Raw genomic sequence first — 144179 nt, 5'->3', positions numbered from 1 at the left:
ATTGCGATCTTTATATTTCAAGGTTGCACGGGATGGTATACTTTCTCACTGGCTGTAGAGCATTTGTCGTGTGCTCATAGTCTGTCACAAATCGTGAGTGACCAGTTCATTTCTTGTTAATGATGCAGTGTAAAATGTCGTTAATTTCAAACGTGTGTCATATGGTGTCTTGCTTTACCTGTAGAAAAGTAGGCCGCAGCTCTATCTGGAGAAGCCAGTCTGATGAGCTAGTATACAGGGTGTTACAAAAAGGTAAAGCCAAACTTTCAGGAAACATTCCTCACACACAAATAAAGAAAAGATGTTATTTGGACATGTGTCCGGAAACGCTTAATTTCCATGTTAGAGCTCATTTTAGTTTCGTCAGTATGTAAAGTACTTCCTCGATTCACCGCCAGTTGGCCCAATTGAAGGAAGGTAATGCTGACTTCGGTGCTTGTGTTGACATGCGACTCATTGCTCTACAGTACTAGCATCAAGCACATCAGTACGTAGCATCAACAGGTTAGTGTTCATCACGAACGTGGTTTTGCAGTCAGTGCAATGTTTACAAATGCGGAGTTGGCAGATGCGCATTTCATGTATGGATTAGCACGGGGAAATAGTCGTGGCGCGGTACGTTTGTATCGAGACAGATTTCCCGACAGGAAGACGTTCGAAGCAATTGATCGGCGTCTTAGGGAGAACGGAACATTCCAGCCTATGACTCGCGACTGGGGAAGACCTAGAACGACGAGGACACCTGCAATGGACGAGGCAATTCGTCGTGCAGTTGACGATAACCCTAACGTCAGCGTCAGAGAAGTTGCTGCTGTACAAGGTAACGTTGACCACATCACTGTATGGAGAGTGCTACGGGAGAACCAGTTCTTTCCGTACCATGTTCAGCGTGTGCAGGCACTATCAGCAGTTGATTGGCATCTACGGGTACATTTCTGCGAATGGTTCATCCAACAATGTGTCAATCCTCATTTCAGTGCAAATGTTCTCTTTACGGATGAGGCTTCATTCCAACGTGATCAAATTGTAAATTTTTACAATGAACATGTGTGGGCTGACGAGAATCCGCACGCAATTGTGCAATCACGTCATCAACACAGATTTTCTGTGAACGTTTGGGCAGGCATTGTTGGTGATGTCTTGATTGGGCCCCATGTTCCTCCACCTACGCTCAATGGAGCACGTTATCATGATTTCATACAGGATACTCTACCTGTGCTGCTAAAATATGTGCCTTTACAAGTACGACACAACGTGTGGTTCATGCACGATGGAGCTACTGCACATTTCAGTCGAAGTGTTGGTACGCTTCTCAACAACAGATTCGGAGACCGATGGATTGGTAGAGGCTGACCAGTTCCATGGCCTCCACGCTCTCCTGACCTCAACCCTCTTGACTTTCATTTATGGGGGCATTTGAAAGCTCTTGTCTACGCAACCCTGGTACCAAATGTAGAGACTCTTCGTGCTCGTATTGTGGACGGCTGTGATACAATACGCCATTCTCCAGGGCTGCATCAACGCATCACTGATTCCATGCAACAGAGGGTGGATGCATGTATCCTCGCTAACGGAGGACATTTTGAACATTTGCTGTAACAAAGTGTTTGAAGTCACACTGGTACGTTGTGTTGCTGTGTGTTTCCATTCCATGATTAATGTGATTTGAAGAGAAGTAATAAAATGAGCCCTAACATGGAAAGTAAGCGTTTCCGGACACACGTGCACATAATGTATTTTCTTTCTTTGTGTGTGAGGAATGTTTCCTGAAAGTTTGGCCGTACCTTTTTGTAACACCCTGTATAACGTACGACGCTGTTCTGAGGAAGAAGGGGATAACAGTGAACTTCCTGTACCGTGGTCGAAAGTCACCGAAAGAGTAGCTGCAGATCTGAAAATTGGAACGACCTCTGCGATGGAAGTAATGAGGGAGAAGCACGCTGGGGATCCACGGGAATCAACTGCTGTTCTTTTCACTCCAGGAGAAACCAGAATGAGTGCTGGTAAACCGACAGAACTGCGTAATTTTCAAGGGGGCATACGTGCATGACTGCTACGCACTGAAAGAATATCACGCCCAGAAGAATCTGCTTCTCTCACCTCGAGATAGTGAGGTTTTTTTTTTTTTGGAGGAAAAACCAGTTTTTCAGTCATGCTAAAGAAGATACTCGTAGAGTATTGACGAAGAACGTTTTCTGGAAGAAAAGTTCTGCTTGAACGAGAGGATACCTTTACCTTGAGATACTGTTTGAGGGACATGAACACCTCAATTCAAACTTCACGAAATCACTTGGTTAGTTGAAATTTGTTGAAATTTGTGTAAATGCTGGTCATGCCAGAAACGCTGCATGGACTTAATGACACTGCATGAGGTACAATGAAAGAACCAGTTGAAAAAAAAAGCAAAAAGAAAAAAACAATCACCCCGTTCTTTTACGTGCTGAAATAATCGGTGGGCTTGTTCAAAACGCTTTGTTGTTCTTTAAATCAAAGAATTCCGGGAACTTCGTCGAAGAAACGACGGCAACGAAATTTAAAAAGTGTTTTGTATATTCTTTGCTTCCAGACGTAGAAAAAACACTATAATATTTGACAATGCACCATATCACTCTCTCCAATTAAACAGAGTCCTAACCTGCAGCAGCAGAAAGACTGACAGAGTGGAATGACTAGAGAAAGGCCTAACTGCTACAAATCGTGAAAGAGCTTGCATCGCACAATATCATTTATGAGACTGACAAAACTGCAGAAGAAAATGGTCATATTGTGGCACCTAGCACAATATCATTGCCTTTGAATGTAATAGTTCAATGAGCTCAGGTGAAATCATATGCTGCAGACAGAAATAAAGGTTTTGAATTAAAACAAGCCAATTTTTCGTCTGTGAGGCACCGGGCAGTATTACACCCACACAATGGAACAGTATTGTCACACATAAGTGGCACATCTTGGAAGAGGCATGGGAATGAGAAGGTGGACTATATAGATACTACCTTTCTGCCACTCCACTATTCCATGGCAGATGTAATAGCAACCTTTTTGTACTGCTGGACTCCATTGTTACCCTAGCTTTGGGAATGAGGTTGGCACTTTAGACATTTTATTTTTGTAATTACGTGTCTGGGTTCTACTACGGTTTCGGTAAAGTATTCTTGTCTCTTCTACTACATCGAGATAATATATCTGATATTAGTAACCTGTGTCAGCCATCTACGTTAATATTCTGAGAGTACATTCTTACTTAACCATTATTAAATTTACCCATACTATGTTATATGTTATGTGCTCATTTGAGCATAATACCCACACATAAAACTATTATCTTTGTACTTACTTGATGGTCTGGATTGTAGATCTTGAATATATACTTTACTATCTTGAACATAATACTGATACATAACGGTATCATCTGTGTATTTTACTTCAACGCCTGGATTGCAGATCTTGAATATGTTGTCCATATATATATACTCCAACTAATATTGGCCCCCTCTGGCATTACTCCACACCCCATTGTTTTATTCCCCTTTTTAAATTTTGATACGATGGTAACGACCAATGTTTGACTTAATAAGTACAGTAAGATACATTTGCACTTGGGGAGCAAAATAACTGATGATGGTCGAAGTAGAGAGGATATAAAATGTAGACTGGCAATGGCGAGGAAAGCGTTTCTGAAGAAGAGAAATTTGTTAACATCGAGTATAAATTTAAGTGTCAGGAAGTCATTTCTGAAAGTATTTGTATGGAGTGTAGCCATGTATGGAAGTGAAACATGGACGGTAAATAGTTTGGACAAGAAGAGAATAGAAGCTTTCGAAATGTGGTGCTACAGAAGAATGCTGAAGATTAGATGGGTAGATCACATAACTAATGAGGAGGTACTGAATAGGATTGGGGAGAAGAGAAGTTTGTGGCACAACTTGACTAGAAGAAGGGATCGGTTGGTAGGACATGTTTTGAGGCATCAAGGGATCACAAATTTAGCATTGGAGGGCAGCGTGAAGGGTAAAAATCGTAGGGGGAGACCAAGAGATGAATACACTAAGCAGATTCAGAAGGATGTAGGTTGCAGTAGGTACTGGGAGATGAAGAAGCTTGCACAGGATAGAGTAGCATGGAGAGCTGCATCAAAGCAGTCTCAGGACTGAAGACCACAACAACAACGAGAGATACATTTACGGATTAGTTTACTGGCATAACTGGTCTCTCGTTGAAGGTGAGAAGTACTTACCATCTCTGCAGGAGGTGCCTATGTTGAGAATACATTGCTACATTACACACATGAAGTCCCAAGTTACAGTATTTCTTTCAATACGTCTTCATCTCTGTATATCATTCTATGATTATGACTACAATTAATGTACCCGTACATACGTACACTTTAGTAGACCATTCCGTCTTTTGCTCCCTCGGTCACTATTTACTAGTCTAACTGCACCCCCTCCCCCAGATTAGAGTACCTGTTGATTTGCTCGATCTCAACCATCCTTTACGGAAGTCTACTCACACAACGCTACCCTAGCTTTCTAGTATACAGTTTACGTATGTGTTATGTAAATAGCAGCTGTTTTCCCACCCACCTTTCACTATTTATAAACAATGGAATCATGCCTCATCTATGTCTGATTGGTAATGCATTTTCCCTTCCTGTTAGTTAAACTGTGCACACAAAGAAGTGTTTAGGGAAATATTATTCGCTTGTAACACAATTTTCGTACTGTTTCATGCCTGTAGTACTATCTCTAAGAGTAACGGTTTGTCACTTTGACTTACTTATACCCCCATTTTATTCAAATGTCCGGATTTGATCTGTAATGGAAATAACCGTCTATATATAATCTCAGTTGTGCTTCTTTATACCATGTAAATTGCTAATGTCAAGGTAAATTGCGTCTTGATGAAAATGAACGAAATGTAACTACTTTTAATGAAGTCATCCTGTATATAATATGTTTATAATACATTTAATTTGTACAATAGCACATAGACTACTACTGATGTCTGAAATTATTTGTTTTATGTATGGTGTGTTATATAGGACCTGAAGATGACGTTGACGCAATGTCGAAACTGGTAGCCAAATTTTTTGTGAAATCTTAAATACAGCTGGAGGAGTTTCATTTTCAATAAAAAAAAATATACCAGCTGACGTCCCACCATCATCCTATTTAAATATGGATGTACGAAGAAACAAAGTGTGGATGAGTTCATAATAAGATTAGAGGATGATTCGACAGCGGCAGTAAAGGTAGTGACAGTGACATAAGAGATGTGGATAATGATGACATTTTATTTGTCTCTGAAGACTGTCTAGTCTACTCTCTTCTACATGACATAGGTAAAAGAGGCATCTATGCATTGAAAAATATATTAAAATATTGAAACATCTTAATTTTTACTTTATCTCGACGTATATTCCCTAACATTTTCTTCTTGATTAGGAAGAGAATTTTTTTGATCCCACAAGGTTGTCAGCGTTTTTTTAACACTTCAGTAATATGGAATTGCAATTACTACAATTTTATGACGTGTTATTCGTAGTCGGACGACCGACATGAAGTAACAACAAGCAGACACGTATCAGCACTGGCAGTAAAGTCGCAGCCTTGTTAATTTGTAGACTGTCTGCATTTTCGTAGTAAGGTACCACTGAATGTCTGCCAACTGCTTTATCAGTCACTGACCTATGTGACCATTTCATATCTCTAGAAGACTACCAGCATACAACACCTATGGATCTAGCAACGACTCCCATCCCCCATCCCTTTCACCAGATCAAAACACCGACATATTTGGCTGGTAGTGGGAATGCCATGTGCAGCACCCACCAGCCAATCATTGGCACACTGTCAGTAGATAGCTCTCAACAACCAGTGACAACAGTGAGGTCATGTGAACATGGTCGCTATGCCAGCCAGCTGGGTACTTCCAGCAACGTGATCTGAGGGAAAAACAGGGTGTCCAGCAGCCGCTAGCTGTCCACCACCAGCTCACATTGGCCACCGTTCCCGAACATAGACCATCAGTTCAAATTATTATGGGCACCTGATTCTGACAGATGTGAAAATTACCGAACTATCAGTTTAATAAGTCACAGCTGCAAAATACTAACGCGAATTCTTTACAGACGAATGGAAAAACTGGTAGAAGCGGACCTCGGGGAAGATCAGTTTGGATTCCGTAGAAATGTTGGAACACGTGAGGCAATACTAACCTTACGACTTATCTTAGAAGAAAGATTAAGAAAAGGCAAACCTACGTTTCTAGCATTTGTAGACTTAGAGAAAGCTTTTGACAACGTTAACTGGAATACTCTCTTTCAAATTCTGAAGGTGGCAGGGGTAAAATACAAGGAGCGAAAGGCTATTTACAATTTGTACAAAAACCAGATGGCAGTTATAAGAGTCGAGGGGCATGAAAGGGAAGCAGTGGTTGGGATAGGAGTGAGACAGGGTTGTAGCCTCTCCCCGATGTTATTCAATCTGTATATTGAGCAAGCAGTAAAGGAAACAAAAGAAAAATTCGGAGTAGGTATTAAAATTAATGGCGAAGAAGTAAAAACCTTGAGGTTCGCCGATGACATTGTAATTCTGTCAGAGACAGCAAAGGACTTGGAAGAGCAGTTGAACGGAATGGACAGTGTCTTGAAAGGAGGATATAAGATGAACATCAACAAAAGCAAAACGAGGATAATGGAATGTAGTCAAATTAAATCGGGTGATGCTGAGGGGATTAGATTAGGAAATGAGACACTTAAAGTAGTAAAGGAGTTTTGCTATTTAGGGAGTAAAATAACTGATGATGGTCGAAGTAGAGAGGATATAAAATGTAGACTGGCAATGGCAAGGAAATCGTTTCTGAAGAAGAGAAATTTGTTAACATCTAGTATAGATTTAAGTGTCAGGAAGTCGTTTCTGAAAGTATTTGTATGGAGTGTAGCCATGTATGGAAGTGAAATATGGACGATAACCAGTTTGGACAAGAAGAGAATAGAAGCTTTCGAAATGTGGTGCTACAGAAGAATGCTGAAGATAAGGTGGGTAGATTACGTAACTAATGAGGAGGTATTGAATAGGTTTGGGGAGAAGAGAAGTTTGTGGCACAACTTGACTAGAAGCAGGGATCGGTTGGTAGCACATGTTTTGAGGCATCAAGGGATCACAAATTTAGCACTGGAGGGCAGCGTGGAGGGTAAAAATCGTAGAGGGAGACCAAGAGATGAATACACTAAGCAGATTCAGAAGGATGTAGGTTGCAGTAGGTACTGGGAGATGAAGAAGCTTGCACAGGATAGAGTAGCATGGAGAGCTGCATCAAACCAGTCTCAGGACTGAAGACCACTACAACAACAACTGATTCTGACCTTTGATATATTGAACTCATGACGTATGTTAAGATGTTGCTTTCACCCACCCACATCAAGTATAGAAGTGGTGGAACGCTGTAATGAGATTTTGCAAACTGTTGTGTTTAAATTCCACGGTCGTGCCATAGTGATATGGCGAGATGTCGTTCTGCAACTCGTTTTTATTTACAGTACTGGTTAGTAAAACAAGAAGCGTCTTAAACTGGTTTATGTCGAGAAAGCAACGTGGCAGTTCTATAAAAAAGTCGGCACACAGAGTCTTCAGTAACAAGACGCGAAGTGTCGATCCACTAGGCAGGTTAAGTATTTACTTCCTATAGAAGGCTAAAAGCCATCCCCATTGAACTGTTTGCTTCGATCCCTGGAGTCACAGCAGCCGAAAGCTGAACTATGTCTCACACAAATAATATCACCTCCACTCTCTTAATCTTTCTCCATATATCTGAACTGGCGAAATGTTAGACCTATGGACTGGGACACATGCCCGTTTACACTGGAAGGCAGGAGCAAACAATCTCGTCACATTTTTTTACATCTTTCATTCCTAGGCTGTTGTATGACATCGAGATTTCCTGCCTGCGAGTGGGGCAGAATGTATTAAATGTAGTCTCTGGATATTATTTAAAGTAGTTTATGAGACAACCCACCTACAAGGGAAATCTATTGAATGCTCTGGAAACGAACAGGCCGGAATTTTTTGATTCAGTGAATGTTGAGATACGAATCACCGACCACATTTATTATATATTATACCTTTATTGACCGCGGCTGTGGAACGAAAAATTAAAAAAAGTTTGAAACGTAATACTGATTTGCACGTGTCATAGGAAAACGATTTTGTACTTGATCCAACAGCAGCAAGCTATTAGCTTTGGCTATGGGGAAGGATTAGTCGGAAAAATTGAAATTGTGTTAGATATGTCTTTGTCGCGGAAAATAGTAGTGAGTGGGATGTGTTTACCGTAGTTCAGTTATAAAATTAACATAGGCAGATGCATGGCAAATTCAAATGAAGCAAGAAGTCGAAAACGGGCACTATATGAGAGGTGTTCAATGAATTTGAAAACAATATCTACATCTACATCTACATCTATACTCCGCGAGCCACCTTACGGTGTGTGGCGGAGGGTACTTATTGTACCACTATCTGATCCCCCCTTCCCTGTTCCATTCACGAATTGTGCGTGGGAAGAACGACTGCTTGTAAGTCTCCGTATTTGCTCTAATTTCTCGGATCTTTTCGTTGTGATCATTACGCGAGATATATGTGGGCGGTAGTAATATGTTGCCCATCTCTTCCCGGAATGTGCTCTCTCGTAATTTCGATAATAAACCTCTCCGTATTGTGTAACGCCTTTCTTGAAGTGTCCGCCACTGGAGCTTGTTCAGCATCTCCGTAACGCTCTCGCGCTGACTAAATGTCCCCATGACGAATCGCGCTGCTTTTCGCTGGATCATGTCTATCTGTCTAGCTGTAAAAAAACCACTCTAATATGTTTTGGTCGTACATGAACTCAGTCAATGGAAAAAAAGGCGGCCCTCCAAGTACTCTTCGACCATTAAAGCACAGATCCGAAAAATGATAAAATGAGAGTCGGAAATGAAATTCTGTCTTTCGAAACCACTTCACTGAAGTAGGTCACTGTGTAATTCTCACATTCGCTATTCGCACTGATGCGAAAATCACAGCTACAGAAATAAGTGGTGTGGAATTTGAAAGCAGCTCAGATCGTTCCACAAAGGAAAGGATACAGGATCTGACTGGGCGACCATTTGGTTCCACATCGAATATGATGGTTACATCCCTCTTCTATTGTCCGTTTACCGTAGATAGCAAAACACAACCGAGTGTGTCATACGACTGCAAAAAGCCTCGGTTAGTTGCAGCCTGTGAGTAAGGTCTCAAGAACGAGAGACAATAGATCTATCTGATGTCGATTTCTTATAGAATGAAGTATCATATGTTGCGGTAAATAAAATCATGTGTAGAAATGAACGTGGCTTCCGCAAGCACTGGTTGTGTAAAAACCAGCTTGTTCCGTTCGTCCATGACATCCAGAAAGCAATAATGTTCGGAGAACAGGTTGACGGCTACTTTCCTGACTCCCACAAAACCTTAAATGTAGTCCACAACATCGTCCAGTAAACAAAATGCGTGCACACGGACTATCCGAACAGGTACGCGATTACATCGAAGACATACATCAAACAGAGCACACTATGTTGTTCTGAATCTGAAGGCATCATTATAGGCAAAACTCACATCCGGTGACCGTTAAGGCAGAGTGTTAGGGCCGCTAATGATTACGATGTGTATAAATCAACTGGGTGATGACGTCTGAAGCCTTAAGAGTTTGTTCACTGTGCAGCTGTGTACGGAGAGAAGACATGGTCAGAAAATTGTTATCAAAGAGACTTGCAGACCAAGAGCCACAGGTGCAGAAACTGGCAGCTGGCTCTAAAACTACACCACCGGAAATAATTAGTGCAGTCTTTTAGAGGTATCCAATTAATTCATAATTTACTGTTGCAACAGTGTATATGGAGTACATGAAATTACTACATTTACAGACTAATAGCACAAGTGGCTCTCAGATAATAGGTATCGACCAATACTGAAATACCCGTACTGGTACATGGTGTAGTGTCCACGGGCAGCAGTTCAGGCACTGATTCAGTCGTTCAGTCGATCGTACAGATGGCGAATACTGCCTTGGGATACGTCACGCCACGCCTGCTCGGCCTGTTCACGTAGTTCTGCAAGAGTTGTTGGCTGGCGAGTCGCACGAGTCACTTCCCTTCCCATCACGTCCCCCCAAGTGCTCGACTGGAGAAGTCTGGAGATCGTGCTGGCCACGGCAGTTCCTGCATGTCTTACGGAGAACGTTGAATTTCACGGGCCATGTGTGAGCGAGCGTTATCCTACTGGAACAAAATAACCCCTTTCTGTTGCAAGATCGGCAAAAGAATATGTCTAAAAACATTCTGCACGTACCGAGCGCTGGTTAGTGTCCCCTCCAGAAACATAAAACGTGAACGTGAGTTGTACGAGGTGTGATTGGAAACTTTTCAGAATGTGCTTGCAATTGTAAATGCTGGTACTTACATGCTACTGTGATGCATCTCCTTCAAAATAGTCACATACTGACTGAACACACCGACTCCAACGGCGTTTCCACTTTTGGAAACATTCCTGGAAATTATTTTCCTGACGTGTGTTACGGACACTCTCCGTATTTGCCTGGATGTCTTCAATCGAGAAAAATCGCTTCCCTTTCCGTGAAAATTTCAGTTTAGGAAAGAGGTAGAAGTCCGCAGGGGCCCAATCAGGGGAATATAGCAGTTGTGCAAGCACATGAATTTTGAATTTGGTCAAAAATTTAACAATGGACAGGGTAGAATGAGCCGGAGCATTGTCACGGTGCAGCACCAACTCCTGTCCTTCCACAATGCAGGTCTTTCCTTCCTCACCTTCGCGCAAACGCTCAAGAACACATTTCTAGTATTCCTGGTTAATTTTGTCTTCTCCAGGGGTAAATTCATGATGCACAATACTGGCAGAATCCAAAAAAATCACATTCTCTTCACCTTTGACTGACTTTGCCGTGCTTTTCTCGGTCGTGGTGAACCTGGAGTCTTCCACTGCGAACACTGCACTTTGGTTTCAGGATCATATCCATATACCCACGATTCGTCACCTGTAATTACCCTATTTAATTTTAGTTCGATTAACCGTTTCTTGGGACACTTCAAATTCTCTGGTCACTTGACAACACTTTTGGAATGAATTTTGCGGACACTCGATGCGTGTTCAGACCTTCAGTACTGAACTGCATAGAAACTTAAATTAAGTTCATGCGACATCGCCCTAATTGTAAGTCTACAATCAAAGCGCACTAAGTCGCGAACTTTCACAACATTCACATTGGTTTTTGAAGTGGGAGGACTGACGGGCCGTGTTTCATCTTCAAGTGATTCGCGGCCATTTTCGTGGCCATTTTTAAGTCTGCTGAACCAGGCAAAAACATTTGACTGGCTCATACAATTATCTCCAAAAGCTGTTTTTAATAGTTCGTAAGCTGACTTCCCGATTTTAAAACAAAATTTCACACAAACTCGTTGCTCTGTTTTCACGCAGACAGAATCTGGCAACAAGCCCTAACAGACCCGCACTCAACCAGCTGCCACAACTAACTGAATAAAGGGAACGCAGTTTCCTGTCAGAGGGCGTTCAAGGACAAGGCAATGACTTACTTTCCACCCTCTGTGTACCTACCTGCCAAACCAGTAAGCAGTAGCGAATCCATTCTTAAAACTTTCCAATCACACCTCGTAGCTTATCGAACCCAAGGCCTGGGGTGTCACCAGTGTGAATGCACTCTATGAGGCAGCGCTCACGAAGTCTACGTCGTACGCACAAACGACCGTCACTTTCGAGCAGGCAGAACATGCTTTCATCGCTGAAGACCACGGCGCGCCATTCCATCTCCCAAGTGATCCTCTGACGGCACCAGCGAAGCTGTGCACGTCGATGCTCTAGCGCGAGTGGAAGACGGGCTACAGGTGTGCGTGCCCTTCATTACACTGCTAATAAGCGGTTGGCAACAGTTTGTGTTCATACGTCTGGGCTCACAAGCCTTCTTATTTGTGCTGTGGTAGCTGTACGATCTGCCACTGCTGGTCTTACTATACGACGACCATGGTGGACGTCTGTGCCGCGTGGACGTACAAAACCTCGTTTGCAGGTGTAAGAAGGTTCACGTGATCACTGATATCAGCTTCATTGGACAACTGATTAAGTACGTCCAACATGTGTGCCAATTCCCCGGAAGGATCATCCCACCAGTCGGAAGGCCACGGTTTGACCCCTTTCAGACTTGCTCAGTTGGTTTTAGGAAGCACTTGTCCTCCATAATGTCATATGGTATGATATTTTGGGGTAACTCTTCAAGTGAAACAAAAGTTTTCAGAGTCCAAAAGCGTGTAACACGTATTATTTGTGGAGTAAATTCACGGACGTCCTGTAGAAACCTCTTCAAAGAACTGGGTAAACTAACTTATGCCTCTCAGTATATTTACTCCTTACTGAAATTTGTCCTAAATAATATATATCTTTCTCCAACAAACAGCTCAGTTCATACATACAAGACCAGGAACAAAAATGATCTGCACAAGGACTTAAAATCATTTACTTTAATTCAAAAAGGGGTCCACTACTCAGGAACACTCATCTTCAATAATTTGCCAGCAAACATACAAAATTTAGTTACAAATTAAGATCAGTTTAAAAGAAGCATGAAAGACTTACTAGTGGCAAACTCCTTCTACTCCATTGTCGAATTTTTTAAATAGAAACAAATGATATATTGTATATACTCATACTATTAGTGTAAGTAGGCTGTTTAGGTTTTTTTATTGGTAACGTCACCTCCGTATGAGAATCACTGGCTGTGCTGTGTGCAGTCTGTGGCTAGTTTGTATTGTTGTCTGCCATTGTAGTGTTGGGCAGCGGTAGCTGGATGTGAACAGCGCGTAGCGTTGCGCAGTTGGAGGTGAGCCGCCAGCAGTGGTGGATGTGGGGAGAGAGATGGCGGAGTTTTGAAATTTGTCTTGAACTGCTATATATATTATGACTATTGAGGTAAATACATTGGTTGTTCTCTATCAAAATCTTTCATTTGCTAACTATACCTATCAGTAGTTAGTGCTTTCAGTACTTTGAATCTTTTATTTAGCTGGCAGTAGTGGCGCTCGCTGTATTGCAGTAGCTTGAGTAGCGAAGATTTTTGTGAGGTAAGTCATTTGTGAAAGGTATAGTTTAATGTTAGTCAGGGCCCATTCTTTTGTATGGATTTTTGAAAGTCAGATTGCGTTGCGCTAACAAAATATTGTGTGTCAGTTTAAGCACAGTCGTGTATAACTGTTGAAAGGGGATGTTGCATATGTCGACCCATAGCCTAGGATACCTCACTGGAATCTTCTGATTTTTTCTTGTAATTTGTGTAATTAGTGTAGCTATTGTTTATTGCTAGCGCGTAATCATAGAGGGAATTTCCGTTGTAGTTGTAGTTTTTCATTGTTGTGCAGTAAAACAGTTGTGGCATGCATGTAGATTTGCACCAAGTATTTCGCAGCTGCAATTAACTAGATATTATTTTCAGTGCTATGTTAATGTGTTCTCTTGTTTTTGCTCTTCAAATTGTGCTTTTCTGTGTTACCGTGTGAAATACTGTGACAATAATGGCGTGTGAAAAACGTAATACTAGGCTCCAAAGTAAACTGAGAAATGACAGTGAAAACGAAAGCAGTGTGTTAGCGCCACCGAGTAATGAATTAACTGATGTTCAAAGTAGTAATTTGGTAATTGTGCATAGGGAAATGGAGCGGGTGGCAAAAAATGGCGTGGACAGTGAAACAATTAGTGAAGAGGGAACCATTATCGATCGATCGGTCGGTAACAGCTCGCCTCAGGAATCGGGAATGACAGGACACAATTTTGCAAATATTGTAGACTCAGGGTTTGGGTCCTCACCGTTTTCTCAAATAAGTCAAGACACATTTTCTGCTTGTCAAAATGTCAATGTTGCCGGTGCAAATTCACTGCCGAAAAGCACTAAGGAACATGTTTCAGACACCAGTGCATTGTTATTACAGTTAATGCAACAAATGGGACAAAAGCTACAAAAGTTAGACACAACATTTGAACAAAATCAGAAACAAATGGGACAAAATCTTCAAAAGTTAGACACAATGGAACAAAATCAGAGACAAACACAGCAAAAGCTTCAAAAGTTAGACACAATGGAACAAAATCAGAGACAAACACAGCAAAAGCTTCAAAAGTTAGACACAATGGAACAAAATCAGAGACAAACACAGCAAAAGCTTCAAAAGTTAGACACCACGCTTGAACAAACACGTGAAGATTTAACTACTGAGTTACATAACATTGAATCGAAATGTCAAAAAGTCAGCAATGACGTAAAAACACAAATTTGTGAGCATTTTCAACCTATTTTTTCGCGGCATGAAAATGCATTACAGAATCACGAAGCAGCCATAAAAGAACTGCAAACCATTGTTCATGAAAATCATGAGACCTTGTCGGCTAAAATTGACTCAGTTGCATCTACCGATTCGGTTACGCAACTTGCAAAAACTCAAGAAAACTTAAAGGACACAGTAGATTCGATTTCAACACAAATGGATACTCTGAAACTTGGTTCAGGAAAACACACTGAGGAAATGTGTTCACTATCGGAGAAAGTAGCCGAACTTTCGGATCAGTTCACTAACTTATCTACGAAGGTAGATGATAATCTGAACGACACAAAAGCGGTAGTCTTTAATGACACAGAAGAGTGCGAACAAATTAGGAAATTCAAACTAAATCAGAATCAAATAAATACGCAACACCAAAGAGAAATCCGGGATGTACAAGATCAGCTGACTCAGGTAATACAAGAATTACGTATTTCAGAGGCCACTCGCGCTCCAATACGGGAAGAGGGACTTAGAAATACGGAACAACCACAAAATAATAACACCGGACACTTCGGAAATTATGAAAGAAATTGGCAAGGTGCACCGAATTTTGAGATTGAACCGCCGACACGACGTAACAATGACCGATATGCGACTCGCCGACATGATGACTTCGACTATAAGCTGTTCATTACTACACGTAAATTCAAAACATTTAAGAATTCCGGCACCGACATTCATCCACAAGCGTTGCTTCATCAATTCTCTCATTGTTTTCCTCCCAACTGGTCATTAGAGCACAGATTAGAATTTATGTGTGGCTACTTAGAGAATGAACCAGCTGTAAGAATGCGGTCGGTCATTCACGATTGCCACAGTGAAGGAGAGTTTCACCATGCCTTCCTCTCAGCATATTGGTCTCAAGCCACACAAAACCGAGTAAAACATAGCATCATAATGATGAAACGTTTCGAACAATCTGAATTTTCCAGTCTTGTGAAATATTTTGAAGACATGTTACACAAGAATTAGTATCTTTCAAACCCATATAGCCCCTCAGAACTCATCCGCATTTGCTTAATCAAACTGCCCGAACATTTACGACATATTATCTTGGCAGGACGTTGCAAAGACGACATTGAAGCTTTTCAAGGACTCTTAGAAGAACTGGAAATTGACACTGACTATCGCGGAACGCACGAGCACAACAATTACAGATCACATCCGTCGCAATTCCGCGATGAAAGAAGTAATAACTGGACGCGACAAGGCTATTCTCACAACACAAATCGTGACCAAAAAAGACACCACCCATATGACAACCGTTGGCAGAATAATAGGTACAGAGAAAGATCGCACTTCCATAGTAATGAACATGTTAGAGATTACCATAGAAACAGACAATATGGGAACCAAAACAATTATTATCAAGGGAGACAGAATAACTTCAGACCAACAGTTCAGCGCACAGTTACGATTCAGGGAGAAATTCTCGACCACGTGACGGACAAGGAAGATACTACGGAACCTACCGACATGACGACAGACGATATATTCGTAACGACAGACCTGAATTGCATCAGAACTGGCGGGATTTAAACAGGGCAGGGCCTTCTCGTCAGAGTGAATTTGTAGAAGTTAGGTCTCCTAATCCCAATAACGGCTCGCGCCAACAAAGAGACAGACAATGACTCGCACAGCAGGCAGCGGCGTGCGCCCGCTGGCTCCGAGAAAAATAACATAAGACGCTAGCCTTGAGAAAAATTTTAGCATTCTTTACCGATGTATAAAACATGACAATTGCTTTTCAGTTGAAAGTCTGAGTACTACGAAGAGTAAAGGTTTACACCACATTTCACATGTAAAACCGTTTATTGAAAGATAATCTGCTTTTTAAATTTGTCTTTGCTATAAAACTTTTCACTTCACATTTCTAGTATGCTTTGTCAGACTTAAGAAACTGTTAACATGCAACAATGTTTGAAGTTAAATATCCAGTCAAGAACCAAGAGAACTTATTTAAACAGAAATTACGAATGCATTGTTATAGTGAACAGACGTCACAGTGTTATTGTGTGTGTACAATCTTGCTTGTTAGTTGCATGATTATGTAACGACTATAAGGCTTACATACTTGGAACATTTACCAGTACTGGTAATGAGATTTTAATGCAACATTTTGGTTTACTTGAAAATACATTCTGGATTTAAAGTACTTTCTGTGAGATACCAGATGAGACAGTGGTTAGTTTATGTGACAGCTACACGATTTTATCACGACGCTACTAATGAGTGACAATTTACAATGTTGCTTTTGCGGTGTATCTGTTTTATATCTGCACAGTTTTTCTGTATTATTCTGGAAAGTAAAACATGTTTTAGGAGTAACTTTTGTGCTATAGCTACAAGGAGACAGCCTTTTCCGTAGGACAACAATATGTTACAGCACAGTACTTTCCTCATCACGGCAATAAGCGTAATAACTAAGATATCTATACGCAAAGCATTTCACTTTTGTTTATCATGAGGTAAGTACATTGACTTCTGCAGAACTTAGCTTTCGGAGGACAATAACTACGACACTTCCACAGAGATTATCTCACAACAAGACGCACAGTTTAGCGCTACAGTACACGTATTTGAGTGATTGATTTCGCACTTAAAACATTTATTTTTTTAAGATATTTGAAGTGCAATGATACAAGGGTTTTCCGTGATGCATTTCATTCCATTGCTGTAGTCTGTAACACCGGAGGTTATAACTGCATTGATCCTCAGGGGGGTACACGCTTACTTTGTGTACCATGTGTTTGGCAAGCACAAGGAGCCCTAGCTAATATGGTATTTGCTTATACAACTTTACACATCGGTACCATATTTCTCTAACACATAAATTACACAGCTACCTGATCATTTAACAGAGAAGGAAACATGTTTTTTTACTACGTCAGTGACAGATGTTTACGTAATTACACAGTTGGATAACTTCACACTTATGAAATTGTATTTTGTCTGTACTTTGTAAACTGTTCATATTTTTTTTGGAACCATTGTGATACTATGAGAGCTTTGAATGATATATTTGGTATGGGATCACGATTTTTAAAGTACGTTTGAGGCAGATGACACTTTTGACAAGAGCAGAGAATTTTTTTTTTTAGGTTTTGAAATTATTGGAGGAAGCTACGACGATTTTGAGAGTTGACTGAGGTGTTATGATATTATTACGATGACTATGTGTATTATGCTGTTGCGGTATGTTTATGATCAATAAGCTGATGCTATGTGAGTTATTTGAGTATGCTACGTATCTGTTATCATAAAATATTGAAGAAGTGTCGACGAATAAGGTAAGGAATAATGAATAGTGGTTAGGGACTCACTCTGGTTTGTGAAACAGGTTGTTGGAAACCAATAATCGTGAGTTATGAAATGTATGTAAATGCGTGAATGTATTACAATGCCGACGAAAACTTTTTGGACACTGTTATATCAACAGGATTTTGTTTCTACAGATTTGTAACGCAAATTCTTGACCTGTGAAATATTTTTATATGAGACTGCCACTGTAGCGGAAACTGTTGTCGTAAATATTTCGGTAAGAAAGGTAAGTGACCTTGACGTAATGCGTCTTGAGCGGCCACCTGTGCCAGCCACCTGGAGAAACAGCCATTAGGTGAAAAAAAAGAGGCCATTAACCTCGCTATTGACATTCCTTTGTAGAAAGCATCGCAAATACGACACGCTCATTACTTGGAAACATATGATTACTCGTATTTTGTGCTACTTACTGAAATGCTTATGAATTGATGGGAAATATTCGTACAACTGCACACCTGATTAGGACAAGTGTCTTTCTACGAGAGTTGAGAGAATTTCTACTAAGTTATGAAATGTCACATGACTATTGAATGATATTTTTATGCTTTGCTTTTCATAGTTGCTTATTTCATTTGATATCTAGTTTCCAGCTGTGTTGCAGCATTGCTTTTATAAAATAAAATGCATTTGCTAATGTGAACACTTTCTGTCAACAGATCTATTAAATAATAATTTTGTAATCCACATTCTTAAAAAAAGGAGCTCTTGGAATGGAAAGAACAATAAGAAGGGACTAATAACAGTAACTGCATATATAATTTTCTTTTCGAGTACTTGGTAATTTTTGTAGAATTAGTTTTTGTGGTGCACCACTTTAATTACTTAGACATTAATATGTGAATAGACATTTCCCTTGTCTGCGTTGTTATCTTTAGTGTACTATTTTTTTTCTGCTTGAGCTTTGTCATGTTTAGATATAAGCTGCTGTTTGACAGGCATAATGTTACTGAATTTGACTTTGTATTACGCTGTTAAGCTAGTTTTACTACGCATTTATTTTTCTTGTTTGCTGCACAGTGCCTTATATTAGTTGTAACATTGCAATTGCTTTGCCAATTTGAATTTTTTGTCATTGATGTTTGTGTTAATTGTTTTGTGCTGCTGCATTGCCTCGTCCCTTAGTATATATATATCTGAGCTCAGTAGATTTAAGTTAGCTTAAGAGGGGGTAGACTAGATAAGAAACTAACTATGATGAACTGGAAGAAATGCACTAAGAAGTTTTACAAAAAAAGTACAGAAAGCAGGTATAGATAGGACTTTTTGGAAATAATGAAGAACGAAGGGAGATCTCCGATTAGTAAAGAAAGTTTTGTTTGCAAAATACTGCAGTAAAACAAACCCTGTTCTTTCCTTGTGTTATCCCACTATGTTTTTGTGTACCCTTGTGTATTTGTGTACTTCCTGTCTTTATGTGTTTATCTGATAAGACATGTTGTAGAATTTTTCTGATAATATGTTATTTTCTTTGTAAAGACGTTTAGACATTATTTTTTCTGTTTTGTGTTAATGCTCATGTGTGAAGTTGATGTTTCAAAAGTTATTCTGATCTTTCATGTATGTACTTATGTCATAATTCCTGTGACACTGATGTATATGTTATTTCTATTCTTTTGTAAAGCCCATATTACTACAAATGTTATCTGTATTGTTATGTTCTTTAATGATGTATTTTGTACCTTTGTAATTGTATTCTTATGTTATAAAATTGTAATTGACACCAGTTCATCAAATTAAGTAACTTGTAAGTTCCATTTCACTGCACACGTTTCTGTTGGTCATAGTATATGGACAATATGTGAGAAGTAGGGACTGTTAGTGTTTGCATGTGTGTTAATAATTCAGCAAGGGACTGGATAACAGCATTGCTGGTTCTGAGGACAATTCCAAAAACTTTGTGAGTGCACAAGTGGTGGTTATGGACTTGCTACATTATCCGCAAGACTCTTCAATGGTGATTGTGCACCTGCACAGTCACAACAGATGGCTGCTGGCCATCTCTACAAGGACTGCAGTGGGTCTGCACCTCTGGTGGCCCACCAGTACCGTAATCTCTACAAGGACTATAGTGCGTCTACATCTTTGATGACCCACCAGTACCATTATCTCTACAAGGACTACAGTGGGTCTGCATCTTTGCTAACTCACCAGTATCATTATTTCTACAAGGACTGCAGTGGGTCTGCGCCTCTGGTGGCTCACCAGTACCGTAATCTCTACCAGGACTACAGTGGGTCTGCTCTGTGATGACCTACCTACCAATACTCTTCAAAACTTCGACTGACTCTGCTGTGGGTTTGCTCTGTTGTGGCCCATTACCTTTCAGCATGTCAAGAGTCAGCACTGTCTTTCCGTTGGAAGGACAACACTACTTCTTCAAGACTGCATGGAAATCCACTACTTCTGTGTGCAATTTCTTTTACTAATGAGACTTTGTGAAAAAAAACTGTAATTACTATTATGATGAATGATCAGAACTATCTTTATGGACTGTGAGAAAATTTTGACCAACATTGTATCAATAAGTGTGTGCATTTGATTTCTTTGTTATTGTAATTACGATTATGAAAAATTTTAACAAATATGTATTGCCCAGTGCCCAAAACAATTTGTAAAATTTTTTGTGGGGAGCATGGGGGCTATGTAAGTAGGCTGTTTAGGTTTTTTTATTGGTAACGTCACCTCCGTATGAGAATCACTGGCTGTGCTGTGTGCAGTCTGTGGCTAGTTTGTATTGTTGTCTGCCATTGTAGTGTTGGGCAGCGGTAGCTGGATGTGAACAGCGTGTAGCGTTGCGCAGTTGGAGGTGAGCCGCCAGCAGTGGTGGATGTGGGGAGAGAGATGGCGGAGTTTTGAAATTTGTCTTGAACTGCTATATATATTATGACTATTGAGGTAAATACATTGGTTGTTCTCTATCAAAATATTTCATTTGCTAACTATACCTATCAGTAGTTAGTGCTTTCAGTACTTTGAATCTTTTATTTAGGTGGCAGTAGTGGCGCTCGCTGTATTGCAGTAGCTTGAGTAGCGAAGATTTTTGTGAGGTAAGTCATTTGTGAAAGGTATAGTTTAATGTTAGTCAGGGCCCATTCTTTTGTATGGATTTTTGAAAGTCAGATTGCGTTGCGCTAACAAAATATTGTGTGTCAGTTTAAGCACAGTCGTGTATAATTATTCAAAGGGGACGTTTCATTAGTATTGTTATTTCAGCATTTAAAAAAAGTGACATGTTCCACATCCACGAGGATCTCATCAGTACGGATCTATGGAATGAATAACTAATCTAATCTAATCTATCCTAATCTAAACGGATATAGCATAGGCTGCGCGCCAGATGACCGTACTCTACCGCATACGTTCTCTGTTCCGTGGTGGACGCGAGCATTTTGCACGCCTCTGGCGTCTGGCGTTCAGCGCAGTCACACTATACGAGCGGCAGGAAAAGTCGCGGTAGGCTGCAGGTATGCCGGTCTGTGCCGGCGCTACCAGTACAGTCTGCTTATGGCAGTAGCAATAAGACGGCTTATGTCTGCTGCAAGGGCTGCGCTACTCGTGCTGCGCATGCGCACAGGCCACTTCCCTCTTACTACGCTCCTCGCCGTGCTGACAGTAGACATTCCGTAGGGCAAATAGGGTACTGACGCGTAGGATCGCGCCTTGGCCACACGACTTTCCTCTCGTCAGCTGTTGGTCCACCCCTACTAACCACTAACCTGTGCTGGCGGGCGTTGGTCAGTCTGCGCGCACGCATACATTCGATCTGATATACTTTACTGTAGTGTATTGCGAAGACGTTAATAGCTTTGTCGAGGATTGTGGAATGCTCCCACACGAAACCCCAACCAGGATTATGCACTGCCTTTAACAACACATTCAGGACTTACCGTAAATATTTCTAATTACTGAAATTTGACATCAATCTGCTCGTATATGCACAACAAAAAAATGTTTCAAATGGCTCTGAGCACTATGCGACTTAACTTCTGAGGTCATCAGTCGCCTAGAACTTAGAACTAATTAAACCTAACTAACCTAAGGACATCACACACATCCATACCCGAGGCAGGATTCGAACCCGCGACCGTAGCGGTCGCTCGGCTCCAGACTGTAGCGCCTAGAACCGCACGGCCACTCCGGCCGGCTATGAACAACAAAAAACTATCCGACCCAACAAACAATTCCCAGTAGTGTAAGTTGCAGTACATCTTATTTATTTATTTATTTACACGTCAAGTTCCACAGGACCAAACTGAGAAGCAAATCTCCAAAGTCATGGAACGAGTCAATACATCAAATTACAACATAGAAGTACTAACAGATAAAAATAAAATGTTTATGAACCCGAAAAAAGTCAAGACACAAATTTAAGTAAACGCAATCAACAATACAACAAGAATCAGCTTAATTTTTCAAGGAACTCCTCGAAAGAATAGAAGGAGTGACCCATGAGGAAACTCTTGAGTTTCGATTTCAGACCGCGTGGATTACTGCTAAGTTTTTTGAATTCTAGTGGTAAGTTATTGAAAATGGATGCAGCAGTATACTGCACACCTTTCTGCACAAGAGTTAAAAAAGTCCGATCCAAATGCAGGTTTGATTTCGGCCGAGTATTAACTGAGTGAAAGTAGCTTATTCTTTGAAATAAGCTAATATTGTTAACAAGAAATGACAGTAAGCAATATATATATTGAGAGGCCAATATCAAAATACCTAGACTCGTGAACAGGGGTCGACAAGAGGTTCGTGAACTTACACCACTTATTGCCCGAACCGCCAATTTCTGACTCAAAAATATTCTTTTAGAATGGGAAGAATTACCCCAAAATAAAATACCATAAGACATAAGCGAAGTAGACTAATTTTCGTGTCGAACGATCACTCACTTCAAATACCGTTCGAATAGTAAAAATGGCAGCATTACGTCGTTGAACAAGATCCTGAACGTGGGTTTTCCACGACAGTTTACTATCTATCTGAACACCTAGAAATTTGAACTGTTCAGTTTCACTAAACATAGGCGCATTCTGTAAAATTAAAAAGTCAGGTTTTGTTGAACTGTGTGTTAGAAACTGTAAAGACTGAGTCTTTCTGTGATTTATGGTTAGTTTATTATCTACAAGCCATGAACTTATGTCACGAACTGCACTATTTGAGACCGAGCCAATGTTGCACACAACATCCTTTACTACCAAGCTAATGTCATCAGCAAACAGAAATATTTTAGGTTTACCCGTAATACTAGAGGGCATATCATTTATACAAATAAGGAACAGGAGTGGCCCAACACTGATCCCTGGGGCACCTCCCACTCGCCCAAATCCCACTCAGACCCCATATCACAGTCATTCTCAACACTGTGAATAATGACCTTTTTCTGTCTCTTGCTAAAGTAAGAGGTGAACCAGTCGTGAGATACTCCCCGTATTTCCTAATGTTGCAACATCTGGAGCAATATTTTGTCATTAACACAATCAAACATCTTAGTTAAATGAAAACATATGCCTAGCGTTCCAAACCTTTTGCTTAATGCATCCAGGTCCTGACAGAGAAAAGAGAATATAGAATTTTCAGTTGTTAAATGACTTCTAATGCCGAACTGTACATTTGATAGCAAATCCTGTGATACAAAATGATCAATTATCCTTACATACACAGACTTTTCATTAACTTTAGCAATCACTGATGGCATAGAAATAGGTCTAAAATTGTCTACATAATCCCTTTCTCCCTTTTTATAAAGCGGCTATACTACTGAGTACTTTAATTGCTCAGGAAACTGACTATTCCTAAAGGAAAAACTACAAATATGGCTAAATACAGCGGTAACATGTGCAGCACACTAATAGTCTGCTAGGCACTCCATCATATATCCATGAGAGTCCTTAGTCTTCTATGATTTAATTATCCACTCAATCTCCCCCATGTACGAGGTACGGCTAGAAAAAAACCGGACTGATGCTGGAAAAAACATTTATTTACAATTTCATGTTATCTCCTTCAATGTACTCTCCTCCTCGGTCTCTACACCGCTCCATACGAATGTTCCACTGTTCATAGCAATGCTGCAGATCATTTTCGGTAAGTCCATACATTACTTCCGTCGCTTTTTCTTTTACTGCTTCAACAGTCTCAAATCTAGTTCCTTTCAAAGCTGATTTGACTTTAGGGAAAAGAAAAAAGTCACAGGGGACCAAATCAGGTGAGTAGGGTGGATGATCTAAGATGGGAATGTTGTGTTTTGCCAAAAACGTCTTCACTGACAACGCACTGTGAGCTGGGGCATTGTCTTGGTGAAGGATTCATGACTTTTTTCTCCACAAATCGTTCCGTTTTCTCCGTACTCGCTCACGTAGGGTAGCCAGGACGCTAATGTAGTAATGCTGATTCACTGTTTGTCCCTCTGGTACCCAATCAATGTGCACAATCCCTTTGATGTCAAAAAAAAAAAAAAAAAAAAAAAATCATCATTGCCTTGAATTTCGATTTTGACATTCGTGCTTTTTTTTGTCGTGGAGAACCAGGAGTTTTCCAATGCATCGATTGGCGTTTAGTTTCGGGATCGTAAGTAAAAAACCACGATTCATCGCAAGTAATAACATTTTGTAAGAAGGTGGGATCACTTTCAATGTTTTCCAGGATGTCAGAACAAATCATTCTTCGGCGTTCCTTCTGTTCAATTGTGAGACACTTTGGAACCATTTTTGAACACACTTTGTTCATGTTGAAACTTTCATGAAGAATCTGCCTAACACTTTCCTTGTCAACTCCTGTTAACTCAGACACTGCTCTGATTGTTAAACGGCGATCTTGTCGAACAAGTTTACCGATTTTTTCAATGTTTGCATCAGTTTTTGCTGACAATGGTCTGCCAGTGCGAGTGTCATCACTGGTGTCTTCGCGGCCATCTTTAAATCGTTTAAACCACTCAAACACTTGTGTTCGCGATAAACAATCATCGCCGTACACTTGTTGTAACATTACAAACGTTTCACTTGCAGATTTTCCTAGTTTGAAACAAAATTTGATGTTAACACGCTGTTCTTTCTGTACACTCAACATTTTCCGACGCACAGACAAAACGTCAACTACTTAAAACAGACGCCACGGGCAGACTGAGTGCAGGAGGCAGATGAAACTCGAGCAGTAGGCGGAGCGAGAGTCACGTGACAGGCCACGCGACTTTCAGCCTTATTGCATTCGTTTTATTGTTTCACCAGTACTAGTCCGGTTTTTTTCTAGCCACACCTCGTATGTATCGCAAAGGAGTATTTCAGACATCAATCTCGGAAAGGCATTTGTCAAGAGAGTTATATGATTCCTTTCAGAAATTAATTTTTTATTTAATTCACCAGCAATGGTCAGAAAATGATTGTTAAATACTGTACATGTATCTGTCTTTATATCGTAGACTTTGTGCTAATGACCAGACACTTCCTTCACATCTGTCCATATGGTTTTAATTTTAGCCTGTGAATTAGCTACTCTATTTGCGTACCACATACTCTTTGCCTTCCTAACAACATTTTAAGCACCTTACAGTACCTTTGTAATGGGTTACTGTAGCTTGATTGTGACTACGTCTAACATTTTGATATAATTCCCGCTTTGTTCTACATTACATCTACATGGATACTCTGAAAATCACATTTAAGGGCCTGGCAAAGGGTTCATCGAGCCACCTTCAAATTCTCTATTATTCCAATCTCGTATAGCGCGCGGAAAAAACGAACACCTATATCTTTCCGTACGAACTCCGATATACCTTCAATTATCGTGGTGATCGTTTCTCCCTATGTAGGTCGGTGTGAACAAAATATTCTCGCATTCGAAGGAGAAAGTTGGTGATTGTACTTTCGTGAGAAGATTCCGTCGCAACGAAAAACGCCTGTCTTTTAATTATGTCAAGCCCAAATCCTGTATCATTTCTGTGACACTCTCTCCCATATTTCCCGATAATACAAAGCATGCTGCCCTTCTTTGAACTTTTTCGTTGTACTCCGTCAGTCCTATCCGGTAAGGATCCAATGTCCTTAGTAGATCTGTTACATTTTCTAAGTGTCCTGCCAATAAAACGCAGTCTTTGGTTAGCCTTCCCCACATCATTTTGTATGTGTTCCTTCCAATTGAAGTGGTTCTTAATTGTAATTCATAGGTATTTAGTTGAATTTATGGCCTTTAGATTTGACAAATTTTTTCGAGTAATCGAAGTTTAGCGAATTCCTTTTAGGATTCATGTGGATGACCTCACACTTTTCGCTGTTTATTTAGCGAATTCCTTTTAGGGCTCATGTGGATGACCTCACACTTTTCGCTATTTAGTGTCAACTGCCAATTTTCGCACCATTCAGATACCATTTCTAAATCGATTTGAAACTTGTTTTGATCTTCTGATGAGTTTATTAGTCGATAAACGATAGCGTCTTATGCAAACAACCGCAGACGGCTGCTCAGATTGTCTCCCAAATCGTTTAATGAACAGCAGAGGGACTATGACACTGCCTTGGGGAACGCCAGCAATCACTTGTGTTTTACGGGATGACTTCCGGTCAATAACTACGAACTGTGACCTCTCTGACAGGAAATCACAAATCCAATCACATAACAGTCTATAAGCAAGCAATTTCACTACAAGCCGCTTGTGTGGTACAACGTCAAAAGCCTTTTGGAAATCCAGAAATACGGAATCGAACCGAAATACCCTGTCAATAGCACTCAGCACTTCATGTAAATAAAGAGCTAGTTGTGTTTCACAGGAACGATATTTTCTAAACCAATGTTGACTGTGCGTCAATAGATCATTTCCTCGAAGTAATTCATAATTTTCGAACAGAATATATGTTCCAAAATCCTGCTGCATATCGACGTTAATGATGTTGTTGTTATTCTGGTCTTCAGTCCCGAGACTGGTTTGATTCAGCTCTCCATGCTACTCTATCCTGTGAAAGATTCTTCATCTCCCAGTACGTACTGCAACCTACATTCTTCTGAATCTGCTTAGTGTATTCATCTCTTGGTCTACCTCTACGATTTTTACCCTCCACGCTGCCCTCCAATATTAAATTGGTGATCCCTTGATGCATCAGAACATGTCCTACCAACCGATCCCTTCTTCTCGTCAAGTTGTGCCACAAACTACTCTTCTCCCCAATCCTATTCACTACCTCCTCATTAGTTATGTGATCTACACATCTAATCCTCAGCATTCTTCTGTAGCACCACATTTCGAAAGCTTCTATTCTCTTCTTGTCCAAACTATTTATCGTCCATGTTTCACTTTCATATATGGCTATACTGCATACAAATACTTTCAGAAACGACTTCCTGACTCTTAAATCAATACTCGATGTTAACAAATTCCTCATCTTCAGAAACGCTTACCTTGCCATTGCCAGTCTACATTTTATATCCTCTCTACTTCGACCATCGTCAGTTATTTTGCTCCCCAAATAGCAAAACTCCTTTACTACTTTAAGTGTGTCATTTACTAATCTAATTCCCTCAGCGTCACCCGACTTAATTCGACTACATTCCATTATCCTCGTTTTGCTTCTGTTGATGTTCATCTTATATACTCCTTTCAAGTCACTGTCCATTCCTTTCAGCTACTCTTCCAAGTCCTTTGCTGTCTCTGCCAGAATTACAATGTCATCGGCGAACCTCAAAGTTTTTATTTCTTCTCCATAGATTTTAATACCTACTCCGAATTTTTCTTTTCTTTCCTTTACTGCTTGCTCAATATACAGATTGAACAACATCGGGGAGAGGCTACAAACCTATCTAACTCCCTTGCCAACCACTGCTTCCCTTACAAGCCCCTCGACTCTTATAACTGCAATCTGGTTTCTCTACAAATTGTAGATAGCCTTTAGCTCCCTGTATTTTACCCCTGCCACCTTTAGAATTTGAAAGAGAGAATTCCAGTCAATACTGTCAAAAGCTTTCTCTGAGTCTACAAATGCTAGAAAGCTAGATATGCCTTTCCTTGATCTTTCTTCTAAGGTGAGTCGTAAGGTTAGTATTGCCTCACGTGTTCCATTTCTACGGCATCCTAACTGATCTTCCCCGACGTCCGTTTCTACCAGTTTTTCCATTCGTCTGTAAGGAATTCGCGTTAGTATTTTGCTGCTGTAACTTATTAAACTGATAGTTCGGTAATTTTCGCATCTGTCAACACCTGCGTTCTTTGGGATTGGAATTATTATATTCTTCATGCAGTCTGAGGGTATTTAGCCTGTCTCATACATCTTGCTCACCAGATGGTAGAGTTTTGTCAGGACTGGCACTCCCAAGGCCATCAGTAGTTCTAATGGAATGTTGTCTACTCCCGGGGCCTTGTTTCAACTCAGGTGTTTCAATACTCTGTCAAACTCTTCACGCAGTGTCCTATCCCCCATTTCATCTTCATCTACATCCTCTTCCATTTCCATAATACTGTCTTCAAGTACATCACCCTTGTATAGACGCTCTATATACTCCTTCCATCTTTCTCCTTTCCCTTCTTTGCTTAGAACTGGGTTTCCATCTGAGCTCTTGATATTCATACAAGTGGTTCTCTTTTCTCCAAAGGTCTCTTTAATTTTCCTGTAGGCAGTATCTATCTTACCCCTAGTGAGATAAACCTCTACATCCTTACATTTGTCCTCTAGCCATCCCTGCTTAGCCATTTTGCACTTCCTGTCGATCTCATTTTTGAAACGTTTTTATTCCGTTTTGCCTGCTTCATTTATGGCATTTTTTATTTTCTCCTTTCATCAATTAAACTGAATATTTCTTCTGTTACTCAAGGATTTCTACCAGCCCTCGTCTTTTTACCTACTTGATCCTCTGCTGCCTTCACTACTTCCTCCCTCAGAGAAACCCATTCTTCTTCTACTGTATTTCTTTCCCCCTTTCCTGTCAATTGTTCACTTATGCTTTCCCTGAAACTCTGTACAACCTCTGGTTTAGTCAGTTTATCCAGGTCCCATCTCCTTAAATCCCACCTTTTTGCAGTTTCTTCAGTTTTAATCTACAGTTCATAACCAATAGATTGTGGTCAGAGTCCTCATCTGCCCCTGGAAATGTCTTACAATTTAAAACCTGGTTCCTAAATCTCTGTCTTACCATTATATAATCTATCTGATACCTTTTAGTATCTCAAGGATTCTTCCATGTGTTCAACCTTCTTTTATGATTTTTGAACCAAATGTCAGCTATGATTAAGTTATGTTCTCTGTAAACTTCTACCAGATGGCTTCCTCTTTCATTTCTTCCCCCCAATCCAAATCACCTATTACGTTTCCACCTCTTCCTTTTCCTACTGAATTCCAGTCACCCATGACTATTCAATTTTGGTCTCCCTTCGCTACTTGAATAATTTCTTTTATCTCGTCATACATTTCATAGATTTCTTCATCATCTGCAGAACTAGTAGGCATATAAACTTGTACTACTGCAGTAGGTGTGGGCTTCATGTCTATGTTGGCCACACTAATGCGTTCACTATGCTGTTTGTAGTAGCTTACCCGCGCTCCTATTTTTTATTCGTTATTAAACCTACTCCTGCATTACCCCTGTTTGATTTTTTATTTATAACCCTGTATTCACCTGACCAAAATTCTTGTTCTTCCTGCCACCGAACTTCACTAATTCCCACTATACCTAACTTTAACCTATCCATTTCCGTTTTTAAATTTTCTAACCTACCTGCCCGATTAAGGGATCTGACATTCGACGCTTCGATCCGTAGAACACCAGTTTTCTTTCTCCTGATAACGAAGTTCTCCTGAGTAGCCCCCGGCCGGAGATCCAAATGGGGGACTACTTTACCTCCGGAATATTTTACCCAAAAGCTGCATGCCCTCGGGAAAAATTATGATATGGGCCTGTAATTAAGTGGATTAATCCTACTACCATTCTTGTATACTAGTGTGACGTGTGCAACTTTCCAGTCTTTGGGTACGGACCTTTCGTCCCGCGAACGTTGTATATACACTCCTGGAAATTGAAATAAGAACACCGTGAATTCATTGTCCCAGGAAGGGGAAACTTTATTGACACATTCCTGGGGTCAGATACATCACATGATCACACTGACAGAACCACAGGCACATAGACACAGGCAACAGAGCATGCACAATGTCGGCACAAGTACAGTGTATATCCACCTTTCGCAGCAATGCAGGCTGCTATTCTCCCATGGAGACGATCGTAGAGATGCTGGATGTAGTCCTGTGGAACGGCTTGCCATGCCATTTCCACCTGGCGCCTCAGTTGGACCAGCGTTCGTGCTGGACGTGCAGACCGCGTGAGACGACGCTTCATCCAGTCCCAAACATGCTCAATGGGGGACAGATCCGGAGATCTTGCTGGCCAGGGTAGTTGACTTACACCTTCTAGAGCACGTTGGGTGGCACGGGATGCATGCGGACGTGCATTGTCCTGTTGGAACAGCAAGTTGCCTTGCCGGTCTAGGAATGGTAGAACGATGGGTTCGATGACGGTTTGGATGTACCGTGCACTATTCAGTGTCCCCTCGACGATCACCAGTGGTGTACGGCCAGTGTAGGAGATCGCTCCCCACACCATGATGCCGGGTGTTGGCCCTGTGTGCCTCGGTCGTATGCAGTCCTGATTGTGGCGCTCACCTGCACGGCGCCAAACACGCATACGACCATCATTGGCACCAAGGCAGAAGCGACTCTCATCGCTGAAGACGACACGTCTCCATTCGTCCCTCCATTCACGCCTGTCGCGACACCACTGTAGGCGGGCTGCACGATGTTGGGGCGTGAGCGGAAGACGGCCTAACGGTGTGCGGGACCGTAGCCCAGCTTCATGGAGACGGTTGCGAATGGTCCTCGCCGATACCCCAGGAGCAACAGTGTCCCTAATTTGCTGGGAAGTGGCGGTGCGGTCCCCTACGGCACTGCGTAGGATCCTACGGTCTTGGCGTGCATCCGTGCGTCGCTGCGGTCCGGTCCCAGGTCGACGGGCACGTGCACCTTCCGCCGACCACTGGCGACAACATCGATGTACTGTGGAGACCTCACGCCCCACGTGTTGAGCAATTCGGCGGTACGTCCACCCGGCCTCCCGCATGCCCACTATACGCCCTCGCTCAAAGTCCGTCAACTGCACATACGGTTCACGTCCACGCTGTCGCGGCATGCTACCAGTGTTAAAGACTGCGATGGAGCTCCGTATGCCACGGCAAACTGGCTGACACTGACGGCGGCGGTGCACAAATGCTGCGCAGCTAGCGCCATTCGACGGCCAACACCGCGGTTCCTGGTGTTTCCGCTGTGCCGTGCGTGTGATCATTGCTTGTACAGCCCTCTCGCAGTGTCCGGAGCAAGTATGGTGGGTCTGACACACCGGTGTCAATGTGTTCTTTTTTCCATTTCCAGGAGTGTAATTGTTAAGTATGGAGCTAATTCATAAGCATACTCTGTAAGCAACCTAACTGGTATACAGTCTGGACCGAGGATACTTACTTGTACGTTACTCATGTTGGCAGCTGTTCTAGATTCGAATTCTGGAATATTAAAGTCGTCTACTTTTGTGTAGGAATTTCGGAAGACTGTGTTTAGTAACTCTGCTTTGCCAGCACTGTCTTCGATCGTATCTCCATTGCTATCGAGCAGAGATGCACTGATTGTTTCTTGCCACTAACATACTTCACATACGACCAGAATCTCTTTGGATTTTCTGCGAGGTTTCGAGACAAAGTTTCTTTGTGGATCTGTTATAGGCATCTCGCATTGAAGTCCGGGCTAAACTTCAAGCTTCTGTAAAAGATCCCCAATCTTAGGGATTTTGCGTCTGTTTAAATTTGTCATATTTGTTTCGTTGTTTCTGCAACAGTGTTCTGGCCCGTTTTGTGTATCCTTATCCCACGAGACAGCCACCCAGGCTGCTTTTTACTGCTGTTACCCCATTTCGAACGTTCTAATGGAAAGCAACTCTCAAACAGCATGAGAGATGTGTTAAGGAAAGCACTATATTTGTCATCTATGTTATCGGCACTATAAATACCCTGCCACTCTCGTTCCTTGACGAGGTTTACAAAACTCTCTATTGCTGAAGGATTGACTTTCCTACATAGTTTGTAATTATATGTGACATTTGTTTTAGTAAAAAGCCTTTTAGGATTAAAATTTGTGGATCATGGTCCACCATTTTACTAACAGAATGCCCATCTAGTAAATTAGGAATGCATAAAAATATTGTCTATGGCTGTGCTACTGTTCCCCTGCACCCAGTCGGAAAAACACAGTCTGCATCAGATCATATGAATTTAGGAGATCTACCAACATCTTTTATCTTGCACCATCATATACAAAATTTATATTGAAGTCACCACAAATAAATTTAGTATATGATGGTGCAAGATAAAAGATGATGGTAGATCTCCTAAATTCATATGATCTGACGCAGACTGTTTTTCTTCCGACTGGGTGCAGTCACCACATATCCGCATTCCCCCCCCCCCCCCCCCAAGAACCAAGGACCTGCCGTTGGTGGGGAGGCTTGCGTGCTTCAACGATACAGATGGTCGTACCGTAGGTGAAACCACAACGGAGGGGTATCTGTTGAGAGGCCAAACATGTGGTTCCTGAAGAGGGGCAGCAGCCTTTTCAGTAGTTACAGGGGCAACAGTCTGGATGATTGACTGATCTGGCCTTGTAACACTAACCAAAACGGCCATGTTGTGCTGGTACTGCGAACGGCTGAAACCAAGTGGAAAATACAGCAGTAATTTTGCCCGAGGGCATGCAGCTTTACTGTATGATTAAATGATGATGGCGTCCTGTTGGGTAAAATATTGCGGAGGTAAAATAGTCCCCCATTCGGATCTCCACGTGGGGACTACTCAAGAGGACGTCGTTATCAGGAGAAAGAAAACTGGCGTTCTACGGATCGGAGCGTGGAATGTCAGATCCCTTAATCGGGCAGGTAGGTTAGAAAATTTAAAAAGGAAAATGAATAGGTTAAAGTTAGATATAGTGAGAATTAGTGAAGTTCGGTGGCAGGAGGAACAAGACTTTTGGTCAGGCGACTACGAGGTTATAAACACAACGTCAAATAGGGGTATTGCAGGAGTAGGTTTAATAATGAATAAAAAAATAGGAGTGCGTGTAAGCTACTACAAACAGCATAGTGAAAGCATTATTGTGGACAAGATAGACACGAAGCCCATGACTACTAGAGTAGTACAAGTTTATATGCCAACTAGCTCTGCAGATGATGAAGAAATTGAAGAAATGTATGACGAGATAAAAGAAATTATTCAAGTAGCGAAGGGAGACCAAAATCGAATAGTCATGGGTGACTGGAATTCAGTAGGAAAAGGAAGAGGTGGAAACGTAATAGGTGATTTGGATTGGGGGGAAGAAATGAAAGAGGAAGCCATCTGGTAGAAGTTTACAGAGAACATAACTTAATCATAGCTGACATTTGGTTCAAGAATCATGAAAGAAGGTTGAATACATGGAAGAATCCTGGAGATACTAAAAGGTATCAGATAGATTATATAATGGTAAGACAGAGATTTAGGAACCAGGTTTTAAATTGTAAGACATTTCCAGGGGCAGATGAGGACTCTGATCACAATCTATTGGTTATGAACTGTAGATTAAAACTGAAGAAACTGCAAAAAGGTGGGAATTTAAGGAGATGGGACCTGGATAAACTGACTAAACCAGAGGTTGTACAGAGTTTCAGGGAAAGCATAAGTGAACAATTGACAGGAAAGGGGGAAAGAAATACAGTAGAAGAAGAATGGGTTTCTCTGAGGGATGAAGTAGTGAAGGCAGCAGAGGATCAAGTAGGTAAAAAGACGAGGGCTGGTAGAAATCCTTGAGTAACAGAAGAAATATTGAGTTTAATTGATGAAAGGAGAAAATAAAAAATGCCATAAATGAAGCAGGCAAAACGGAATAAAAACGTTTCAAAAATGAGATCGACAGGAAGTGCAAAATGGCTAAGCAGGGATGGCTAGAGGACAAATGTAAGGATGTAGAGGTTTATCTCACTAGGGGTAAGATAGATACTGCCTACAGGAAAATTAAAGAGACCTTTGGAGAAAAGAGAACCACTTGTATGAATATCAAGAGCTCAGATGGAAACCCAGTTCTAAGCAAAGAAGGGAAAGGAGAAAGATGGAAGGAGTATATAGAGCGTCTATACAAGGGTGATGTACTTGAAGACAGTATTATGGAAATGGAAGAGGATGTAGATGAAGATGAAATGGGGGATAGGACACTGCGTGAAGAGTTTGACAGAGTATTGAAACACCTGAGTTGAAACAAGGCCCCGGGAGTAGACAACATTCCATTAGAACTACTGATAGCCTCGGGAGAGCCAGTCCTGACAAAACTCTACCATCTGGTGAGCAAGATGTATGAGACAGGCGAAATACCCTCAGACTGCATGAAGAATATAATAATTCCAATCCCAAAGAAAGCAGGTGTTGACAGATGCGAAAATTACCGAACTATCAGTTCAATAAGTCACAGCTGCAAAATACTAACGCGAATTCTTGACAGACGAATGGAAAAACTGGTAGAAGCCGACCTCAGGGAAGATCAGTTTTGATTCCGTAGAAATGTTGTACACGTGAGGCAGTACTGACCTTACGACTTATGTTAGAAGAAAGATTAAGGAAAGGCAAACCTAGGTTTCTAGCATTTGTAGACTTAGAGAATGCTTTTGAGAGTGTTGACTGGAATTCTCTCTTTCAAATTCTAAACGTGGTAGGGGTAAAATACAAGGAGCGAAAGGCTATCTACAATCTGTACAGAAACCAGATGGCAGTTATAGGAGTCGAGGGGCATGTAAGGGAAGCAGTGGTTGGGAAGGGAGTGAGACAGGGTTGTAGCTTCTCCCAGATGTTGTTAAATTTGTATATTGAGCAAGCAGTAAAGGAAAAAAAAGAAAAATTCGGAGTAGGTATTAAAATCTATGGAGAAGAAATAAAAACTTTGAGGTTCGCCGATGACATTGTAATTCTGTCAGAGACAGCAAAGGACTTGGAAGAGTAGCTGAAAGGAATGGACAGTGACTTGAAAGGAGGATATAAGATGAACATCAACAGAAGCAAAACGAGGATAATAGAATGTGGTCGAATTAAGTCGGGTGATGCTGAGGGAATTAGATTAGGAAATGAGACACTTAAAGTAGTAAAGGAGTTTTGCTATTTGGGGAGGAAAATAACTGATGATGGTCAAAGTGGAGAGGATATAAAATGTAGATTGGCAATGGCATGGAAAACGTTTCTGAAGAAGAGAAATTTTGTTAACATCGAGTATAGATTTAAGAGTCAGGAAGTCGTTTCTGAAAGTATTTGTATGGAGTGTAGCCATGTATGAAAGTGAAACATGGACGATAAATAATTTGGACAAGAAGAGAATAGAAGCTTTCGAAATGTGGTACTACAGATGAATGGTGAGGATTTGATGGGTAGATCACATAACTAATTAGGAGGTATTGAATAGAATTGGGGAGAAGAGGAGTTTGTGGCACAACTTGACAAGAAGAAGAGATCGGTTGTTAGGACATGTTCTGATGCATCAAGGGATCACAAATTTAACATTGGAGGGCAGTGTTGACGGTAAAAATCGTAGAGGGAGACCAAGAGATGAATACACTAAGCAGATTCAGAAGGATGTAGGTTGCAGTAAGTACTGGGAGATGAAGAAGCTTGCACAGGTTAGAGTAGCAAGGAGAGATGCATCAAACCAGTCTCAGGACTGAAGACCGCAACAACAACTACACCACATATAACTAATTTCTCGTACTTCCTATAAAGTGAATCAAGAAACCTCTCTAGCATGAGGAGTAATGCTCTTAAGTCAGAATTAGGGGACCTAGAAACAACACCAACTAGAAGTTTAGTTTCACTAAATTCAACTTCCCTGCACAACATTCTAATATCTGTTCAGTGTAGTGTCGTGATACGTCTATGGACTCAAATGGAATACTGTTTTTTTTTTTTTTTTTTTACATACATGGCCTATCTCCCACCCCCCAAGGAACTCCTTGAAAAACAGCCAGCTAATGTGTATCCTGGTAAGGGAAGCCTCTGAACTGTCAGATTATTTAATCAAATTATTTAAGTGGTGCTCTGATATACCAATAATCTCAATGACAACATCTATAAGCAGTTCACTATCTCTAATACCTCTTACATTTTGATGAAATATGCTAATTCCTTCTTCACTTGATAACATGAATCCCCCTTAGTTAGAGAATCTTCCTTTAAGCAGGTATATCTATCAGCTGACTTCAGTATAAAAAATGTGCAGCTCTAACACCAAGTACTACAAGAATTTTTCCATGAGTAATCCCACCACCATACACTACACTGTCACCTATAAGCTTTGCCAGCCTGCCCTTCTCATACTTATTGAGGTACAAGCCATGCCTAGTGAAAATCGATGTACTGACAGACTCAACTGGCACCACTGAAATGCTCCATGTTAACGCGCCTAACAGCCGCATCAAGATGAGGCCGATCATGATGCTGAAACAGTTGCACGAAATGCACATTAGTGCCACCAGTTTGAGTAGCTATTTTTACCAGATCACCACCTCCATCATATTCATCGGCTCTATCAATACTGTTCCCTACCTGATACTCCTTCGTATAATTTCTACATAACTCCCTTATTCTGTCAGTCACCTGAGCCAACCCTGTAATAGGCTTTATAATGCTGGTGACCTGGTAATCACTCCCCAACACTTCCTGCAACTGCTGGCCCACACCTCTACCGTGCGAACTACCTAGCAGCAGAATCTTCTTCTTTCTGTTAGATTTTGCAACTGACCTAGGCCTCCAAACTGCTGAGGACTGCTGCATGTTCCCTACGTCTACAGCTACACGAGGCTCCTCTCCACTCATCTCTGACAGTTGGTCAAATCTATTGCATATACGCGAAGTATAGCTGTCTGAATACCTCATCCTGGTGGCTGCCTTCTTGCCAACTGCCAGTTTCCATTCCCCAGCACCCTTCACCCTCCTCAACCTATCTAGTTTCTCCTATGCTTGTTGAAACTGCACCTGGAGGGCACAGATCTCACGCTCCTGCTCCTCTATGAACTTATTTCCACTACAGATACTGCACTCCCAGGAGAGTATCCCATTAAAATGACCACTGGCTTCCCCACTGCATTCTCCCCAATGAAAATACTTTGAACAAATCCCACACTCTAACCCACTACTCACAAACATACGACAAAGCCCACACTTCTCACTCATGATAAAATTTTACAGTTAGTAAAAAAACTATACGTTTACGTTACCTAAGTTAAAAAAAAATGGTTAAAATGGCTCTGAGCACTATGGGACTTAACATCTGAGGTCAACAGTCCCCTAGAACTTAGAACTACTTACACCTAACTAACCTAAGGACCTCACACACTTTTATGCCCGAGGCAGGATTCGAACCTGCGACGGTAGCGGTCGCACGGTTCCAGACTGAAGCGCCTAGAACTGCTCGGCCACTCCGGCCGGCTACCTAAGCTCAGTTACACCAATAGAACTATTTATAAAACTAACAATAGCGGTTTCGCAATTCTCTCTCTACTAAGAAAGCAACTACTTGTATTAATACTACTAAACCACAACTAATACCAACACCAACAAAACTACACGAAAATTATTAGCTAAAACCAAAATTTCAAGCGGTCACTGGAACATTCAACGAAGTTGAAACTCTGAATTAAAATTTTACTGAGATATTCCACTAGAAACAGTAATAAATGTCAGCTGAAAACTAAAGCTCGGAATTTACGAAACGACTTCAACGCGCAGAAAAAACTAAAAAAACACGGTGAGTGAACATTTCCAAAAGTTTATTAAATTGTAATTTCGCCACAAACAGCACTAAACACCGCTGAAAACTATTAAATTTAATAACTGTATAACAGTGCACAAATGAGTTTGTCAGCACTTAGCTTTATAACCGCTACAGCTGAAACTGCACGCCGCAAAATGTAAACAGTTCTGATGGATAATTTTCATACATCAGCACCAACCAATACAGACATTTTAGTTATCTTGATTAACACTCAAATATTAATTTTCCAGTCTAGTACATTGATAATGTTTAAAATCAGCGGAATGTCAGACTGAGTTCGTGTATAATTACCAGAATATAATACCCACATTCTCAGTTAAATTCCTGATATTTGTCTATAGCAGAATTAATTTACGTCTCATACGAGACAATGTTCCATGATGGGCGTTTGTGTTATCCATTTAATACAGTCACTTGTCAACAGTCAACGCAAGTCAAGAGTTTAATAAAGTCAACGCAAAGTGGTTAGAAAAACAGCAAGAAATTCATGAAGTGCGGGCTGCAAAGGTATCAGGTGGACTACAACTCAGGTAATTTGAATGCTTTCGTATATGGCAGTCCGTTTCTCGTTTGAACCCTGCTTCAACGGAGACTAAATGCACAGTAATGACAGTACTGAATTAAATGGAATGAGAATCCACAAGTTATGTATCTGCTTCTTCAGCGATGTCACACTTGATTCTGTACTATTTGAGTGCAACATGATGGAGATTCAGCTCTGCACACCTTACTGGTGAACATCCACGTCTTAAGTTAGATACAGTTCTGCACATATTTTACTGGTAAACATCTGCGTAATACGTTCCCGGAAAGGTGAAGAGGGAAAGGAGGTCCTATTTTAAGGGTAGCTCGTACATGTAATGTGACCCATACTCGATTTCTTCTTATGGTTGGTATGTATTTAAGTCATCTGATAAGAGTGACAAAGGTCTTTTATGAAATCCCGCTCTCTTTTACATTTCGCGATCAACATTGTGTCTGTTGGACTCTTTAAACGACCACTGTGAATGTAATACCTTCTATCACCAGCAGGCCAGCAGTAAAGCTGAATACCAATTTTAGCTTATAACTTTTGAGTCACTCGTTTCCGAACATGCAACCTGCCACACGCCGATGCATTTGCCATTATTTATCAACTCTGTGAGTCTGCAGCGCCATCATCTCAAACTTAGTTTTCGGATAACATCAGAGACAGAGTCTGTACTATACAAAAGTATACGAAATCCCAAACGAGGAAAATATTCTTCAGGAAATTAAGTGTACATCACAGTGTCAGATATTGAAGCGTATAGAAACAAGAGAGGGAGAGGCAAAGAGAAATTAGTAAAACTCATTTCCTGCCTGTCTGCTTACGTTTAAAGCACCAAAGCAATCACTGTCGGACTGTCATTTCGTATGATGCGCGGTAAGGCCCACATGCGATTGGTGGAAGGATGGTATACACACAGACGCAGAAGCGAACAGTGTCGGGTCAAACCGCGGTGTGGCTTTGCCCTGAAAGCGACACAAGGGATCCCCGTCGTCAACAGCCTTTCCACGCTGTGTTCTCTGCGAAAACTCCGTGTGGCTGCTGCCACAGCCTGGCCGGGAAGGGCCGCGCACAAAGCTATTAACGAACTCTTGCTGCTCAACAGCGTAACTTTCCCAGAGGCGAGTGCAGTCTGGGAAAAGTTGTCGCACGCAGTTTACACGTATCACCACAGTATTGCACTGCATCCGTGGCAACTTACTGGACCACAAAGCCGGCCTGTGTTACGACAAAAATTTCCCATCAAAGAACAACAAGTGATCAGCCACTATCACATTAGAATTTTGTTCCTTTCATTAATAAATGCCGAAAAAGAACAAAGAACAGATTCATCTTTGAATTTGCCAGCGTGTGGAACCTCACATGAAGGTCTATGAGTAATGCTGTGTGTACGAAATACCAGTTACTGACATCTATGCCTACACTGTTAGCAGCCACAGACATGGCAACATGTCAAACACTTCATTCTTTCCCAAATTAACAGAAAGGAGCTACATGACCCATGCCGTGCAAAATATGCAATCCTGTGTAATATTGCCATGTTATGTTACTTGCTTTTTTCTGTTTCCGCAACACGAGAGTATTCCAGTCAACATTGTGGAAAGCTTTCTCTAAGTCCACTAATGCCAGAAACGTAGGTTAACCATCAGTATTGCCCACGTGTTCTAACATTTCTACGTAATCCAAACTGATATTCCCCAAGGTCGGCTTCTACCAATTTTTCCATTCGTCTGTAAAGAATTCGTGTTAGTATTTCGCAGCCGTGACTTATTAAACTGATAGTTCGGTAATTCTCACACCTGTCAACACCTGCTTTCTTCTTGAAGTCTGAGGGTACTTCGCTTATCTCATACATCTTGCTCACCAGATGCTAGAGTTTTGCCGTGGCAGGCTCTCTCAAGGCTATCAGTAGTTCTAATGGAATGTTGTCTACTCCCGGGCCCTTGTTTCGACTTGAGTCTTTCAGTGCTCTGTCAAATTCTTCAGGCAGTACCATATCTCCCATTTCATCTTCATTTATGTCGTCTTCCATCTCCATAACATTGCCATTAACTACATCGCCATTGTATAGACCCGCTGTGTACTCCTTCCACCTTTCTGCTTTCCCTTCTTTGCTTAGTACTGGTTTTCTGTCTGAGTTCTTGATACTCATACAATTGGTTCTCTTTTCTCCGAAGGCCTCTTTAATTTTCCTGTAGGCAGTATCTATCTCAGTGATATATCCCTCTACATCCTTACATTTATCCTCTAACCATCCCTGATTAGCCATTTTGTACTTCCTGTCGGTCTCATTTTTGAGACGTTTGTATTCCTTTTTGCTTGCGTCATTTACTGCATTTTTGTATTTTCTCCTTTCATCAATTAAATTCAATATCTCTTCTTTTACCCAAGGATTTCTACTAGCCCTCGTCTTTTTACCTACTTGATCCTGTATTGCCTTCACTATTTCATGTCTCAAAGCTACCCAGTCTTCTTCTACTGTATTTCTTTCCCCTGTTTTTGACAATCGTTCCCTAATGCTCTCTCTGAATCTCTCTGCAACCTCTGGTTCTTTCAGTTTATCCAGGTCCCATCTCATTAATTCCGACCTTTATGCAGTTTCTTCCGTTTTAATACATAGTTCATAATCAATAGATTGTGATTAGAGTCCACATCTGCCCCTGGAAATGTCTTACACTTTAAAACCTGGTTCCTAAATCTCTGTCTTACCATCACATAATCTATCTGAAACCTTCCAGTGTCTCCAGGCCTCTTCTACGTATACAACCTTCTTTCATGATTCTTAAACCAAGTGTTAGCTATGATTAAGTTATGCTCAGTGCCAAATTTGACCAGGCGGCTTCCTCTTTCATTTCTTACCACCATTCCGTATTCACCTACTACTTTTCCTTCTCTTCCTTTTCCTGCTAACGAATTCCAATCCCCCATGACTATTAAATTTTCGTCTCCCTTTACTATCTGAATCATTTCTTTTATCTCATCATACGTTTCTTCAATCTCTTCGTCATATGCAGAGCTAGTTGGCATATATACTTGTAGTATTGTGGTAGGCGTGGGCTTCGTGTCTATCTTGGCCAAAATAATGCGTTCACTGTGCTGTTCGTAGTAGCTTACCCGCGCTACTATTTTTTATTCATTATTAAATCTACTCCTGCATTACCGTTATTTGATTCTGTATTTATAACCCTGAATTCACCGGACCAGAAGTCTTGTTGCTCCTGCCACGGAACTTCACTAATTCCCACTATATCTAATTTTAACTTATCTATTTCCCTTTTTAAATTTTCTAACCGACCTGCACGATTAAGGGATCCGACATTCCACGCTCCGATCCGTAGAACGGCATTTTTCTTTCTCCTGATAACGAAGTCCTCCTGAGTAGTCCCCGCCCGGAGATCGGAATGGGGACTATTTTACCTCCGGAATATTTTACCCAAGAGGACGCCATCATCATTTAATCATACAGTAAAGCTGCATGTCCTCGGGAAAAATTACGGCTGTAGTTTCCCCTTGCTTTCAGCCGTTCACAGTACCAGCACAACAAGGCCGTTTTGGTTAATGTTACAAGGCCAGATCAGTCAATCATCCAGACTGTGGCCCTGCAACTACTGGAAAGGCTGATGGCCCTCTTCAGGAACCACACATTTGTCTGGCCTCTCAACAGATACTCGTCCGTTGTGGTTGCACCTACGTACGGCTATCTGTATCGCTGAGGCTCGCAAGCCTCCCCGCCAACGGCAAGGTCCATGGTTGATGTGGGGTAGAAATGCGTAGATGATGTTTTTCAGGAAGTCTGATGGTAGATCGCCAGGCTCATACATTCTACACACCAACTTGAATAATGATTTTAAATCTTCCAAAGCTCTTTTAAATTCTGTTTCTAATAGTGGAACCCCTATTTCTTTCCTATCGACAACTATTTTTTCTTCTGTCGCGTCATCGGACAAGTCGTTTACTTCATACAGGCCCGTAGCAGACAACGAGATGCACCTCCAGTAATTTACAGCATATTACAGTCACCAAGTGCCCAAGACCTCACCGTGAATAATGTTGTTCGGGGTGTTGGTGCATCAACGCAGACTGTTCAATATCTCTAAAAAATGGTGTACCTCTCGATGCCACGTAACACGGCGTACGAAGAGTGGCCGTCAAAAAATCCTAACCGACAGGGACCGAAGCCAAGTGTTCCACCTTGTCTGTGACACTGGTCAGTGTCCATCCTAACTGGAATTGCTCCCGTCAGTGAATGCGGGCATATCTCAACCCGTGTTCGAGAGAACATAGGGGAGAGAGCTGCACGCAATGCACGTTTGGAGGGGGTTACCTCGCAGGAGGTGATCACTCACAATGTCACATAAAACCATACGTCGTCGGCAAAACAACATGGGGCTGGACATTAACTGACTGGAGACTGATTTGATGTTGCCACTATTCAAGTAATGGAAGGCGCTGAGAGTACCGAAAGCCCTATGAGGTGTTCAGCTTTTAGTGCTTGGATGGTACAGTTCATGCCGGAGGTGGTTCTGTAATGTTCCGGTTGTGTTTTTCGTACCTTGAAATCTCTCTTTCAGGTTAAAGTGGATGTGAACCAGAATGTTTATCTCAGCATTGTCGGTGACAAATTGTGACTTTCTCTTCTACATCTTCGTGAGTATGCTGCGGTCCCTCCCATATACTGATATGAAAACAACCTTGTTCACACATCCTATCCTGGTAGGACGAGCATTCAGTCACCCCATTGCACGTCGAATGTCAGGATAAATTACCCCACCTTCATCCCACAGAATACGTATGCGACTCTGTGGAACAGCAAGTTATTAGGTCTACGAGATCTAACCATCAATGAGTGTCTTCAACTCGATATGGCATACCTGAAGAAACCTGTGACTCACTTCGTCGCCGAACCAAGGCCGTTATCGAGGGTAAAGTCGGTGTTACGTGTCGTATCGTCAAGCTTCTAATTTTTTGTCCCATGTCCTTATTAACTGTTGTAATGTATGCTATATTTATGATGCTGGCTGTGGAGTGGTTTCAAAGCTAAATTAAAAAAAAAAAAAGAAAAGAAGGACTGACCACTCTTCATCGTGTGGAAACAACAATATACACAGAGACAGAAAACTGCCTACATGAGCTGACTGGGGGACAAACTGAAGAAAAGGTGGTATACCTTTCTAGCAGTTTTCAACAGTGTAAGGTCAGTAAGATTTTTCACAATCCTTAGTACTGCGGCTAAATTATAGAGACAAACAAATAATTTTCTTTTTTAAACGAAATGAGAGGTTTGTGTAAAAGACCAAGAAAGGCCACTTCGCCATAATAAGTACATATCGGAAAGTCGCAACTTACCATTTAGCGTTAATTCCATTTGCTTCTGCACCATACAACGGAACCAAGGACAAGCACATATAATTAACTACAAATGTCGCATCCTCTTTCTTGTAATTTTAGTTGCTTCACCTAATTCGATTTATGTAATTTTATACTTTATAGATTTTACTGTTTTTTACTTCCAGTGTTTTACACTTTCAATATTTTAGGGCATTTACATTAATTTCAGTTAGTTCATATAGATCCACTTTTATAATTTTATTATTTTTATCTTTTATAGTTTTATACTTCCATTGTAACACTCTTCAAACTTTAAAGTTAATTTTTACATAATGTTTCCTTTTTATAATTTTAACGTGAGCCTATCTTTATTGCTGTAGTGTTTTGCCGGATGAAAATCCTTTATGCTAATGTCATCCTTCCCACTCCCTCTCCCTGTCTTCTCTCTCCTAACCCAATTCCTCTCACTCCACTTTTTCTACGCTACCCCTCTCCTACTACTCCCCACTCCATAAATCAGTTACCTACTTAAGCCACAGACCATAGTTGCATAACACGGTATTTTGTCAGGAAGTGTCTGCATTGACACCGTGGGGTGGTTCTGCGACTTCACGCGCTAAATTCAGCAGTTAAGTACAATACTTTTCTATTCAATGTAAAATAATAGGAAGTAGAGAGTTAATTTCTTACTTATTTTTAATCTGAAGATGATATATCGTGATCGATACTAGTCATAATGAAAAACTAACTGTGCAACAGAGGCAGAAATATAAATGATATAACTTTTTTTAAATATCAGCAAAGTTACTGAATTCTCTCGTGAAGTATATGACGTCTATAGTCTGCATATTACGTTGGCATCAAAGTGATCCACCGAGTTCCTGGTCACTGAATTAGATATCGCCGGTAAGGGTGTAATTTGGACTGTACATTCATTTTATAACTTAAATGGGAGGATATTGGTGTTTAACGTCCCGTCGACAACGAGGTCATTAGAGACGGCATTTTATAACTTAAATATATTGTGTTTATAACTTATCTATGTAATAATTGTATATTATCAAAATATTTCATATTTTTATTCCTAACGCAATGAAATCATGCACTGGGGTAATTCTTTCTTCTCTTAATCTTTAGTCCGTCTGCAGGATTAAAAAAAAAAAATGGTTCAAATGGCTCTGAGCACTATGGGACTTAACTTCTGAGGTCATCAGTCCCCTAGAACTTAGAACTACTTAAACCTAACTAACCTAAGGACATCACACACATCCATGCCCGAGGCAGGATTCGAACCTGCGACCGTAGCAGTCGCACAATTCCGGACTGAAGCGCCTAGAACCGCTCGGCCACAGCGGCCGGCCTGCAGGATTCGTTGATACTGTCCATGGCAGTCGAAATCAGTTGATAGCTTTAATAATATCGACTTTTATTGAATAAATAAAGTCTACTAAAGGAGAAAGACGTCACTTTATGATTGCATGCTACTTGATCACACCAGGTATATGGAATTATTAACAAGAAACGACTTCCTCTACAGCCATTTTGACCTACTATATATTTTTGCCAGACGAATTTCAGTTTTCTACAAGATGTCAGACTCTGTGAATACGGACACAAAATGATATAACTGCCACTATCAAGTAAAACTTCCGTGGACAATACCGATAAATGAAGGGCAATGTGTAATGCTATTACCCTATAATTTATTGTACGCATTGTAGCTGTAAACATATGTTTTCTTCTAAGTCTCAGATTTATAGTCCATTCTAACATTGTTCGTGTATGTTTTTGAGGCAAGCGTTCCGTATCAAGGACACTACACTTATAAAATAAAACAACAGCAGCTTTACCATGAGGATTTCTCTTACACAATTCCCGTGGCAGTGCTTTGATTGACCTTGTGCTCTCTGCAATCGCATTCTCGCTGCATTCAGCTTTCGTGGCGTGGTCCTTTTTCTAACAGCGATAACGATGTTTGATGCTTCCTGTCCAGTTCAGGAACTTTGATTTTTCTGCCACTACTGCATTTGGCAGACGAGGTTTCCACACGAATTGTACACGCTGCCATTAGATACGGTACCTTTCACCTTATGAAGTTTATCCTTACAATAATTCTTTCATTTTTCTCGGTGCTGATAGTGGTTTACTGCGGATTCGTGCCGATTCTTTCTAAATCTGGTCTTGAGAGTCAACTTGATGGAAATGGAACGATCTCATAGGCTCAGTCATAGGTAAAGAAGGTGGCAAACTGCGGTTCACTGGCAGAATACCAGGGATATGCAATCAATCTACAAAGTAGGTGGCATACAAAACATGTGAGCGACTCATTCTAACATATTGCTCAACGGTGTGGGAGCTGCACCAAATAGGATTAACGGAAGATATTGAGCGGGCACAAAAGTAGCACGGATGGTTAAAGTTTGGTCTGACACATGAGAGAGCGTCACGAACAGGCAGAAAGAAGTTCAAATCAAATAGCTCTGAGCACTATGGGACTTAACATCTGAGGTCATCAGCCCCCTAGACTTAGAATGACTTAAACCTAACTAACCTAAGGACATCACACACATCCATTCCCGAGGCGGGATTCGAACCTGCGACCGTAGCAGCCGCGTGGTTCCGGACTGAAGCGCCTAGAACCGCTCGGCCACGCCGGCCGGCCTGAAAGAAGTGAACAGGCGGACAGTTGAAGACAAACGCGTTATGTACCATTAAAACATACTTAACAACCTTTGCAGCCAACGTAAGTGGTGAATATAGGAATATATCACAACCCCGTACATATCGCGGCACAGGCTTCGCGAGCACAGGATTAGACTAATCAGCGCGCACAGGGACGTTTAAGAAATAGTTCTTTTCACGCTCCACACTTGAATGTAGCGGATAAAACCGCAATAATTGTACAGTTCACAGTGGTTTGCGATGTACAGATATAGATGTAGGTGCATGGTGGATTGGGCGGTGACGTAGACAGTCGCCCATTATCGCATTGTTCATCAGCGCGCTACATTAACGCCCAGACCCCTCAGTCGTGATTAATCGACTGGAGAATATGACGCTATCGATCATGAGTAGCGCTTCGACGAGCATACCAAGAGAGAGGCTGCTTCATAACACTAGTAGACTAAATGTTGGCACCTGGCACTACCCAGAAGAATAGAACACCTGGTATGTTTAAGACAGAGAGCCTTCTGTTCAAGAAAGATGGGCAGATTCTGAACAGATTTCATGGTCAGAGAGGGGGGGGGGGGAGGGGGGGAGAGGTGATTAATGTTTTCTATGGGATATGATGTATGGTCTGTGTAAATGTCGGGCTGATGCAAATGTGGCTGAATACTGAATACGATGGTTGACGTCAAGTTTTCGGAAAGTGTAGGATATATACAGGGTGTGAGAGGTGTAAGTGCAATTTTTTTGCTTATATGTGATACATAGCATTTGTAGACTTAGAGAAAGCTTTTGACAATGTTGACTGGAATACTCTCTTTCACATTCTAAAGGTGGCAGGGGTAAAATACAGGGAGCGAAAGGCTATTTGCAATTTGTACAGAAACCAGATGGCAGTTATAAGAGTTGAGGGGCATGAAAGGGAAGCAGTGGTTGGGAAAGGAGTGAGACAGGGTTGTAGCCTCTCCCCGATGTTATTCAATATGTATATTGAGCAAGCAGTAAAGGAAACAAAAGAAAAAATTCGGAGTAGGTATTAAAATTCATGGAGAAGAAGTAAAAACTTTGAGGTTCGCCGATGACATTGTAATTCTGTCAGAGACAGCAAAGGACTTGGAAGAGCAGTTGAACGGAATGGACAGTGTCTTGAAAGGAGGATATAAGATGAACATCAACAAAAGCAAAACGAGGATAATGGAATGTAGTCAAATTAAATCGGGTGATGCTGAGGGAATTAGATTAGGAAATGAGACACTTAAAGTAGTAAAGGAGTATTGCTATTTAGGGAGTAAAATAACTGATGATGGTCGAAGTAGAGAGGATATAAAATGTAGACTGGCAATGGCATGGAAAGCGTTTCTGAAGAAGAGAAATTTGTTAACATCGAGTATAGATTTAAGTGTCAGGAAGTCGTTTCTGAAAGTATTTGTATGGAGTGTGGCCATGTATGGAAGTGAAACGTGGACGATAAATAGTTTAGACAAGAAGAGAATAGAAGCTTTCGAAGTGTGGTGCTACAGAAGAATGCTGAAGATTAGATGGGTAGATCACGTAACTAATGAGGAGGTATTGAATAGGATTGGGGAGAAGAGAAGTTTGTGGCACAACTTGACTAGAAGAAGGGATCGGATGGTAGGACATGTTTTGAGGCATCAAGGGATCACAAATTTAGCATTGGAGGGCAGCGTGGAGGGTAAAAATCGTAGAGGGAGACCAAGAGATGAATACACTAAGCAGATTCAGAAGGATGTATGTTGCAGTAGGTACTGGGAGATGAAGAAGCTTGCACAGGATAGAGTAGCATGGAGAGCTGCATCAAACCAGTCTCAGGACTGAAGACCACAACAACAACAACAACATGTGATACCTTAATATTCACACATATCAGTGTGTTAGTTGTTTTTTTTCTCTCCGTCGAACAGTCTTCCCACAAACACGTCACAAAATTTACCGTCTGATGTTTTCTACACGGCCACACAGCACCACTAAGTATACTATGTCTGTAAATATAGACTAACCTTTTGCGTCCACGTTTCTACACCTCAGCACCTGACCTGCGCCCCAGGCAAAAACAAGCATCAATGGCTTGCCCTTGCCACGTGTACGTGGAGGTACCAACCAAGCCAAAACTTGCAATGGCTGTAATTATCAGTCTGTTAATGAGGTAAACACTGACGTTGTGAAGTGGCAACGGCCTTGCACCTTACATGACTCCATTTAACGTGACACTTTAGGTTTTGCTGGAGTAATACTCTAAATTACGGTGGAGGAAATCTATGTGGAAACGCATCGGCACGCGAGAATTCCGCGATTTTGTAATTACAGTAGAACACCTCTAATTCGACCTTGGATTGTCCGTCACTCCGGTTAGTCCGACCAAGCTCAGGCTCGCGAGCCTCGCCGACTTGTCACTGACTGGACGTCTGTCGGGCCATTGTTGCAGTGTCTATCGCTGTGCATATTGTTATACTGTGCGTTATAGTGGAGTTTTATCCTTTGTTGGGATTAAAAAACGTCGTTGTTTGCTTTATTCCGTGTTCTCTACAGTGCGCCATTGGCAAACCTAAGAAACCAAGGGCATTCAAAAATACAAACTTATCTTCCTTGCCGGTTTATTACTGCAATCAAAAATCTGCTTGGATGGAGTGCAACCTTTTTATATCCTCGTTTTTCGATGAGTTTGTGCCATCGGTCGAAAAAGACTTGAAGCAAAAAAATCTGCCTGTTCGTGCTCTACTACCGTTGGATAACGCACCATCACACCCACCTGAGGAAGATTTGGTGGAAGGGGACATAAAAGCTCTCTTTCTGCCTCCTAATGTGACCTCACTCATCCAACCAATGGATCAGGGCGTCATCGAATGGTGAAAAACGCGATATCGCAGAAAGTATATCAGCTCAATCTTGGAAAAATCTGAAGCAGGTCATAACTTATTTGAGGCAATGAAATACCTGAACATCAAAAATGCTATGTACACAATCGCTGCAGCATGGGATGAACTGAAACCTGACACACTACGGAAATCGTGGCGTAAGCATTGACTGAAAATGAGCACACCGAAGATGAGAAGAACAACGACGCACTGGAAATCGTTAAAGATCTGCAAACTCTGGAGCCGAACGTCCCTGCCAATGAAGTTGAAGAGTGGCTCAACGAATGTGACAAAGACTGTGACACCTTTGAAGAACTCAATGACGACCAGAATGTTGCCGCTGTTAGCCAGGAAACAGTGAATGAGGACTCGGACGGCGAAGACGAACCCCCACGCGGATTTCACACAACGATGCAAAAAACGCTTTTGACATCGCCCTTCAATACATCGAGCAGAATCCATCTTCAACTACAATGGAAGTTTTGTGGTCAAAAAAAAAAAAAAAATTGGAGGGACACTGCAGCTAAATGTAGAATAACATCTGCTAAACAAAAATTTATCACTGACTTTTTTTCCAAGTAATTTGTTTTCGTTTTTACTGTAAAAACAATGCACACAGTATAATCATGTCTTAGTTTCTACATACAGTAGTTTATTTCTTTGTAAAAATTTCTTTTTTATATACAGTGTGTAAGGGGTCCGTAGGCCCTTACTGTAAGTTTGCACTCGGCACAGGTCGATAGGACAAACAATCGATAGTGTCGGGTTGCGTGAGCGAGTGTAGAGTTGAAGTCAGTTCCGGGTTGCGGGCCGAGCCGTGCGGAGGCCTGTTGACATAATGCAAGGCTTACCGACAAAGGGAGTGGCCATCGCCGCGGTTTAACCCCTTTGTGTTAGAATAATACGGGAAAGTGAAGAAGTTTAATTACGAGAGTGATCAGTGATATTTCTGTGCCGATATTTGTTGTTTCGCGTCTACCGCGCTGGCATCATTTGGATTGCAGTGTTGGATTGCAGTGATTGAATTTGCGTGTGACAATAATGAATAACGAAGAGGCCTGTGCTGAGATTAGCCGTTATTAAATATGTATGACGAAGGCAGTGGCTGTCTCCTTTTCTTGTGTTTTTGAGACGAATATAGGTCTTGATTAGTGAAGCTGTGTTGGCGTTTTTCTTGTCACCAGACATTTCATTATTACAGCATTTGAGAAGGACAAAAATGGAATGTAACAACTCTGTGGCAGTCAAATCCGATTGCCAGCCCCATTAGGTACACGGTCACATTGATTAATATTTATTTGGGCTGCTATCAGATCCCGATCGAGCGGGATACAATAAAATCGGAGGGTTACAAGTGCTATAAACATTTTTTAGTTTACAGTATATATCGTTTATACGTTATTAAGTACAGTACAGTACTGTAATTTGTTTGTCGTTTTTCCTTTTAAAACCAATACACATTATAGTGTGTGTAGACGTTTTTTAGTTAATATATTGTTTAACACTGTGTAAAAAACATGTTTTTATATTACTGTAGACATCTTTTAGGTCTTAAATCGTTTAATTTTTTGTACCAAATGTCTTTTATATTTTTTGCAATAAATATTAGATTTTTCGTATAATCCGACCTTTTTCTCGTTCCGACCATTGTCCCGGTCCCGAAGGTGACGGATTAGAGGGGTTCTGCTGTGTAAGATTTTGCGGAAAGGCAGTATGCGAGACAGAGCTCGGCTACCTCCCCGCCTAGCCGCCGAAGGTATGAATGGTGAACTGAGGGTTTCTGTAATTTGTTTAGAGCGGCCACAGCGCTCGCCAACCTCTGAAGGACGTGCGGCTGCAGGTGTTCAAGTGTTTACCAATACAGAGCAGTGGATAACTGGACGGGATTTCCTGTGCGTGCCCTCGCCTGTGTCCCACTAATTTTACGCCTTCGAGTAACTCAAGTGGGGCAGGCCAGGAGTTCAAAGGGTTCAAATGGCTCTGAGCACTGTGTGACTTAACTTCTGAGGTCATCAGTCGCCTAGAACTTAGAACTAATTAAACCTAACTAACCGAAGGACATCACACACATCCATGCCCGAGGCAGGATTCGAACCTGCGACCGTAGCGGTCACGCGGTTCCAGACTGAAGCGCCTTTAACCGCACGGCCACACCGGCCGGCTAGGCCAGGAGTTCCGAATAACAAACTTTCAATGCAAGAATCTGTGTTCGCTACGACGGGGAATCTTGTCGGGAAAATCTCGGGTGGTCTCTTGGGAGAAAACTTCCAGCAAACGTGTTATTGCCTACAGCTGTGGTTCTTCCCAGCCGGCGAGGGTGGAGTTCACTTGTGAAATTTTGTAGAAATAAGAGAATGGTGTAAAAGAGTTCTGTTCCCAGGCCGTACATTGGTCGGCACTGGCAAACTGGGTATTTTGAGAGCTTCTAGTGATGTGATTGGCTCGGTAAAAGTTGAGGGGAGAAAAGAAAGGTGAAGAGCGTTCTTACTGGACTCTCGGTAGAGGTCTTCCGTTCTGGGCTCTTGAGCTGAGAGGACGTTTCCCAAGTCGTCTCCCGTCTTGGTTTTTTCGTTGTGAGTGGACGTTAGCTGCGCCACCTCTTTGCTGCCGGGAAGATCGTTGCAAATAGAGAAGTTTATGGACAGTTGTCTGTTGTCCGAGTAGTGTAGCAGTGTACTTTCCGAGGCCCCACACACCAACCGCACAGCCGCGCCGTCGCTGCAACAGGATGAAACACGTATGTTGTGTAGCGGCGATGGTGAGGCATGGTAAGAATCTCTGACCAGAGGCAGTAGCGCGAGAGTTCAGTTCTGTTGCGAGCTACTAGTTGCGAGTAGCGCGTCGGAGATGACGCAGTCGGGGTCTAGATGAGAGAGAGTTCAGTTGTGTATGAGCAGTCGGCGGGCGTCGGCACCGCAATGGTCGTGATTCAGGACAAGGTATATTATTAAGCAGCTTTGCGATCAGCTAATGATGTTAATTAAGTGTAATTTCTGTAAGAATCCCCCCCAATAATAATTTTGATATAAAAGCAATTTTTTAACAAAGAATCATTCGATTTCCTTCCATTTCCTTTAAACAAAAAAATTTTCAATTAACTTCAAAAAAAAAATTAGATATTGCGATGCATCTGCTGCAAGCTTTGGCGCAGAATAAGAGCAGAATTTTGACATGCAGTTTTACTAAGGTAAGAAATTAATTCTGATTTTTGCACAGGGCCAATGACCGACATTTCGGTTAAATTGAGTTTTGAGTATCACTGTAGTTTCATTGTCATGGGATTATCTTACTTTTTGTGTGGAGAACTTATACTTGAGTCAGATTGCTAATTTTTGTTTAATTGTCTTTGTCACTAATATTTTTTTTTGGGAAAGCTTACACTTAGCTCTGGCTCCCATTTACTAATAAATATAGTCTTTTGAAATTTTCCGTGGGGAGGTTACACTTGGCGGCACCCGGTCCAGGATCGTATTTCGTGAGAATCTTTTGAAAAACAGTCAGATATCTGCTCTTATTTGCTTAAATATAATTAGAATCTGGCGCAACGCTTTTACTAATTTGTGACTTTCTCTCCTTAGATCATCGGCAATTCTTTGCTTTGTTGTATTTTTGTGTTGCTTTTGCATTGTGCTTATTTCTTTTTTTTTGAATAATTGTGACTACTGTGAAAATGCCGCGAAAGACTGTAAATAGTGTATCGCGAGGTATTTTGAATGAAATTTCCGACTTAAACAACATGACCGATAGCAATTGTGACGCGCAGAGTAGTGATGACAATGCTGCGTTCACTAACAGTCAGTGCGTTCCAACCGCTAATGACGACTTTTACCTTAATGATGAACAAGAGAACTCAATTGTCTCCTCTGTTAATTTGACGACAATTGATGACGCGGGGCGTTCTGTTGGAATGAGCGCTGCCCAGCTTAACACACCCGGTTTGGAAAATTCAAATAACTTACAGACAAATTTCTCTAATGAAAATGAGCAAGATACACAAAGTACGCCGGATTTATTTAATTCCGAAATAATGTCTGACAGTGTACATCCGACTGACAAAGCTTTTTGTGAATCTCAGAATAACCAAATGGTTACGGAAAATGAGACAATTCGAGATCCAGCATTAATTAACACAGAGAACAGAAATGCTAATTTTCTATCGGATCCAATTATGGCATTTTTGCAACAAAATTTCAGACAACAGAGCGAAGATAATAAACAATTTAAGGAAAATTTCAGACAACTTAGTGAACAGGTCAAACAACAGAGTGAAAAACAAGACAAATTTAGTGAAAAATTAGACAACAATGATGTAAATCTCAAACAACTTAGTGAACAGGTCAAACAACAGAATGAAAAGCTAGACAATAATAATGAGGATCTCAAACAACAACTTAGTGAACAGAACGAACAGTTAAATGAAAAATTAGACAACAATTCGAGACAGCTTAGTGAACAAATTAGAGCCGTTGCCGCGCAGTGCCATGACACTAAGGAACAGTTACGCGAAGAAATTGAGGCTTGTTCACGAAAAAGTAGCGAAGAAATTAAGTCTGTTGCTCAGGAATTAAGGGAATTGCAAACAGCTGCAACAGAAACACTCAGAGACGAAATTAGCGAAGTCGCTAAACAATGCTCTGAAAAAGCTATACAATTACGCGACGAGTTTAAAGTAATGACGGTAGAACTTTCGCGCACAATGGATGAAAAGATTGATGCGAAATTCGAACAACAGAACACACAGATTAACGAACGTCTTAGTCTTCACATACAGCACAGTGATACGCGTTTCCGCAAATTTATTGATGATCAAAATAAAGTCAAACGTCAAGTCATGGAAACAATCACAGCAGAGAGACAGGAAGACAAACGTAAAATGTTTGCGAAGGCAAAAACATATGTAGACAATAATATTGCCACAGTGTCCGACGAAATTAATTCCATCAACAGTCGAACACAGAATTACGTGATGAGATTTCGGATCTTAAATCGAAAACAAACATATACACAACAGATTTTCAAACAGTGACCGATAGACTCGAACAATTAGAACTAACACAGGATTCCGATGTAATTCAAGCTGACGTTAAAAAACTGAACGAAACTACACGTAAATTGCAAAAACAGATTAATGCTACTGACACTAAAACCGATGATCAGGTAAAAATACTGACTGAAAAATGTGATGAACTGGCCAGTCGTATTGACGTCATCGAAAGTACTAACGACAATAAATCAGACGACACTTCACCGGTTTCATTTAATCAAACACCTGAATTTCAAAATTTACAGCAGACAATTAATGAGATCGATTCGTCTAATAACACCTTGCGCAGAAAATTGTCAAGTTTACAGCAGGAGGTAACAGAGATGAAAAACACTTCAGTTAATAACACATCACAGCAGAAGCCACTTTTCGAACATTTGCCAGACTCACGCAGCGCGTGTAATTTGAGTAATCTACAGAGAGTACGGGACTTAGATTCCGAACAACCACAGTTCAATAGATTCTCTTACAATACTGAACCTGTTCCATCACACAGAGACGACAATTTTGATTACAAACATTTTCTGTCAGTGAGAAAGTTTAAAGTGTTTAAAAACGACAGAACACAGATTCACCCGCTAGATTGGATCCAACAATTTAGCTTTGCTTTTCCACCGTCTTGGCCTGTTACACACAAACTTGAATTTATTTGCAGTTTTTTGGAAGGCGAACCGGCAACTCGTATGAGACCGATCGCGAGACAATGTTATTCAGTAGAGGAATTTCAGAATGCTTTTCTATCTGCGTATTGGTCGAAGACGACACAGCGCGGAATTAAAGATCAATTAATTAGCTTACCAAATTATGAGAACTCCAATTTTCCCAGTGTCACTCAATTCTTTGAGCACATGGTGCAACAAAATCAGTATTTGAGTGAACCCTATAGTGAATCTGCACTTATACAATTATGCATTTCTAAACTGCCACGATCATTAAGAGTGTCACTCCTAACGGGTCAGCAAAAAGAAAATATTTCGGCTTTCAGGGATCTGTTGCAGCTTTTAGAAGTGCAGCAATCTGATTATTCCTTTGTAAACAAAAATTTTTCGTATAACAACCAAGGCCAACAAACGTACAGCAATTATGATCAGACACGTAATCTCAACGGTAGAAGTGATAGACGCTTTAGGACTGACAACCACCAGAACTTTGGTAACAGACAAAATTCTAATTATCGGTATCGTCAAAATTATGAGCAACAGGAACCACATTTTAGTAACAATAGACGTTTTCCGCCACGACAACATGAAAGTTTGCCGGTTAACATACCTAACCAACAATGGAATGCACAAGGTCAACCAGGCTTTAATGTTTCGCGACGTGCACGTATAGTCCCTGATACAACAAATGGTAACGCACGGCAGCAAAGGAACAACTACAGAAAACACAGTATTTCAATTCCTATCGCAATGCACCGTATAGGAACGACTATTACGACAGACGTAAAAATAATGACGACAATTTTCAGCGTACATCCAACAACAGTCGGTCATACCTACAGCAAAATCATCCGCAAGAACATATTCTCGTGAATGAACCCGACAGTAGGTATCATCCAGAGCGTAATACGTCTGGAAGAAATAATAGAACTGTTCAAATTGTAGAAATGCCACGACATCCTCCTGATAATAGTAACACGCCAGATAGAATCTGACTAGATACTGTACAGGACACATCTTCCAATAACACAAGCACTAGTTTTGACACGCAAAATGTTGTTCACGAAAATGTTATTACTTTCGACGACATCCGAGACACTCTTTTACAGGAAAGACCAGTTGTTCAGAAAATTATTTCACATCCTGTCATCGAAATTAAAATAGGTTCATCGAAATTTTCAGCAGTAATTGATTCTGGCTCACCTATGTCAGTCATTAATGAGGAAACTTTTAACGAGTGCAACAAAGAGAATACCTATCCTACATTACCATTAGGCAAAACGACAGTAAAAGGAGCAGTATCGAGTAAAGGAGTAGACGTTAAATTACAGACGCATTTATCATTTTGTATTGGAGGTCATACTTTTCACTCAAATTTTTGGATTGTTCCTTTATTGACAACAGACGTAATTTTAGGCACTAATTTTCTCGTACAACACGATGCAGTGGTTGATTTTCAAAATTCTTATTTAATGTTGAAGGATGAAAATGTACAACTTGCTTTAGATTTTCAGCACGCACTATCTGCGGAAGAACAATCAATTAACCGCACAGAGGTTATTTTCGCAACACGTAACGTAGACTGCAATCCCACATTGTTCACAGACACGTACGTACATAACTATAATACTCCAGACGAAACTGACTACGACGTAATGCAGATGATTTCCGATAAGGTTAAGCAAAGCAGTGCAGTGCAAATACAGACGATGAACGAACGCAATTACACAAAATTCTTTTACAGCAAGCTCCAGTTTTCGACAACATTCCTGGTACTATGTCCGGCTTTATGTATGAATTTCAAGTCAAACAGCACGACACATTTAAAGCAAAGCATTATCCCATTCCATATATCCACCGAGAACAAGTTAAAAAAGAGTTGCAGGATATGCTTGACCAAGGTATTATTGAACCAGCAGTTAGTCCGTACATAAACCCGCTACATATTGTTAAAAAAAAAGATGGCTCACTTCGCCTCGTACTTGATTCACGTCACATTAATGACATTATTATTAATGAAACAGATCGACCACAGACTTTAGAGGAACTACTACAGAAATTTCACGGTACAGCTATTTATTCTACATTAGATTTGAAATCGGGATTTTGGCAAATTCAACTTCATCCGAATTGCAGAAAGTACACAGCTTTTCTCTGTTTTGGTGACTGTTATCAATTTTGCAAATTACCGTTCGGCTTAACTATTTCCTCTGCAGCTTTTATTCGCGGTTTAAACACAATACTTCCGACAGAACTTAAAGACAGAATTACGACGTACGTAGACGACATTCTTATCGCAGAAGCTAACTGGTCTGAACACAATCTGATTCTTGAACAACTGTTGCAAACTTTTCGTACACAAGGACTCACAATTAACCTCAGTAAATCGCACTTTGGGAAAACTTCTATAAAATTTCTTGGACATGTAATTTCAGCAGAAGGCATTGCGCCTGATCCAGAAAAACTTCAAGCTCTACGTGACATTACTGTTCCTACGACGAAGAAGCAATTACGTAGTTTTTTGGGCTTAATTAACTTTTTTCGTAAATTTATTCATCACTCTGCTTTAGACACACCTAGATTATGCCAATTAACAGGTAAAAACACTATTTGGTCATGGGATAAGCAAGCACATTCTGAATTCGTGAACCTGAAACATGCTTTGTTGAATGCTCCACTTTTATCGCACCCCGATCTTACTAGAAATTTTTCCATTGCCACCGACAGTTCCAACACAGCTTTAGGCGTGCACATTTTTCAGGAAATTGAAGAAGATGGTTCTAAAGTAATTAAGAAAGTCGCATTTGCAAGCCGCATTCTGTCACCTGCTGAACGAAATTATTCCGTCACAGAATTGGAAACATTATGTGTTGTTTGGGCTTTTACGAGATTTCGGCACTTTCTTTATGGCAGACATACGACTGTTTACACGGATCATAGAGCTATACAATTTTTGCTTTCGGCTAAATTTACTCATGATAGATTAAGCAGATGGAAACTGTATTTACAGGAATTTAATTTTACGATTGTTCACATTCCCGGCACACACAATGTTATAGCAGACGCACTTTCTCGTTCTCTCAGCAACAATCAGCAAGACGTCGCAACCAACTTGTGCAAAGCAAATTTCAGCGTTATGTACATTCAGCAAGTAGCATTTGAAAATTTTATTTCATCGTCATTACAGGACATAGCACGAGAGCAAAGCAAAGACAATGTGTGGAAAGAAATTAAACACCTTTGGCACGATAAGAATAATGTTACGATTAGAAACCACTACACTGTACGCAATGACATTCTGTTTCGCCGCTCTCATCCTGACAGCAACAATTGGTTATTATGCATTCCTGACGAACTTGTTAACAAATTAATCTGGTACACTCATTTAAGTTATGCACATTACGGAGCTAGAAAATGTTTTCTTATACTGAGACAGAACTGTTATTTTACAAATATGGAAAAACGTATACGACGAGTTTTAGCGTCATGCAAAATTTGCCAGAAAGCTAAGTCTGACACAACTTCACACATTCCTCCATTATATCCCATTATACCAGTTAAATTAAGACATATGGCCGCAGTAGACATTTTTGTCCAATTCCGAGAACTAATAGAGGTTTTTGCTACATCTTTGTCGCTGTTGAACTCACTTCAAAATTTGTTACTTTCACTCCGTTACGCAAAGCTACTGCTAAAACTGTTTCGAAAGCATTTGTAAAGCATTTTCTATTTCATGTAGGGCATGTGAAGAAAGTAATTCCTGACAATGGATCACAATTTCGTTCTGCTATATGGACACGCATGTTACGAGCTAGAAACATTTCTCCGATTTATATATCCAAGTACCACGCTTCTTCGAACCCTTGTGAACGATTAATGAAAGAAATTGGTAAACTGTGTAGAATATACTGCCACAAAAGTCATGTTAATTGGGACACACACATACACTCATTCCAAGATGTAATTAATTCCATTCCAAATGAATCCACTATGATATCTCCGTCTGTAATACTGAAAAACGTTGAACCACCAAACAAAATTAAAGAATTAGTAACATTTCCTACATCTCGTCGATTACGACACCACGAAATAATTGACATTGCGCTGAACAACATCAAACGTGCCGCAGAGCGCCGGAGAAGACAGCAAAAACAGGTTTGTAGACGCCGAGACTTTCACGTTGGACAGAAGATATTAGTACGTACACACTATTTATCCAGCAAATTAAAAGGTAAGTGCAGTAAATTTGAACTTCTGTACGCAGGTCCATATCGGATTCGCAGCATTCCTCACCCCAATGTTGTACACGTCGAAACTCTGAGAACCAGGAAATCGAAAGGCAACCACCATTGGTCAAACATAAAACTCTTTATTGAGTGAACATACTTTATGATTTATCACGCCGTAATGCTATTTGCTAATTTTTATGAATTTTCTGCAATTATATTTACATGACTACTTATTGATGATTATCGTATTTTTTCTTGGCAAGTGCGACCGTGCATATTTTCCAGATGAACTTACGCATTTTATGAATAATTATGCAATTCTCTGTAATGACGCATTAATTTTATCAAATTGTCTCTCCATTGAAGTCTTTAATTATCGCTTCTATTAACTACACCATATACAAGCTGAGCACAACGAATGTCACATTTTGTCTTTCTTATGTATGTACGATTGTTCTCATGTTTTGTTTGTATGCACTGTGAACTAGTTAAGGTATAACACACACCATTTGACTTTGACATTTTGCCCTGTGATATCTCAACATCGTGACTGTTTTACATTTTCCTTTTTTGCTGCTGCATTATGATATTCTCTGTACACTTTTTGCCTTTAAACACTGTCTATGCCTTTGACATATTACGTTTTCTGTCATGTTATGCTGTATGCTTAATTTGTCACCATTAACCAGTCATTATTACATGAGTATCTGATTTAAATGCAAGACATTAATCTTTGTTCATCAATTTCAGAAAGAAATGATGCGTAAAGGAAATAAATTAAACAGAAATGGGAATTTCACCTACGGAATAAACGAAAGAAGATGCAATAACCTTATGAGGAAGAGTAAATGGATTAGGATTAACAAGCATTAACAAGAATATACTATACACATCGCAGAATAGCAGTCTTAACTAATTTTTTCTTTCAGAATACGAAGCGATTGATGCAAGCTGTCAGACAGAACTACACATCTTAGTTTTAAGTGATGTAATATGCTAGGTATAAGGAATAGTTATGTGATGAATAATGAAGTGATTTTTTTTGCAGATGATAATGAATGCTGATGATGAATAATGATGAAGAATATAATAATATGGATAATGAAGTTTTTCTTTACAGGTGATGATAATAATGAAGTTATGATAATATGGATAATGAAGTTTTTCTTTACAGATGAGGATAATGTTGAAGTTATGTATTTATGCTATGTAGTTATTTAAGTATTTGTTGCAGTTTGCTTTGACAGCAGGTGTTATATTGCATAGTAGGATGACTGAAGATTTTGGAAAGGACAGCTATGGAACACATTTTTTATACACATTTCACTACCTGTTAATTCGAAGTTCACTACTTTTCAGCACAGTCTGCGTTTCTTCTTTCAGCTCAATAATCCATTTTGTATTTTTCTTTCAGGAGAAGCTTTTTATGATACTTACTAAACTTGTTACCTATTATACCTGTTCTAGTACTTGCATTTTTTTTACCCACTTGTGTCTATCATTTATAAATGTGATAACCTTGCTACAGCTGACTCATGACGAATGACGTTACACAATCTTTTCATTTATAGGAACAACCTAGAAGCAATTTTTTCTCTTATTTCTTCTTGCTTTCCCTTATAATTACCCAAATCAATGCATTGCTAGCAGAAAAAACAAAATGTATTAACAGTCCCACATAATGTCACTAGTTTATGATAATTCTGAATAATACTGATCAGCTCTGAATAGTATGTCACTTGAATAATGACTTCTTAATGATACCAAAACATAATTGCCACTGTCTATTGTAATGAGACTACTTATTATGCCCATGCTTATTAATGCTATGATTGTAATTAACTGATTTTTTAATAATGATTTCTTAATGATATGAATAATACTGAATGATGAATAATGTTTTATACTATTCAATACTTGCTGGCCACTGAGTGCCCATAATTAATGTAATTACTTATTAAGCCCATGATTATTAATGCTATGACTGTAATTAACTGATTTTTTAATAATGATTTCTTAATGATATGAATAATACTGAATGATGAATAATGTTTTATACTATTCAATACTTGCTGGCCACTGAGTGCCCATAATTAATGTAATTACTTATAATGCCCATGCTTATTAATGCTATGATTGTAATTAACTGATTTTTTTAATAATGATTTCTTAATGATTTGAATAATACTGAATGATGACTAATGTTTTATACTATTCAATACTTGCTGGCCACTGAGTGCCTATAATTAAGACTTTTTATGAACATGTTCTGTAATATTAAAATACATGGTACAGAAATGTTCAATGACTAGAGCATGGATACCGCAAACTACTTATGTAATCACTAATCAAGACTTGTGTGTTAGTTAATGTCCTTCACCTTCTGACCTAACTACCTGAAATTATTGTAACATCCATTTGTCTTGTCCATCCTCATTATCATGGAGCACTATATTTGGTTTTTGCACTAATTCTACGTTGGTGTGCCTCTTAAGAGCGTGGTGTTGACACGACATGCTGTCCACCACCGTAACCGATGAAGACGTTATTATGGTCCCACTGTTTGGTGTACCTGGTGTACTGCCAAATGATAGCATGGAATATTACTACGACGTTTCAGTGTCTTGATACGCTGATAAATACTTCTGGGAACGGAACTGCAGATTGTATCACTTAGTGTTGTGACCCTGTGGAAAGATATGGACTTTCAGTGCAGCTGTGTGCAAACTAAAGTGCTACAACCATGATGCAATCCTTTCCTTTCCTATCCTAATAGTGAAAATCATTTTTAACTAACACCATTTATGTTCATGGCCTATACATTTTTTTTCGATTGGTGGAACTCCAGTGCGAGTACACTTATGTCACCTGTCGACATGATTTTTTTGCCATTATACTAAAGACATTTTTCGATTTGTTCTGAAGTGCAGTATGTGTGCACTCTTGTCATCTATATTGTATATACTTTTTGTGATTTGATGATTTTTCTACCCTTGCGTTTATTTGTTATAAAAATGTTCAAAAATTTTTCTGTGCATGTGCACTTATGTGAATATGTTTTCAACTGAACTTCAGTGCCTGTGCACTCTTCTCAATTTTCGATATGATTTGTGTTCATTCTGCATACTTTTATGATTTATGTCATTTGTTACTCGTTGTATATACATTTCGTCTTTTGCTGATATGTTCTCCACTGCAGTGCATGTGCATTCATGTCCCTTGTCAACTTGATTTTGTTCAGAAAATGCTACAGAATCTTACAGTGCGTATGCACTTTGTTATCTGTCAAATAATTTGTATATACATTTTTCTGATATGTTTTGTACTCACATTTTGTACTATAAGTGAATATTTTGTAAATTGTAAAAGTTAATTAGTTGAAAAAAATTTTCTTGCGATGGCAAGTCCACATGACTCACCATCGCTGCCAAATTTTTTGCCCCCCAGTGGAGGGTTATGAAACACGTATGTTGTGTAGCGGCGATGGTGAGGCATGGTAAGAATCTCTGACCAGAGGCAGTAGCGCGAGAGTTCAGTTCTGTTGCGAGCTACTAGTTGCGAGTAGCGCGTCGGAGATGACGCAGTCGGGGTCTAGATGAGAGAGAGTTCAGTTGTGTATGAGCAGTCGGCGGGCGTCGGCACCGCAATGGTCGTGATTCAGGACAAGGTATATTATTAAGCAGCTTTGCGATCAGCTAATGATGTTAATTAAGTGTAATTTCTGTAAGAATCCCCCCCAATAATAATTTTGATATAAAAGCAATTTTTTAACAAAGAATCATTCGATTTCCTTCCATTTCCTTTAAACAAAAAAATTTTCAATTAACTTCAAAAAAAAAATTAGATATTGCGATGCATCTGCTGCAAGCTTTGGCGCAGAATAAGAGCAGAATTTTGACATGCAGTTTTACTAAGGTAAGAAATTAATTCTGATTTTTGCACAGGGCCAATGACCGACATTTCGGTTAAATTGAGTTTTGATTATCACTGTAGTTTCATTGTCATGGGATTATCTTACTTTTTGTGTGGAGAACTTATACTTGAGTCAGATTGCTAATTTTTGTTTAATTGTCTTTGTCACTAATATTTTTTTTTGGGAAAGCTTACACTTAGCTCTGGCTCCCATTTACTAATAAATATAGTCTTTTGAAATTTTCCGTGGGGAGGTTACAAGGAACATTACGGTGAGATCGCTCCCGTTTCGGCCTGTGTTAGGAGTAACGTTAAATAGTTGGATCACGTGCAATTGCTGTTCACACAGAGGTTTCACGGTACTTTGGGGTGTAGTGGTTCTCCGTATTTTACGTTTTGTGTCGATGTCAGTCGGTCAGCCAAGTTATAAGAGATCGCGTTTTGGACCAATTTCAACACAGTTCACTGCCAATGCCTCAGGAGGATAATTTGTAAATTGTTCATTGTATTTTATTCGGCACTGATCTGAAGGTTATAATAAAATTATTGTGATTCAGTGGAGTCTTTACTTTCAGTAGTTGATCCTGAATTCACCCTTTTGCTTTATTTTATTTTAGTGTATGTGTTTGATGTCATTGAACTCCCTAAGTGTTCGTGATCGTTCAAGTTTGGAAGTAAAAACAGGTGTGATTTATCGTCAACGCTACCACCGCAGATTAATTAGGGGTGACAGGGCCACATTTAAATCTAGCGTTATCCATTTCTGCGTACAGTTCCACTCCCAATTTCTCTGTAAGTTGTTTGTCAGGGGCGAACACACGCAAAAATTCTGACAAGCAATGGGTGAGGTGTTACAATGTGATGTTGTTCAGTAGACCGTCCTAGTCACCAATAAAAATATCGGCACTTGTATATTGTTACATCTTTTACAGCTGTTGCATACGAGAAAGAAGATGGGAAGAATTTGTAAGGTGATGTGGTGTTAGGCAGACAGATACCGAATGCATCACGTTCGAGAATTTTGAACGAATAATAGAATTTTGCTGCGGCAGGGACCCAGGCAAAATTGGCATTAGCCAGGACGGAGAGGCTAGTTTCTGTTATTACTTTATTCTTGCGCAAACGATTAGTCTTACGCTGCTGTAATTAAGAGTGGTCCTTTGACAGTAGCAAATAACGGTCGCAGGTTCGAATCCTGCCTCGGGCATGGATGTGTGTGATGTCCTTAGGTTAGTTAGGTTTAAGTAGTTCTACGTTCTATGGGACTGACGACCTCAGCTGTTAAGTCCCATAGTGCTCAGAGCCTTTGACAGTAGCAAATAGCTTTTGTTCGCGGGTGTGTCCCTTTGTAGGAGCAGCCGGCCGGGCGGAAGGTGAGTGGTGGGGGGAGAGATTAATGTCGTCGCCTGAGCGAACTCGAACTCGGCTTGGAACTAAGCTCGAGCCACAGGAGTGGATATTCTGCAGCTGGCACAAAAGAACTACAAGCTTTCAGAGACGCTCTCTGTGTGACGTATTCATCCGGTCATGACCTGCGCGTATTTCTGACACAAACTGCTAACGTTGCCGCATTATTTGCAAAAGCGTAAGCGTGCCAGTAAATCCTCGTCACAGACGGATCAAAGGAGACGCTTTGTGGTAAGCTGCTGCGAGATGTACAAACCAAACGGGAAACGTCTCTTGTAAAATATGTAGCAACATAAATGGGAATAGCATCCCCGATAATTACGAGCTCTTGTTTTGATTTCCAGACGTAAATCACCGAGCACTAGTCTGAAAATACCGTGGTGATAGTACACACAGGAAAATAACTCAAAAAGATATTTATATGCATCTACGTGTATAATGCGCAGGCCATTGGGCTGCCGGCCGAAGTGGCCGTGCGGTTAAAGGCGATGCAGTCTGGAACCGCAAGACCGCTACGGTCGCAGGTTCGAATCCTGCCTCGGGCATGGATGTTTGTGATGTCCTTAGGTTAGTTAGGTTTAACTAGTTCTAAGTTCTAGGGGACTAATGACCTCAGCAGTTGAGTCCCATAGTGCTCAGAGCCATTTGAACCATTTTTGAGCCATTGGGCGGAGCATGGTGCAAGGTGCATCATTAGTGTTTTAGCGCCACTGTGACCCCTTCCATTCAAGTACTCGATGACGTAAAGATAACGGTCTACATGATTCTGTGCGCTTGTAATCGATCTTATCTTACCCTCATTATTCTCTTGTGAAATATATTTCATTTTTATTTATTTCTCCTTTTACGTAGCCTTATAGGATTAGGGCTTTCATCCCTTCTCTTACATCGAATAAGCAACTTTATGTATCAAAAAGTATTACATAATATTTTCAATTTTTATACGCACTTCTAGGTCGTGTATGAACGTATAAGATATTATTTTGAGAGTAATTATAAGTAACAACCCAAATAATGATCAGAAAATAATAGTAACAACCACAGACATTATGAATATCAATATTACTAGTCTAGAAGTTTTGAAGCTGTATTTGATATCATGGGAAGGAAAGGGAATGATGACAGAAGAGACAAGCACTCTGTTGTAATGAGGACTCTGTAGGAAAGGGAAGGAGGAGATGAGGGGAGGAGGGACTAACAAGAGCGAACTACAGAGATTAATGAGCACGTTGTGATAGAAGGTGGACCATTAACAGCCTTTTTTTTGGGTTGGAGAGGAATATATTTCCTCTGAGAATTTCAGGAAAATATTCCCAAACTAGGATTCTTAAAACAGAATATGCTTATGTTCCCTCGTCGCATGGACAGGATTTGGATTTGTTGAGAGTGCAATGACCGAGCAGACGGTAAAGAAAACAGAGGGTAATATTGTCTCTATGCCTATCTGCACGTAACAATGATAGTCGTTCGTAGGCAGGCTAGATACGGCCGAGAAAATGAACGTCCTGAAACATACCACACACAAACATTCATTGCCAATTGAACATGGTGTGAGCTCTCATTTGAAAGTCCTTGAGCAATGGATTCACCATAACCAATAAATGGGGATCCTAGTGATTCTCCGAGTTTCATTTTACGCTCAATATAAAATCCTTTTTTTATTTCTCTACTGCATGAAGTAATACTCACATCATCCAGCAGGCTGCAGTTGCGTGTTCATTCCAGTAAAAGTGATTGTCCACAGTTATACCAAAGTTATTTATAAAGGAAGAAACTCTTATATCTTTACCGCTTAGGATCTGGAGTGAAATGATTCCCTGAACTGATCATAGTGAGTCTCCTGTGAATGACTAAAATTACTTACATTTTGTACGGATTAACTTTCAAATCTACGTTATGTGCGCATTGCGATAAACCAAATACGTTAGCGTCTACATGCTGGATGCCTGTGCACGGATTTGTTGCATTTGCATCTTAGATGTAATCGAAGTTATAACTGCACAATGTCGATAGCTGAATAGTTGCACGATCTTCCTCAAATACCAATTTCCATTTAAGTTCCCCGAGAATTGCTATTGCTCTTAAGATATGTCAACACGCTGCCTATTTTGCTGTGCGCAATCGCAAACGGACGGGAATAAAAGGGCATGCACAAAAATTTGTGGAAAGAACGCATGTACGCCGGGGCGTTTCGTGTCCACACGTTGCCTCATTGCGCAAGCAGTCTGCTATGGATCTACTTCTTTACTTGGCAGTTTGTGTAGTGTTTATAGTGATGAAAAGCCGACAGAAAAAGTAAACGCAAAAGCAACTCTAGGTAAAGAAGTATATAAACAACAGAAGCCCGAGAAATATAAGGTGATGACAACGTTTTGTCTGCAAATTCCTGGAGGAGATTACAACGAGATGTTAGATTTTCTGTTTGCGATACGGCAGCGATAAAATTGGCAATAAAATTTTCTTAGCTAGTAACTTGTAAGTTTTATACTCGTTTGAATTTTTTATTCTTCATTTCAAAATAAAACACTTAAATTATATAAAATTTGAAGCTCGTGATGTGGAAGAACTGTAATTTATCAGCCGCGCGGGATTAGCCGAGCGGTCTATGGCACTGCAGTCATGGACTGTGCGGCTGGTCCAGGCGGAGGTTCGAGTCCTCCCTCGGGCATGGGTGTGTGTGTTTGTCCTTAGGATAATTTAGGTTAAGTAGTGTGTAAGCTTAGGGACTGATGACATTAGCAGTTAAGTCCTATAAGATTTCACACACATTTGAACATTTGTAATTTATCATTTAGTTCTTTTACACCTCTTCTCACTGTAGGAAATTCCCGAGCTTGTAATTATTAGCGTATTTTGCTCCTATACAATATTAAAATTTATATTTATTAGCATCTATATGTACTGTTCTAGTGTATAATTCTGTGTCGTTCCATATCCATGCAACTCTCTTGCATACTGGATCAACGGAACACATGTAAATAAATAAAAATAAAAGTGAATATTCCTGAAGCGTGGAAATACTTATGGAAGGTTCTGAGTCGTTGCGTGAAGGTTAATTTACTTTCAATGCGTCATTTCTATGTAATCATGGTACATGATATGAAGATTAAAATCCTCGGCCTCGAAAGTTTCGGGAACTTCGTAGACGCCAGAATCCACTAGAAGGGAAGTATGTTATTCAGTTTCATACTTTTTGCATCATCAGCGTGTTTGATTTCTGTGTTTAGTTGTTTGTTCAGGAGCTAGAAGCTACACGTAGCGCATCACTTGTTTTCTTCAGATGTCAGGCTCCTCATTTGTGCTTTTAAATTGGCATAGCATGAATATTCATCCCCAGTTTTCATATACATTATTCATAAACTGTTGGCTTATTCTTCTCAGTTTTCCTATTTCGAAACTTACGTTATCTTAGTCCTTATACAAATATTATCAGAGCCTTTATATCTAATGTGTCACGCTCAGAGCAACACATCTGGAATTTTTATTCAAGAATCTTCAGACGCTGCATCCCACGCGACTGTTTTCTTTGTCTGGAATCATCTATAAACTTAAGCGTGCTTCCTTTGGAGCCAACAGACATTATTGCACATAATCGCTTTCCAGCATGACCTCAACACACTTCACAATAAACTCATATGGGACCCAGCTACCTGTCGTCTGCTAAAAAGAGCAAAGATTCCCACCGAAGGCGGGTAGCAAAGCGCTTTGCGCACGGCCACCATTTACAGGAAATCACGCATGCACAACTGTGTATACATAGTTGCGCTTTTGGAAATTTATGCACATGCGCAAAGGTGAACACAAAAGAGGCATCGTATGGACTCACCTTTACTCAAAGGCTATAGCGATTCGTGTCGATCGTTACCAGTGAGTACCATAACTTGTTAGATGTATGCAGCCGTGCCGCATTCGCAAAGACTTCAAATGCTAGAACAGTTGAAAGCAGCGTGTGTGTGTGTGTGTGTGTGTGGGTGTGTGTGTGTGTGTGTGTTGGGTCTTACGGGCGCTCAACGTCGAGGTCATCAGCGCCCTGACACACATTGAAGGAAACAAACGTGGACAAATTTAGTGAAATGGAAGCATACACGCAAAAAAGCGGGAAAAGATGCAAAATTCAGTCTAAGAAAATAAAACGTAAGGAAAAGGAGAAAGGAGCGTCAAGGATGCCACACTAAATTGTCACTGGCTGGCCATTTATGTAAAATATGGGCGTGCCAGTCACCCTGTGAACAAATTAAAACTCTACCCCTAAAATCTGGGTAAAAACATTGGACAAGTCACAGAACATTAACACTTTAACCACATTCGTTTGAGTATTTCCTAAAACAGATGGCACATCCGCCGACAAGTCAGAAAATAAAACGGAATCCAATAAAACGTGGCGCACAGTGACCTGCACGCCACAAGTACCACACATTGGAGGGTCCTCTCGCCAGAGCAGGAAGCCATGTGTCATAGGACTGTGGCCTATCCGAAGCCGAGTGGGAAGAACCTGGTCCCGTCTACGGGGCTGGAAGGAAGTACACCACACATGCGTTGTGGGCTTCACTAAACGGAGCTTGTTGTCAGTCATTTCCAGACACTCATCCTCCCACCGACGCATGACTCGTGAGCTCAACAGCGAGGTGAGTGCGTGCAGGGGAATAGCACACTGAGATACTTGCGAATCGAGACACGCCTCCTTGGCTGCGAGATCTGCCCTTCCGTTCCCAGCAATGCCGACGTGCCCTGGAACCCAGCAGAAAACCACCTAGTTCCCCAGTCGTCGTAGTTGTAGGAGGGCATCCTGGATGGTCTGGACTATTTTAATAGCCGCTTTGAGTTTTCAGTTACATTATGACATTGTTTCGTGAAGTAGTCATTGCAAAAACTTTACAAAGCTGATACTGTACCAGTAACTTTGAAGGTTCCCTGTGTGAGGTTTGAGTGGAAGCATGGTCAGCTCAGACGCTTCCGGGCGGTTTAGTCAATGAGAGTTTCCGCTGTTCCACCAGCACGCGGGTTTGGGGCGTTTCAAACTGCGTACTTGTTCCTGGCTCGGTGGGTGTGGATCCGTTCCTTGATCTCGGCGGCGCGTTCATTTCGGCGTCGTAGGCTGGCTGCTTTGGTGAGATGGTTCATGTTATTAGGGTTATCTGTAGGCACTGCCTATTCGCAAAGCGATTTCGTTGGGGACACGAGCTGTTTACGTTACGTCGTCATATTTACTCAGGTTAAAGAGGCGAAGTTGCTATGTTTGTTGCGTGCAGAATCATGTTCGGCATGTATTTACTAGGTAATTGTGTTACGATGTTCTGGACTGCCTGGCATAATTATATAGCCTGTTATTTAGTTTATAAGTTGACATGTTTGATAGTCTCGTGCGAATGTTTTGGATACTAGAGTCTTTTACAAGAGCCTAAAAACTTTTTGTGCTAACAAGCAGAAAGGGACGGAGAAAGGGCTGTTCATAGACTTCAACCCACAGGTCCACTGCGCAGCTTGCCGAACCTGAAACACTCTAAGACCAGTGCAAAGGAGACAGGAACAACGTCGATAAATAAAAGTCTACTGTCGTCCAACGTGTCGGTACGCTGTGTCTGTTTCACACTCACAACTGTCTGTCTTATCGTACTCAGCCCTACACACAGTTTAGAGACTATTTCTACTCTTTTTCCCGTTTACGAAAAGTTAATTGCTCACCTTAAAAATGGAGGGTAATCTCGGACAGTTTCCACTCCGTTTCCTATAAAACAGAGAGCGGCACACGAAACAGAACACCGAGAACCGAGCACTGACTTTTAAGGTATACTTTTACTCGAAGTAATATCACTTTTACACAGTTTTACAAGATGTAGGCGATGTATCATTCTACCGAAACACAATAATGTGAGTCATCTTTAACGTCATCCGAGGCTCACACCGCCACTGTCGCGGGGAAAATCGTGGCACATTCTGCAGCGGAGCGTAGCGCCTTTTCGTATTTCTGACGAAGACCGAATAAATTTTTCGGTTGCAGACATCTCGTTATTTATGTACGCTCGGTGCGGACGCCGAATGGAGCACTCGCTGCCTAATCGCTTCCACATTTTTTTGCCTACAGAATGATTTATATCGTTGTTAGTTGAAGGCTAACAAAGACCCGAATTTTTCTCTAAATCGCTCTGTACTTTTTTTATGTTCTATGGAATCTTTAGCCCGTAACTCTTAAATTTTGAACTCAAGCATATTTGAAACGGAACCGAGGGTAGACAGTGGTCTGTGAACTGTCTCCGTACTATCTCCGATCGCTATAAAATTACAATATTATCTTCAAACCTGGTATAGCTTCATTATTAAATATAATAAAAATAGTGCTACAATATCGGCTTTGTAATTTAAGAACAAAGATTAGTTACTATAACTCTTTTTAAAAAATTTAGATGCGAGAATTGGTTTTTTCTTAATAATTGAGAGTAGATGAGCTAGCCTCATGAAAACGTGTACCGTATCTTTTCATGATAACCCGAACCTAATTGCAGAAGCACAATTCTATAACTTTAATATTACTTACTTCAAAAATTTCGAAGGAAGTAGAATAAGTCAGAAAGTAAAAAAGGGATATTTTCATGGAAACTTCAACCATCTGTTTTACCATAAACTGCATCTAATTGCAAAAGGAGATGTTTCCTGCATTTAATATTACGCTTGGTGGAATTTTGAAGTATTAATTAGCGAATCATGTTGAGATTCACAATGTTTAATCTTTTCATAGCCTTACAAAATCTGATCAAGTCTTGAAACAATATTTAAGGATTTAATTTTGCGTAAGTATATCGTGTAGTGTCTTTCTTAGTGGCTCACAGCAAGCTCTGTTACGACTTGGCCGAATGACTGAGAAAAATCAATACTTTACTCGGCACACTAGCGCCAGCTTGCTTCCCCACTAGATCTGTAAATGCCACCCTTGGCACAGTATCCGAATTCAGTCATTCACTCGGGTGGTTGGTCAGTCGAATTAGTCATTCCAACATTCCATTTAATTTATTAAATCGTTTGTTGTGGGTATGAACAACACAGTAAACACGTTACCATACCCAAGATAGACGCGAAGCCAACACTACCACACTTTTACAAGTCTGCATGCCAACTAGCTCTGCGGATGATGAGATTGAAAAAATGTATGATGACATAAAAGAAGTCATTCAGATCGTTAAGGAAGAGAAAAATTTAATTGTGAAGAGAGATTGGTTTTAGATAGTAGGAAAATGAAGGAAATATAGTAGGAGAATATGGACCGTGAGAAAGGAATGAAAGTGGAAGTTGCCTGGTAGAATAGTTCATAGAGGATAATTCAGTCATCGTTAACACTTCGTTTAGGAATCATGAAAGAAGATTGTAGACGTGGAAGAGGTCTGGACACACTGGAAAGTTTCAGATTTATTATAGTGTGGTTTCGGAACCAGATTTTACACTGTACGCCATTTCCAGGGGCAGACGATGTAAGGGCACAGGTATCAATTCTGTACCGGACACATCGATTTTACCCTTACGTATCTTTGCTCCAGCGAGTCAGAATCGCTGACGGGGAAGCCTCACTGTACTAAAAGTCTGTGCCTCGGCACCCGCCCTACGGTTTGGCGCGTAAGGAAGTCAGTCCAGCTTGGGGAAGCCTGCAGGGCAGATCCTGCTCCACGCTATCGAGCATTAAAGTGAAATAGTTCTGTGAAAAGCTTAATATTGTAGCGTCCCCTTAGAAAAATTATAAATGACTGTGCTGATAAACCTCTTAAGATATTTGATTTTTAAACAGCTGAGCAAAACTGAACGTACTCAGACATTTCTCTCTTTACTTATTCTGTTTATCACTAAACTGAAACATAATATTTTTTTTTTAGCTCAACGCAGTCTGACTACAAAAGAATGGCCCTGACTAACAGTAACCTATACCTTTCATGAATCACTTACCTCACAAAAATCTTCGTTACTCGAACTACTGCAACACAGCGAGCGCCAATACTGCCAGCTATATAAAAGATTCTAACTACTGAAGGCACTAACTACTGATAGGCATAGTTAGCAAATGAAAGATTTTGATAGAGAACAAACCATGCATTTACTTTAATAGTGTTAAAAAGTCAATATATATATATATATATATATATATATATATATATATATATATATATGTGGCTATTACAAATGATTGAAGCGATTTCATAAATTCATTGTAGCGCCATTCGTTGACATATGGTCACGACACACTACAGATACGTAGAAAAACTCATAAAGTTTTGTTCGGCTGAAGCCGCACTTCAGGTTTCTGCCGCCAGCGCGCTCGAGAGCGCAGTGAGACAAAATGGCGACAGGAGCCGAGAAAGCGTATGTCGTGCTTGAAATGCACTCACATCAGTCAATCATAACAGTGCAACGACAGTTCAGGACGAAGTTCAACAAAGATCCACCAACTGCTAACTCCATTCGGCGATGGTATGTGCAGTTTAAAGCTTCTGGATGCCTCTGTAAGGGGAAATCAACGGGTCGGCCTGCAGTGAGCGAAGAAACGGTTGAACGCGTGCGAGCAAGTTTCACGCGTAGCCCTCGGAAGTCGACGAATAAAGCAAGCAGGGAGCTAAACGTACCACAGCCGACGGTTTGGAAAATCTTACGGAAAAGGCTAAAGCAGAAGCATTTCTTAAACAGGAGATTGGAAAACCGATGGATCGGTCGTGGTGGAGATCATGATCAACAATTCATGTCATGGCCTCCACGCTCTCCCGACTTAACCCCATGCGATTTCTTTCTGTGGGGTTATGTGAAAGATTCAGTGTTTAAACCTCCTCTACCAAGAAACGTGCCAGAACTGCGAGTTCGAATCAACGATGCTTTCGAACTCATTGATGGGGACATGCTGCGCCGAGTGTGGGAAGAACTTGATTATCGGCTTGATGTCTGCCGAATCACTAAAGGGGCACATATCGAACATTTGTGAATGCCTAAAAAAAACTTTTTGAGTTTTTGTGTGTGTGCAAAGCATTGTGAAAATATCTCAAATAATAAAGTTATTGTAGAGCTGTGAAATCGCTTCAATCATTTGTAATAACCCTATATATATATATATATATATATATATATATATATATATATATATATATATATATATATATATCAGTTCATGACATCAAATCTTACAAATTTCCTTTTCTGACGGACACACGTCCAGATCGTCTGCTCTCGAAACTCTGCCATCTCTCTCCCAACATCCACCACTGCTGGCGGCTCACCTCCAACTGCACAACGCTACGCGCTGTCTGCCGTCTCTCTCCCCACATCCACCACTGCTGGCGGCTCACCTCCAACTGCACAACGCTACGCGCTGTTCACATCCAACTGCCCAACACTACAATAGCGAATATTCCGACAATGAGTCCAACCAGTCACAGACTGCACAGCACAGTCAGTGATTTTCATGCAGAGTGCTACGTGGCGTTGCCAACATAAAAACCTAAACAGCCTACTTACAATATTAGACATAGCATCATTTCAGTATTGACTGAGATAGTGCGGGATATTTACAGTTCCTACCCAGCCTTCACGAAGAGAGAATGGAATGTGTGCGCATTGTGAGCAATCAGTTATAAAAATCATTAATTTCTTGAAATGAGATTATTTAGAAAATCAGGCAATAACTCTTAAATAAAAGCCGGCCATAAAGAACTTATCAGTAATGGCAAACTCTATTCAGACTGTTATTTTTTTCAATCTTTCGATATATTTCATCATTGCTTGTCCTCAGGGGCTCAGCATTCGTCTGCTGGGTACGGGCTTTGCGACCCCGGGTTCCTGAGTTGGGGACTGCTAAGCCCTGGTCATGCTTCAACGACTACCTCGCGGCGCGCCGGTGGAACGTAGTGTGTCTCCGTTGACCTGGTCGCCCGGATCGCGAGGATGGTAAAAACCTCCATAAAAAACCCTCAATCGCAAGGTGTGCTCCGCACTGATGAGATGGAGGGCTGTTGAGGTGGAACAGTGTTGCCATGTTGCTGTTATGGGGTGATCTGTGTAGCTACTGTACCAGGAGCCTCTTGATAGTACGGTCCTCACACGGCGTCTTGATGAACTATCCCATCCCTTTCTCCTCTTAGGGGATTTCAATGCACACAGTGCGCTGTCGGGTTCTGACACCTCTTGCTCTAAGGGTCGGATACTTAATATCTGATACGCACTACAGATATCATTCTGATAAACAAGGGTCAAACTACACATTTCAGCACCTCTACAGGCTCGTCTATAGCCGCAGACCTCTCGTTCTGCTCGCCTATCCTTGCAGACACCGCTCAATAGGGTTTGGACAACGACTTTCATGTTAGCGATCACTTCCCTATCTGGATCCATCAGATCCCGAAAGGAAGCCGCCGAGATTGCTGGTAGAAAGGCTAAGTCGATGCCTTACAGGCAGTTATCTGTTCTCGCGCAGTGTGAAGGCGTCCAGGACTGGATGGATCATATTACAGCCGTGATTCACGGTGACGTTAATGCACCCATCCCAAGGTCGACGGGAACACTTAGGAGGCGACCAGTCCGTTGGCGGAATGATCAGTGTCGTTTTGCAATAAAGGACAGGAGAGCGGCTATGCGCCGATTAATTCGATGCCCTACAGATGAGAATATTACAAACTTTCGAATGGCGCGTGGAAAGGCGAAGAGAATAATTCGGGAGAGTAAGCGGAGGTCTTGGCAAGAGATCCCGAACTCTATCAGCCGGTCCCCATCAGCAAGTAAAGTATGGGAAGCCATCAGGAGGATCTCAAGGTGCAACTCACGACCGCCAATATCAGCTGTACGAATACAGGGGTCCCTCCCAACACTACCGAGAGACATTCTACACAGAGTACGCGAAGGAACTTGCCCCCCTTCTAACAGCCGTGTACCGCAAGTCTCTAGAGGAACGGAGGGTTCCAAATGATTGGAAAAGAGCACAGGTAGTCCCAGTCTTCAAGAAGGGTCGTCGAGCAGATGCGCAAAACTATAGACCTATATCTCTGACGTCGATCTGTTGTAGAATTTTAGAACATGTTTTTTGCTCGAGTATCATGTCGTTTTTGGAAACCCAGAATCTACTATGTAGGAATCAACATGGATTCCGGAAACAGCGATCGTGTGAGACCCAACTCGCGTTATTTGTTCATGAGACCCAGAAAATATTAGATACAGGCTCCCAGGTGGATGCTATTTTTCTTGACTTCCGGAAGGCGTTCGATACAGTTCCGCACTGTCGCCTGATAAACAAAGTAAGAGCCTACGGAATATCAGACCAGCTGTGTGGCTGGATTGAGGATTTTTTAGCAAACAGAACACAGCATGTTGTTATCAATGGAGAGACGTCTACAGACGTTAAGGTAACCTCTGGCGTGCCACAGGGGAGTGTTATGGGACCATTGCTTTTCACAATATATATAAATGACCTAGTAGATAGTGTCGAAAGTTCCATGCGGCTTTTCGCGGATGATGCTGTAGTATACAGAGAAGTTGCAGCATTAGAAAATTGTAGCGAAATGCAGGAAGATCTGCAGCGGATAGGCACTTGGTGCAGGGAGTGGCAACTGTCCCTTAACATAGACAAATGTAATGTATTGCGAATACATAGAAACAAGGATCCTTTATTGTATGATTATATGATAGCGGAACAAACACTGGTAGCAGTTACTTCTGTAAAATATCTGGGAGTATGCGTGCGGAACGATTTGAAGTGGAATGATCATATAAAATTAATTGTTGGTAAGGCGGGTACCAGGTTGAGATTCATTGGGAGAGTGCTTAGAAAATGTAGTCCAGCAACAAAGGAGGTGGCTTACAAAACACTCGTTCGACCTATACTTGAGTATTGCTCATCAGTGTGGGATCCGTACCAGATCGGGTTGACGGAGGAGATAGAGAAGATCCAAAGAAGAGCGGCGCGTTTCGTCACAGGGTTATTTGGTAACCGTGATAGCGTTACGGAGATGTTTAATAAACTCAAGTGGCAGACTCTGCAAGAGAGGCGCTCTGCATCGCGGTGTAGCTTGCTCGCCAGGTTTCGAGAGGGTGAGTTTCTGGATGAGGTATCGAGTATATTGCTTCCCCCTACTTATACCTCCCGAGGAGATCACGAATGTAAAATTAGAGAGATTAGAGCGCGCACGGAGGCTTTCAGACAGTCGTTCTTCCCGCGAACCATACGCGACTGGAACAGGAAAGGGAGGTAATGACAGTGGCACGTAAAGTGCCCTCCGCCACACACCGTTGGGTGGCTTGCGGAGTATGAATGTAGATGTAGATGTAGATGTAGATGTACCTCAGACAATGGGTGAATCATACAGGTCCCTTTCGGCCGATTCTACCCGGGATTCAGCTTTCCGTCGACGTCGGCAGACGCAGGAGAAGGCTGATTTCGATTTACGTTCCACCAACATGGAGGAATAAAACCAGCCTTCCTCTCTGTGCGAGTTGGATTCTGCATTGTCAAATGGTTCAAATGGCTCTGAGCACTATGGGACTTAACATCTATGGTCACCAGTCCCCTAGAACTTAGAACTACTTAAACCTAACTAACCTAAGAACAGCACACAACACCCACTCATCACGAGGCAGAGAAAATCCCTCACCCCGCCGGGAATCGAACCCGGGAACCCGGGCGTGGGAAGGGAGAACGCTACCACACGATCACGAGCTGCGGACCTGCATTGTCAGTAGCTTGTGATATGACGCCTTGAAACGATTTGATAACATGTTGAAACAGTTGAAGCCATGTGAGAAGGAGGTACTCCTTCATCTCTTAAAGGAAATTTAGATGATTTCAGTCTTTCCCAAGTAGTGGAAAGAATGTGTTGTAATCCCAGTTTTAAAACTAGCGAAGGATCAGACAAACCCCGGTTTCCTGACAGGCTGTTTGGGAAAGACACTGGAGTGTAGGGTCAACCGGCGCCTAGTGTGAACCTCGAAACCAGGTCCTTACTACCTGACACCCAGTGTGTGTTCAGGACATATCACTCCACACTCGATAATCTGACCCTGCTCGAAGCAGAAATTCAACAAGCGTTCCTTCGTAAGTACCACCTTATCGGTTTTTTCTTCTACAGTGTGTAAACTTTTAGATGGCAGACCTCTCTCTAGTCATGGATCGGTACCAGTCGGTAAACGTCGGGAGGCTTCGGTAGGCACGCAGTTTCGACTGCTGCCAACATTACGTAGCTGACTGTGTAGTACAAGGTAGCCATTGTCGTCTGCTTCGTTATTGTTTTGCGCTGTACTGTTCTGCGTGTTTTTATTGTGGAGTTGTGCTAAACATTATCAAAATGAGTGAAGAGGCAATTGCTTTTTTTAACACGTTTGCGAAACGTGTTGCAAATAGTGTTAGTAGTGAAGAAATAATAGAACAAAACGTCATGCCTGACGCGGCGCTTTTCCACGCATCTCGATGTTTACCACGTCAAAAAAATGGTTCAAATGGCTCTGAGCACTATGGGACTTAACTGCTGTGGTCATCAGTCCCCTAGAACTTAGAACTACTTAAACCTAACTAACCTAAGGACATCACACACATCCATGCCCGAGGCAGGATTCGAACCTGCGACCGTAGCGGTCGTGCGGTTCCAGACTGTAGCGCCTTTAACCGCTCGGCCACTCCAGCCGGCTTACCACGTCATGTCTCCTGAATTATATGTCGTAAAGAGACATAAATCTGCCGGCGCATTTATTGATATATGTGGATACTGTATGCGAAATATGTTGCGATTAGAGTTAATAGTAACGAAATAATGCATTAAAACGTCATGCCTACTGCGGCAGATTTACAGTATGCACTGAGAAAATGTAGTAAGCGACAACCTTTTTTCCTTTCATTATTTTGTGGGGAGTGTCAGCAAGAAAAATTTTCGTAAAGGTTTGAAATTGTATGTAACGTTTGTTGCTAGTCGCTAAGTGCTCTCATTTTCAAATAGTGGATGCATAAATCTGGGCATTTTCCCGCGTTGGCATCTCATTGTTTATGACGTCATATCCCCTCAAGAATGTGTCTTATTTCTTTTTTTTTCGGCTAGGAACCTTCGTGGGCGTACGGAGAACAAATCACCACAATTTCATCGCAATCGGATGGATGGTTTGGGAACGCACAGAGGGCAGACATACATACATTTATTTTTATATATAGAGTTTGACAGTTACGTTATACTATATGATAGGTTTAAGTATATTTAAATTTTATAATTAACAGTTTAACATTGTGGGGAATGAAATAAAATGGAAAAAAAAAATCGCGAGCAGTGGGAATCAAACCCGGGTCCATAGCATGGCAAGCCTTTAGCTTATCAATTACGATACGGGTGCTAGACTGACCTAACCGTTGATACATTGTCCATTACTCTTTTCGGGCGTTCGGAGAACAACTCACCAAAGTTTCATTGCAATCGGATGAATGGTTTGTGCGCGCATAGTAGACAAACATACATACATTCATTTTTATATATATAGATTATAATGTACATGACGATTTCAGTTTCGTTTACGAACAACATTTAAAGCGAGTTTTACTTCCAAGCCTTTCGTCTGCTTTCGTGTAAGCATGACGCGCAATTTGTGGTGCCAGCACTGCAACTGGTAGGCGTGTCTTGTCCCCCCCACCGGCTCCTCTCCCCTCGCCAGCCAATGCTTGCTTCCTCCTCTCCCCGCACTCCCCTCACAGCTCTGCCGTCTTACAGTTAACACACTGCATTTAGAAAAGGCCTACGATACTGCCTAGAGGCATATTTTGCCACAGCTTTATAAGTTGGGGTTCCGTGGAAGTATTCATACGGTCCCTCCTCTGGGACAGATATTTTAGATACAAGTTTGCGAATGTCCTCTCTGGTTGTTTTAGGTAGGAGATCTGTATTCCACAAGGGAGTGTTTCAAGTGGCACGGCGTTCGCCGATCACTAAACAGGATTACGTCGACAGTTCGACGTTCTGTACTGTGTTCCTTGTTTGTGGACGACTCCTCCATCTTCTGTGCAGCTTCCAACCGCGCAACGGGTACTCGGCACTGGCGACTGACGACCTACAAAAACCAGGCAGCAGCTATGACAATAGAACGGAATGAAACGGAAGCAGTGATTTAGAAGAGAGTGTGACTGAGCCGTAGCTTACGCTGATGTTATTCACTCCGCACATTGAACGAGCAGTAAAGGAAACCAAAGAAAAATTTGGGGAAGGCATTAAAGACCAGTGAGAAGGAATAAAAACTTTGAGGTTTGTTGACAACACAGTAAATCTTGCAGAGACAGCAAATGACTTTGAAGAGCAACTGAACGGAAGGAACAGTGTCTTGAAAGCATGATATATTATATACATCAGCAAAAGTAAAACAACGGTAATGGAATTTAGTGGAATTAAATCAAGTTCTGTTAAGGAAAATAAATTAGGGAATTAAAAACTTAAACTGATAGATAACTTTCGCTCTTTGGGCAGCAAAACAACTGATGATGGTCCAAAGATGACATAACATGCACGTTGGTAACAACAAGAAAAGCGTTTCTGACGGAGAGTTATTTTTTAACATCGAATACAAATTTAAGTGATGGGAAGCCTTTTGTGAAGCTATTTGTGTGGTTTGTAGCCCTGTACGGAAATGAACCTGGACGATAAGCACTTCAGGCAAGGACACAATAGAAGGTTTTAAAATGTGGTGCTACAGAAAAATGCTGAAGATGAGGTGGGTAGACGTCGTAAACAAGCGGAAATGCTGAACAGATGTGAGAGGAAAAGAAATTTGGGGTATAGCCTCACTAAAAGAAGGGATCGATTGGTAGGACACATTGTGAGAGACTGAGGAATCACTAGTTCAGTATTGTAGGCACGTGTAGGGGTTAAAAATTGTAAAGGAAGACCAGGAGACGAACATATTAAGCAGGTTAAAATGGATGTAGATCCCAGAGGGCTACACAAATAGAGTGGCGTGGAGACAGACTGAAGACTACAACAGCAACATGGACTTTCGCGTATTTTATGTGTGCGTATTTCGCTTACGTGCCACGAGCCCCTTTGTTGCTAAGAGACTTTGTATTTTTCTATCCACTTGCTTTTGAGTTAATTATACAAAGTGGAAATCATATACTTTCTTTCATTTAAACTTACTTGGTTATTAATTTTATAGTCACTCTATGAGCGTAATTTTATTCTGCCATTAGGCCTACACGATCGCGTATTGTAAAATACAGCCATATATGCGATAACTGTTGCATCTGCTAACTTTCGTGTAACATTTCACATCTCAAATAGCAGTCCCTATTCTAAATACACTCCTGGAAATTGAAATAAGAACACCGTGAATTCATTGTCCCAGGAAGGGGAAACTTTATTGACACATTCCTGGGGTCAGATACATCACATGATCACACTGACAGAACCACAGGCACATAGACACAGGCAACAGAGCATGCACAATGTCGGCACTAGTACAGTGTATATCCGCCTTTCGCAGCAATGCAGGCTGCTATTCTCCCATGGAGACGATCGTAGAGATGCTGGATGTAGTCCTGTGGAACGGCTTGCCATGCCATTTCCACCTGGCGCCTCAGTTGGACCAGCGTTCGTGCTGGACGTGCAGACCGCGTGAGACGACGCTTCATCCAGTCCCAAACATGCTCAATGGGGGACAGATCCGGAGATCTTGCTGGCCAGGGTAGTTGACTTACACCTTCTAGAGCACGTTGGGTGGCACGGGATACATGCGGACGTGCATTGTCCTGTTGGAACAGCAAGTTCCCTTGCCGGTCTAGGAATGGTAGAACGATGGGTTCGATGACGGTTTGGATGTACCGTGCACTATTCAGTGTCCCCTCGACGATCACCAGTGGTGTACGGCCAGTGTAGGAGATCGCTCCCCACACCATGATGCCGGGTGTTGGCCCTGTGTGCCTCGGTCGTATGCAGTCCTGATTGTGGCGCTCATCTGCACGGCGCCAAACACGCATACGACCATCATTGGCACCAAGGCAGAAGCGACTCTCATCGCTGAAGACGACACGTCTCCATTCGTCCCTCCATTCACGCCTGTCGCGACACCACTGGAGGCGGGCTGCACGATGTTGGGGCGTGAGCGGAAGACGGCCTAACGGTGTGCGGGACCGTAGCCCAGCTTCATGGAGACGGTTGCGAATGGTCCTCGCCGATACCCCAGGAGCAACAGTGTCCCTAATTTGCTGGGAAGTGGCGGTGCGGTCCCCTACGGCACTGCGTAGGATCCTACGGTCTTGGCGTGCATCCGTGCGTCGCTGCGGTCTGGTCCCAGGTCGACGGGCACGTGCACCTTCCGCCGACCACTGGCGACAACATCGATGTACTGTGGAGACCTCACGCTCCACGTGTTGAGCAATTCGGCGGTACGTCCACCCGGCCTCCCGCATGCCCACTATACGCCCTCGCTCAAAGTCCGTCAACTGCACATACGGTTCACGTCCACGCTGTCGCGGCATGCTACCAGTGTTAAAGACTGCGATGGAGCTCCGTATGCCACGGCAAACTGGCTGACACTGACGGCGGCGGTGCACAAATGCTGCGCAGCTAGCGCCATTCGACGGCCAACACCGCGGTTCCTGGTGTGTCCGCTGTGCCGTGCGTGTGATCATTGCTTGTACAGCCCTCTCGCAGTGTCCGGAGCAAGTATGGTGGGTCTGACACACCGGTGTCAATGTGTTCTTTTTTCCATTTCCAGGAGTGTATTATTTATTCCTGTTATTTGCATGGATGTTACACCCAAAAACTATGTAAATGCTGCTCCGAGAGATAATGTATCTATTTCTGCAGAAATGTATCTATCTAGTGTTTCACAATAAAGGGGTATCAGAGTAATTTTCGGACAGTCTTCTAGCGCACCTCGGTGAACCATGGATATTCAACCTTGCTATGACCTTATAAATGATTTTTCAGTTTCACTTAGGTTCAATTACTTTATTGACACCATACCGGCTATTTTTACGCTGCATGATTATTGAGTGTTCTGCGGAATTAACATTCAATTGCTTTGTACCATCAGACTTCGTTAATTAATGAATTATATGGGTCATTACTGGGATTATTGTACGGCATAATTTCTTCATATCAAGGCAAGATAAGTTTACTTTGCATCAGGTAAATTATTTCCAAAAATGAGCTGGCGCCTTTTACACAGTACTCAAACTGGTTACATTAGTGTCTTGTGTACCGTTGCGTAAAAAGATGCACTGCTCCTTCGCACATTCCCTCTGACTCTTCCATTAGCGTTCCTTGTTACAGGTATTATTTATTTGTCTCATTGCTTATGGCTTCTTAGTACTGCTAGTCCTCCAAATGTTCACCATTATTCTTGCATAGACATTATCTTGAGTTTACCTGTATATGAGAAGAGAACAGCTTTAGACGCTTCTTGATATGATGGCATCACTTGCGTCGATGTTTGATGGAAGACAACAGTTTCTGATCCTCGCCAGATCCAAACAAGTCTACTGTAATTCTTCGGAGACACTGGGCACCTATAAGTTTATTGCAATGATGGCTCTAGGCTTTGTCTACGTTACGGTAACACGTTCACTATGCTGCTTATAGAAGCTCATCCGCATTCATTTTGTCATATTCATTATTAGACCCACTCTGCATCACCCCTGTTTCATTTTGTATCAATAACTCCACACTCAGCTGACCAGAAATCTTGTTCTTCCAGCCAACGCACTTCACTACTTGACGACATCTAATTTAAAGCTATCTATTTCGATTTTCAAGTGTTCCAATTTACCTCTCACATTAAGCGATCAAACACTCCACGGTTTGACCTGTAGAATGCTAGATACATTTCTGGTGATGGGATCCTAATTAGTACCTCACACCGAGGGATCTAAATGGGAGGCTATTTTGTTACATCATAAACAAAACAGTAGAGCTGCTTATCCTAGGGAAATATAGCGGCTGTAATGTCCCCTTTCTTTCCGTTTGCGGTACCAACAAAGGAAGACCAAGATATTTAATGTTGCAAGGTCAGATCAGTCAATCGTCCAGACTGTTTCCCCTGCAAGCACTGAAATGGCTGCTGCCCTCATCAGAATCATATTTTACTCTGCCCTCTCTACGGATATCCCTCCAGTGTGGCTGCATCTGCTGTATGACTACCTGCGTCACCGAGGAACGGAACTCGCCCACCGCAACAATGACCATTGTTCGCTGAGTACAGAACCGGACAGCAGAGTTTTGGCGCAGCTAATGATGATTGGGACAACCCGTGATTGGTGTGTTTTGACATCCCGTACCGTCAGGTTGGGAAGTACCGGAAGCTTTCGCTCTGAACAGCAGCATCTGGACCAGGAGATGAGGACGGACTTTGTCAAGGCTGCCACCTTGAAGCAGCAGCCAGTGGCCAGGCATCTTGACTCCTCCAAGTTTCCGGCAGAACTGTGTGCACCCAGTATTCTGCATACAGGTTCCAACAGAATTCTACTTTCTGGAAAGGCGTCCCTTGTCTTTGCTCCTACATTCGACAGCCTTCTCACAATTTTTCGTCTATTATACCTCGTCCAGCCATATGGGTGTACCATTAAGAACTCGTCACTTGCACTAGATCTCCTTGGTGCGAGCTTATGCATCCGTCAAACAAATTCCCGCAGAGACAGTGTAGGGAAGCAGCCTACTCACGCCGTATAAAATTCTCATCAGTCTTTCCATTGTGTGCCGTCCTAGTCTGCTGTAACTAGCTCTGACGTCATAAATGTTGCGCAATACTTTAAAAATCAAGTAAATAACCTGAAACGTTTCTAGCATGTCAGGAGTAATACTAAATCAATATGTGTTAAATATCAGTTCAATAACTTTAACCATTTTCGAAATTTGGACGTTTTTCTGTAAAAAGCATTGGCGCAACAGAAAAGAGCTAGAAACTTAAAAATTTATATTTAGATTCCTTTTGCATAATAATTTAGTAGAAACAGTACTTTGGATCTCACAAATTTACAATTTTAGTTGAAATTCATAATTTTTGGTTTTTATCTTAGAAATTAAGGAAGCAAGATAGATTAAGTAGGCGAATAAATAAGGCTAGGATGTTTAAATTTAAGTAGAATTGAGATCCGCTATAATCATAAAGATGTGAGAAGTTTCAACTGAATAATTGTAAAACTATAGCGATAGCGCATCTCCAAAGGGCAAGTTCAGAGCTCGTCTACTGCGTGTAGTGTAATTAAATTAATTCTCTCGCCCAAAATATTTGACTTAGCCACGTCAGACTTTTATTATGATTACTTACCTGTGTGCTGATTGAACATTTAAATTATGAGCTTCATTGGCCATCAGCAAAGGAAGCGATGATTCATTCAATAACTTAAAGTGGTGCATTACTAGCCCAGCGGCTAGTCGGTAGAGCAATTTTGATCAGGCGTTCCCTTAGCCGTCCGCACCGCGGCTTTATTTGTAAGAACGCTGCGCGAGAGAGGAAGGCCCCAGTTCTCTCCAGACGCTGAATAGCACACCATCTGTGCCGGGAGTCGCGTCCCGTCGGTATCATTGCTATAAACAGCCTCGGATGCCGTAGTAAGTTACTCGAGATACGCGTAACCATGAAATCATTTTCGAGTGAAGTGTTAATTCTGGGATGACTTTAATGATCTATCTTCAGTTTGCGTATGTCGTATTTTCACGTGCCGCTGCGGGACAGACATTCTACCATTATTTAGCGTGGCGTTTGATGAACATTATCATCAAATTATGGCGAGCATTCACTTAAACATTTAATTTGGACAGTTATAGTTGCATCAGCGCATTAGACTCTGAACTGCTCTGGTAGTTGGATTGTGTGGATCCTTTTTTTTGGTCTGTGACTTTCAGAATATAGTGAACATTTTAGACAGAATCGTTTTTGATTATGAATCGCAGACAATCTCCTAATTCCTCAGAGCTATAAGCTGTAGCTATAATTGTATTTCTCAGATGAAGTGGGCACTAGGAATTCTAATTACAGGCTTCACGTTTTGCTAATCACTTTCTGGTTGCCAATATTGTAGTTAGAGAGCCAGTGTTGAGAATGGCAAAAGACAGCATAAATAATAGGAACATTTTTATATGACAATTACTTCACCCGCCGCCCCACATATGGTGCATCGGCCGGGAAATGCATCTACATTTTATATAACACCATAAATTCCACAAGACGCCCCACAACAAGTTGCGACCAGGTTCCCATAATTTTACAGAAATGTCTTTAATGTAGTTCTTCCGTCGTTTCACTGTCGCTCTCCAGTGATGGAAGTTTCGTATGTCCAAGAATATGGCCTAGAGTTTGACTTTCGAGAGTTATCCAGGATGAAATTTTCACTCTGCAGCGTGTGTGCTGATGTGAAACTTCCTGGCAGATTAAAACTGTGTGCCGGACCGAGACTCGAACTAGGGACTATTGCCTTTCGCGGGCAAGTGCTCTACCATCTGAGCTACCCAAACCGTCCCCATAGCTTCAATTCCGCCAGTACCTCGTCTCCTACCTTCCAAACTTCACAGGAGCTCTCCTGCGAAGCTTCCAGAACTAGCACTCCTATAGCTTCAACGCTGTGCAACGTCGGCGAATGACGTTTTCGGCCACTCGTTCCTACCCTTGTTTTGTTCCTCGAGTCACCATCTACAACCCCTGCGAATTTTGAGGAAACATTATTGTGAAGGCACCTCGTAGACACCTGCACTTCGCATCATGAAGTACTAGCTAGTTTCATCACCTTAACTGACTGCAGAATCCTACCGTCGCTCATGGACTCGAGTACGTACAGGACCACTACACTGAAGAGCTTTGTTATTGCGTACGACGTTGTACCCGTTATACATTACGGCTGAAGTGTCCTGTTCTGTTTCGGGCTCTAGTCGACTTAGACTCGGCACTGACAGGTGGCAGGCGTTTCACTTTTTGTTTTGTGATTGTTCAGTAAAACAATGTGTTGGTCCACCTCGATGTCGAATACTCGTACTTCACCAGACACTGATGAAAGCAGAACCTCGTCAACGGTAATTCGAGAGCAGCAAAGTGCAGCTCCGACATGATACACCCATCTGGTTCGTCGTAGGACTACACTGGTACCCCGCTCAAACACTGGTTCTTTCCAACGTGCACGTAGTCTTAGCGATCACCCCTCCATCCCCCCCCCCTCCCGGCCCCCACCTTCTAGCGGCTGGCCGGCCGAAGTGGCCGCGCGGTTCTGGCGCTGCAGTCTGGAACCGCGAGACCGCTACGGTCGCAGGTTCGAATCCTGCCTCGGGCATGGATGTGTGTGATGTCGTTAGGTTAGTTAGGTTTAACTAGTTCTAAGTTCTAGGGGACTAATGACCTCAGCAGTTGAGTCCCATAGTGCTCAGAGCCATTTTTCTAGCGGCTACTGACACGATAACTTACCCTTACGACAGCACACTGGCTCCACAGTACTTTTGAAGTCGACATACGAGAGGGCAGTGGAAGGGCTGTTCACAGCTATCTGATGTCCTACCAACCTCGCATATCAACACCAACACCTCAGTCTTTCTGCACTTATTAATTTAATTAGATTTTCTGAAATAAAGTGAAGTTATCGTCTGGATGACTCAGTGACGTTCCAGTGGCATGGACAGATATCGTCGAAAATCGGTTAGAAATTCTGAACCTGAAATGTAATGAATACGACATGACATCATAAATCCAAGGGGTCGACAAAAATACAGAAATAACAAAAACGCAATACGTTACCATGCCTAATACTGTAGTAAACCCGTTAGCATTCAGAAGAGCTTACAGTCGTTTCAGAATCGATAAATACAAATTCTACATGGTTTTCAATGGAATCTTATAACATTCTTCCTGTGAAATAGTGGCAAGTGCAGGTAACAATGAGGAAGGTATCCACATTTCTCTCCAAAGTGAACTATAAAGGCTGAATTATGTTACGTTCTCGTGGCTGTGGTGGCCAGGAGAAATATAAAAACGTCCTCGTGCTCACAAAACCATTCCTTCTGTCGTCTTCGAATACAGCATCACCTTTGGGGAACAGACATTGTAGAGTGGAATGGAGCTGATGAGGCAAAATGATTCCATAACTGGCAGTAATGAAAATTTTTATAGCACCATTGGGGCCCATGGACAGCGCCATATGGCTGTCCGAATCATCACCGAACTCGGATACTCCATAGTCCAGGTGTTATGGTTTCAGTACCACGCTTACCTGTTACAGGAATTTTCATCACTTACGAGTGGGTCTGGGGTCCTGCTTTCCCTGCAGTTCCCTGCTCATGGAGATCCCTTCGAGGATTCTTTTTTTGGTACTGGCAGGTTTCAGGACTGCTACATTCAGTTCTGCACCGACTTTTGCGGCTGTCGTCCTCTTATCTTCCGCCGCAGTACTCTTCAAGGATCATCTGTCACAATCTCTCAACACACACTTTCGTCCACGTTGGACTTGGCGGATACTAATTTTTCGCTTTTACTGTAAGTGAGAAAACTCACAATAACTCGATTTCCGATATCTAGTGCCGGTGTGGCAGATATTTTCATTGTTGTTGTTGTTGTTGTGGTCTTCAGTCCTGTGACTGGTTTGATGCAGCTCTCCATGCTACCCTATCCTGTGCAAGCTTCTTCATCTCCCAGTACTTACTGCAACCCACATACTTCTGAATCTGCTTAGTGTATTCATCTCTTGGTCTCCCTCTACGATTTTTACCCTCCACACTGCCCTCCAATGTCAAATTTGTGATCCCTTGATGCCTCAGAACATCTCCTACTAACCGGTCCCTTCTTTGTGTCAAGTTGTGCCGCATACTCCTCTTCTCCCCAATTCTATTCGATACTTCATCATTAGTTATGTGATCTAACCATCTAATCTTCAGCATTCTTCTGTAGCACCACATTTCGAAAGCTTCTATTCTCTTCTTGTCCAAACTATTTACCGTCCACGTTTCACTTCCATACATGGCTACACTCCATACAAATACTTTCAGAAACGACTTCCTGACACTTAAATCTATACTCGATGTTAACAAATTTCTCTTCTTCAGAAACGCTTTCCTTGCCATTGCCAGTCTACATTTTATATATTCCCTACTTCGACCATCATCAGTTATTTTGCTCCCTAAATAGCAAAACTCCTTTACTACTTTAAGTGTCTCATTTCCTAATCTAATTCCCTCAGCATCACCCGACTTAATTCGACCACATTCCTTTATCCTCGTTTTGCTTTTGTTGATGTTCATCTTATATCCTCCTTTCACGACACTGTCCATTCTGTTCAAGTGTTCTTCCAAGTCCTTTGCTGTCTCTGACAGAATTACAATGTCATCGGCAAACCTCAAAGTTTTTATTTCTTCTCCATGGATTTTAATACCTACTCCGAATGTTTCCTTTACTGCTTGCTCAATATACAGATTGAATAACATCGGGGAGAGGCTACAACCCTGTCCCACTCCCTTCCCAACCACTGCTTCCCTTACATGCCCCTCGACTCTTATAACTGCCATCTGGTTTCTGTACAAATTGTAAATAGCCTTTCGCTCCCTGTATTTTACCCCTGCCACCTTTAGAATTTGAAAGAGTATTCCAGTCAACATTGTCAAAAGCTTTCTCTAAGTCTACAAATGTTAGAAATGTAGGTTTGCCTTTCCTTAATCTTTCTTCTAAGATAAGTCGTAAGGTCAGAATTGCCTCACGTGTTCCAACATTTCTACGGAACCCAAACTGATCTTCCCCGAGGTCGTTTTCTACCAGTCTTTCCATTCGTCTGTAAAGAATTCGCGTTAGTATTTTGCAGTATTTTCATTAGTCACGACATATTCATCCCAGTACACACTACAACCATGTTCCAATAAACAAAAGTTTTCGGGATGTAACTTTTTTCTCGAAGACCTAGGCAGTTGAGCTAAGGCTTTCCACTGAATACAGCAACGATCCGCGTGGCATGGATACAACAAGTTCTTGGTACGTGGCACCAGACGCCTATGCACAAGGTACGCAGTTTCCGTTAATCCCAGACTGATGGCTTGTGGGCGTTATGCCGGCGCCTGATAGCGGCCCAAATGTGTAGCATCAGGCTCGGATCAAGTGAATTTCATGGACAAGACATCAAAGGCAGTCCATCACTTAGGATGCCCCCCAAAATTACGATTTTGGCCTTGTCACGGGGATGGGTATCCTGATACCAGATGTCATAGTTGTCGAGGAAGACACCATGCATGAAGGGTGAAGGTGGTCCGACATAATCAGATAGTTCATAGGAGCTGCCCTGCATTCAGCTGTACTACGGGTCACATGGAAATCCAGGTGAATGTCTCCACTTAGCGTAATACTGTACCCATTGTGGCCTGCGCCCATGACACAGGGCATGTTTCGATCAGCCGTTAGGTTTCGTAATAGCGTATCCAGACGCAGGTATCTACCTGCTGTAACAAAAGATTCTTGCAAAAGACGATAAGTTTTCAGTGATCCATGGTCGAATCTCGATGATTCCATGCCCACAACATTCGTTACTGATGACGTCATTTGTTCGACATGGGAACACGTAGGGACGTGTCTGCAGTGGAGTACCATGTTCAAGAGTGTGTGCTGAACGGTGTGCTCCGAAACTCTTGGACCCGCAAAACCACTGTACGCTGTCGTCAGATCTGGTACAGATCGCCTTCTATGCTGCGTCACAGACGGGGCAGGTCTCCGGCTGCCACGATCTGAGATGAGGCGTGGACGTCCAACACCTTATAGCCCATTCCCGGTTGCACCGTCCTTCAACCAGTTTCCATAGATAGTGACGACAGTAGCACGTGAACACCAGAACAGCTCGCCGTTTCAGGGACGCTCGTTCGCATGTGCTGGATCATAAAAATCTGCTCTCTGTCACAGTGGCTTCTGTCAGTGGATTTTTCTCTTTGCGGCCCTTATCCTCGCAAGAGTACTGCTCCAGTTATATACCGAGTGATCAAAAAGTCAGTATAGATTTGAAAACTTAATAAACCACGGTATAATGTAGATAGAGAGGTAAAAATTGACACACATGCTTGGAATGACATGGGATTTTACTAGAACAAAAAAAAACAAAGTTCACAAATTGTCCGACAGATGGCACTGGACAGCAAAATGTCAATGACTGTGCATGACAATCTTGTATAAAAGGAGCTGTTATGAGGGAGAGAATCAGATGCGCCAGCAGTCGCAGCATGTTGACGTTACCTGAAAAGGCGCTTTTAGTGAAGCTGTATTATCAGAATGGGGAATGTGCTAGTTCAGTGTTACGATCCTATCTCCATAGGAAGGGGATTCGAACGGGTAAAAATCCGTTGACAAATGCAGCTGTGGCGAGAATGATTTCGAAGTTCGAAGTCACGGTTTGTTTAGACGACAGACCCCGTAGTGGCCGACCGAGCACAAGGCGTAATGCTGCTGAGACAGTTCAGGAAGAAATGGAGACTGTGGCGGGTTCGCCTATGCACGGGGAAGTCAGCGTTCGTGCAGTCGCACATCGCACCCGCATTCCATACACAGCTGTTTGGTTGGCACTGAGGCGTACCCTCCGATGCTATCCGCACAAAATGCATCGGCATCATGAACTGTTACCTGGTGATTTAGAGAAGCGGAGGGCATTTGCGGTGTGGGCGTTTCAAAAGATGGCGGAAGATGACCATTGGTTGAGTATCGTGTTGTGGATCGAAGAAGCTCATTTCACGCTCCGAGGGTCTGTCAACGCCCACAACTGCAGAATTTGGGCTACCGAAAATTCTAGAACTGTCGTGGAAACTCCATTGCAAGACGAGAAAGTCACGGTATGGGTTGGATTTACCACATCTACCGTTATCGGGCCTTTTTTCTTCGAGGAAATGCGTGATTCTGGTTTTGTAACTGATACCATGACGGGTGAGAGGTACGCCGATATGTTACAGAATCGCATCATCCCCAGCCTGGCTGATAAACACCTGCTGGAACGTACGATGTTTTTGCAGGATGGCTCTCCACCCCCATATTGCTAGACGCGTGAAACATGTCTTGCGCGCGTCGTTGGTTGATGATCGTGTGCTCAGCCGCCCGTCGTCATGCTTGGCCTCCCAGGTCCGCAGACCTCAGTCCGTGCGATTATTGGCTTTGGGGTTACCTGAAGTCGCAAGTGTATCGTGATCGACCGACATCTCTAGGGATGCTGAAAGACAACATTTCCATCCTTAATTGGCAACCCACCATCATACTTTGGTTGTTATCCTCATAAGTGCAATTAATATCACGCTCTGCCATTCCATGCAGAGTACTCCCGTTGTGTTTAGCGAAATTCCTTCCCCTGCCAGCCCACGGCTACTTCCAGAACCGTTGCAGACCTCTCTGACCTTGGCCACAGATCCCGTTGCCTCCCTGGGGACCCACCCCCTCCCCCTCCCGGCCGCTTTCACTGCACAATACTGGGAGGACACTCCCTCACCCCCCCCCCCCCCCCCCCCGCCCTTCACACGCCTTCTGCATTCCTTATGCCAGACCCTCTTGTCACCGCTAACCACGACCCGCAAACATCGGTCGGCAGCCTCGGGCAATCAACACCCGAACGCACAAAGCTGCATATTGTACATGCAAATGTCCAGTCTCTGCCACCTCACTTCGACGAGTTCAAATATATATTTCAAACTGCTGATATACACGTAATACTTTTGTCAGAGACTTGGCTCAAACCAAGTATTCCTAAAACTTCCGTAAACCTAGATAGCTATATCTTTCTCAGGCACGACAGATGCGACAGACGAGGGGGCGGAGTAGGGGCGTACATACGCTCTTATTTGTCACCTACAGTACTACACACATCCGACAACAATGTAGATAAACAAGAGGAATATATGTTCATAGAGATCAAATCCCTTAACAGAAAGTGCTTAATATGTGTCCTTTACCGGGCATGGATGTGTGTGATGTCCTTAGGTTAGTTAGGTTTAATTAGTTCTAAGTTCTAGGCGACTGATGACCTCAGAAGTTAAGTCGCATAGTGCTCAGAGCCATTTGAACCATTTGTGTCCTTTACAAACCTCCTAAAGTAGGCGGGTTCGCCTGCTTAGAAACTGCCCTCTCTAGTCTTGAATCGTCATATGAACATGTAATTATAGCAGGTGGCACTAAAATTAATTTTCTGCGCAATAGTCCTTCCACTGGGAAATTCAAGAGAATGCTTTCTTCCTCAAATATGACGCTACTTCAGCTGGCACCTACTCATCACACGACTACCAGCCACACTTTCATAGATATATTCGCAACCAAATCTCCAAACAGAATAATTCGCACCTCTCAAATATCTGCGCCCGGCATGTCTGCCCATGACATCATTTTCATGACGTATTCACTAGAATGTCCTAGAAAGAAACAAAAACTGTCTACATACCGAGACCTCAAACGCATAAATTTGCCTGAACTCGAAAGTGAGGCACAAGAAATAGTTTGGGCGATGACCTCTACTCCCCTCACGGACATAAACGACAAACTCCAGGATTTCACTAACAAAATTACTCAACTATATGACAAATATGCTCCAATAAAGACCAGAAAAGTAAAAAGGCAACCTGCACCTTGGCTGACTGATGAACTAAAAGAGCTCATGAATCTCAGAGACGCTGTACATCGAGCATACAAGATACACCCTACACCTGAAAATCATACTGTTTACAAGCAGAAACGAAACAAAGTTAGTCAAGTGGTGAGAAACGCTAAGCTCAGGCATGCCCGCACATTAGCTGACAATAGATGTAGACCAGCTATCCTGTGGAAAAATCTCCGCAGTCTCGGTTTAGGCAAAATAAAAGTTGCAGAAAATCCCATGGTCCCAGCTGAAGAACTAAACAGTTTCTTCACATTACCTACAACTACAATTTAAATGGTTCAAATGGCTCTGAGCACTATGGGACTCAACATCTTAGGTCATAAGTCCCCTAGAACTTAGAACTACTTAAACCTAACTAACCTAAGGACATCACACACACCCATGCCCGAGGCAGGATTCGAACCTGCGACCGTAGCAGTCCCGCGGCTCCGGACTGCAGCGCCAGAACCGCTAGACCACCGCGGCCGGCTACTACAATTGAACCGCAAAAAAAAAAAAAAAAAAAAAAAAAAAAAAAAAAAAAAAAAAAAAAAAACAGGGAATCATTGATTACTTCATGGGGATGAATGACTGAAGCAAAGAAAAATTCTATTTACAGCACGTCACTTTGAGTACTGTCAAGAAAGCCATAATGCGGATTAGATCAGCATCTACTGGACATGATAGCATCACTATCCAGATGGTAAAACTTATTATTGACCAACTACTGCCCTCTATAACAGGCATTTTCAACGATTCATTAATCACAAGTGTTTTCCCTGAGGCCTGGAAACTGGGACAAATTAAGCCACTGCCTAAAAAGGACATCACCACAGCACCCTCTGACTACCGCCCCATCTGCCTTCTTCCTGCACTATCAAATGCCTTAGAATATATAGTTCATGACCAGCTCACCAACTACCTAACTACTAACAACCTACTAGACGAATACCAATCTGGTTTCCGTAAACATCGAAGCACAACATCCGCACTGATAAAGGTGACAGATGACCTGAAACTTGCCATGGACAGACAAGAAGCGACTATCATTTGCTTCTTAGATTTCAGCAAAGCATTTGATACTGTCGACTTCGACATGTTACTAGCCAAACTTAGCGGTCTAAATTTCTCACCAAGTGCAGTGCAACGGTTTCGCTCATACATGACGTCTCGTCAGCAACGCGTCCTGTCTGGGAATATAAAATCACAATGGCGGCAGGTAGTGTCAGGCGTTCCGCAAGGCTCAGTATTAGGTCCTATACTCTTCTCTCTGTATGTCAATGATGTGTCATCGGTTCTGACCTATTGCAAATATCATATGTATGCTGATGACCTTCAGTTGTATCTAAGTGCGAAACCAAGCAATCTCAAGAAAGCTATTGAAAATTTCAATACTGACCTCGATGCACTGTCAAAATGGGCACAGGACATAGGTCTAAAACTAAACCCATCTAAAACCCAAGCGGTACTTGTTGGTCACTCTAAGCTCATTAGCCAAAAACATCGGGAATCTGTACCATCTCTTATCCTAAATGGAACAAATATTAACTTCTCTCCCTCAGTAAAGAGTTTGGGAGTTATAATAGATGAAAATGTAAATTGGACAGAGCACGTAACTGCAGTGTGCAATAAAGCATCAGCATCCCTTCATGTCCTACAAAAATATAAAAAAGTCTTTCCTTTCGATCTGAAAAGGAAATTAGTACAAATGCTTATCCTCCCAATCATTGACTACAGTGATATTATCCTACCAAGCCTCTCTCAGGAAAATTCGCGACGTCTAGAACTGGTCATGAATGCCTGCGTCCGATATATCTGTTACGTTCGAATTTTTGATCACATTTCACCAGCATATGCAAAATTGTCCTGGCTGCGTGCAGACAAACACAGAGATTTCCATACACTCTGTGTCATCTACTGCCTTACAAATGTACACTGTCCCTCATATCTCTCCTCGTCCCTAACGCTCATGTCGGAACAACATGACAGAAACACACGTTCCCATTACAATAAAATCCTCTCTGTTCCACTGCATCGCTCAGTCACCTTCTCCAAGTCCTTTACAGTAGCAGGAACCCGACTATGGAATAGCCTCCCTCGTTATGTTAGAGAACTTAAAAAAATGTCCGGCTTAAAAAAAAACAGTTAATGACGTATCTACTTAAACAACAGTAATGCCTTCCTCTGAACATGAATGCACATCACCTCATTACTTCCCTCTTTCCCCCTCCTTAAATTTCCCTTCCCCAAAACTCGCTGCACTAGTAAACATCTACTTTACACACCAAGATATTAATGTACATCTGCACAAATCTTCATTACTATTGCCAATTTTTCTCATGTTTATCATTATTATTTGATTTTTTACTGTTATTATTATTATTGCTTTTATCATGATCTGTATGTATAGCACCTGTTGTAAAAATACTGCCAGCATTTACTTCATTAGTAGGTCTTAGTAATGTTTATCATTATTATTTGACTTATTTTTTTTACTGTTATTATTATTGCTTTTATCATAATCTGTATGTATAGCACCTGTTGTAAAATACTGCCACCATTTACTTTATTAGGTCTTAGTCATGTTTATCATTATTATTTGACATTTTTACTGTTATTATTATTGCTTTTCTTCCCCCATGAACCATGGACCTTGCCGTTGGTGGGGAGGCTTGCGTGCCTCAGCGATATAGATGGCCGTACCGTAGGTGCAACCACAACGGAGGGGTATCTGTTGAGAGGCCAGACAAACATGTGGTTCCTGAAGAGGGGCAGCAGCCTTTTCAGTAGTTGCAGGGGCAACAGTCTGGATGATTGATCTGGCCTTGTAACATTAACCAAAACGGCCTTGCTGTGCTGGTACTGCGAACGGCTGAAAGCAAGGGGAAACTACAGCCGTAATTTTTCCCGAGGACATGCAGCTTTACTGTATGATTAAATGATGATGGCGTCCTCTTGGGTAAAATATTCCGGAGGTAAAATAGTCCCCCATTCGGATCTCCGGGCGGGGACTACTCAAGAGGATGTCGTTATCAGGAGAAAGAAAACTGGCATTCTACGGATCGGAGCGTGGAATGTCAGATCCCTTAATCGGGCAGGTAGGTTAGAAAATTTAAAAAGAGAAATGGATAGGTTAAAGTTAGATATAGTGGGAATTAGTGAAGTTCGGTGGCAGGAGGAACAAGACTTTTGGTCAGGTGATTACAGGGTTATAAATACAAAATCAAATAGGGGTAATGCAGGAGTAGGTTTAATAATGAATAAAAAAATAGGAGTGCGGGTTAGCTACTACAAACAGCATAGTGAACGCATTATTGTGGCCAAGATAGACAAAAAGCCCACACCTGCTACAGTAGTACAAGTTTATATGCCAACTAGCTCTGCAGATGATGAAGAAATTGATGAAATGTATGACGAGATAAAAGAAATTATTCAGGTAGTGAAGGGAGACGAAAATTTAATAGTCATGGGTGACTGGAATTCGTCAGTAGGAAAAGGGAGAGAAGGAAACATAGTAGGTGAATATGGATTGGGGGGAAGAAATGAAAGAGGAAGCCGCCTTGTAGAATTTTGCACAGAGCATAACTTAATCATAGCTAACACTTGGTTCAAGAATCATAAAAGAAGGTTGTATACCTGGAAGAATCCTGGAGATACTAATAGATATCAGATAGATTATATAATGGTAAGACAGAGATTTAGGAACCAGGTTTTAAATTGTAAGACATTTCCAGGGGCAGATGTGGATTCTGACCACAATCTATTGGTTATGAACTGCAGATTGAAACTGAAGAAACTGCAAAAAGGTGGGAATTTAAAGAGATGGGACCTGGATAAACTGAAAGAACCAGAGGTTGTAGAGTGTTTCAGGGAGAGCATAAGTGAACAATTGACAGGAATGGGGGAAAGAAATACAGTAGAAGAAGAATGGGTAGCTCTGAGGGATGAAGTAGTGAAGGCAGCAGAGGATCAAATAGGTAATAAGACGAGGGCTAATAGAAATCCTTGGGTAACAGAAGAAATATTGAATTTAATTGATGAAAGGAGAAAATATAAAAATGCAGTAAATGAAGCAGGCAAAAGGGAATACAAACGTCTCAAAAATGAGATCGACAGAAAGTGCAAAATGGCTAAGCAGGGATGGCTAGAGGACAAATGTAAGGATGAAGAGGCTTGTCTCACTAGGGGTAAGATAGATACTGCCTACAGGAAAATTAAAGAGACCTTTGGAGAGAAGAGAACCACTTGTATGAATATCAAGAGCTCAGATGGAAACTCAGTTCTAAGCAAAGAAGGGAAGGCAGAAAGGTGGAAGGAGTATATAGAGGGTTTATACAAGGGCGATGTGCTTGAGGACAGTATTATGGAAAAGGAAGAGGATGTAGATGAAGATGAAATGGGAGATAAGATACTGCGTGAAGAGTTTGACAGAGCACTGAAAGACCTGAGTCGAAACAAGGCCCCGGGAGTAGACAACATTCCATTAGAACTACTGATGGCCTTGGGAGAGCCAGTCATGACAAAACTCTACCATCTGGTGAGCAAGATGTATGAGACAGGCGAAATACCCACAGACTTCAAGAAGAATATAATAATTCCAATACCAAAGAAAGCAGGTGTTGACAGATGTGAAAATTACCGAACTATCAGTTTAATAAGTCACAGCTGCAAAATACTAACGCGAATTCTTTACAGACTAATGGAAAAACTGGTAGAAGCGGACCTCGGGGAAGATCAGTTTGGATTCCGTAGAAATGTTGGAACACGTGAGGCAATACTAACCTTACGACTTATCTTAGAAGAAAGATTAAGAAAAGGCAAATCTAGCTTTCTAGCATTTGTAGACTTAGAGAAAGCTTTTGACAGTATTGACTGGAATTCTCTCTTTCAAATTCTGAAGGTGGCAGGGGTAAAATACAGGGAGCGAAAGGCTATTTACAATTTGTACAGAAACCAGATGGCAGTTATAAGAGTCGAGGGGCATGAAAGGGAAGCAGTGGTTGGGAAAGGAGTGAGACAGGGTTGTAGCCTCTCCCCGATGTTATTCAATCTGTATATTGAGCAAGCAGTAAAGGAAACAAAAGAAAAATTCGGAGTAGGTATTAAAATTCATGGAGAAGAAGTAAAAACTTTGAGGTTCGCCGATGACATTGTAATTCTATCAGAGACAGCAAAGGACTTGGAAGAGCAGTTGAACGGAATGGACAGTGTCTTGAAAGGAGGATATAAGATGAACATCAACAAAAGCAAAACGAGGATAATGGAATGTAGTCAAATTAAATCGGGTGACGCTGAGGGAATTAGATTAGGAAATGACACACTTAAAGTAGTAAAGGAGTTTTGCTATTTAGGGAGTAAAATAACTGATGATAGTCGAAGTAGAGAGGATATAAAATGTAGACTGGCAATGGCAAGGAAAGCGTTTCTGAAGAAGAGAAATTTGTTAACATCGAGTATAGATTTAAGTGTCAGGAAGTCGTTTCTGAAAGTATTTGTATGGAGTGTAGCCATGTATGGAAGTGAAACATGGACGATAACCAGTTTGGACAAGAAGAGAATAGAAGCTTTCGAAATGTGGTGCTACAGAAGAATGCTGAAGATAAGGTGGGTAGATCACGTAACTAATGAGGAGGTATTGAATAGGATTGGGGAGAAGAGAAGTTTGTGGCACAACTTGACTAGAAGAAGGGATCGGTTGGTAGGACATGTTTTGAGGCATCAAGGGATCACAAATTTAGCATTGGAGGGCAGCGTGGAGGGTAAAAATCGTAGAGGTAGACCAAGAGATCAATACAGTAAGCAGATTCAGAAGGATGTAGGTTGCAGTAGGTACTGGGAGATGAAGAAGCTTGCACAGGATAGAGTAGTATGGAGAGCTGCATCAAACCAGTCTCAGGACTGAAGACCACAACAACAACAACAACAATTATTGCTTTTATCATAATCTGTATGTATAGCACCTGTTGTGAAAATACTGCCGCATTTACTTTATTAGGTCTTAGTCACTACTCTTTATTCATAATGCCACTAGAGTAATCTAATTTTCTCATTTAAACTATTGTCATGAGGTAACTCTGATGTGTGAAATACTGCATGTGTGGAACACTGGTCCAATGTAAGAGAGGGTCTGATGGCCCTAATCTGATCAGGTTAAATAAATAAATAAATAAAAAAATAAACATCCGACGCCAATGCCTCACCATAACTCCAGACATGCATTACAGTACTGTTCACAACATTATTCCTCGACTACAGCTATTGTTGAGGAATGATGGTGGACATATTGAGCATTTCCTCTAAAGAACATCATCTTTGCTTTGTCTTACTTCGTTACGCTAATTATTGCTATTCTGATCAGACGAAGCGCCATCTGTCGGTCATTTTTTGAACTTTTGTATTTTTTGCGTTCTAATAAAACCCCATGTCATTCCAAGCATGTGTGTCAATTTGTACCTCTCTCTCTCTACATTATTCCTTGATTTATTCAGTTTTCAAATTTATACTGACTTTTTAATCACCCCGTAATTTCCTCGCTTTTTAACGTGCTCATAACGTCAACAGGCAGCATTCAGTCTCGCAATGGAGAGTTCTTAAAATTTTTTGGCCCATCAGTCTAGATTATGCCTAATGAACTGCTTGGAGGGAGGAAAAAGTAATGGGGAAACCCTTGATCGAGATCGTCAGCGCACGCAAGCGAGTGTAAATTGCGCAGTCCTGCCTGAGTGATGGTCGCCTGCAAATACACGAAACACTTAACGGTCTTCCACGGTACTCTCGTATTTATCCCGTGCAACAGGTTGGCACTATCTGTTGCCACCGACTGACCGCCACACGTACAAAGCATGTACTTGCTTGGCTGTAATTGGCTACCTGCCTGGAGCAGTAGTTCAACTAGTGGCACGATTTAGTCACGGCGTATAAAAAATAGAACATCAGAGTAACGAATGAGTATCAGGCTTTAGAATGAGCTCCCTTCAAATACGTGATCACGCAAAAGCATGATACTAAGTGCGAATCTAGCCACTTATGATACCTCGTATCATCTCCCAGTTCTACTGGTACTATTGAAGTGTCCAGTTTTAAAGCCTGAAACTATTGATTATTCTGGAAGCAGTTAACTCTTGCTCCCTATCCAACGTGACTCCCTTGACCGTGGTCGTGGGGGCAGGGGGTATGAAAGAATAATGATAGTGGAGGTTGTTGTTCTATAGTAAAAATAAAATTTCTGTTTCCTTCGTGGCGTAGAGAGCGACAGATACTGGTAATGCTAATAATGATTGGTTCTAGCAATTATATTTCTCCTTCAGCCAATATCCGCTATTGTTAGTGAAATAATAAAGCGCCATCTCTCCTTGTTCCATCAGTGCTTGTATAAATATATCCAGCGACTTAAAAAACTACTGTTTTATTTATTGATTGGACCCTGACTCCCAATATGCCCAAAGTTTCGGATACCGCTAACTGAAATTAGAATCCAAAAAGACGTTCTGAGCATCAAGCATACTTTGAATTGAAAGGATTGTTCACTCGTTCATGCAAAATTGTACTAATTGTTTGATCAACTGATTTAATCTGTCACAAAATTAATACTGAAAAATTACCAAATGAATCTATCAGGCCAACAAATTACACTACCACCAAACGCTTCCAGAACAATTATCAGAAATGAGTCACACTTACCATTAGTAGTTGTTTTTACTTTTCTTGGCTCAGTTCAATATCTACACAAAGTATTTAAAGCATGAAGTAACGCATCCCTTCTTTCTAGTAGTCTCCAGAGCCTACAGGATATGAACAGAACGGTGAGTTTTGGTCTACACATTTATTAAAAGAGAGAGAGAGAGAGAGAGAGAGAGAGCCAAATAAACTGCTACAGGCATGTGTATTCAAATACAGACATATGTAAACAAGCAGAAATCGGCACTGCGGTCTGGCGCAGTAGTTAGATCGGTTATTGCTGCTATAATTGTAGGTTATCAAGACTTAAATGAATCTGAACTTTGTGTTATAATCGGCGCAAGAGTGATGACAGATAACATCTCCGAGGTAGCGATCACGTAGGGATTTTCCAACACGACCATTTCCCGAATGTACCGTGAATACCACGAATCCGCTAAAACATCAAATCTCCGACATCGCTGCTGTCGGAAAGAGATTCTGCAAGAAAGGAACTACCCATGATCGAACAGAATCGTTCAACGTCACAAAAGTGCAACCATTCCTCAAATTTCTGCAGGTTTACATGCTGGGCCTTCAACAAATGTCAGTGTGCGAACCATTCGATGTGGGCTTTCGGAACCAAAGCCCTACCCGTGTACCCTTGATGACGGCAAGGCACAAAGCTTTATGCCTCGCCTGGGCCCGTCAATACTGACATTGTACTGTTGATGACTGGAAACATGTTGCCTGGTCGTACGAGTATCGTTTCAAATTGTATTGAGCGGATGGACGTATACGGGTATGGAGACAACCCTCTAAATCCATTGGCCCTGCATGTCAGCATGGGCTGTTAAAGCTGATGGCGGCTCTGTAATGGTGTGGGGCGTGTGCAGCTGGAATGATATGGGACCCGTGATACATCAAGATACGACTCTGACAGGTGACACGTATATAAGCATCCTACCTGATCACCTGCTTCCATTCTTGTCCATGGTGCACTCCGACAGACTTGAGCAATTTCAGCAGAACAATGTGACTCCCTACACGTCCATAATTGCTACAGAGTGGTTCCAGGAACACTATTCTGAGTTTAGACACTTTCGCTGCCCCCCAAACTCCCCAGACATGATCCTTATTGAGCATATCTGGGATGTCTTGAAACGTGATGTTCAGAACATATCTTCACCCCCTCGTACTCTTACGGATTCATGGACAGCTCTGCAAGATTTATGGTGTGAATCCCCTCGAACACTATTTCAGATATTATTCGAGTTTATGCCACGTCATGTTGGGGCAGTTTTGGGTGCTCACAAGGGCAGGTGTGTACCACTTTCTTTGGCTCTTTAGTGTAGTTTCAGTTCATCTGAACAGCATGATGTATTTAGGAAGTGTTCCTTTTATTGTAACTCATGGTTGCTTCCCGTCATGCGACAGGTCATTGCTGTTACTTTTTATTTCAGTACTGTGATCCTCTGTTTTCCGATATCTGATGATGGGTTATCCCTAAACGCATAATATTAAAGTCATTTGTTCACCACCTCACGACGTTTCACTAAGTGACCCATTCAGCATCTGTGCAGTAGTGTTTGTTTTATGCAATACTTTTTACGCATCTTGTACAACTATTTGTGGCACCTGCATTTCATGTACCATGTCACGGCTCAAATTCCCGTCCGTCGATCAATACTTAGGTTTTTAGTATATCATTCCAGGCAAATGCTGGGATGTTTTTTTTTAAGGGCACACCAAGAGATGAATACACTAAGTAGAATCAGAAGGATGTAGGCTGCAGTAGGTACTGGGAGATGAAGAAGGTTGCACAGGATAGAGTAGCATGGAGAACTGCATCAAACCAGTCTCAGGACTGAAGACCACAACAACAACAACAACAACAACAACAACCTTCAGACTTTGAAAGAGAGTAGTCCAGTCAACATTGTCAAAATCTTTCTCTAACTCTACAATGTGCTAGAAACATGGGTTTGCCTTTCCTTAATCTTTCTTCTAAGATAAGTCGTAGGGTCAGTATTGCTTCACGTGTTCCAACATTTCTACGGAATCCAAACTGATCTTCCCCAAGGTCGGCTTCTACCAGTTTTTCCATTCGTCTGTAAAGAATTCGCGTTAGTATTTTGCAGCTGTGACTTATTAAACTGATAGTTCGGTAATTTTCACATCTGTCAACATCTGCTTTCTTTCGGATTGGAATTATTATATTCTTCTTGACGTCTGAGGGAATTTCGCCTGTCTCATACATCTTGCTCATCAGATGGTAGAGTTTTGTCGCGACTGGCTCTCCAAAGGCTGTCAGTAGTTCTAATGGAACGTTGTCTACTCCCGGGGCCTTGTTTCGACTTACGGTTTTCAGTGCTCTGTCAAATTCTCCACGCAGTAACGTATCTCCCATGTCATCTTCATTTATGTCCTCTTCCATCTCCATAACATTGCCATCAACTACATCCCCATTGTATAGACCCTCTATATACTCCTTCCACCTTTCTGCTTTCCCTTCTTTGCTTAGAACTGGGTTTCCATCTGAGCTCTTGATATTCATGCAAGTGGCTCTCTTTTCTCCAAAGGTGTCTTTAATTTTCCTGTAAGCAGTATCTATCTTATCCCTAGTGAGATAAGCCTCCACATTCTTACATTTATCCTCTAGCCATCCCTGCTTAGCCATTTTGCACTTCCTGTCGGTCTCATTTTTGAGACGTTTGTATTCCTTTTTGTCTGCTTCATTTATTGCATTTTTTTATTTTCTCCTTTCATCAATTAAATTCAGTATCTCATCTGTTACCGAAGGATTTCTACTAGCCCTCGTCTTTTTACCGTCTTTATCCTCTGCTGCCTTCACTATTTCATTCCTCAAAGCTACCGATTCATCTTCTACTGTATTTCTTTCCCCCATTCCTGTCAATTGTTCCCTTATGCTCTCCCTGAAACTCTGTACAGACTCTGGTTCTTTCAGTTTATCCAGGTCCCATCTTCTTAAATTCCCACCTTTTTGCAGTTTCTTCAGTTTTAATGTACAGTTCATAACCAATAGTCCACATCTGCCCCTGGAAATGTCTTACACTTTAAAACCTGTTTCCTAAATCTCTGTCTTACCATTATGTAATCTATCTGAAACCTTCTAGTATCTCCAGGGCTCTTCCATGTATACAACCTTCTTTCATGATTCCTGAACCAAGTGTTAGCAATGATTAAGTTATGCTCTGTGCCTACCAGGCGGCTTCCTCTTTCATTTCTTAGTCCAATCCATATTCACCTACTACGTTTCCTTGTCTTCCTTTTCCTACTGTCGAATTCCAGTCACCCATGACTATTAAATTTTCGTCTCCCTTCACTACCTGAATAATTTCTTTTATCTCATCATACATCAATTTCTTCATCATCTGCAGAACTAGTTGGCAGATAAACTTGTACTACTGTAGTAAGCGTGGGCTTCGTGTCTATCTTGGCCACAATAATGCGTTCACTATGCTGTTTGTAGTAGCTTACCCGCACTCCTATTTTTTTATTCATTATTAAACCTACTCCTTCACTACCCCTATTTGATTTTGTATTTATAACCCTGTATTCACCTGACCAAAAGTCTTGTTCCTCCTGCCACCGAACTTCACTAATTCCCACTATATCTAACTTTAACCTATCCATTTCCCTTTTTAAATTTTCTAACCGACCTGCCCGATTAAGGGATCTGACATTCCACGCTCCGATCCGTAAAACGCCAGTTTTCTTTCTCCTGATAACGACGTCCTCCTGAGTAGTCCCCGCCCGGAGATCCGAATGGGGGACTACTTTACCTCCGGAATATTGTACCCGAGAGGACGCCATCATCATTTAATGATACAGTAAAGCTGCATGCCCTCGGGAAAAATTACGGCTGTAGTTTCCCCTTGCTTTCAGCCGTTCGCAGCACCACAACAGCAAGACCGTTTGGTTAGTGTGTAAGTAGGCTGTTTAGGTTTTCTTATTGGCAACGTTACGTAGCGCTCTGTATGAAAATCACTGGCTGTGCTGTGTGCAGTCTGTGGCTGCTTTGCATTTTTGTCTGCCATTGTATTGTTGGGCAGCTGGATGTTAACAGCGCGTAGCGTTGCGCAGTTGGAGGTGAGCCGCCAGCGGTGGTGGATGTGGGGAGAGAGATGGCGGAGTTTTGAAATTTGTAAGACTGGTTGTCATGAACTGCTATATATTATGACTTTTGAACACTAGTAAGGTAAATACATTGTTTGTTCTCTATCAAAATCTTTAATTTGCTAACTATGCATATCAGTAGTTAGTGCCTTCGGTAGTTTGAACATTTTATTTAGCTGGCAGTAGTGGCGCTCGCTGTATTGCTGTAGCTTGAGTAGCGAAGATTTTTGTGAGGTAAGTTATTTGTGAAAGGTATAGGTTGATGTTAGTCAGGGCCATTCTTTTGTAGGGATTTTTGAAAGTCAGATTGCGTTGCGCTAAAATTATTGTGTGTTAGGATAAGCACAGTCATGCATAATTGTTGTAAGGGGACGTTCCATATGTCGAGCCTTAGCCGAGGATACCTCACTGGAATCTTCTGATTTTTTGTCTTGTAGTTTGTGTAACTAGTGTAGCTTTAGTTTATTGCTAGCGCGTAATTGTAAAGAGAATCTCCTTTGTAGTTGCAGTCTTTCACTGTTGTACAGTAAAACAGTTTTGGCATGCATGTAAATTTGCACCAAGTATTTCACAGCTGCGCTTGCAATTAACTAGATATTATTTTCAGTGCTATGTTAATGTGTTTTCTTATTTTTGCTCTTCAGATTGTGATTTTCTGTGTTATGGTGTGAAATATTGTGAAAATAATGGCGTGGGAAAAACGTAACACTAGGCTACAAAGTAGACTGAGAAATGCCAGTGAAGACGAGCGTAGCTTATCAGCACCACCGTGTAATGAATTAACAGACATTCAAAGCAGTAATTTGGTAATTGTGCATAGGGAAATGGAGCAGGCGGCAAAGAATGGCGTAGACAGTGAAACAATTAGTGAACAGGGAAGCATTATCGATCGATCGGTCGGCAACAGCTCGCCTCAGGAATTCGAAATGACAGGACACAATCTCGCAAATACTGTAGATACAGGTTTTGCGTCCTCACCGTTTTCTCAAATAAGTCAAGACATATTTTCTGCTTGTCAAAATGTGAATGTTGCCGGTGCAACTTCACTGCCGAAAAGCACTGAGGAACATGTTTCAGACACCAGTGCATTGTTATTACAGTTAATGCAACAAATGGGACAAAGGCTACAAAAGTTAGACACAATGGAACAAAATCTTCAAAAGTTAGACACAACGCTTGAACAATATCAGAAACAAATGGGACAAAATCTTCAAAAGTTAGACGCAATGGAACAAAATCTTCACACCACGCTTGAACAAACACGTGAAGATTTAACTACTGAGTTACATAAAATCGAATCGAAATGTCAAAAAGTCTGTAATGACGTAAAAACACAAATTTGTGAGCATTTCCAACCTATTTTTTCGCGTCATGAAAATGCATTACAGAATCATGAAGCAGCCATAAAAGAACTGCAAACTATTGTTCATGAAAATCATGAGACCTTGCAAGCTAAAATTGACTCAGTTGCATCTACCGATTCAGTTACGCAACTTGCAAAAACTCAGGAAAACTTAAAGGACACAGTAGATACGATTTCAACACAAATGGACACTCTGAAACTTGGTTCAGAAAAACACAAAGAGGAAATAATTTCACTAACGGATAAAGTAGCCGAACTTTCAGATCAGTTCACTAACTTATCTACGAAGGTAGATGATGATCTGAATGACACAAGACCTGTAGCCTTGACGGACACTGAAGAGTATGAACAAATTAGAAAATTCAAACAAAATCAAATCAATACACAGTACAAAAGATAAATCCGGAAAGTACAAGATCAGTTGGCACAAGTAATACAAGAATTACATATTTCAGAGGACACTCGCGCTCCAGTACGGGAAGAGGGACATAGAAATACGGAACAACCACAAAATAATAACACAGGACATTTCGGAAATTATGAAATAAATTGGCAAGGTGCACCGAATTTTGAAATGGAACCGCCGAAACGACGTAACAATGACCGACATGCGACTCGCCGACATGATGATTTTGACTATAAGCTGTTTATTACTACACGTAAATTCAAAACATTTAAGAATTCCGGCAACGACATTCATCCACAAGCATGGCTTCATCAATTCTCTCATTGTTTTCCTCCCAACTGGTCATTAGAGCACAGATTAGAATTTATGTGTGGCTATTTGGAGAATGAACCAGCTGTAAGAATGCGATCGGTCATTCACGATTGCCACAGTGAAGGAGAATTTTATCATGCCTTCCTCTCAGCATATTGGTCTCAAGCCACACAAGATCGAGTAAAACAGAGCATCATAATGATGAAACATTTCGAACAATCTGCATTTTCCAGTCTTGTGAAATATTTTGAAGACATGTTGCACAAGAATCAGTACCTGTCAAACCCATACAGCCCCTCAGAACTCATCCACATTTGCTTAATGAAATCGCCTGAACATTTACGACATATTATTTTAGCAGGACGTTGCAAAGACGACATTGAAGCTTTTCAGGGACTGTTACAAGAACTGGAAATTGACACTGACAATCGCGGAATGCGAAAACAGGAGCACAACAATTACAGGTCACATCTGTCACAATTCCGCGATGACAGAAAAAATACACGACAAGGCTATTCTTACAACGTAAATCGTGACCAAAACAGGCACCACCCGTATGACAACCGTTGGCAGAGTAGTAATAATTACAGGGAAAGATCACCTCTCCGTAGTAATGTCTATCACAGAGACAATCAGAGAAACAGACAATATGGGAACCAAAATAATTATTATCAAGGGAGAAAGAATAACTTTAGATGCAACGGTCCTGCGCGCAGTTACGATTCAGGGAGAAGTTCTCCACCACGTGACCGACAAGAAAGAAACTGTGGAATCTACCGAAATGACGACAGACGATATAATCATAACGACAGACCTGAATTGCATCAGAACTGGCTGGATTCAAACAGAGCAGGGCTCTCTCGACAAGGTGAATTTGTAGAAGTTAGGTCTCCTAATCCTAATAACGTCGCACGCCAACAAAGAGACGATAATGACTCGCACCGCAGGCAGCCACGTGCGCCGGCTGGCTCAGGGAAAAATTACATAGATGCTAACCGTGAGAAAAATTTTAGCATTCTTTACCGATGTACCATATACCACATGATAATTCCACTCAAGCTGAAACTCTGCGTACTAGGAAGAGTAAAGGTTTACACTACTTTTCACATGTAAAACCTTTTATTGAAATATAATCTGCTTTTTAACTTTGTCTTTGCCATATAACTTTTCACTTTACATTACTAGTATGCTTTGTCAGACTTAGAATCTGTTAACATGCAACAATGTTTGAAGTTAAATATCCAGTCAAGAACCAAGAGAACTTATTTAAACAGAAATTACGAATGCATTGTTATTGCGAACAGACGACACAGTGTTATTGTGTGTGTGTACATTCTTGCTTGTTAGTTGCACGATTACGTAACGATTATAAGGCTCACATACTTAGAACATTTACCAGTACTGCTAATGAGATTTTAATGCAAAATTTTGGTTTACTTGAAAATACATTCTGGATTTAAAGTACTTTCTGTGAGATACCAGACGACGATAATTACGACACTTGGCACATTTTTTACCCTAAGTAATGACAGAGATTATGTTACAACAAGACGCACAATTTAGCGCTACAGGACACGCATTTCAGTGATTAATTTTGTACTTAAAACATTTATTTTTAAAGATTTTTGAATTAAAAAGAAAGTTTTCCGTGATACATTTCATTCAATTGTTGTAATCTCTAACACCTGAGGGTATGATTACATTAATCCTCAGGGGGTACACGCTTACTTTGTGTACCATGTGTTTGGCAAGCACAAGGAGCCCTAGCTAATATGGTATTAGCTTATACAACTTTACACATCGGTACCATATTTCTCTAACACATAAATTACACAGCTATCTGATTATTTAACAGAGAAACAAACATTTTTTTACTACATGAGTGACACATGTTTACACAATTACACCGATGGATAACTTCACACTTATGAAATTGTATTTTGTCTGTACTTTGTGAACTCCACAAATTTTTTCGGAACTATTGTGATACTATTAGAGCTTTGAATGATGTGTTTGGTATGGGATCATGATTTTTAAAGTACATTTGAGGTAGATGACACTATTGAAATGAGCAGAGAATATTTTTTTTAGGTTTTGAAATTATTGGAGGAAGCTACGACGATTTTGAGATTTGGCTGAGGTTTTATGATGTTATGATGACGATGTGTTTTCGCTGTTGCGGTATGTTTATGATCAATAAGCTGATGCTATATGAGGAATTTGATTATGCTACGTATTTATTATGATGAAATATTGATGAAGTGTCGACGAATATGTATATGTGTAATAAGGTAAGGAATAATGAGTAGTGATTAGGGACTCTGACTTGTGAAAAAGTATGTTGGAAACCAAGAATCGTACTTTAAGAGTTATGAAATGTGTGTACATGTGTGAATGTATCACAATGCCACTGAAAATTTTTTGGACACTTTTATATTCATAGGATTTTGTTTCTACACATTTGCAACGCAAATTCTCGACCTGTGAAATTTTTTATGTGAGACTGTCACTGTTGTGCAAACGAGTGTCGTAAATATTTCGGTAAGAAAGTTAAGTGACCTTCACGTAATGCGTCGTGGGCACCCAGATGGGCGACAGTCGCCTGGAAAGAAGTCATTAGTGATTGCCTTTCAGAGGCACAGGTGGAGAAAAAAAAAGGCCATTATCCTCGCTGTTGACATTCCTTTGTAGAAAGCACCGCAAATACGACACGCTCATTACTTGGAAAGATACTTACATCTGCAAACCTGATTATGACAAGTGTCTTTCTACGAGAGGTGCGAGCTACTGACTTACGAAATGCCACATAGCTATTAAATGATGTTTTTATGCTTTGGTTTGCGTAGTTGCTTATTTCATTTGATATCTGGTTTCCAGCTGTCTTGCAGCATTGGTTTCATAAATTAAAATTAAATGCATTTGCTAATGTGAAGACTTTCTGTCAACAGATCTATTAAATAATTATTTTCTGATCCACACTCTTCGAAAAAGGAGCTCTTGGAATGGAAAGAACAATAAGAAGGGACTAATAACAGTAACTGCATATATAATTTTCTTTTCAAGTACTTGGTAATTTTTTGTAGAATTATTTTTTGTGGTGCACCACTTTAATTACATAGACATTAAGATGTGAATATACATTTCCCTTATCTGAATTGTTGTCTTTAGTGTACTATTTTTTCTGCTTGAGCTTTGTCATGTTTAGATATTAGTTATTGCATTTGCTGCTGCTATTTGCCAGGCATAGTGCTACTAAATTTCACTTTACATTACTCTGTTAAGCCAGTTTTACTACTGATTTATTTTTATTGCTGCCGCACATTGGCTCATATTAGTTGTAATTTTGCATTTTATCTGTTAATTTAGATTTACTGCTGCTTGCTTTGCAATTTGCATTTTTTATCATTGCTGTTTGTGTTAATTGTTTTGCACTGCTGCATTACCTCGTCCCTTAGTTTAGCATCTGAGCTCAGTAGATTTAAGTTAGCTTAAAATGGGGCAGGCTATATAAGAGAACGAGTTGTGATGAATGGAAAGAAATGCATTGAGAAGCTATAAGAAAATGGATGGCCAAAAAAGTATTTAAAAGAGGATATGAACAAAAAAGTAGGGTTTAGGGACAAAAGGTTTAGGTAGGATTTTCTTGGAAATAAATGATGAGGTAAGAAAATGGAAAATAAATAATGAGGTAAGAAACATGTGAACATATAAATACAGAAAGCATGCTTGGATAGGATTTTTTTGGTGGAAACAAATGTTGAAATAAGACGAAAGATCTATGGAATGAAGTTTTGGGTTGCACTGCAGTACCAAATGTTACCCTGAAAACGAACCCTGTCTTTCCTTTCGTATTATTCCGCTATGTGTTTATGTATCCTTCTGTATTTGTCTTTTTCCTGTCTTTATGTGTTTAGCTAATAAGATTTATGTTGTAGAATTTTTTAAATACCATGTTATTTTCTTCATAAAGATGCTTAGACATTATTTATTCTGTTTTGTTTTAATGCTCATGTTGATGTTTCGAAAGTTATTCTGATCTTTTACGTATGTACTTATGTCATAATTCTTGTAACACTGATGTACATGTTTATTTCTATTCTTTTGTAAAGCCTATTTTACTACAAATGTTATCTGTATTGTTATGTTCTTTAAAGATGTATTTTGTACCTTTGTTATTGTATTCTTATGTTATAAAATTGTAATTGACACCAGTTCATCAAATTAAGTAACTTGTAAGTTACATTTCACTGCACATGTTTCTGTTGGTCATAGTATATGGACAATATGTGAGAAGTAGGGACTGACAGTGTTTGCATGTGTGTTAATAATTCAGCAAGGGACTGGATAACAGCATTGCTGGTTCTAAGGACAATTAGAAAAAAAACTTTGTGAATGTACAAGTGGTGGTTTATAGACTTGCTATATTCTCCGCAAGACTCTTCAATGGTGATTGTGCACCTGCACAGTCGCAACGGATGGCTGCTAGCCGACTCTACAAGGACTACAGTGGGTCTGCATCTTTGATGACCCAACAATACCATTATTTCTACAAGGACTGCAGTGGGTCTGCACCTCTGGTGCCCCCCAAATACCACAATCTCTACAAGGACTGCAGTGGGTCTGCACCTCTGATGGCCCACCAATACTGTAATCTCTACCAGGACTACAGTAGGTCTACTCTGTGATGACCTACCTACCAATATTCTTCAAACCTTCGAAAGACTCTGCTGTGGGTTTGCTCTGTTGTGGCCCATTACCTGTCTGCATGTCAAGAGTCAGCACTGTCTTTCCGTTGGAAGGACAACACTACCTCTTCAAGACTGCATGGAAATCCACTACTTCCGTGTGCATTGTCTTTTACTGCTCAGACTTTGAGAAAAGAAACGGCAGTTTTACTGTGATGAATGATCAGGACTGTCTTTATGGACTGTGAGAAAATTTTAGCTTTTGACCAACATTGTTTTAATAAGTGTGTGCATTTGATATCTTTCTTACTGTAATTATGAAAAATTTTTTTAAATCTGTATTGGCCAGTGCCCAAAACAATTTGTAAAATTTTTTGTGGGGAGCATGGGGGCTATGTAAGTAGGCTGTTTAGGTTTTCTTATTGGCAACGTTACGTAGCGCTCTATATGAAAATCACTGGCTGTGCTGTGTGCAGTCTGTGGCTAGTTTGCATTTTTGTCTGCCATTGTAGTGTTGCGCAGCTGGATGTTAACAGTGCGTAGCGTTGCGCAGTTGGAGGTGAGCCGCCAGCAGTGGTGGATGTGGGAAGAGAGATGGTGGAGTTTTGAAATTTGTAAGACTGCTATATATATTATGACTTTTGAACACTAGTAAGGTAAATACATTGTTTGTTCTCTATCAAAATCTTTAATTTGCTAACTATGCATATCAGTAGTTAGTGCCTTTGGTAGTTTGAATATTTTATTTAGCTGGCAGTAGTGGCGCTCGCTGTATTGCTGTAGCTTGAGTAGCGAAGATTTTTGTGAGGTAAGTGATTTGTGAAAGGTATAGGTTAATGTTAGTCAGGGCCATTCTTTTGTAGGGATTTTTGAAAGTCAGATTGCGTTGCGCTAAAAATATTGTGTGTCAGTTTAAACACAGTCATGTATAATTTTTCAAAGGGGACGTTTCAAGTGTTACAGGGGTAAGTCAGTCAATCATCCAGACTGTTGCCCCTGCAACTACTGAAAAGGCTGCTGCGCCTCTTCAGAAACCACACGTTTGTCTGACCTCTCAACAGATACCCCTCCGTTGTGGTTGCACCTATGGTATGGCTATCTGTGTCGTTGAGGCACGCCAGCCTCCCCACCAACGGCAAGGTCCATGGTTCATATTAATAGTAATATAATCTAAAATTAATGACTTGAAAAGAAAATTTAAAAATTGCGTAATGGAAACACAGAGTTACTGGAGGGTTTTTGTATTATGGCTTCGGAAGACGGCAACAGAATGAAGCGAAAGGAGTAAAATCGGATTGGAATATTTTCATTAAGACAAATAAGATTTGAAAACTAGCTCAAATAAGTACGCAAAGCAGAACATAAAGAAAGATGAATCTAGTTCTGCCGTCCATGTGAATAGAAAAGTCTCCTTTCAGTAAATATTGCCAGTCTTGATTTAAGGCATTCAGGCATGATATCTTAATTGGAAAACCACTGAATAAGAGGAAAATAAACCTTTGGAGCATGAAACAGACTTTAATGTAAGGCGTAATTTGCACTACATTGAAAATGGAACTGATTTGAGTAGGCAGACAAACAGATGGTTCCGGGGCATGGAAATTCTTTGCCGATTTCCAAAAGATAAGAAAATGCTGAATCAGTGATCTACTTGTAGCCGAATAAGTGACGTTAGACAACTTCCTGGAGCAACATGGAACAGTATTGTTGAAAACGGCATGGCATGGGAAAGAGTATATGAGGCAAAGTGGATTTCGAGTAGTTGTTGATGAAGATTCTACATTCTAAGATAAGAAAACGATACCACGTATGGGATGGAAATCGGGTGATGTGATGTGCAACTATAGACAACATATAGCAAATGGTCCAACGGTTACAACTTTGAGAAAAATTGGGTGATTTATTCAAGAGAAAGAGCTTCACAAAAATGGTTCAAATGGCTCTAACAAGGGAACCTCCCCATCGCACCCCCCTCAGATTTAGTTATAAATTGACACAGTGGATAGGCCTTGAAAAACTGAACACAGATCAATCGAGAAAACAGGAAGAATTTGTGTGGAACTATGAAAAAAATAAGCAAAATATACAAACTGAGTAGTCCATATGCAAGATATGCAACATAAAGGAGAATATTAGCCGATGAGCGCCATGGTCTCGTGGTTAGAGTGAGCAACTGCAGAACGAAAGGTCCTTGGTTCGAGTCCTCCCTCGAGTAAAAATTTTACTTTCTTTATTTTCGCAAAGTTACGATCTGTCCGTTCATTCATTGACGTCTCTGTTCACTGTAATAAGTTTAGTGTCTGTGTTTTGCGACCGCACCGCAAAACCGTGCGATTAGTACACGAAAGGACGTTCCTCTCCAATAGGAACCGAAAACATTTGATCGCAAGGTCATAGGTCAACCGATTCCTCTACAGGAAAACACGTCTGATATATTCTTTACGACACTGGTGACGGCATGTGCGTCATATGACAGGAATATGTTGTCGACTCACCTAACTTGCACACTCGGCGAATGGGTAAAAAGATTCTTCTACCTTGCCCGATTTAGGTTTTCTTGTGGATGTGATAATCACTCCAAAAAAAGTGATGAAAACATAAGAGTTTGTCACATAAACTGCATCAAATGAATGCAACAGTTTCAGAGTCGCACAGTTTTCCCTGTGCTCTGTCAAAACATATGTTTTTTACGTTTTCAAATGTTTCCGTGCGTAGACCGTCAAATTCTGTATATGTCCAAGCAAATCTGAACATGTCCTGGAATTTTGGAGAGCGAAGTTGATTATGTGTGAGTGCCTGAACTTTGATAATTATCTGAAAATAAAAAATTAAAATATTCACCCGAGAGGAGATTTGAACCAAGGACCTGTCGTTCCACAGCTGGTCACGCTAACCACGGGACCACGGCGCTCGTAAGCAAACGCTCTCCTTGATGTTGCCTACCTTGCGAATGGACTACTCAGTTTGTATATTTTGCTTATTTTTTTCATAGTTCCACACAACTTCTTCCTGTTTTCTCGATTGATTTGTGTTCAGTTTTTCAAGGCCTATCCCTGTGCCAACTTATAACTAAATCTGAGGGGGGTGCGATGGGGAGGTTCCGTTGTAAGCACTATGGGACTTAACTGCTGTGGTCATCAGTCCTCTAGAACTTAGAACTACTGAAACTTAACTAACCTAAGGACCTCACACACATCCATGTCCGAGGCAGGATTCGAACCTGCGACCGTAGCGGTGGCGTGGTTGCAGACTGTAGCGCCTAGAACCGCACAGCCACACCGGCCGGCGAAAGAGCTTCACAAATTGAGCAAGTCAGTAACGCGCTGGTCCACCTCTGGCCCTTATTCGACTTGGCATTGATGGATAGAGTTGTTGGATGTCCTTCTGAGGGATATCGAGCCAAAATTTGTCAAATTGTCCCGCTGGATCGTCAAAATTCCGAGCTGGTTGGAGGCCCTACAGATAACGCCACAAAAGTTCTCAGATGGGGACAGATCCTGCGACTTTGTTTGCCAAGGCAGGGCTTGGCAAGCGCGAAGACGAGAAGTAGGAACTATCGCCGTGTGTGGGCGAACATTATGTGGCTGAAATACAACCCCAGGATGGCATCTCACGAAGGCAACACAACAGGGCGTAGAGTATCACAGCGCTGAATGGTGCCGCGTATTGCAACAAAGGGGATCCCGCTATGAAATGAAGTGGCTGCCCAGACCGTCACCCCTGGTTCTCGGGCAGTATGGCGGGCAGCAGTCAGGTTAGTACCCCACCGCTGTCTGGGACGTCTCCAGACACGTTTTCATTGCTTCTCGGGGCTCATTTCGAAGCGGCACTCATCATCGAATACAATTTCACTCTGGTAAGTGAATCTCCAGGTCGAAGAAGATGCTGATGATAATGGTTTGTGGGGCTCTCAACATCGTGGTCATCAGTGCCCCTACAAGTTCCAAATCGTTCCATTTCCACTCTCGGCACTCCCCGAATGACGATGAGATGAGAAGGACAACAGAAACGCCCAGTCCCCAGGCGGAATCAAATCCCTGACCCGGCCGGGAATCGAACCCAGGACTCCGTGATTCAGAGCCAGCAACGCTAGCCACTAGCCCACGGGCCGAAGAAATGTCTCGAGACGACGCAGACAGTGGTGGGATATCAATCTTACTGTTGCCCATCATATTGCCCAAGAGCCAGGGGCGATGATCTGGTCTGCCACTTCATTTCATAACAGGGTCTCTTTGGTTGTCATTCACGGCACTGTTACAGCACAGCAGTACGTCGACGGTATTCCATGCCCGTTTCCTTCCCCTTCGTTGCAAGCTATCCTGGGCTTTCATTTCAGCTAGTTAATGCCCACCTTGACACGGCAAGAGTTTCTTATGCAGGTCTTCATGCTTACCAAACCTACTTTGGCCAGCAAGGTCGGCGGACCTCTCCCCAATTGAGAACGGCTGGAGCATCACGGACAGGGTCCTGACGATTCAACGCGTCAGTTGGACAGCATTTGGCACGATATCCTTCAGGAGGACATCCACCAACTCACCTCTGTCAATCAACTGCTTGCGTAATGGCCGGAGATGAACCAAAGCGTTACTGACTTGCTCAATTTGTGAAACTCTTTCTCTCGAATACACCATACAATTTTTCTGAAATTGTAACCATTTGGTTGTCTGTAAATGTATACCAGGCATATCGATTTCCGTACCATTCGGTTAATTCCATCGTGGAGCGCTTTTTTGTGTTTTTTTATTTACTTTTTTAGACTATATTTCTTGGAGCAGATTCAATTGGCAGGTTACATTCAATAGGTCGTCTGTATGTCCGTTAATGATGATTTGATATTAACATAAATACAGTAGTGGAAAATCGTTGTTGTTGTTGTTGTGGTCTTCAGTCCTGAGACTGGTTTGATGCAGCTCTCCATCCTACTCTATCCTGTGCAAGCTTCTTCATCTCCCAGTACCTACTGCAACCTACATCCTTCTGAATCTGCTTAGTGTATCCATCTCTTGGTCTCCCCCTACGATTTTTACCCTCCACGTTGCCCTCCAATACTAAATTGGTGATCCCTTGACGCCTCAGAACAAGTCCTACCAACACGATCCCTTCTTCTGGTCAAGTTGTGCCACAAACTCCTCTTCTCACCAATCCTATTCAGTACCTCCTCATTAGTTATGTGATCTACCCATCTAATCTTCAGCATTCTTCTGTAGCACCACATTTCGAAAGCTTCTATTCTCTTCTTGTCCAAACTAGTTATCGTCCATGTTTCACTTCCATAAATGGCTACACTCCATACAAATACTTTCAGAAATGACTTCCTGACACTTACATCTATACTCGATGTTAACAAATTTCTCTTCTTCAGAAACGCTTTCCTTGCCATTGCCAGTCTACATTTTATATCCTCTCTACTTCGACCGTCATCAGTTATTTTGCTCCCCAAATAGCAAAACTCCTTTACTACTTTAAGTGTCTCATTTCCTAATCTAATACCCTCAACATCACCTGACTTAATTCGACTACATTCCATTATCCTCGTTTTGCTTTTGTTGATGTTCATCTTATATCCTCCCTTCAAGACACCATCCATTCCGTTCAACTGCTCTTCCAAGTCCTTTGCTGTCTCTGACAGAATTACAATGTCATCGGCGAACCTCAAAGTTTTTATTTCTTCTCCATGGATTTTAATACCTACTCCGAATTTTTCTTTTGTTTCCTTTACTGCTTGCTCAATATACAGATTGAATAACGTCGGGGAGAGGCTACAACCCTGTCTTACTCCCTTCCCAACCACTGCTTCCCTTTCATGCCCCTCGACTCTTATAACTGCCATCTGGTTTCTGTACAAATTGTAAATAGCCTTTCGCTCCCTGTATTTTACCCCTGCCACCTTTAGAATTTGAAAGAGAGTATTCCAGTCAACATTGTCAAAATCTTTCTCTAAGTCTACAAATGCTAGAAACGTAGGTTTTCCTTTCCTTAATCTTTCTTCTAAGATAAGTCGTAAGTCAGTATTGACTCACGTGTTCCAGTATTTCTACGGAATCCAAACTGATCTTCCCCGAGGTCGGCTTCTACTAGTTTTTCCATTCGTCTGTAAAGAATTCGTGTTAGTATTTTGCAGCTGCGGCTTATTAAACTTATTGTTCGGTAATTCTCACATCTGTCAACACCTGCTTTCTTTGGGATCGGAATTATTATATTCTTCTTGAAGTCTGAGGGTATTTCGCCTGTTTCATACATCTTGCTCACCAGATGGTAGAGTTTTGTCAGGACTGGCTCTCCCAAGGCCGTCAGTAGTTCCAATGGAATGTTGTCTACTCTGGGGGCCTTGTTTCGACTCAGGTCTTTCAGTGCTCTGTCAAACTCTTCACGCAGTATCGTTTCTCCCATTTCGTCTTCATCTACATCCTCTTCCATTTCCATAATATTGTCCTCAAGTACATCGCCTTTGTATAGACCCTCTATATACTCCTTCCACCTTTCTGCTTTTCCTTCTTTGCTTAGAACTGGGTTGCCATCTGAGCTCTTGATATTCATACAAGTGGTTCTCTTCTCTCCAAAGGTCTCTTTAATTTTCCTGTAGGCAGTATCTATCTTACCCCTACTGAGACAAGCCTCTACATCCTTACATTTGTCCTCTAGCCATCCCTGCTTAGCCATTTTGCACTTCCTGTCGATCTCATTTTTGAGACGTTTGTATTCCTTTTTGCCTGCTTCATTTACTGCATTTTTATATTTTCTCCTTTCATCAATTAAATTCAATATTTCTTCTGTTACCCAAGGATTTCTACAAGCCCTCGTCTTTTTACCTACTTGATCCTCTGCTGCCTTCACTACTTCATCCCTCAAAGCTACCCATTCTTCTTCTACTGTATTTCTTTCCCCCATTCCTGTCAATTGTTCCCTTATGCTCTCCCTGAAACTCTGTACAACCTTTGGTTCTTTCAGTTTATCCAGGTCCCATCTCTTTAAATTCCCACCTTTTTTGCAGTTTCTTTAGTTTTAATCTACAGGTCATAACCAATAGATTATGGTCAGAGTCTACATCTGCCCCTGGAAATGTCTTACAATTTAAAATCTGGTTCCTAAATCTCTGTCTTACCATTATATAATCTATCTGATACCTTTTAGTATCTCCAGGGTTCTTCCATGTATACAACCTTCTATCATGATTCTTAAACCAAGTGGTAGCTATGATTAAGTTGTGCTCTGTGCAAAATTCTACCAGGCGGCTTCCTCTTTCATTTCTTAGCCCCAATCCATATTCACCTACTACGTTTCCTTCTCTCCCTTTTCCTACACTCGAATTCCAGTCACCCATGACTATTAAATTTTCGTCTCCCTTCACTATCTGAATAATTTCTTTTATTTCATCATACATTTCTTCAATTTCTTCGTCATCTGCAGAGCTAGTTGGCATATAAACTTGTACTACTGTAGTAGGTGTGGCTTCGTATCTATCTTGGCCACAATAATGCGTTCACTAAGCTGTTTGTAGTAGCTTACCCGCGTTCCTATTTTCCTATGCATTATTAAACCTACTCCTGCATTACCCCTATTTGACTTTGTGTTTATAACCCTGTGGTCACCTGACCAGAAGTCTTGTTCCTCCTGCCACCGAACTTCACTAATTCCCACTATATCTAACTTTAACCTATCCATTTCCCTTTTCAAATTTTCTAACCTACCTGCCCGATTAAGGGATCTGACAGTAGCTTGAAAACTGGCCTTTCCCTTATCATTGTGTCCTGTCGTGCAGCAGTCAAAATAATTGAATAACTAAACTTGTATTTTCTTTGTGGGATTGAGGAAAAATTTGATTTTTTATCTCTTTCCTTAATGAATGTGCTATTTGGAAGCTGTTGCCTTTCACGCTTTGATATTGACTCAAAATAGGTTCCTTGAAGCTTGATAAACATAGACGTTACCGACAACTGGAAATTTTTTTCTTACATCTACGTATACACACAGTTAACAAATTAGTCGTGTGTTACCTGTGACTCACATACCGGTAGCCCATACAAGTAACCGGAATTTTTCTTCTGCTTCGCATAACGTACAGCCGTGGAACAGCCACTGTTATTAATCTCCCCGAACGATTTCACGCATCGCCGAAGGATCCCCCTAGAACATTTGCAGACGTTCGTTTTTAATTGAGAAATTCCCCGCGGAGCCGTTCGCTGCACTGGACAGGATTTATGTTGCCCTCGTGACGTCGGCTGCGGTCCCCGTTATGAGGCGTGCGCTAGCCCCGTATTAGATCCGCAGCGGATGATCTGGACTTCACAAGTGGTACTTCCGCAATTCTTGTCACCCACGAAACAGACTGCCGCTGGTGAGTGAGCAAAACAAGTCTGTTATGGAGTAATTCTCCACCACATGCTCTCGGAGTTAAGAGAAAAAGCTACATCCTGAGCCCCAGATAGGGTTACAAAGTCGCACAAAATATTTTAAAAATGTGGCACTTTACAATAAAGTAAATTATGCATCTGGTTGGAAATGTACGCTTGCTACATCAGAGATTAGAGCGAGTAATTTAAATCGCCTTCATCACATATACCAGTGGTTGCCAGCCTGGCGTAATTACTTCTTGAGGAGTAAAATGTAATTTGCTGAGGAATAAAAACAAAAGGGTTTCAGTTGTATTTTAGTCAAGAAACTAAATTATTCATAAAAATCATTAGTATTGTCACTATTTCTGAGCCTGTAAAACCGATTACATAAGTTACAAATAATTACATTGGCTGGAATTTATATACAATTGATACGCAAAACCCCCCCACATCGACCACCCCACTTGCGGATGACACCATGTGTTTTCCCAAGCTGGAAAATGGGTCCCCACCCCCTCCCCACACCTCCCCTCCCACATCTACCCTACTTGCGGAATGTCGAAATTTGGCATGAATTTCTTTGTTCCTAGGCTGTGCTGACCTATTAACCCACTCCCAACCCCCATCCCGGAATTGGTCGGAATTAAACATGGAGGATGCCCTTTCCAGGACTCAAACCCTGGTCCTTCTGGAGAGAAAGCCGAAGAGCACCCCCCAATACGTGGATACTGTCCAGATATAGTAGAGGAAGGTTAGGTTAGTGTACTTTATTTTGTTTGAGAAACTTAAGTAAAGATCTGCCCTAATTACGTAATTAATCATGAAGATCGGAGTGGCTAAAATCGCAATACAGCTCAAAAATTGACAATGGCGTAAAACTGGTCTTATCCTGCATGAAAAAATTTTCGCAGTACCACTTGAAATTAGTGGCATATGTACTCAAACTTTACTCTTCACCCATAAGGTGGCATGAAAAATGCTGGTGAGGAAGGTACTATATTTTTTGGTGGGAATTGTGGGTAGCTTATGAGATGCTGGCGTTGGACACAGAGTGTAGTTATATAACTGAGGACTGTATCTATAGCTGTTTGATGTCAGAGTTTGCTTCAGACATCTCCCATGGTATTGCTCGACAGTCAGCCTGCAGCTCAGGTACTCGAAATTCAGTCAACACATGCTACCACAACTGATGGAAAATGCTTCACTGTTCTAATTACACACCGAAATTGTCACCTGCACTTATAATCAATGGGTCATAATGCAGAACATGTACTGGGAAAAATCGTTGTCCCCAAAGATTGCACTAGGAGGGAGGAGTGGCAACTACACATACACTGCTGGCCACCGTAAATGCAACACCCTGAAGGAAGCATCCGAATCAAGTGAAATTTACACCGTGGGTTTGCAGCGATGAGATATGCAACTGATTAGAATTTCAGCGCAGACGCACATCACGCGCGCCTGTGGCGCCACCTCATAGCGCCATTTAGGGCTTGGCGAATTCGACGAGTGTACGTTCGGCACGTGTGTTTACCTTGTGGTTGTTTCACAAGACGATCAGTTATGCCTCGTAGACAACAGCGAACATCTTTTGATCAAGTATCCGAGTCCGACAGAGGAAGGATAGTGGCTTACCGAGATTGTGGATTATCATACAGAGAAATCGCTAGTCGTGTTGGACGAAACCAAACAACTGTAATGCGGATATGTGACCGTTGGATGCAGGAGGGTACGACGGACCGACGTGGTCGATCGCATTCACCTCGGTGCACCACTGCACGTGCTGATAGGCAAATTGTGCGCATGGCAGTGGCGGATCGCTCAGTGACATCCCGAACCATAGCACAGCACATTGCGTCTGTAACGCATCATCCAATGTCTGCGCGTACCAGTCGACGCCGTTTACAGCAGAGTGGTCTGTCCGCAAGACGTCCATTGCTTCGTCTACCATTGACGCAGAACCACAGACGTCTCCGTCGCCAATGGTGTGATGACAGACGGATGAGGACGGCAGAATGGAATGACGTTGTCTTTACTGACGAGTCACGCTTCTGTCTGCAGCACCACGATGGTCGGATTCGAGTGCGGAGACACCGTGGAGAGAGGATGCTGGACAGCTGCATTATGCACCGCCACACTGGTCTTGCACCGGGTATTATGGCATGGGGCGGCATTGGATATTACTCTCGCACGCCTCTAGTACGCATTGCCGGTACTTTAAATAGCCGACGCTACATATCCGATGTGCTGGAGCCAGTTGTCCTTCCTTACCTTTAGGGCTCGGCCACAGCCATATTTCAACAGGATAATGCGCGACCACACGTTGCACGCATTGTCCAAAGGTTCTTCGTCAACAAGCAGATTGAATTGCTTCCCTGGCCGGCTCGCTCTCCGGATCTTTCGCCGATAGGAAACATGTGGTCCATGGTTGCTCAACGAGTGACCCAGATTACATCCCCAGCTGCCACACCAGATGATCTTTGGCAACGTGTGGAAGCTGCTTGGGCTGCTGTACCCCAGGAACACATCCAACGTCTCTTTGACTCAATGCCGAGACGTGTGGCAGCGGTGATCCCCAACAATGGCGGCTACTCTGGCTACTGATTCTGGCAGGAACCACATGTCACAGACGTCTGTAAACGTAATCATTTGATACTTGGTCAACATGTTATCTACAAAATAAATCTTGTTGAGCTACCTCTTGTCTTTCTTGGTGTTGCATTTACGGTGGCCAGCAGTGTATGTTCTCACTGGTATGGGATCACAAGCTACCAAACTTAGAGTGACTCATACCTCCCCTCATGCTTCCCTCTCGCTCCCTGTCTCCACCATATATTAGGATACAGGCTTTTTCAAACAACCAGTTGCTACCGCTTCTGCACCTTGCCTATGCTGACTGCACTCTCCCACCATGTCTGGTGGCAGAGTGTTCAGTCCAGTGCATCCCTGGTGAGCACATGACTGCACAGTCTAAGTGACTACTCTGTGCTAACGATGGAGGCAAGCACAAATGGCCATAATGGCGGCAGCCTACAGGACAAAATGAGGTAAATGGTAGCCACCCCAAGTGCAACTTGTTTGTCTGAAATGCATCCATGTTGCACTGCCCCAAAGGCCAGACCACAGCTACCTTGGGCAACCACACACACTAGACCTGCCCCCCACCCATAATCACATGCCAAATTGCAATAGAGAACACCTTTGTTTAATGTCAACACACCTCCTCCTAGAAGCAATCACAACGACAATATACATCCTCTTTCCATGAAAATAGGTGGAGTCCACTTTCTTTCAGTTTTATGACAAAAATCGGCATATTTTACATACCCCCCCCCCCCTCTCTCTCTCTCTCTCTCTCTCTCTCTCTCTCTCTCTCTCTCTCTCTCTCTCTCCACCTCCTGTTATTTTGCACATCCAATGAAGTGAAAAAAATGTTACAGCACTGCTGCTGATAAGAGATGACCAAACTGCACAGGTCTGAGTGATTTCTTTCAGTCTGATGTACAAAATAATTTGGCTTGAGGGCATCCCTCATGTTCAAATCAGTGTCTGTAAATAGACTATCATGCACACGTGTATTACATTTCAGGCAGGTGGAATAACAATACAGAATACAGCCTTTCACGCCATTTGCTCACACGTCTAAAAAAAAAAAAAAAACACAATTTTACATTTGACAACAACAAGCCGTAATTCAAGAGGACATTGTTGTTTTGTACACTATGACAGGTCCCTTTTACCAAAGCAGTGCTATATCACACTGGCTTTTATGAAACAGATCTTGAGAGCATATCATCTAATAGAATTTCCCAATGTCACCTAGTGGAGAACCCTATAAGATTCCTCCAATACATAGAAAACAAATGCTGTATGCATGGTGACACCTGACATTTTTTGCTGCATAACTCGCCTCTAGGGACCTGTGTGTAAAGCTTCTGTCATCCAGCTGACAATCATTCGCAATAGCAACATATTCTTGCATTCTAGTTTCGTAAGCAATTTGATCATTTCAGAACAGCCTTTTCACACAATCTACTCATATATTGGGAACAACACCATCATTTATAAGTTCCACAATGAGCTATAAATCAAGTGGAACATTCTTTATAATTAGAGGTTATGAAGTGTTAACTATGATGGTATTCATAAAAACAGTTATGATTCCATGAGAATAGATAGTAGATTTCTATTAATTTTATGAACAAAATCGGTGTAGTTTGAGAGCATTCCACATGTTCAGATTACAAACTGTCATGCATGAGGGCATTACATTAATTTGAAACATATGAAGTACTGATGACCATCTGTCCAGTCATTTATTATGTTCCAGACCAATCCTCAGCGTTATTTGTAACATCCAGTGTAGGTAAAAAGCTATGAACTGTATGCATCCAAACTTTAACCAGTCATATCTCTCCTTGTAATAGAGCTTCCAATAAGATTTTAACGCATCTCTCTCTTACAATATAACGAAAAACACATACTGTATGTGTATTGACAGAAAGCATATTATACTTACATATATTGCTCCAGTGGAGCGGGTCAACAATAGTCGAAGTCACTTGCTTTGTAAAGCATTGTCATCTCTACTGGACGAAGACCATATCCAACAGACTATCACACACAAAAGAGGGTTCCAGTGTTGTTCTTTCATAAGCAGTTTAATACATTGTTTTTAAGCTGTAACACATCCAAACTGAGTATGAGTGTAGCTTTGTACACCGCCATACATTTTGATTTTATACAATGACTTGGAGGTCTGTGTCAGGTGCTAAACCAACGTTCACACTATAACCCTCCTACCTCTCCAGCTAATTAAGCTTTTCTATGTGTCTGTGTACCTAAAGTCCCTAAGCTGTGGGGAAAAGTCATCTACTCTGAAGAATAATACACAACCGACAAAAGTAGATGAAGTTATGACTGAATCACCACTGCTCAGTACTTTAGCAATGACGATTAGAAGCAAAGTTTGGTTAGCTTTATATATTTTCTATTATGTAAACTAATGTTTAATTAACAGTAGTTAGTGTAAAATTTGGAAAAAAGGTTTTCAAAGTACGTCATTAATGAAAATAATCAATAGTCGCCAGTTCCTCACCAAAACAAGATCAATTAAATTGAAACTTTATACTCATAAGCAATCTTATGTACGAATAGTTATTGGCGTTATGACGTAGGAACAGCACCTAATGCACACTTTCAATTGCTTTACACCACACATGTCATAGTAGTCAGAGATTAATCAAATCGGAAACACATACAACATGTTAATTTTCAAAGATCAGTTAACTTAAGATTCTTTGTTGCCTGTGGAAAGAAACTTTTTGTTACATTATTCCGCATAATATTGATTGTCGTAATTGTCGCAAGCAGGAAGAGTGTTTGAATTTACTCATTGGTAAGTACTGTCATTTACCTAGAAGTTACTCTGATATTTCTTTGCAATAAAAGTTATAAATTATGCCACAAGCTGTAAATTAGCAACTGTGCTTTGACAGTGAAATTCAGTGTCCAAGTTACATTAAGCTTTACTGTCAATTTTTTTACTATGAAAGTTACTCTATTTTTAGCAAATGAATAACTGGCATTCAGCTCAGACGAATTGAATGGCTAAGGAGTGTTTATCAAATTACATGGTTAATAATCGATGTGTTTGTGTGGGTTGATGGATGTCTAAAATGTATTGAAAAGTGCTAAAGCGCTGTTTGCTAACTTCGACTGGATCGAGCATGCACATGTACTACACCGATGTTACTCTGTTCATTACAGCAACATGGTCTGAACTCCTAGTGAAATAGGAGGAGCGATCTTATTCAGACTAGTGTTGGAGCCACCTCCTGAGCTGAAGAGGCTCTCGACGTCTTCAGACTGAACAATGGACGAGTCTTTCGAAACGGGATCCGACAGTTGCTACTCTCTAGGATACTTTTGAGAGGATAAATATGCAGTTAAATTCTCTCTCTGATTACAGTGCAAATCAGTTGGCGAAGTGAACTTACTGTCACCGTAAAAAAACTATTACAACCCAAATATGACTGTTACAAGAGGGAGACATTGCTGGTGTCATAGCATGCAGGTAGTAGACGTGGGGAGTAGCAAACGCATTTCGCTATCATTATTAACGACCACTGTGGGTTACAACTTCGCATCCTGCACATGGCTTTGTGTGGGAACAGCAAAATGACGACTATTTGTTCTGGTAAGCTGTAGAGAATTGCGGGCAGATGTACCCCGCAAACAACGTTTTCCTCGATTGAAGCATTGGACTCATTGATGGTGGACTAGTGCAGCTGTGAGCTCGTTGTTTCTTATTTGGCAGCTTCAAATGTAGAAGCGACTCTTCTCCAGTGGTCCACATTTGGCAGGAGCCTGTGGCTGTGTCTGTGTGGACACAGCCTTAATAATGGCCTGCAGACAATCAATGTTTTCCTTGGACGAGGCATTGGGCTCATTCTTGGTAGACAAGCGCAGCTGTGAGCTCTTTTTTTCTAATTTGGTAGCTCCACATATAGAAGTGATGCTTCCCCAGTGGTCTACAGTTGGCGAGACCCTGTGGCGGTGTTGTGTGGTACAGCACTCGCCCCCCTCCCCCCCCCCCCCACGCAAAATGCGACTGCTCTCTTTAAGCGACTCACACTCTCCACTTATTAACATACATTTGTAAACAACTCAAACACCCGCTTACATACATATTTTCAACACTAAAGTAAATTCACCTCAGAAACACTACATTGAGGTTCCTACATGTAGAATTATAGTGGTGGAGAACTCGCCCCCTCTCCCTCCCTCCCCCCCTCCCCCGCCCCACCCTCCCCACGCAAAATGCGTCTGCTCTCTTTAAGCGACTCACTCTCTCCACTTATTAACATACATTTGTAAACAACTCAAACACCCGCTTACATACATATTTTCAACACTAAAGTAAATTCCCCTCAGAAACACTACATTGAGGTTCCTACATGTAGAATTATAGTGGTGGAGCACTCGCCCCCTCTCCCCCCCTCCACCCCTCCCCACGCCCCCCCCTCCCCACGCAAAATGCGTCTGCTCTCTTTAAGCGACTCACACTCTCCACTTATTAACATACATTTGTAAACAACTCAAACACCCGCTTACATACATATTTTCAACACTAAAGTAAATTCCCCTCAGAAACACTACATTGAGGTTCCTACATGTAGAATTATAGTGGTGGAGCACTCGCCCCCCTCTCCCCCTCTCCCCCTCTCCCCCTCTCCCCCCCTCCCCCCCTCCCCACGCCCCCCCTCCCCACGCAAAATGCGTCTGCTCTCTTTAAGCGACTCACACTCTCCACTTATTAACATACATTTGTAAACAACTCAAACACCTGCTTACATACATATTTACAACACTAAAGTAAATTCCCCTCAGAAACACTACATTGAGGTTCCTACATGTAGAATTATGGTGGTGGAGCACTCGCACCCTCTCCCCCCCTCCCCACCTCCCCCCCCGCCCCCCCTCCCCACGCAAAATGCGTCTGCCCTCTTTAAGCGACTCACACTCTCCACTTATTAACATACATTTGTAAACAACTCAAACACCCGCTTACATACATATTTTCAACACTAAAGTAAATTCCCCTCAGAAACACTACATTGAGGTTCCTACATGTAGAATTATAGTGGTGGAGCACTCGCCCCTTCTCCCCCCCTCCCCCCCTCCCCCTAGCCCCCCCTCCCCACGCAAAATGCGTCTGCTCTCTTTAAGCGACTCACACTCTCCACTTATTAACATACATTTGTAAACAACTCAAACACCCGCTTACATACATATTTTCAACACTAAAGTAAATTCCCCTCAGAAACACTACATTGAGGTTCCTACATGTAGAATTATAGTGGTGGAGCACTCGCCCCCTCTCCCCCCCTCCCCCCACCCCCCCCTCCCCACGCATAATGCGTCTGCTCTCTTTAAGCGACTCACACTCTCCACTTATTAACATACATTTGTAAACAACTCAAACACCCGCTTACATACATATTTTCAACACTAAAGTAAATTCCCCTCAGAAACACTACATTGAGGTTCCTACATGTAGAATTATAGTGGTGGAGCACTCGCCCCCTCTCCCCCCCTCCACCCCTCCCCCCGCCCCCCCCTCCCCACGCAAAATGCGTCTGCTCTCTTTAAGCGACTCACACTCTCCACTTATTAACATACATTTGTAAACAACTCAAACACCCGCTTACATACATATTTTCAACACTTAAGTAAATTCCCCTCAGAAACACTACATTGAGGTTCCTACATGTAGAATTATAGTGGTGGAGCACTCGCCCCACTCTCCCCCTCTCCCCCTCTCCCCCCCTCCCCCCCTCCCCACGCCCCCCCTCCCCACGCAAAATGCGTCTGCTCTCTTTAAGCGACTCACACTCTCCACTTATTAACATACATTTGTAAACAACTCAAACACCTGCTTACATACATATTTTCAACACTAAAGTAAATTCCCCTCAGAAACACTACATTGAGGTTCCTACATGTAGAATTATGGTGGTGGAGCACTCGCACCCTCTCCCCCCCTCCCCACCTCCCCCCCCGCCCCCCCTCCCCACGCAAAATGCGTCTGCCCTCTTTAAGCGACTCACACTCTCCACTTATTAACATACATTTGTAAACAACTCAAACACCCGCTTACATACATATTTTCAACACTAAAGTAAATTCCCCTCAGAAACACTACATTGAGGTTCCTACATGTAGAATTATAGTGGTGGAGCACTCGCCCCTTCTCCCCCCCTCCCCCCCTCCCCCTAGCCCCCCCTCCCCACGCAAAATGCGTCTGCTCTCTTTAAGCGACTCACACTCTCCACTTATTAACATACATTTGTAAACAACTCAAACACCCGCTTACATACATATTTTCAACACTAAAGTAAATTCCCCTCAGAAACACTACATTGAGGTTCCTACATGTAGAATTATAGTGGTGGAGCACTCGCCCCCTCTCCCCCCCTCCCCCCACCCCCCCCTCCCCACGCATAATGCGTCTGCTCTCTTTAAGCGACTCACACTCTCCACTTATTAACATACATTTGTAAACAACTCAAACACCCGCTTACATACATATTTTCAACACTAAAGTAAATTCCCCTCAGAAACACTACATTGAGGTTCCTACATGTAGAATTATAGTGGTGGAGCACTCGCCCCCCTCTCCCCCTCTCCCCCCTCCCCCCTCCCCACCTCCCCACGCCCCCCCTCCCCACGCAAAATGCGTCTGCTCTCTTTAAGCGACTCACACTCTCCACTTATTAACATACATTTGTAAACAACTCAAACACCTGCTTACATACATATTTTCAACACTAAAGTAAATTCACCTCAGAAACACTACATTGAGGTTCCTACATGTAGAATTATGGTGGTGGAGCACTCGCCCCCTCTCCCCCCCTCCCCACCTCCCCCCCCGCCCCCCCCCTCCCCACGCAAAATGCGTCTGCCCTCTTTAAGCGACTCACACTCTCCACTTATTAACATACATTTGTAAACAACTCAAACACCCGCTTACATACATATTTTCAACACTAAAGTAAATTCCCCTCAGAAACACTACATTGAGGTTCCTACATGTAGAATTATAGTGGTGGAGCACTCGCCCCCTCTCCCCCCCTCCCCCCCTCCCCCTAGCCCCCCTCCCCACGCAAAATGCGTCTGCCCTCTTTAAGCGACTCACACTCTCCACTTATTAACATACATTTGTAAACAACTCAAACACCCGCTTACATACATATTTTCAACACTAAAGTAAATTCCCCTCAGAAACACTACATTGAGGTTCCTACATGTAGAATTATAGTGGTGGAGCACTCGCCCCCTCTCCCCCCCTCCACCCCTCCCCCCGCCCCCCCCCTCCCCACGCAAAATGCGTCTGCTCTCTTTAAGCGACTCACACTCTCCACTTATTAACATACATTTGTAAACAACTCAAACACCCGCTTACATACATATTTTCAACACTAAAGTAAATTCCCCTCAGAAACACTACATTGAGGTTCCTACATGTAGAATTATAGTGGTGGAGCACTCGCCCCCCTCTCCCCCTCTCCCCCCCTCCCCCCTCCCCACCTCCCCACGCCCCCCCTCCCCACGCAAAATGCGTCTGCTCTCTTTAAGCGACTCACACTCTCCACTTATTAACATACATTTGTAAACAACTCAAACACCTGCCTACATACATATTTTCAACACTAAAGTAAATTCCCCTCAGAAACACTACATTGAGGTTCCTACATGTAGAATTATGGTGGTGGAGCACTCGCCCCCTCTCCCCCCCTCCCCACCTCCCCCCCCCCGCCCCCCCCTCCCCACGCAAAATGCGTCTGCCCTCTTTAAGCGACTCACACTCTCCACTTATTAACATACATTTGTAAACAACTCAAACACCCGCTTACATACATATTTTCAACACTAAAGTAAATTCCCCTCAGAAACACTACATTGAGGTTCCTACATGTAGAATTATAGTGGTGGAGCACTCGCCCCCTCTCCCCCCCTCCACCCCTCCCCCCGCCACCCCCCTCCCCACGCAAAATGCGTCTGCTCTCTTTAAGCGACTCACACTCTCCACTTATTAACATACATTTGTAAACAACTCAAACACCCGCTTACATACATATTTTCAACACTAAAGTAAATTCCCCTCAGAAACACTACATTGAGGTTCCTACATGTAGAATTATAGTGGTGGAGCACTCGCCCCCCTCTCCCCCTCTCCCCCCCTCCCCCCTCCCCACCTCCCCACGCCCCCCCTCCCCACGCAAAATGCGTCTGCTCTCTTTAAGCGACTCACACTCTCCACTTATTAACATACATTTGTAAACAACTCAAACACCTGCTTACATACATATTTTCAACACTAAAGTAAATTCCCCTCAGAAACACTACATTGAGGTTCCTACATGTAGAATTATGGTGGTGGAGCACTCGCCCCCTCTCCCCCCCTCCCCACCTCCCCCCCCGCCACCCCCCTCCCCACGCAAAATGCGTCTGCCCTCTTTAAGCGACTCACACTCTCCACTTATTAACATACATTTGTAAACAACTCAAACACCCGCTTACATACATATTTTCAACACTAAAGTAAATTCCCCTCAGAAACACTACATTGAGGTTCCTACATGTAGAATTATAGTGGTGGAGCACTCGCCCCCTCTCCCCCCCTCCCCCCCTCCCCCTAGCCCCCCTCCCCACGCAAAATGCGTCTGCCCTCTTTAAGCGACTCACACTCTCCACTTATTAACATACATTTGTAAACAACTCAAACACCCGCTTACATACATATTTTCAACACTAAAGTAAATTCCCCTCAGAAACACTACATTGAGGTTCCTACATGTAGAATTATAGTGGTGGAGCACTCGCCCCCTCTCCCCCCCTCCACCCCTCCTCCCGCCCCCCCCCTCCCCACGCAAAATTCGTCTGCTCTCTTTAAGCGACTCACACTCTCCACTTATTAACATACATTTGTAAACAACTCAAACACCCGCTTACATACATATTTTCAACACTAAAGTAAATTCCCCTCAGAAACACTACATTGAGGTTCCTACATGTAGAATTATAGTGGTGGAGCACTCGCCCCCCTCTCCCCCTCTCCCCCCCTCCCCCCCTCCCCACGCCCCCCCTCCCCACGCAAAATGCGTCTGCTCTCTTTAAGCGACTCACACTCTCCACTTATTAACATACATTTGTAAACAACTCAAACACCTGCTTACATACATATTTTCAACACTAAAGTAAATTCCCCTCAGAAACACTACATTGAGGTTCCTACATGTAGAATTATGGTGGTGGAGCACTCGCCCCCTCTCCCCCCCTCCCCACCTCCCCCCCCGCCCCCCCCTCCCCACGCAAAATGCGTCTGCCCTCTTTAAGCGACTCACACTCTCCACTTATTAACATACATTTGTAAACAACTCAAACACCCGCTTACATACATATTTTCAACACTAAAGTAAATTCCCCTCAGAAACACTACATTGAGGTTCCTACATGTAGAATTATAGTGGTGGAGCACTCGCCCCCTCTCCCCCCCTCCCCCCCTCCCCCTAGCCCCCCCTCCCCACGCAAAATTCGTCTGCTCTCTTTAAGCGACTCACACTCTCCACTTATTAACATACATTTGTAAACAACTCAAACACCCGCTTACATACATATTTTCAACACTAAAGTAAATTCCCCTCAGAAACACTACATTGAGGTTCCTACATGTAGAATTATAGTGGTGGAGCACTCGCCCCCTCTCCCCCCCTCCCCCCACCCCCCCCTCCCCACGCAAAATGCGTCTGCTCTCTTTAAGCGACTCACACTCTCCACTTATTAACATACATTTGTAAACAACTCAAACACCCGCTTACATACATATTTTCAACACTAAAGTAAATTCCCCTCAGAAACACTACATTGAGGTTCCTACATGTAGAATTATAGTGGTGGAGCACTCGCCCCCTCTCCCCTCTCCCCCCTCCCCCCCTCCCCCCGCCACCCCCTCCCCACGCAAAATGCGTCTGCTCTCTTTAAGCGACTCACACTCTCCACTTAGTAACATACATTTGTAAACAACTCAAACACCCGCTTACATACATATTTTCAACACTAAAGTAAATTCCCCTCAGAAACACTACATTGAGGTTCCTACATGTAGAATTATAGCGGTGGAGCACTCGCCCCCTCTCCCCCCCTCCCCCCCTCCCCACGCCCCCCCCTCCCCAAGCAAAATGCGTCTGCTCTCTTTAAGCGACTCACACTCTCCACTTATTAACATACATTTGTAAACAACTCAAACACCCGCTTACATACATATTTTCAACACTAAAGTAAATTCCCCTCAGAAACACTACATTGAGGTTCCTACATGTAGAATTATATAGTTAAGCAGACTACATCACTGATGGATTATGCAATTTCCGCTGTAAATCAACACTATGCTCAATGCTTCTGTGAATTACAGGCATTGTGAGCAAACGAATTAATTGGTTATGGACCACTCATCAGTTGGTTGGTTGGTTGGTTGTGGGAGGAGACCAGACGGCGTGGTCATCGGTCTCATCGGATTAGGGAAGGATGGGGAAGGAAGTCGGCCGTGACCTTTCAGAGGAACCATCCCGGGATTTGCCTGGAGTGATTTAGGGAAATCACGGAAAACCTAAATCAGGATGGCCGGACGCGGGATTGAACCGTCGACCTTCCGAATGCGAGTCCAGTGTCTAACCACTGCGCCACCTCGCTCGGTCCACTCATCAGTTACAATTAGCTACAACGCTGAATGAAGTAGGAGGGATTGCAGCAGCCCCTAACAGCAGATTCTCGTTCTACATGTTGGCATCCTCATCGCACACTTCTCATTTCATCGAATTTCACATATGCATGGTCTATTAGTATTATTACTTCAGGTTTGGTCAATAAGGTCTGTAGTACAGCTACAGGGCATAAGTTAGCCATTCCAACATATTTCGGTAGACCAGACACCCCCATCTGCAGCTTGTTGGGTAATTCTAGTGCAGCTTGTCAAACAGGGATGTATTCGACCTACCCCCACCATTGAACATCCATGGCTCTGACCCTCATCGACAGCCATAATGGTTCAGTCAGTGATCTGCATTATCATTGAGATTATGAGTCCTAGTGTGGCGTCGCATCTAATGCGCGACCGCCCATTTCTCTATTAAAAGCTTTACTTCAGAATGTATGTGGGCTGCAAGGTAAGCCGGTAGAGTATTATACGGTCAGTAACGGACGAGTTGTGTCCTGCAGACTGACGTCACGACCATCTGTTTCAGCAGCGCCTGTGAAAGCAGTGGAGTAGCGCTGGCAGGCCACTTACATTATACGAAACTAAAAATATTAACGACTAATAAAGGAATAACCTGAGGAACGTCATATTTGATGTACAACCTTCTGTTGTGAAAACAAACAATATGTCCAAGTCTGAGATCAAAAATAGTTGTATTTTGGAAGTTAGTAAAATTCCATAAAAAAAACGTAATTTTCCGACAGTCAAGAATTTAAATAAATACAGTGATGTAATAGTTCACCTTCAGTGACTATGTACGATGATCTGATAACAATTTCAATGTTCATATATAAATTTGGAAAGTTTTTAGTTTCAGAAAACCTCGGTGACTTTTCTATAATAATAATTTCAAGAATTCTAAGTAAATATGTGTATTGTGTGATAGGGTGCGCGTGAATGAGAATGCGTGTGTGAGAGTATGTGGGACGTTCGGCATTATTAAAAATCATTCATGTAATTCTCTACAGGAACTGGCAAGTGTTCCAACTCTGTAACGTGAGAACGAATCCACTAGTGGTTCCCCTACTAGTGAATGTCGGATGTCCAAGTATGTATGCTTATGTATAAGACAGCCAGAACATTCGCGACTACATAATAAATTTCCAGATATAAAGCTTATAGTTCATTTTGTTTTGTTAGTTTAATTAGAGAGTATTGTGTTAGTTACTTTGATGATGTCAATGAGCCTAGAGAAGTGGTTGGTGCTTGCTAGATTTTGGCGCAAGCCGCGCCCTAGAAGTGAGTTCTCATTGGTCGTAAGTGCTGACAGCCAATGAGAAGCGAGACGGTTGGCCGCCTAACAAGAAGATATAGTTTTTGAGTGTGGGGGAGTGAGAGGGGAGTCGCGAGCAAGCTTTGATTGAAGGCGGTTATGCTGGATGTGACTTTTCGCAGTATGTGTAAGATGAAGTCTTGGGATGACTCCCGCGTTATGCTCCAGTGTTAATGGTATCTGGTAGTGACCAGAAATTGTTTATGAAAACTTCAGAGTGTTGTGATAATTCGTTCCGACGAAAATCGCGAGTGAACTTAGAATTCTTACTAAGTATTTTATGGCGAGCATAAACTTTTACTAAAGGCAACCACTGAATATCGTGTGCAGAAGTAATTGGCCGATCATTGACTGTGTTACAAGTAATTGGTTTCGGAATTTGGGAAGGTAAAAGTTCTGGCTGTTTTAGGTATGGTGATAACTGTGAGCAGAAACTTTAGTAATTTTCGTAAATGTGAGCTGATGATCTTGCCTAACGGCAATAAAGATCTATTGAAGGTTTACATTTGAACTTCATGTTTAAAGTACGAGTGACACCCCCTTTCCGAATCATTTCCTTAAAGTACATAGACAATTTTCAGCAAATTTTACTTATAACGGCCTCCGGCGAGTAGCTATGAAGTTACAGTTTCCTCAACACTGCTTTTCTGTGATCTCGTAAGTAGCTGCAGTCAGGAGTTTATTTGCGAAGATCTACCGCTGTAAAGAGGTATGCGAACAAAAAATTATAAAAGAAATTGCACTGCAGCAGCAATGTATAACCCGTCGCAATTGGTGCATCGCACACACGCACGAAAAAATCCGTCGCACTGGGATTTGCTGTAAGTCTTTCTTTCTCCCTAATTATTATCAATTCATCCACATACATATGTCGTCTGAAAGGCTGTGAATGTGATTCTTTCATTTTTCTTCAGCTCAATTCGAAGAAGAGGTGAGACCCTATCACACCTCTATGTGGATGGGTGTAGCTGAGAAGGAGGAGGGTGGGAATACAATCCCCACGGCAGACACTGTGGAATTCAATGGATGTAAGTAACCTAGTTGCAGCATAACTGTTTCTCTTTTTTCTATCCCTAGGGGAGCTCCTACACCAGGCAGAGGAGGAAGAAGAGGAAATGGAGGAAGACATGATTCATGGTCAGCGCGATTTTTTTATGAGTTGGCAGTCTTCTGAGTGGTTTGATGCGGCCCGCCAATTATTCCTTTGCTGTGACAACCTCTTCATCTCAGAGTAGCACTTGGAAACTATGTTCTCAATTATATGCTCCATGTATTCAAATGTCTGTCTTCCTCTACAGTTTTACCCTCTACAGCTCCATGTAGTAGCATGGAAATCAATCAATGATGTCTTAACAGATGTCCTATCATGCTGTTCCTTCTCATTGTTAGTGTTTTCCACATATTCCTTTCCTCTCCCATTCTGCACAGAACCTCCTAATTCCTTACCTTATCAGTCCACCTAATTTTCTAAATTCAGCAGTAGTACCACTTCTCAAATTGTTCGATTGTCTTCTGTTCAGGTTTTCCCACAGTCCATGTTTCACTACAGTAGAATGCTGTGCTCCAAACGTACATTCCCAGAAATTTTTTCCTCAAATTAAGGCCTATATTTGATACTAATGGAACTGGCCAGGAATGCCCTTTTTGCCACTGCTGATCTGGTTTTGATGTCCTCCTTGCTCTGTCAGTCATTGGTTATTTTACTGCCTATATAGTAGAATTCCTTGACTTCATCTGCTCTGTGACTGTGAATCCTGATGTTAAGTTTCTTGCTGTTATCGATTTTGCTAGTTCTCATTGCTTTCGTCTTTCTTCGACTTATTCTCAATCCATTTCCTGTACTCATTAGAAGGTTCATTCTGTTTAGCAGATCACGTAATTCTTCCTCACTTTTACTCAGGACAGCAATTTCAGCAGTGAATCGTATCATTGATAACCTTTCACCTTGAATTTTAATTGCAGCCCTGAACCTTTCTTTTATTTCCATCGTTGTTTCTTCGATGTACAGATTGAACAGGAGAGGAGAAAGACTACATCTCTGACTTACACCTTTTTAATCTGAGAACTTCTTTCTTGGTCGTCCAATCTTATTATTCCCTCTTGGCTCGTGTACATATTGTGTATTACCCGTTTATACCTATAGCTTAGCTCTATTTTTCTCAGTATTTCTAACATCTTGCACCATTTTACACTGTCGAGCGCTTTTTCCACGTCGGGAAATTCTATGAACGTGTCTTAATTTTTCTTTACTCTTGCTCCCACTATCAACCGGAACGCCATAAGTGCCTTTCCGCTTGGATGCGTGAGCTGTTAAGCTGATTGTGCGATAATTCTCGAACTTTCCATCCTTTACAGTCTTCGGAATTGTGTGGATGACATTTCTCCGGAATAATACACCACGGCGGGTAGCGAACGAATAATTTAAGACCGAAAAGCAATTGGGTTTCCAAATACTGCGATTCACACGGAAGTTCACTTCTAGCAGCTCCATAAACGAACCACCTTAGAATTTCTCGATATCACTCACAGTATATGTACATAGCCATGCGATTACTCGCGTTCTCGACAACAGGCTACGTCTCAACGCATTCTGTTGTGGAGCTCCACACTGTCGGCTACGCACGCTGTTGGATAAAGGCTGCGAGCGAATGAACCGCGAAACAGCTTCCGGGTTTCTTATAAACCCTCGGTATCGCCCAGTGCAGACCGCTAAGCGGCAGACTCGCCTCTAAAACACTAGCGTACCTGGCTCAGTAATAACTTCTTTAATTTCGATCGTATCGCCACTGTAATTTTTCCTGTTGTAAATATACACTGAAGCGCCAAAGAAACTGGTATAGGCATGCGTATTCGTAAACACAGATACGTAATTAGGCAGCATGCGGCGCTGCGGTCGGCAACGCCAATTTAAGATAACAAGTGTCTGGCGCAGTTGTTAGATCGGTTACTGCTGCTACAATGGCAGGTTATCAATATTTAATTGATTGTGAAGGTGGTGTTATAGTCGGCACACGAGCGATGGGATACTGTATCTGCGACGTAGCGATTAAGTGGGATTTTCCCGTTTGACCATTTCATGAGTGTACCGTAAATACCAGGAATCCGATTAAAACATCAAATTTCCGACATCGGCAAAAGATCCTGCAAGAACTGGACCAGCAACGACTGAAGAGCATCGTTCAACGTGACAGAAGTGCAACTGTGTGAACCATTTGCGAAACATCATCGAGATGGGCTTTCGGAGCAGAAGCCCCTCCCCGCCCCCCTCCCTCTAGGACCCATGATGACTGCACGACACAAAGCTTTACGCCTCGCATGGGCCCGTCAACACCAACACTGGACTGTTGACTACTGGAAACATGTTGCCTGTCGTACGAGTGTCGCTTCAAATTATATCGAGCGGATGGACGTATACCGGTATGGAAACAACCTCATGAATCCATGGACCCTCCATATCAGCCGCGGACTATACAAAGCTAGTGGAGGCTGTGTAAAGGTTCTAGGCGCTTCGGTCTGGAACCGCGCGTCCGCTACGGTCGCAGGTTCGAATCCAGCCTCGGGCATGGATGTGTGTGATGTCCTTAGGTTAGTTAGGTTTAATTAGTTCTAAGTTCTAGGGGACTGATGACCACAGATGTTAAATCCCATAGTGCTCAGAGCCTTTTGTAATGGTGCAGGGCGTGTGCAGTTGAACTGATATGGAACCCTTGATAAGTGTAGATACGACTCTGACAGGTGACGTGCGGTTTTAGGCGATTCCGTCTGGAACCGCGTGACCGCTACGGTCGCAGGTTCGAATCCTGCCTCGGGCATGGATGTGTGTGATGTCCTTAGGTTAGTTAGGTTTAAGTAGTTCTAAGTTCTAGGGGACTGATGACTCCCGATGTTAAGTTCCATAGTGCTCAGAGCCATTTGTGTAGTGGTGCGCCGGCCGGTGTGGCCGTGCGGTTCTAGGCGCTTCAGTCTGGAACCGCGTGACCGCTACGGTCGCAGGTTCGAATACTGCCTCGGGCATGGATGTGTGTGCCGTCCTTAGGTTAGTTAGGTTTAACTAGTTCTAAGTTCTAGGGGGCTGATGACCACAGATGTTAAGTCCCATAGTGCTCAGAGCCTTTTGTAATGGTGCGGGGCGTGTGCAGTTGAACTGATATGGAACCCCTGATAAGTGTAGATACGACTCTGACAGATGACGTGCGGTTTTAGGCGCTTCCGTCTGGAACCGCGTGACCGCTACGGTCGCAGGTTCGAATCCTGCCTCGGGCATGGATGTGTGTGATGTCCTTAGGTTAGTTAGGTTTAAGTAGTTCTAAGTTCTAGGAGACGGATGACCGTAGATGTTAAGTCCCATAGTGCTCAGAGCCATTTGAACCATTTTTTTTTTTCTGACAGGTGACACGTACATAAGCATCCTGTCTGATCACCTGCATCCATTCATGTCCATTGTACATTCCGACGGACCTGGGAAATTCCAGCACGACAATGAGACACCAACCTACACGTCCAGAATCGTACAGTTTGGCTCCACGGACACTATTCTGAGTTTAAACATTTCCACTGGCCACCGAACTCCCTAGACATGAACATCACTGAGCAAATCTGGGATGCCTTGCAACGTGCTGTTCAGAAGAGGTCTCCACCCCCTCGTACTCTTACGGATTTATTGACAGCGCTGCAGAATTCATGGTGTCAGTTCCCTCCAACACTACTTCAGACATTAGTCGAGTCGATGCCATGTCGTGTTGCGGCCCTTCTGCGTGATTGTGGGGGCCCTACACGATAATACCTAGGTGTACCATTTTCTTTGGGTCTTCAGTGTATACACATCTCTTAATTGTACTTTCGTATCTTTTTAATTACGACTGATATGATTTTTTTCAGTGGAATCTTGATTGGGCTCTAACATCTGAAATGTCTTATTTATTACTGTTGTATCTTGAAGCATCCGTTGACAGCACTATAATTTGTTAAATTGTCATTTATTATTATATTGACTGTAGCTGCATGCTTTCTATACCGTGGCTTATTTTTATATTTAACATATTCTACTAATTCTTCTGTCTCTTTTAGATAAAATTACAAATTCCTTAATAATCTAAGAAAGTACTGATGATAGTTTCACCAAAGCTTCTACATCTTAGTTTTTCATCAAAACGCATATATTCTCAAAATTTCAGCTTTGTATCTCTTTTCCGTGCCGGATACGAAATTACGAAAAATATCGATTTTTGTGAAACTCACGAGCGCGGTCTGGAAAATAATGCCTCCAATTTTTCATGTGAAAACTGCTAAAGCTTTTGAAATAAAACAGACGTTATTAACGGTCTACATCTTTATTCTTCATGTCTACATATCAACATAGTCACCCTGGCGGCTCGTGCGGTAGCGTTCTGGCTTCCCACGCCCGGGTTCCCGGGTTCGATTCCCGGCGGGGTCAGGGATTTTCTCTGCCTCGTGATGGCTGGGTGTTGTGTGATGTCCTTAGGTTAGTTAGGTTTACGTAGTTCTAAGTTCTAGGGGACTGATTACCATAGATGTTAAGTCCCATAGTGCTCAGAGCCACCCTGGCGGCCATTACATGTCTTCAAACAAGAGACGAGTTTGTTAATACCGCCAATGTAGAATGTTTGACTTTGTTGACGGAGTCACAGCCTCTCCTCCGGTTGCACCGCTTCATTACTGTGAAAGTCAAGTCCTCAAAGCCGTCTTTTAAGTTTTGGAAAGGAATGAAAATCGAATGGGGCCAAAATGGTTCAAATGGCTTTGAGCATTATGGGACTTCATATCTATGGTCATCAGTCCCCTAGAACTTAGAACTACTTATACCTAACTAACCTAAGGACAGCACACAACACCCAGTCATCACGAGGCAGAGAAAATCCCTGACCCCGCCGGGAATCGAACCCGGGAACCCGGACGTGGGAAGCGAGAACGCTACCCCACGACCACGAGCTGCGGACGAATGGGGCCATGTCGGAACTGTATGGAGGATGATCGATGATAGTCAAACCAAGGCGTCGGATTATTGTAGATGCCGCAGCGCTCGTGTTTGCTGTAGCATTGTCATGCTGCAGGGGAGTGCTTCACGTGGGGACGAATTCTTCGAAAGTCGATTACAGAACGCTGTTTCTCAATCACCAACGTAGTTAGATGCACACCGCCATGTTACACGCTACAATTCGGAGCCTTCAGCGGCAGACGGCTGCAAATACGAGATCTGCTCAAAAAATTCCGGAACATTCATAAATTCGCACCAATGGTGTGTTGGAACGAGATTCGTTTGGCATCCCTGCATATACCTTTTTTAAAGTGTAACTGCTGGAAGTTTCATTGTTATTTGTCTGTTAGTTACTGTTCAGTGTTGTACTGAGTAGAATTTTCTGTCGCGTAGTTCCCGAATTACGAGATGGCAGAGTTAGAGGAGCAACGCGTCTGCATTAAATTTTGCGTGAAACTTTAGAAAACCTTTACAGAGACACACTAAATGACGCAGGAAGCCTGCGGTGATGGGGCTGAAGCCATACTCGATGTTACGAGTGGTTCACACGGTTTAAAATAGCCTGACGAAAGTTAAAGATGGTCCTCGTTCACTACATCTTTCTACATCTACCGACGACGCTCATGTGAAGAACGTGAACGAAATTGTGCCTGCCAATTGAAGACTGACTGACTGATTGCAGAACAGTGTAACACTTCAGTTGGATCATGTGACGAAATCCTGAACATCATGTTGAAATGCATCGTGTTTCGGCCAAGTTCGTCCTAAGGCTCCTGACTGAAGACCACAAAGACCTCCGCCTCGCAATCTGAGAAGGGCACACAAAACGAAATCGCTGTTCAGCCTCATCCTCCATATTTTCGAGACCTGACCCCTACGGAATGTTTTGTTTTTATTTTATTTCCAAAGTTGAAAATCCCGTTGAAAAGACAGACGTTTGCAACGATAGACGAGATGAACAAAATCGCAGACGGCGCTTCGCGCGATCCAGCAAGATGAGTACCAAGAGTGCTTCCAGTAGAGGAAACGAAGTTGGGAGCGGTGTATCAATTGTGGAGGAGAGTATTTCGAGAAAAACCTTGCACAATAAGTAAAAGGTAAACGCTGAAAAATTTTGCGGAAAAGATTCCGGAATTTTTTGAACAGACTCGTCCGTAGGCATGAAAAATAAAGACAAAGAATGTTAAAAATGGTTAAAATGGCTCTAAGGTCATCAGTCCCCTAGGCTTAGAACTACGTAAACCTAACCAACCCAAGGACATCACAGACATCCATGCCTGAGGCAGGATTAGAACCTGCGACCGTAGCAGCAGCGCGGTTCCGGACTGCAGCGGCTAGAACCGCTCGGCCACAGCGGCTGGCTCAGGAATGTTAATAACGTTTGTTTAATTAAAAGAGTTTTCACGTAAATAAATACGAGGCGTTGTATTTGTATTAAACCGGGGACCTGGAAACGATGGAGAGGGTTCGTCCCGTCGTAGTGCTGAGTGGTTCACAACCCCACAACAGGTCACAGCAGTCCACCCACCCCACCGCCGCCCCACACAGAACCCAGGGTTATTGTGCAGTTCGGCCCCAGTGGACCCATCGGGAACGTCTCATACCAGACGAGTATAACCTGAAATGTTTGCGTGGTAGAATAATTATCGTGTACGCGTACGTGGAAACGGTGTTTGCGCAGCCATTGCCGAAACAATTTAACTGAGGCGGAATAAGGCGTACCAGCCCGCATTCGCCGAGGCAGATGGAAAACCGCCTTAAAAACCACCCACAGGCTGGCCGGCACACCGGACCTCGACACTAATCCGCTGGGCGGATTCATGCCGGGGAGCGGCATGCCTTCTCGCTCAGGAAGCAGCACCTAAGAGCGCACGGCTAGCCGGGTGCGCTATCTGAGGCGTTACTTTTCAGCATTCTGTGTACTTAGTATAATTATTCGATTCGGCTCAGTCATAGTGTTGCTTACATGTACATCATTCTACACCTTTCTATGAACAAATTACAAAATTCTAACAACATTTAATTTCTGTTTTACGCAGTGGTGCAATTCTCTGTCTGCTACGAAGGAGCGCGTGGCATACCTCAGGCACGGTAGGCAGAGATGGACAAGTTCCTCTCTCTGTGTCTATCTGTCTGTCCGAGTATCTCTCTCTCTCTCTCTCTCTCTCTCTCTCTCTGTCTCTCTCTCTAGCTCTAGCTCATCACTATTACTAGGCATCAAAAGCGAGCGCTTCCTTCCTAACAAGTTCAGCACTTTATATAGTTAATTTGCGATCTCACACGAGATTCAGAATGGACACGTGAGCATTAAGGCTCGGTCCAAGTCCTGTAAAGCAGCAGTATAACAGCATTGCGTGAGCGCTCTTTCGCAGCTGCTAGAGGCGCAGGTCAGCCGGCGAGTAGCGGGACAGCAGCGGTACTCACCCAGAAAACGAGGTTGAAGGCGACCAGGGAGATCTTGGCGCAGGTGGCGCCGCACCCCATCGCCATGGCGCCGGCCGCGTGTCTGCAACACAATGGAAGCCGTCAGTTAGCATACGCTTCTAATATCTCTACAGCAAACGTCTTGCATTATACTCAGTGTGGATACCTACCTAGGGGCAGAGACGAAATTGTAGATATAGCAAAGAAGCAGTAAAATTAGTTTCGTTACTTAATTTTTCATAGGTCCTATCCACGACAAGCATTACAATGTGAATCGTTTTCTGAACACAGAATGCATATTTAAGAAAGGCCTAAACAAGGACAGTTCTTCCATTGCAGGAATCGCGAATGTCGTCGATTCCTGCCTGTTATAGATATCGATACTGTGAAGACTTTGGTTCTGAGAATTCCAAAACTTTTAAGAATGTTTTAATTTTTAGTTTTATGTTTATAGCTTTTGTGTGATTTCACATTTCTTCATTTATTTAATTGATTTAGGAGTTAGATTAGCAAGGTAAGCTAATTGGCAATTGCAGATACCTCGACTTCCTCTGGTCTCATCCCTGTTGCGATTTCTGATAAGATCTGGCGGAAGTCTGCAGGGAGGAAAAAGCTCTACAACCAGACACATGCTATTATTGTTACGCAAATGTCAAATTGTTCTAGGGAACGCTGTGATGGAAATTTTTTGGGACACTGGAACCTCATCAATTATCAGTTTTATTTTACTTTGCTTTGAAACATTACAGATGCCGTGTCATAGATGATAACTGCCAGGCAAGTGCGCCCATACGATAGTTTGTAGGGGGGCAGGGGGGTTGACCTGGGAATGGAAAGTATCTTTAATATTTTGGAAGACAAACGGCGACCTGTAACTATCCATAAAAAAAGTTCCTCTTCCGACCCTGTCAACCAACTTAACCAACTTTTAAATCTTTTTCTTGACAGGAAAACACCTGAATACGCTTTATCTTTTTCCATTTCCTGAGGGCTAAGGAAGGAGCATCCTATGCATGGGCATCCTTGTTGTCAGGGAATGTCTGTATGTAGAATGAGGTGTTTGTAAAATACCTGCAGTGCCAGCGCCGGCCTGGCACAGTGGGTCAATGGGAAGCAGCCTATATGTGTTGAGTGAGTTTTTGAGCATCAAGAAATGGCCATATTTTTTATTGCATTGACTTTGGACTTTAAATTTTATCAGTGACAACGGACAATAGACCTGAGTGTGTGACATAAATTTCAACGTAGTATTTTCACCTGCTCCTGAGACAAACAGGTCTTAACTGTGTGAGGAACAGACAGTGAGACAATCAGACAGAGAGACAGATGGACAACAAAGTGATTCTATGAGCATTCAGTTTTCACCGATTGAAGTACAGAACCGTAAAAAGGTGAAAAACTTTTATACGTCTGTATACTGGCCATTTACAAGTTTTTTCTGTGTAAATGTCTAATTATTTCTACCGAAAAATTCCTCTTTGGTATAGAAGGAATTATCGAGCAGAAACGTCTTTAACCTACATTTGATA

Source organism: Schistocerca nitens, chromosome 7 (assembly GCF_023898315.1).
Source record: "Schistocerca nitens isolate TAMUIC-IGC-003100 chromosome 7, iqSchNite1.1, whole genome shotgun sequence".
Lineage (NCBI taxonomy): Eukaryota > Metazoa > Arthropoda > Insecta > Orthoptera > Acrididae > Schistocerca > Schistocerca nitens.
This window is presented reverse-complemented; position numbering follows the sequence as displayed.